This window comes from Ranitomeya imitator, chromosome 3 (assembly GCF_032444005.1).
Source record: "Ranitomeya imitator isolate aRanImi1 chromosome 3, aRanImi1.pri, whole genome shotgun sequence".
NCBI classification, from domain to species: domain Eukaryota; kingdom Metazoa; phylum Chordata; class Amphibia; order Anura; family Dendrobatidae; genus Ranitomeya; species Ranitomeya imitator.
Genome location: NC_091284.1, coordinates 618,727,900 through 618,872,078, shown reverse-complemented (window position 1 = coordinate 618,872,078; position 144,179 = coordinate 618,727,900).

Sequence of the window (144,179 nt, the reverse complement as noted above, 5' to 3'; positions counted from 1 at the left end):
GTCGGAAGATCGAAGCAATGGAGAGGAAACCTGGGGAACACCTTGAAGTGGAACACACCGTCTCTACACCCCATACCCAATTTGTAGGCCTAATGCAGTGTAGTTTTCAACAACTACTAAACGAGAGTCGGAAGATCGAAGCAATGTGGATGAAACCTGGGGAACACCTTGGAGTGTAACACACCGTCTCTCTACACCCCATACCCAATTTGTAGGCCTAATGCAGTGTAGTTTTCAACAACTACTAAACAAGAGTCGGAAGACCGAAGCAATGGAGAGGAAACCTGGGGAACACCTTGGAGTGTAACACACCGTCTCTCTACACCCCATACCTAATTTGTAGGCCTAATGCAGTGTAGTTTTCAACAACTACTAAACGAGAGTCGGAAGATCGAAGCAATGTGGACGAAACCTGGGGAACACCTTGGAGTGTAACACACCGTCTCTCTACACCCCATACCCAATTTGTAGGCATAATGCAGTGTAGTTTTCAACAACTACTAAACGAGAGTCGGAAGACCCAAGCAATGGAGAGGAACCCTGGGGAACACCTTGGAGTGGAACACACCGTCTCTCTACAGCCCATACCCAATTTGTAGGCCTAATGCAGTGTAGTTTTCAACAACTACTAAACGAGAGTCGGAAGATCGAAGCAATGTGGACGAAACCTGAGGAACACCTTGGAGTGTAACACACCGTCTCTCTACACCCCATACCCAATTTGTAGGCCTAATGCAGTGTAGTTTTCAACAACTACTAAATGAGAGTCGGAAGATCGAAGCAATGTGGACGAAACCTGGGGAACACCTTGGAGTGGAACACACCGTCTCTACACCCCATACCCAATTTGTAGGCCTAATGCAGTGTAGTTTTCAACAACTACTAAATGAGAGTCGGAAGACCGAAGCAATGGAGAGGAAACCTGGGGAACACCTTGGAGTGTAACACACCGTCTCTCTACACCCCATACCCAATTTGTAGGCCTAATGCAGTGTAGTTTTCAACAACTACTAAACGAGAGTCGGAAGATCGAAGCAATGGAGAGGAAACCTGGGGAACACCTTGGAGTGGAACACACCGTCTCTACACCCCATACCCAATTTGTAGGCCTAATGCAGTGTAGTTTTAAACAACTACTAAACGAGAGTCGTAAGATCAAAGCAATGTGGATGAAACCTGGGGAACACCTTGGAGTGTAACACACCGTCTCTCTACACCCCATACCCAATTTGTAGGCCTAATGCAGTGTAGTTTTCAACAACTACTAAACGAGAGTCGGAAGACCAAAGCAATGGAGAGGAAACCTGGGGAACACCTTGGAGTGTAACACAACGTCTCTCTACACACCCCATACCTAATTTGTAGGCCTAATGCAGTGTAGTTTTCAACAACTACTAAACGAGAGTCGGAAGATCGAAGCAATGTGGACGAAACCTGGGGAACAAATTGAAGTGTAACACACCCTCTCTCTACACCCCATACCCAATTTGTAGGCCTAATGCAGTGTAGTTTTCAACAACTACTAAACGAGAGTCGGAAGACCCAAGCAGTGGAGAGGAAACCTGGGGAACACCTTGGAGTGTAACACACTGTCTCTCTACACCCCATACCCAATTTGTAGGCCTAATGCAGTGTAGTTTTCAACAACTACTAAATGAGAGTCGGAAGACCCAAGCAATGGAGAGGAAACCTGGGGAACACCTTGGAGTGTAACACACCGTCTCTCTACACCCCATACCCAATTTGTAGGCCTAATGCAGTGTAGTTTTCAACAACAACTAAACGAGAGTCGGAAGATCGAAGCAATGTGGACGAAACCTGGGGAGCACCTTGGAGTGTAACACACCGTCTCTCTACACCCCATACCTAATTTGTAGGCCTAATGCAGTGTAGTTTTCAACAACTACTAAACGAGAGTCGGAAGATCGAAGCAATGGAGAGGAAACCTGGGGAACACCTTGGAGTGTAACACACCGTCTCTCTACACCCCATACCCAATTTGTAGGCCTAATGCAGTGTAGTTTTCAACAACTACTAAACGAGAGTCGGAAGACCGAAACAATGGAGAGGAAACCTGGGGAACACCTTGGAGTGTAACACACCGTCTCTCTACACCCCATACCCAATTTGTAGGCCTAATGCAGTGTAGTTTTCAACAACTACTAAACGAGAGTCGGAAGACGGAAGCAATGGAGAGGAAACCTGGGGAACACCTTGGAGTGTAACTCACCGTCTCTCTACACCCCATACCCAATTTGTAGGCCTAATGCAGTGTAGTTTTCAACAACTACTAAACGAGAGTCGGAAGATCGAAGCAATGGAGAGGAAACCTGGGGCACACCTTGGAGCGGCAGACACCGTTAGTAGGCCCTACCAAAGTAGTAGCCCCAATGCAGTTTTCAAATTCCTAGAGGCTGAAAATAAGACTATTGACGCTCTGCTTTTCTCAAAGGAGGACAGCTGTATTGAGTGGTGCAGACAGACACAGGTAGTAGACCTTAAACCAAAAATGTGGCTCACTGCAGTTTAAAAAAGGTTACAGGGGTACACAGGCAGCATTGCTCTGGTCAGTGGAGGACAATTTCAATAGTGGACCGCAGACAGACTTTGTACGCCTACTATTAAAAAAAGGATGCTCTATGCAATTAAAAATAGGTTCCAGGGGTCCACGGGCAGCATTGGTCTGGTCAGTGGAGAACTATTGGAAGGCGGGACCGCAGACAGGCTTCGAAGGCCTAACATAATAAAATTTGGCTGTAGGCACTTTAAAATTGGTTACAGGGGAACACGGGCAGCAGTAGACAGGTCAGTGGAGGCCTAGTGGAAGGAGGGACCGCAGACAGGCTTCGAAGGCCTAACATAATAAAATTTGACTGTAGGCACTTTAAAATTGGTTACAGGGGAACACGGGCAGCAGTAGACAGATCAGTGGAGGCCTAGTGGAAGGAGGGACCGCAGACAGGCTTCGAAGGCCTAACACAATAAATTAGGGCTGTAGGCACTTTAAAATTGGTTCCAGGGGAACACGGGCAGCAGTAGACAGGTCAGTGGAGGCCTAGTGGAAGGAGGGACCGCAGACAGGCTTCAAAGGCCTAACATAATAAATTAGGGCTGTAGGCATTTTAACATTGGTTCCAGGGGAACACGGGCAGCAGTAGACAGGTCAGTGGAGGCCTAGTGGAAGGAGGGACTGCAGACAGGCTTCGAAGGCCTAACATAATAAATTAGGGCTGTAGGCACTTTAAAATTGGTTCCAGGGGTACACGGGCAGCAGTAGACAGGTCAGTGGAGGCCTAGTGGAAGGAGGGACCGCAGACAGGCTTCGAAGGCCTAACATAATAAATTAGGGCTGTAGGCACTTTAAAATTGATTCCAGGGGAACACGGGCAGCAGTAGACAGGTCAGTGGAGGCCTAGTGGAAGGAGGGACCGCAGACAGGCTTCAAAGGCCTAACATAATAAATTAGGGCTGCATGCACTTTAACATTGGTTCCAGGGGAACACGGGCAGCAGTAGACCAGTCAGTGGAGGCCTAGTGGAAGGAGGGACCGCAGACAGGCTTCGAAGGCCTAACATAATAAATTTGGGCTGTAGGCACTTTAACATTGGTTCCAGGGGAACACAGGCAGCAGTAGACAGGTCAGTGGAGGCCTAGTGGAAGGAGGGACCGCAGACATTCTTCGAAGGCCTAACATAATAAATTTGGGCTGTAGGCACTTTAACATTGGTTCCAGGGGAACACGGGCAGCAGTAGACAGGTCAGTGGAGGCCTAGTGGAAGGAGGGACCGCAGAGAGGCTTCGAAGGCCTAACATAATAAATTTGGGCTGTAGGCACTTTAACATTGGTTCCGGGGGAACACAGGCAGCAGTAGACAGGTCAGTGGAGGCTTAGTGGAAGGAGGGACCGCAGACAGGCTTCGAAGGCCTAACATAATAAAATTGGGCTGTGGGCACTTTTAATTCTCTTGCAGGGGTACACAGGCAGTGGGCACCATTGGTGTTGGGCACCATTGGTGTTGTCAGCGGCGGCCGATTGTAATGAGTGTCTGCCAGTTAGTAGTCCCAAAAAATAAATACATGCTAATGTCTCGCATTACAACAAAAAGAAAAAACAAAAGGGTGCAATCATTAGGTACAGGGGTGGGCTCCTCTGCGTAGTTTCAGACCTAGTAATTTGGCACAAAGTATTTACTTGGGTAAATATAGGACACTGCCCCTGACTATGTTAAGTACCATCATACATGTCAACACAATGGTATTGTCAGCGGCAGGAATTTACGGATGTCAGCGCATAGACTAAACATAGGTGGAACTGTGAGAGATAATTGTGCAAGTGGTAGAGCAATGTTTGAGCTGGGGGTGGGGGAACTCTCTTGTGGCCGGCGGTACATGCCCAGGGCCCCTCATGTTACAACAGTGTGTCTGACGTTGGGTGCGCACCACCACCGCCAGAGACACTTTATTTTACTATGAAGGACCCAGTGGCAGTGCCGTAGACCAAAAGCGGGCACACCCACCTCTTCAGAAAAACAGCACTCTCACAGGTGCTTGCACCAAGTGGCGATACCACGGCCCCGTGTGGGGAGATTGGCCATTTAGGGAGGTGTAAACATGTCGTATGCTGGACAATCAGCTGCTGCAAATTACGAGATTGGTAAAGTCATTCAGAGTAGTCCACAGGCAATACCTTTTCATAGGAAAGCTAGGTGTCGGCCGGGCAAGGTGGGGCAAAAGAATTCAAAATCCAGTTGTGGTTCATGTTAATGAAGGTTAGATCATCAACATTTTGGGTGGCCAGACGAGTCCTTTTTTCGGTTAATATTGAACCTGCAGCACTGAATACTCTTTCTAATAGGACACTAGCTGCCGGGCAAGCAAGCTCCTGCAATGCATATTCTGCCAATTCTGGCCAGGTGTCTAATTTGGATGCCCAGTAATCAAATGGGAATGATGGTTGAGGTAGAACATCAATAAGGGATGAAAAATAGTTAGTAACCATACTGGACAAATGTTGTCTCCTGTCACTTTGAATTGATGCAGCAGTACCTGTCCTGTCTGCGGTCATAGCAAAATCACTCCACAACCTGGTCAGAAAACCCCTCTGTCCAACACCAATTCGGATTTCTGCACCTCTAACACTTCTGGTCTGCTGCCCCCTGCTGCTCGTGTGAGAACGATCACGGGCGCTGTGTGCTGGGAATGCCTGAAGCAAACGGTCAACAAGAGTTGATTGTTTGGTTGCTAATATTAGTTCCAAGTTGTCATGTGGCATAATATTTTGCAATTTGCCTTTATAGCGAGGATCAAGGAGGCAGGCCAACCAGTAATCGTCATCGTTCATCATTTTCGTAATGCGTGTGTCCCTTTTGAGGATGCGTAAGGCATAATCCGCCATGTGTGCCAAAGTTCCAGTTGTCAAATCTGCGGTTGTGCTTGGTTGAGGGGCAGTTTCAGGCAAATCTACGTCACTTGTGTCCCTCAGAAACCCAGAACCCGGCCTTGCCACGCCACCAATTTCCAGTGGCCCCGGAGAAACGTCTTCATTAAAAAAATACTCATCCCCATCATCCTCCTCGTCCTCCTCCTCCTGTTCACCCGCTACCTCGTCCTGTACACTGCCCTGACCAGACAATGGCTGACTGTCGTCAAGGCTTTCCTCTTCCTCGGCTGCAGATGCCTGCTCCTTTATGTGCGTCAAAGTTTGCATCAGCAGATGCATTAGGGGGATGCTCATGCTTATTATGGCGTTGTCTGCATTAACCAACCGTGTGCATTCCTCAAAACACTGAAGGACTTGACACATGTCTTGTATCTTCGACCACTGCACACCTGACAACTCCATGTCTGCCATCCTACTGCCTGCCCGTGTATGTGTATCCTCCCACAAAAACATAACAGCCCGCCTCTGTTCGCACTGTCTCTGAAGCATGTGCAGTGTTGAGTTCCACCTTGTTGCAACGTCTATGATTAGGCGATGCTGGGGAAGGTTCAAAGACCGCTGATAGGTCTGCATACGGCTGGAGTGTATGGGCGAACGGCGAATATGTGAGCAAAGTCCGCGCACTTTGAGGAGCAGGCCGGATAACCCCGGATAAGTTTTCAGGAAGCACTGCACCACCAGGTTTAAGGTGTGAGCCAGGCAAGGAATGTGTTTCAGTTGGGAAAGGGAGATGGCAGCCATGAAATTCCTTCCGTTATCACTCACTACCTTGCCTGCTTCAAGATCTACTGTGCCCAGCCACGACTGCGTTTCTGTCTGCAAGAACTCGGACAGAACTTCCGCGGTGTGTCTGTTGTCGCCCAAACACTTCATAGCCAATACAGCCTGCTGACGCTTGCCAGTAGCTGCCCCATAATGGGACAACTGGTGTGCAACAGTGCCAGCTGCGGATGGAGTGGTTTGGCGACTGCGGTCTGTGGACGAGCTCTCGCTTCAGCAGAAGGACGAAGAGGAGGAGGAGGAGGAGGGGGTGCGAACACCTACAGCCAACTGTTTCCTAGACCGTGGGCTAGGCAGAACTGTCCCGAAATTGCTGTCCCCTGTGGACCCTGCATCCACCACATTCACCCAGTGTGCCGTGTTGGACACGTAACGTCCCTGGCCATGCCTACTGGTCCATGCATCTGTTGTCAGGTGCACCTTTGTACTCACAGATTGCCTGAGTGCATGGACGATGCGCTCTTTAACATGCTGGTGGAGGGCTGGAATGGCTTTTCTCGAAAAGAAGTGTTGACTGGGTAGCTCGTAGCGTGGTACAGCGTAGTCCATCAGGGCTTTGAAAGCTTCACTTTCAACTAACCGGTAGGGCATCATCTCTAACGAGATTAGTCTAGCTATGTGGGCGTTCAAACCCTGTGTACGCGGATGCGAGGATAAGTACTTCCTTTTTCTAACCAGAGTCTCATGTAGGGTGAGCTGGACTGGAGAGCTGGAGATCGTGGAACTAGCGGTTGTTCCGGTGGACATGGCAGACTGAGAGGCGGTTGGAGACGGTATTGTTTCTGCCTGTGCCCTAGATGCAGTGTTTCCTACTACGAAACTGGTGATTCCCTGACCCTGACTGCTTTGGCCTGGCAAAGAAACCTGCACAGATACTGCAGGTGGTGCGGAAAATGGTGGCCTTACAGTGACGGCAGGGATGTAGCGTTGGTGACTAGCTTCATTGGCCGAGGGTGCTACAACCTTAAGGGACGTTTGGTAGTTAGTCCAGGCTTGCAAATGCATGGTGGTTAAATGTCTATGCATGCAACTTGTATTGAGACTTTTCAGATTCTGACCTCTGCTTAAGGTAGTTGAGCATTTTTGACAGATGAATTTGTGCGGATTAATTGGATGTTGTTTAAAAAAATGCCAGACTGCACTCTTTCGAGCCTCGGATCCCTTTTCAGGCATTGCAGACTGAGCTTTAACCGGATGGCCACGCTGTCCTCCAACAGTTTTTGGCTTTGCCACACGTTTTGTCCCATCTACGGGACCGGCAGATGGAACCTGCTGCGATGTTGATGCCTGCTGCGGCCCCTCCTCCTCCGCTTCAGAACTACTGCTGCCTGCACCCTGTTCCCTCAATGGCTGCCAATCGGGGTCAACAACTGGGTCATCTATAACCTCCTCTTCCAGCTCGTGCGCAACTTCGTCTGTGTCACCGTGTAAGTCGGTGGTAGAGCGTTTGTGACGGGGCAACATAGTCTCATCAGGGTCTGATTCTGGATCAGTACCCCGCGAGGGCAATGTTGTGGTCTGAGTGAAAGGACCAGCATAGTAGTCTGGCTGTGGCTGTACATCAGTGCACTCCATGTCAGATTCAACTTGTAATGGGCATGGCCTGTTAACTGCTTCACTTTCTAAGCCAGGGACGGTATGTGTAAAGAGCTCCATGGAGTAACCCGTTGTGTCGCCTGCTGCATCCTTCTCTGTTGTTGTTTTTGCTGAAGAGGACAATTAAGCGACTTGTCCCTGACCGTGAACATCCACTAACGACGCGCTGCTTTTACATTTACCAGTTTCAAAAGAGGAGGCAAAAGAGCTAGAGGCTGAGTCAGCAAGGTAAGCCAAAACTTGCTCTTGCTGCTCCGGCTTTAAAAGCGGTTTTCCTACTCCCAGAAAAGGGAGCGTTCGAGGCCTTCTGTAGCCAGACGACGAACCTGGCTCCACAGCTCCAGACTTAGGTGCAATATTTTTTTTCCCACGACCACTTGATGCTCCACTACCACTACCATCATTACCAGCTGACAATGAACGCCCACGGCCACGACCTCTTCCACCAGACTTCCTCATTGTTTTAAAAACGTAACCAAAGTAACGGTATTTGTTGTTGTCAAACAACATACACGGTGAGCTATAACTTCAGTATGATTTAGATATCCCTTTACAGGTGGGTGAGACCGCAAGGAAAATCAGGCACAATGTTACACACTCTGTTTTCGGTGGCACCAAATGAGAGAGATGCCACACACGCAGGACTGTCACTCAAGCAGAAATGTCAATATTGATCTCTCACTTTTTTTTTTTTCAGGGAGACTTTAGAAACAAAATTAAAAAAAATGATTTTTTCAGGAAGAATTTAGAAACCAAATAAAAAAAAATGATTATTTCAGGGAGAATTTAGAAACCCAATAAAAAATTAAAAAAAAGGCTTTCTATGGCCCACTATTTGAGAGAGAGAGATGGCACACCCAGGAGTCAAGACTGGCACACAAGCAGAAAGGGCAATATTAATCTCCCACTGATTTTTTTTTATTTTTTCAGGGAGACTTTAGAAACAAAATAAAAAAAAGTGATTTTTTCAGGGAGAATTTAGAAACCAAATAAAAAACAAAAAAATAGGCTTTCTATGGCCCTCTATTTGAGAGAGAGAGATGGCACACCCTGGAGTCAAGACTGGCACACAAGCAGAAAGGGCAATATTAATCTCCCACTGATTTTTTTTAATTTTTTCATGGAGAATTTAGAAACCCAATAAAAAAAAATAGGCTTTCTATGGCCCACTATTTGAGAGAGAGAGATGGCACACCCAGGAGTCAAGACTGGCACACAAGCAGAAAGGGCAATATTAATCTCCCACTGATTTTTTTTATTTTTTCAGGGAGACTTTAGAAACAAAATTAAAAAAAATGATTTTTTTCAGGAAGAATTTAGAAACCAAATAAAAAAAATTATTTTTTCAGGGAGAATTTAGAAACCAAATAAAAAACAAAAAATAGGCTTTCTATGGCCCACTATTTGAGAGAGAGAGATGGCACACCCTGGAGTCAAGACTGGCACACAAGCAGAAAGGGCAATATTAATCTCCCACTGATTTTTTTTTATTTTTTCAGGGAGACTTTAGAAACAAAATAAAAAAAAATGATTTTTTTCAGGAAGAATTTAGAAACCAAATAAAAAAAATGATTTTTTCAGGGAGAATTTAGAAACCAAATAAAAAACAAAAAATAGGCTTTCTATGGCCCACTATTTGAGAGAGAGAGATGGCACACCCTGGAGTCAAGACTGGCACACAAGCAGAATGGGCAATATTAATCTCCCACTGATTTTTTTTTATTTTTTCAGGGAGAATTTAGAAACCCAATAAAAAAAAAATAGGCTTTCTATGGCCCACTATTTGAGAGAGAGAGATGGCACACCCAGGAGTCAAGACTGGCACACAAGCAGAAAGGGCAATATTAATCTCCCACTGATTTTTTTTTATTTTTTCAGGGAGACTTTAGAAACAAAATAAAAAAAAGTGATTTTTTCAGGGAGAATTTAGAAACCAAATAAAAAACAAAAAAATAGGCTTTCTATGGCCCTCTATTTGAGAGAGAGAGATGGCACACCCTGGAGTCAAGACTGGCACACAAGCAGAAAGGGCAATATTAATCTCCCACTGATTTTTTTTAATTTTTTCATGGAGAATTTAGAAACCCAATAAAAAAAAATAGGCTTTCTATGGCCCACTATTTGAGAGAGAGAGATGGCACACCCAGGAGTCAAGACTGGCACACAAGCAGAAAGGGCAATATTAATCTCCCACTGATTTTTTTTATTTTTTCAGGGAGACTTTAGAAACAAAATTAAAAAAAATGATTTTTTTCAGGAAGAATTTAGAAACCAAATAAAAAAAATTATTTTTTCAGGGAGAATTTAGAAACCAAATAAAAAACAAAAAATAGGCTTTCTATGGCCCACTATTTGAGAGAGAGAGATGGCACACCCTGGAGTCAAGACTGGCACACAAGCAGAAAGGGCAATATTAATCTCCCACTGATTTTTTTTTATTTTTTCAGGGAGACTTTAGAAACAAAATAAAAAAAAATGATTTTTTTCAGGAAGAATTTAGAAACCAAATAAAAAAAATGATTTTTTCAGGGAGAATTTAGAAACCAAATAAAAAACAAAAAATAGGCTTTCTATGGCCCACTATTTGAGAGAGAGAGATGGCACACCCTGGAGTCAAGACTGGCACACAAGCAGAATGGGCAATATTAATCTCCCACTGATTTTTTTTTATTTTTTCAGGGAGAATTTAGAAACCCAATAAAAAAAAAATAGGCTTTCTATGGCCCACTATTTGAGAGAGAGAGATGGCACACCCAGGAGTCAAGACTGGCACACAAGCAGAAAGGGCAATATTAATCTCCCACTGATTTTTTTTTATTTTTTCAGGGAGACTTTAGAAACAAAATAAAAAAAAATGATTTTTTCAGGAAGAATTTAGAAACCAAATTAAAAAACAATGATTTTTTTCAGGGAGAATTTAGAAACAAAATAAAAAACAAAAAAATTAGCTTTCTATGGCCCACTATTTGAGAGAGAGAGATGGCACACCCAGGAGTCAGGAGTGGCACACAAGCAGAAAGGGCAATATTAATCTGCCACTGATTTTTTTTTTTTCAGGGAGAATTTAGAAACCCAATAAAAAAAAAATAGGCTTTCTATGGCCCACTATTTGAGAGAGAGAGATGGCACACCCAGGAGTCAGGAGTGGCACACAAGCAGAAAGGGCAATATTAATCTCCCACTGATTTTTTTTTTTTTTTTTCAGGGAGAATTTAGAAACCCAATAAAAAAAATAGGCTTTCTATGGCCCACTATTTGAGAGAGAGATGGCACACCCAGAAGTCAGGAGTGGCACACAAGCAGAAAGGGCAATATTAATCTCCCACTGATTTTTTTATTTTTTTATTCAGGGAGAATTTAGAAACCCAATAAAAAAAATAGGCTTTCTATGGCTCACTATTTGAGAGAGAGAGATGGCACACCCAGGAGTCAGGAGTGGCACACAAGCAGAAAGGGCAATATTAATCTCCCACTGATTTTTTTTTTTTTTTTCAGGGAGAATTTAGAAACCCAATAAAAAAAAATAGGCTTTCTATGGCCCACTATTTGAGAGAGAGAGATGGCACACCCAGGAGTCAGGAGTGGCATACAAACAGAAAGGGCAATATTAATCTGCCACTGATTTATTTTTATTTTTTCAGGGAGAATTTAGAAACCCAATTAAAAAAAAAATAGGCTTTCTATGGCCCACTATTTGAGAGAGAGAGATGGCACACCCAGGAGTCAGGAGTGGCACAAAAGCAGAAAGGGCAATATTAATCTCCCACTGATTTTTTTTTATTTTTTCAGGGAGAATTTAGAAACCAAAAAAAAAAAAAATTAATAGGCTTTCAATGGCCCACTATTTGAGAGAGAGATGGCACACTCAGGACTGGCACACAAGCCCAAAGGCCAATATTAATCTCCCACTGTTTTTTTTTTTCAGGGAGAATTTATAAACCCCACAAAAAAAAAACAGAAAAATAAAAAGGCTTTCTATGGCCCACTATGTGAGAGAGATGGCACACACAGGGATGGCACTCTAGCAGAAATGCCAATCTTAATCTCCCACAACTTATTTTTTTAGGGAGAAAAAAATAAAAAGAAAAGAAAAAACCAGGGACTGTCCTACAATTACTATCTCCCTGCAGTAATCTCAGCCAGGTATGGCAGGCAGCAATAAGGAGTGGACTGATGCACAAATTAAATAAAAAGTGTGGACAAACAAACAAGATAGCTGTGCAGAAAGGAAGGAACAACAGGATTTGTGCTTTGAAAAAAGCAGTTGGTTTGCCCAGCGGCATACAAACAGCAATGCAGCTATCAGGGAGCCTTCTAGGGCAGCCCAATGAGCTACAGCGCTGAGAAAAAAAAAATGTAGCTTCCACTGTCCCTGCAAACAAAAGGTGGTGTTGGACAGTGGAAATCGCTACAGCACAAGCGGTTTGGTGGTTAATGGACCCTGCCTAACGCTATCCCTGCTTCTGACGAAGCAGCAGCAACCTCTCCCTAGGCTCAGATCAGCAGCAGTAAGATGGCGGTCGGCGGGAACGCCTTTTTATAGCCCCTGTGATGCCGCAGACAGCAAGCCAATCACTGCAATGCCCTTCTCTAAGATGGTGGGGACCAGGACCTATGTCATCACGCTGCCCACACTCTGCGTCCACCTTCATTGGCTGAGAAATGGCGCTTTTCGCGTCATTGAAACGCGACTTTGGCGCGAAAGTCGCGTACCGCATGGCCGACCCCACACAGGGATCGGGACTTTGCCAAAAGTCGGCGACTTTTAAAAATGAACGATCCGTTTCGCTCAACCCTATTAAGCATAACACTTAATATCAGAGCAAAAGATATTATCTAAATTATATGCAGAAGAATACTAAGCAGTGTATGGGGGTGAGTCCGTTCCTCCTCGTGGTGCCCCTGGATAAAGCCTGATGCTGCAGGCCAAACTGAACGCGGACAAATGTAACTTTTGTGACAGGCAGAATGGAAGGTGTAATCTTCAAACTTTTATAGATAACAACTACGGGAATGCCTGTCACAAATGAGAATATGATGAAGAAGTAGAATAGGAAGAATAATAATAGTTGAATAAAATGAATATGTAGAAAAGGAAGAATAATAATAGTTGAATAAAATGAATATGAAGAATGTAATATAAAAAAAATAGGTAGAAGATGAAGAAGAAGATGAATAAGGTGAAGGAGAAGTTGATGTCAAAGATGCTGATGATGATGAAGATGAAAGTGTGGGAAAAGTAAAAAAAAAAGGTGAAGGGCGTGGAATAGTGAAACATCAATATCTGACAAAATAAAAAAAATCTTAACATAGTCAATATCTTTGTAACTCCGAACGTCTTAAAAAAAATTTAAAATTCCTGCTATTCTATTTGATTGGGCTAAACCTCTATGCCTTTAATGTCTCCGCCACCTCCCCAAATACATGCTGCATTATTCTTAGTTGTTTTCCTTCATGTAGAATGAACCTACAAGGAAAGAAAGGGTTTATTTTAATTCCGATATTTTGGTCCCTTTGACTTGCATTGGGATCGGGTATCGGTATCGGCGATATCCGATATTTTTTGAATATCGGCCGATCCAATCCGATACCGATACTTTCCGATATCGGAAGGTATCGCTCAACACTACTCATAAGTTGAAACTTTGTGGTCATGCAGGCTTTCTGATAATGCCCTGCAACTATGACATCTTACATATTATCATACCTTGTGCAGTGGAGGTGAGTACCAGGGCCATCAGAGTTCAGTGGTTCCCAGTGGATCAGAATTTGTATGGCAGGTCATTTTTTCATTTTCAGAGTCACTGTATCACCATTAATTCCTATTTATAAAAGTAGAAAAGAGCTGTTGGAAGCATGGATGAGTAAATCTGATGAATTTTTTCCAGGAACAATTTTTATCAGCTATTTTTTATACAAACTGAAATGAAGTGCCAGTAAAAAATGTGCAAAAAATTAAAATAATTTGGAGATATTGTGTGCCCAAAGGTAAAGTTGTTCTCTGCTGAACTATAGAGAAGTGCTACCAGACAGCCAATCTGCAATATAATTGTTCTACTAGAAAAAGGCTCATGCTTTTTAGCTAAAGTTTTCAACATATCACATGTGCTACACATAATTTCTAAAGTGTTTGATAGGAAAATATGTATTACATAAATAATATCTGTAAAGAATCAGAAATCTGACATTTTGCAAATGCTAATAGTACTAATGAAAAACAATTTAATTTACTTTGTGGTAAATCCATTCAGGGCAGACATTTATAGAATCATACAATGGTAGAGATGGAAGAGATGGACTGTCCTGAGGAAGTGGTGTGATCACCAAGAAATGTGTAGAAATAAAGTCTATTCTCTATTACATCTACTTGGACTTCTCTGGTACATTATCCTGACAGGTGAGCAGTGCAGTCTGATGCCCCATTCTCTTTACCTACCCAAACAGTTTCCACAGAACTCCCCGTCTCTAAAGCTTCAATCTCTGTGCAGATACAGTCATGGTCAAAAGTATTGACACACCTGCAATTTTGTCAGATAATACTTATTTTCTTCCTGAAAATGATTGCAAACCCAAATTATTTGGTATTATTATCTTGATTTAATGTGTCTTAAATGAAAAAACACAAAAGAGAATGAAGCAAAAAGCAAAACATTGATCATTTCACACAAAATTCAAAAAAATGGGCCAGACAAAACTATTGCCACCCTCAGCCTAATACTTGGTTGCACAACCTTTAGCCAAAATAACTGCGACCAACCACTTCCGGTAACCATCAATGAGTTTCTTACAATGCTCTGCTGGAATTTTAGACCATTCTTCTTTGGCAAACTGCTCCAGGTCCCTGATATTTGAAGGGTGCTGTCAGGTCGCCATTATCACCGCCGCGGCCCCTGCTGTCCGCTTTTACTTACCGTTCCTCGGCGTCCCGGCGCGCTCCTGTTCCTGTGCCGCCTTCTATGCTCGCTCTCCCGGCTCCTGCTTCCTGTCGGGCACGCGCGCACTAGGGTGTCCTACGCACGCGCGCTCTGCCTTCCCTGCTCCGGTCAGCCCTGTGTCTCGCTGGCAGCGCTGACGTTACTAGCAGCGCTTCTGCGCGTCCACAGCGCCCTCTACTGGGAGCACTTGTATGCGCACTCTGTCTTTTTCTTTGGACACTCTTTCCCCTGCTCTCTGTGGTCCTGGAGGACCATGACCCGGAAGGTATGCTGCCACTCTGCATTTAAGGCCGCCTCTTCCTTTTGGCTGTGCCTGTCTGTCATTTGTTTTCTGGCAAATGCCTCTGGCTCCCTCGCTTCCTAGCATACCTTACGTTCTCCCTGCTGCTTGTCTCTGACTTTTCGTTTCTGTGTATTATCATTAACTGTCTCCGTGCTTCCCTTGCAGCTCCAGTTCTCCTGTACCTTCGTTTCTTCCCGGTGTTCCAGATCCTCTGCCAAGTCCTTCCGCCATCGTCTCCTGCGCTTCCGTGGTCTCGTGTCACCATCCTGTCTTCCGGTTTGTCCTTCCATTCTCTGTCTATCTTGTCAGTTCCCAATACCCGTTCCGCTTCTCCTTCTTCGTTCTCTTTTCCGTCGTCCATGCCCTGACCTTTTCCTTTCCTTGTACTTTGGTACCGGCTGCCGTTCAGTAGTCTCCCCTGGGCCTGCTCCTAACGCTCCCTGTATAGGGGGTGGTCCACCTGGTCCACCTGGTCCACTCGTCCTGGGTAGGTTCGCTGTTTCGGTCCAGTGGGTCCACTTATCTCGCTTTCCTGGTCCCTGAGCGTAACAGTACAGACAGGCCATGGATCCCGCTGGTACCTCTGCTTCCACCCAAAAGGAACTCTTGTTTTTACGGGAGAACCAAAGCCAGATTATGGGTTTTCTTAAATCTATGGAGTCCCGTTTAGCTGCTCTTCAACCCTCCGACCCGGGGAGCGCAACCCAGCTGGCCAGTCTCCAGCAAGAGCTCGCCTGTTGTGAGTTCTGTTTTTGGGCTCCCTCTGGTGGTTACTGATGGTACTGGGTGACTTGTCTTTCCTGGGTCTCTGGGTTCCACCTGTTCCATCAGGATATGGGAGTTTCCTATTTAACCTGGCTTTGCTGGCATTTCCTCGCCGGTTATCAATGTATCCAGTGTGTCTTGTTACCTCTGCTCCCTGCTCCTAGAACCTTCTGGTCAAGCTAAGTTTGGATTTTCCTGTTTTGGTGTTTTGCTTTATTTGGTTTTTTAGTCCAGCCTGCAGATATGTGATTCTTTGCTGCTGGTTGCTCTAGTGGGCTGAAATTGCTCCTCATGTACCATGAGTTGGCACATGAGTTCAAGTAATTTCAGGATGGTTTTTTGAAGGGTTTTTCGCTGACCGCGCAGTTCACTTTTGTATCCTCTGCTATCTAGCTTTAGCGGGCCTCATTTTGCTGAAACTGTTTTCATACTGCGTATGTGCTTTCCTCTCATTTCACCGTCATTATATGTGGGGGGCTGCTATTTCTGTGGGGTATTTCTCTGGAGGCAAGAGAGGTCTGTGTTTCTTCTAATAGGGGAAGTTAGATCTTCGGCTGGAGCGAGACGTCTAGGATCATCGTAGGCACATTCCCCGGCTACTTTTATTTGTGTGTTAGGTTCAGGGTCGCGGTCAGCTCAGGTTCCATCGCCCTAGAGCTTGTTTCTATCTGTGCTTGTCCTTTAGTGATCCCCTGCCATTGGGATCATGACAGTATAACCGGCCCACAAAGTGTTAATTGTATTGGCTGAAGTAGGAGGATAAGTAGTCTGTGGAAGTTTTTTTTTTTTTTTTCTCTTTCCCTCAGAGTTTGCTGCCTAGCCTTATTGCAGCCTGGCTACTTCCTCCTCCTCTTAATCTTTGAATGGCTCTGATCCCAGCTGTTTATCATGGACGTCCAGAGTTTGGCTTCCAGCCTGAATAATCTTGCCGCTAAGGTTCAAAATATACAGGATTTTGTTGTACATGCTCCTATGTCTGAACCTAGAATTCCTGTCCCGGAGTTTTTTTCTGGAGATAGATCTCGTTTTCTGAATTTTAGGAACAATTGCAAGTTGTTTCTTTCTTTGAAATCTCGCTCCTCTGGAGACCCTGCTCAGCATGTCAAGATTATTATATCTTTCCTGCGGGGTGACCCTCAGGATTGGGCATTTGCATTGGCACCAGGGGACCCTGCGTTGCTTAATGCGGATGCGTTTTTTCTGGCATTGGGTTTGCTCTATGAGGAACCTAACCAAGAGATTCAGGCTGAAAAAGCTTTGTTGGCCCTCTCTCAGGGGCAAGATGAAGCAGAAATTTATTGTCAAAAATTTCGGAAGTGGTCGGTGCTTACTCAGTGGAATGAGTGCGCCCTGGCTGCAAAGTTCAGAGATGGCCTTTCTGAGGCCAATAAAGATGTTATGGTGGGGTTCCCTGCGCCTACTGGTCTGAATGAGTCTATGACTATGGCTATTCAGATTGATCGGCGTTTACGGGAGCGCAAACCTGTGCATCATTTGGCGGTGTCGTCTGAACCGTCACCTGAGATAATGCAATGTGATAGAATTCAGTCCAGAAGTGAACGGCAAAATTATAGGCGGAAAAAAAGGTTGTGCTTTTATTGTGGTGATTCAGCTCATGTTATATCAGCATGCTCTAAACGCACAAAAAAGGTTGATAAGTCTGTTGCCATTAGTACTTTACAGTCTAAGTTCATACTGTCTGTGACTCTGATTTGTTCATTATCATCCATTTCCGTCGATGCCTATGTGGATTCAGGCGCTGCCCTGAGTCTTATGGATTGGTCATTTGCCAATCGCTGTGGGTTTAGTCTGGAGCCTCTGGAAGTCCCTATTCCTTTGAAGGGAATTGACTCTACACCTTTGGCTATGAATAAACCTCAGTACTGGACACAAGTGACCATGCGTATGACTCCTGTTCATCAGGAGGTGATTCGCTTCCTGGTACTGTATAATTTGCATGATGTCCTAGTGCTTGGTCTGCCATGGTCACAAACTCATAATCCAGTCCTTGACTGGAAATCGATGTCTGTGTTAAGCTGGGGTTGTCAGGGGGTTCATGATGATGCACCTCCAATTTCTATTGCTTCATCTACTCCTTCTGAGATTCCTGTGTTTTTGTCTGACTATCGGGATGTTTTTGAGGAGCCTAAGCTCAGTTCGCTTCCTCCTCACAGGGATTGCGATTGTGCTATAAATTTAATTCCAGGCAGTAAATTTCCTAAAGGTCGTTTGTTCAATCTGTCAGTGCCAGAGCATACTGCTATGCGGGATTATGTTAAGGAGTCCTTGGAATAGGGACATATCCGTCCATCTTTGTCCCCTTTGGGAGCAGGTTTTTTTTTCGTGGCCAAAAAAGATGGTTCCTTGAGGCCTTGTATAGATTATCGTCTTTTGAATAAGATTACCGTAAAATATCAGTATCCTTTGCCATTGTTGACTGATTTGTTTGCTCGCATTAAGGGGGCTAAATGGTTCACTAAGATTGATCTTCGGGGTGCGTATAATCTTATACGAATAAAGCAAGGTGATGAGTGGAAAACCGCATTTAATACGCCTGAGGGCCATTTTGAGTATTTGGTAATGCCTTTCGGACTTTCTAATGCTCCTTCAGTCTTCCAGTCCTTTATGCACGATATTTTCCGTGAATATCTGGATAAATTTATGATTGTGTATTTGGATGATATTTTGGTTTTTTCTGATGACTGGGAGTCTCATGTTCAGCAGGTCAGGAAGGTGTTTCAGGTCCTGCGGGCCAATTCCTTGTTTGTAAAAGGCTCAAAGTGTCTCTTTGGAGTCCAGAAGATTTCTTTCTTGTGGTATATTTTTTCCCCTTCTACTATTGAGATGGATCCCGTCAAGGTTCAGGCTATTTGTGACTGGACGCAGCCTACATCTCTTAAGAGTCTACAGAAGTTCTTGGGCTTTGCTAATTTCTATCGTCGTTTTATAACTAATTTTTCTAGTGTTGTTAAGCCTTTGACGGATTTGACTAAGAAGGGTGCTGATGTTGCTAATTGGTCTCCTGCGGCTGTGGAGGCCTTTCAGGAACTTAAGCGCCGGTTTTCTTCTGCTCCTGTGTTGCGTCAGCCAGATGTTTCGCTCCCTTTTCAGGTTGAGGTTGATGCTTCCGAGATTGGAGCGGGGGCGGTTTTGTCACAGAGAAGCTCCGATGGCTCAGTGATGAAGCCATGCGCGTTTTTTTCTAGAAAGTTTTCGCCGGCTGAGCGGAATTATGATGTTGGTAATCGGGAACTTTTGGCCATGAAGTGGGCATTTGAGGAGTGGCGTCATTGGCTAGAGGGTGCTAGACATCGTGTGGTAGTCTTGACTGATCACAAAAATTTGATTTACCTTGAGTCTGCCAGGCGTCTGAATCCTAGACAGGCTCGTTGGTCACTGTTTTTCTCTCGTTTCAATTTTGTGATTTCATACCTGCCAGGTTCAAAGAATGTGAAGGCGGATGCTCTTTCTAGGAGTTTTGTGCCTGACTCCCTTGGAAATTCTGAGCCTTCTGGTATCCTTAGGGATGGGGTGATTTTGTCTGCTGTCTCCCCAGACTTGCGACGTGCTTTGCAGGAGTTTCAGGCGGGTAAACCTGATCGTTGTCCGCCTGAGAGACTGTTTGTTCCGGATAATTGGACCAGTAGAGTCATCTCCGAGGTCCATTCTTCTGCGTTGGCAGGTCATCCGGGAATATTTGGTACTAGAGACTTGGTGGCCAGGTCTTTTTGGTGGCCTTCCTTGTCGAGGGATGTGCGTTCTTTTGTGCAGTCTTGTGAGGTTTGTGCTCAGGCTAAGCCTTGCTGTTTTCGGGCCAGTGGATTGTTGTCACCTTTGCCTATCCCGAAGAGGCCTTGGACGCACATTTCCATGGACTTTATTTCGGATCTCCCTGTCTCTCAAAAAATGTCCGTCATCTGGGTTGTGTGTGACCGCTTTTCTAAAATGGTTCATCTGGTACCCTTGCCTAAGTTACCTTCCTCCTCTGAGTTGGTCCCTCTGTTTTTTCAGAATGTGGTTCGTTTGCATGGGATTCCTGAGAACATCGTTTCTGACAGGGGATCCCAGTTTGTGTCTAGATTTTGGCGGACGTTCTGTGCTAAGATGGGCATTGATTTGTCCTTTTCGTCTGCATTCCATCCTCAGACGAATGGCCAGACTGAACGAACTAATCAGACCTTGGAAACTTATTTAAGGTGTTTTGTTTCTGCTGATCAGGATGACTGGGTTACCTTTTTGCCGCTGGCCGAGTTTGCCCTTAATAATCGGGCTAGTTCTGCTACCTTGGTTTCTCCTTTCTTTTGTAATTCGGGGTTTCATCCTCGTTTTTCCTCTGGTCAGGTGGAGCCTTCTGATTGTCCTGGAGTGGACATGGTGGTGGATAGGTTGCATCAGATTTGGAGTCATGTGGCGGACAATTTGAAGTTGTCCCAGGAGAAGGCTCAGCAGTTTGCTAATCGCCGTCGCCGCGTGGGTCCTCGACTTCTTGTTGGGGACTTGGTGTGGTTGTCTTCTCGTTTTGTTCCTATGAAGGTCTCTTCTCCTAAGTTCAAGCCTCGGTTCATCGGTCCCTATAGGATCTTGGAAATTCTTAACCCTGTGTCGTTTCGTTTGGATCTCCCGGCATCGTTTGCTATTCATAATGTGTTCCATCGGTCGTTGTTGCGGAAGTATGAGGTACCTGTTGTTCCTTCGCTTGAGCCTCCTGCTCCAGTGCTGGTGGAGGGAGAATTGGAGTATGTTGTGGAGAAGATCTTGGATTCTCGTGTTTCCAGACGGAAACTCCAGTATTTGGTCAAGTGGAAGGGTTATGGTCAGGAGGATAATTCTTGGGTGGTTGCCTCGGATGTTCATGCTGATGATTTGGTTCGCGCTTTTCATAGGGCTCATCCTGGTCGCCCTGGTGGTTCTCGTGAGGGTTCGGTGACCCCTCCTCAAGGGGGGGGTACTGTTGTGAGTTCTGTTTTTGGGCTCCCTCTGGTGGTTACTGATGGTACTGGGTGACTTGTCTTTCCTGGGTCTCTGGGTTCCACCTGTTCCATCAGGATATGGGAGTTTCCTATTTAACCTGGCTTTGCTGGCATTTCCTCGCCGGTTATCAATGTATCCAGTGTGTCTTGTTACCTCTGCTCCCTGCTCCTAGAACCTTCTGGTCAAGCTAAGTTTGGATTTTCCTGTTTTGGTGTTTTGCTTTATTTGGTTTTTTAGTCCAGCCTGCAGATATGTGATTCTTTGCTGCTGGTTGCTCTAGTGGGCTGAAATTGCTCCTCATGTACCATGAGTTGGCACATGAGTTCAAGTAATTTCAGGATGGTTTTTTGAAGGGTTTTTCGCTGACCGCGCAGTTCACTTTTGTATCCTCTGCTATCTAGCTTTAGCGGGCCTCATTTTGCTGAAACTGTTTTCATACTGCGTATGTGCTTTCCTCTCATTTCACCGTCATTATATGTGGGGGGCTGCTATTTCTGTGGGGTATTTCTCTGGAGGCAAGAGAGGTCTGTGTTTCTTCTAATAGGGGAAGTTAGATCTTCGGCTGGAGCGAGACGTCTAGGATCATCGTAGGCACGTTCCCCGGCTACTTTTATTTGTGTGTTAGGTTCAGGGTCGCGGTCAGCTCAGGTTCCATCGCCCTAGAGCTTGTTTGTGTCTGTGCTTGTCCTTTAGTGATCCCCTGCCATTGGGATCATGACACTCGCCCAGCAACGTGATACCCAGGGCCACATACTGAGTTACATGGCTTCTGTGGATAATCGTCTGCTCGCCCTTCAAACTGCCACCTCAGCCCCTGCCCAGGCTCCGGCTTCGCACCCTCCTCCTCGTCTGGCTAGGCCGCCGCGATACGGGGGAGATCCTAAATTGTGTCGAGGTTTCCTAAACCAATGCCAGATGCACTTTGAACTTCTGCCACAACAATACCCCACTGACCGAGCTAAGGTGGCCTTTATTGTGTCTCACTTGGAGGGTGTGGCCCTGGCCTGGGTTAACCCCCTTTGGGAACGTGATGATCCTCTCGTCTACCAACTCTCTTCTTTTCTAGAGACCTTTCGTAAGGTCTTCGATGAGCCGGGACGGTTGGCTTCTACTACCGAGTCTCTTTTTAGTCTCCGCCAGCGTACTCTTTCTGTCGGCCAGTACGCCATTCAATTTCGTACCTTGTCGTCCGAGCTGGGCTGGAACAATGAGGCTTTGGTTGGGGCCTTCTGGCGCGGTCTGTCTGGTCGAATTAAGGACGAGTTGGTGGGTAGAGACACTCCTACAATTCTGGAGGATCTGATTTCCCTGGCGACCCGCATTGACTTGCGTTTTCAGGAACGTCTCTGTGAATCGGCCAGGGAGAGGAGACCACCTCGTCCAGTCCTATCTTCTCGCAGTCCTCCTCGCTCTCCTCAAGTCTCTCCTTCTGTGGTATCTGCTCCTGAACCTATGCAGGTGGACCGTATCAAGCCGGCGGAGCAGCGTCGTAAGGAGAGACTGGCACAGGGTCTCTGCTTTTACTGTGGCAGTGCCTCCCATCTTCTGCGTTCCTGTCCGGTGAGGCCCGGAAACGCTTCCGCCTAGGTCAGGTAAGGGAAGCTTACCTGGGTGATAGTGAATCCTCTCTACCTTTTACTCTTTCAGTTCAGTTGCATATCGGTTCCGCTCGCTTTTCTGAAGTAGCGTATGTTGATTCTGGAGCGGCTGGAAATTTTATTCAACTCGAGGCGGTCAGTAGGTTTCAAATTCCTGTCAGATCCTTGGAGTCTCCTCGGCAGTTAGCTTCAGTTGACGGTCGGCCCTTGCAGGAGACCGTTACTTTGGTCACAGAAGAAGTGGAACTGCAAATCGGAGCTTTACATCGGGAGAAGATTGCCTTCTACGTGTTGCCATCTTTATCTCATACGTTTCTCCTGGGTCTTCCGTGGTTAAGAATACACGAGCCAGTTTTAGATTGGCGTTCTGGTGATGTCCTTCGTTGGGGTCATTCCTGTCAAACTGAATGTCTACGTCCTGTTCTTCCTTTAAGGTCATCCATGTCTACTTCTCCTCCGGCAGGTTTGCCTTCAGCCTATCACTCCTTTGCTGATGTCTTCGATAAGAAAGAAGCGGAGAACTTGCCCCCGCATTGCCCATATGACTGCCCGATCGACCTCGTTCCTGGTTCAACTCCACCCAGAGGACGAATCTATCCACTGAATCTTCTTGAGTCTCAAGCCATGTCCGAGTATGTTCAGGAGAATTTGGCCAAGGGTTTCATCCAGAAGTCCTCCTCACCCGCAGGTGCAGGTTTCTTTTTTGTTAAGAAGAAGGACGGAACCCTCCGTCCCTGCATCGACTACCGTGGTCTTATTTGTATTACTATTAAGAACAAGTATCCACTGCCTCTTATTCCTGAACTTTTTGATCGGCTACGGGGAGCTCAAATTTTTACTAAGCTGGATCTTCGCGGGGCCTACAATCTTATCCGAATTCGTTCCGGAGATGAGTGGAAGACCGCTTTCAACACCAGAGATGGTCACTACGAGTACCTCGTCATGCCCTTCGGCTTATGCAATGCCCCCGCGGTATTCCAAGAATTTGTGAATGACATTTTCCATGATCTTTTGTATTCTTGCGCGGTGGTATATCTGGACGATATTCTCGTTTATTCTCCTGACCTCTCTACTCACAGAAGGGACGTTCGTCTTGTTCTTCGGCGTCTGAGGGAGAATCGTCTATTCGCCAAGATCGAGAAATGCGCCTTTGAGCAGTCATCTCTTCCTTTCCTGGGATACATTATCTCCGACTCTCGTCTATGCATGGATCCGGAAAAGGTGTCCGCCGTGCTCAACTGGCCACGTCCTCTTGGTACCAAAGCTATCCAGCGATTCGTCGGTTTCGCGAATTACTACCAACAATTCATTCCTCACTTTTCTTCTCTAATCAAATCCATCATCTCCTTGATTCACAAGGGATCCGATCCTCACATCTGGACCCCTGAAGCTGAAGATGCCTTTCTTTCTTTGAAACAAGCCTTCTCCACAGCTCCCGTACTTCATCGTCCTGAAGTCAATAAACCTTTTATTCTCGAAGTGGATGCTTCTGCAGTAGGAGCAGGGGCAGTACTGTCTCAAGAATCCTCGTCTGGGCGATTTGTCACCTGCGGTTTCTTTTCCAAGACCTTCTCTCCTTCTGAGCGAAACTATTCTATTGGTGACAGGGAGTTATTGGCCATAAAGTTGGCTCTACAAGAGTGGAGATACCTTTTGGAGGGAGCTGTTCACCCGTTCAGGATCTATACGGACCACAAGAATCTACCTTATATTCGTTCGGCTCAGAGACTTAATCCCTGGCAAGCTAGATGGTCCCTTTTCTTTGCTCATTTTAATTTCGAGTTACATTTTCGTCCTGGCAATAAAAATCTTAAGGCCGACGCTCTCTCCAGATCCTTTTTGCCTATCGACTCAGAGGAAGAGGCTTCGCATATTCTGGGTCCCTCCAAGGTCATCGTAGTAGCTCCCGTCAATCTGTCTTCGCTGCCTCCGGGCAAGACCTTCGTCTCTGAGCGCAACAGAAGGCGAGTTTTACGTTGGGGCCATGCCTCCAAGTTTGCTGGTCATGCCGATCTTAAGAAGACACTCTTGCTTCTTTCCCGCTACTACTGGTGGCCGACTCTTTCCCAGGATGTTCAAGATTTTGTTGCTTCTTGTCCGTCTTGTGCCAAGAACAAGATTCCTAGACGACGGCCCTCAGGACTTCTTCATCCGCTGCCAGTTCCTTCAGCTCCGTGGCAACACATTGCAATGGATTTCATCACCGATTTGCCTCGCTCTTCCGGCTGCACTGTCATCCTTGTTGTTGTGGATAGGTTCTCCAAAATGGCTCATTTTTTATCCCTTCCTGGTTTACCCTCTGCACCTGAACTGGCAAAAATTTTTGTCCGCCATATTTTTCGTATTCATGGCTTTCCTCAACATATCGTTTCGGATAGAGGAGTTCAGTTTACATCTCGGTTCTGGAGAGCGCTCTGTAAATATATGAACATCTCACTTGACTTCTCTTCTGCCTACCACCCTCAGTCCAACGGTCAAGTGGAACGCACCAATCAGACTCTGGTAACTTATCTTCGTCATTTTTCCAATGTACATCACAGTGACTGGTCTGATCTTCTTCCTTGGGCACAATTTGCATACAACAACCATCCCAGTGAATCTTCTTCCAAGTCGCCCTTCTTTATCGTCTACGGTCAACATCCTGGTGTACCTCTACCGGTTCCTCCTGTCTCGGGGGTGCCGGCGGCTGATCTTTTGTCCGGGGAGTTCTCCAGGATCTGGCAGGAGACCAAGACCGCTCTTGAATTTGCGCGAGACAGAATGAAGAGACATGCTGACAAGAGGCGCCTAGACCCTCCGTTATATCATCCCGGTGATAGGGTATGGTTATCCTCTAAATTTGTTCGCTTAAAGATTCCTTCTCGTAAATTGGGTCCTCGTTATATTGGGCCTTTTGAGATTCTGACCCGTATTAATGATGTCTCCTACAAGTTAAAGCTGCCCTCCTCGCTACGCATTCCTAATTCCTTCCATGTTTCCCTTCTGAAGCCACTTGTTCTCAATCAGTTTCATGCCTCTACTGCGCCTTCTTCCCGGCCGGTCTCCGCTAATGATGTTTTTGAGATTAAGGACATCCTTGCCATGAAGAGAGTGAGGGGGAGGACCTTTCTTCTGGTAGACTGGAAGGGTTTTGGTCCAGAGGAGAGATCCTGGGAGCCTCGGGAGAACATCCAAGCTCCTCGAGTTTTGGCTAGATTTCTTTCTGGTCTTAGAAAGGGGGGAGGTAAGGAGGGGAGTACTGTCAGGTCGCCATTATCACCGCCGAGGCCCCTGCTGTCCGCTTTTACTTACCGCTCCTCGGCGTCCCGGCGCGCTCCTGTTCCTGCGCCGCCTTCTCTGCTCGCTCTCCCGGCTCCTGCTTCCTGTCGGGCGCACGCACTAGGGTGTCCTGCGCACGCGCACTCTGCCTTCCCTGCTCCGGTCAGCCCTGTGTCCTGCTGGCAGCGCTGACGTTACTAGCAGCGCTCCTGCGCGTCCACAGCGCCCTCTACTGGGAGCACTTGTATGCGCACTCTGCCTTTTTCTTTGGACACTCTTTCCCCTGCTCTCTGTGGTCCTGGAGGACCATGACCCGGAAGGTATGCTGCCACTCTGCATTTAAGGCCGCCTCTTCCTTTTGGCTGTGCCTGTCTGTCATTTGTTTTCTAGCAAATGCCTCTGGCTCCCTCGCTTCCTAGCATACCTTACGTTCTCCCTGCTGCTTGTCTCTGACTTTTCGTTTCTGTGTATTATCATTAACTGTCTCCGTGCTTCCCTTGCAGCTCCAGTTCTCCTGTACCTTCGTTACTTGCCGGAGTTCAAGATCCTCTGCCTAGTCCTTCCGCCATCGTCTCCTGCGCTTCCGTGATCTCATGTCTATATCCTATCTTCCGGTTTGTCCTTCCATTCTCTGTCTATCTTGTCAGTTCCCGTTACCCGTTCCGCTTCTCCTTCTTCGTTCTCTTTTCCGTCGTCCCTGCCCTGACCTTTTCCTTTCCTTGTACTTTGGTACCGGCTGCCGTTCAGTAGTCTCCCCTGGGCCTGCTCCTAACGCTCCCTGTATAGGGGGTGGTCCACCTGGTCCACTCGTCCTGGGGAGGTTCGCTGTTTTGGTCCAGTGGGTCCACTTATCTCGCTTTCCTGGTCCCTGAGCGTAACAGGTGCCTTCTCCAAACTGCCATTTTTAGATCTCTCCACAGGTGTTCTATGGGATTCAGGTCTAGACTCATTGCTGGCCACATTAGAAGTCTCCAGTGCTTTCTCTCAAACCATTTTCTAGTGCTTTTTGAAGTGTGTTTTGGGTCATTGTCGTGCTGGAAGACCCATGACCTCTGAGGGAGACCCAGCTTTCTCACACTGGGCCCTACATTATGCTGCAAAATTTGCTGGTAGTCTTCTTCAGACTTCATAATGCCATGCACATGGTCAAGCAGTCAAGTGCCAGAGGCAGCAAAGCAACCCCAAAACATCAGGGAACCTCCGCCATGTTTGACTGTAGGGACCGTGTTCTTTTCTTTGAATGCCTCTTTTTTTCTCCTGTAAACTCTATGTTGATGCCTTTGCCCAAAAAGCTCTACTTTTGTCTCATCTGACCAGATAACATTCTTCCAAAATGTTTTAGGCTTTTTTAGGTAAGTTTTGGCAAACTCCAGCCTGGCTTTTTTATGTCTCGGAGTAAGAAATAGGGTCTTCCTGGGTCTCCTACCATACAGTCCTGTTATGATCAGGTGGCCTTGGAGCAGCATGAAATGACCTTCGCTGGAGCAGTGGTAACTTTACTGACCGCAAACCCTGATCCTATCACCGCACTAGAAGTAGCCATGGGGTGTGCCTAACCAGACCTAGACACCTCGACAAAGCCGGAGAACTAAATATCCCTAAAGATGGAAATAGGAAAACTCTCTTGCCTCAGAGTAGACCCCCAAAGGATAGGTAGCCCCCCACAAATAATGACTGTGAGTAGGAGAGGAAAAGACACACGCAGACAGAAAACAGGGATAAGCAAAGGAGGCCACATCTACCTAGATTGGAAAGGATAGTACAGGATGCTATGCAGTCAGCATAAAACACTACAAAATATCCACAGCAGAAAAATACAAAAAAACTCCACCACCTAACTAAAGATGTGGAGAGTATATCTGCGACTCCAGCGAATCCAACTAGACTGAGAAAAACATCAGGCACAGTCTAGCAAGAAAAAAATAGAAACAAGATCAGCACAGAAGATAAACACACAGCCGTGTGTCTAAAAAATGAAGCAAACACTTATCTTTGCTGAAATGGCAGCAAGCAGGAGAGGCCAGGCAGGGACCAACACTTCCAAAGGAACATTGACCACTGGCAAGGACTAATGAGTCCTGCACAGCTAAATACCCCAGTCCGAATTGCAATTAGCAGAAACACTTGTCCAAAACTGCTGCTCAGGAATAACTGCATTACCATCAACAACCACCGGAGGGAGCCCAAAAGCAGAATTCACAACACAGTTCCTTTTCATTCAGATGCCGACGTATAGTATGAGTTGACACTGTTGTACCCTTGGACTGCAGGGCAGCTTGAACTTGTTTGGATGTTAGTCGAGGTTCTTTATCCAACATCTGCACAATCTTGCATTGAAATCTCTTGTCAATTTTTCTTTTCCATCCACATCTAGGGAGGTTAGCCACAGTGCCATGGGCTTTAAACTTCTTGATGACACTGCGCACGGTAGACACAGGAACATTCAGGTCTTTGGAGATGGACTTGTAGCCTTGAGATTGCTCATGCTTCCTCACAATTTGGTTTCTCAAGTCCTCAGACAGTTCTTTGGTCTTCTTCTTTCTTTTCTCCATGCTCAATGTGGTACACACAAGGACACAGGACAGAGGTTGAGTCAACTTTAATCCATGTCAGTGTGATTTAGGTGTGTTAGGTGCCACAGGTAAGTTACAGGTGCTGTTAATTGCACAAATTAGAGAAGCATCACATGATTTTTCGAACAGTGCCAATAATTTTGCCCACCCCCTTTTTTATGTGTGTGGAATTATATCCAATTTGGTTTTAGGACAATTCTTTTTATGCTTTTTCATTTAAAACAAATTAAATGAAGATAATAATACCAAATAATTTGTGTTTGCAATCATTTTCAGAAAGAAAATGAGTATTATCTGACAGAATTGCAGGGGTGTCAATACTTTTGGCCATGACCTTATACGCTTTTCTAACATACAATGATATGCTTTCTTAATATCACAAATTGACAATCTAACACAATTATAAAATACTTCAGTTTTCCCTTTGGGTTTTGAATATTTCATATTCCAAATGTAATAAATAAATGTAAATTGTTTTTATATTTTAGAATTTCAGGCATGGTTTTTAGATTTCGAAATAGCATTCCTACACCATCTCCTTTGTCGTATAGCGCAAACACAACTGAAGACAAATATGCAAAAATCTTCTTTCAAAGTCTTGACTGTGCACCAAATTTAATTTACAGATATATGCCTCGATAAGGAGATTTTTTATTCAGTCCACACATGTGTTTAATTTTTACAGTTAAATATCACAAGTGCTTCTACATGAATCTGGAATCTGTCTTTAGTGTTTCCCATTGTTAAAGGGCAGTTTAATTCAGTAACGTCATGAAAAAACATTACTGCTGTTAGAGGTCGAGCTCCCGCTTCTGCGCAGGGGGAATCTCGAGCCATCTCCACTGCGGTCTCCCATTCTGTTCCAGCCGCAGTGGAGTCTGCTCAGCAAAGACGTCGGTCCCAGCGTCTTGCTCAATCTCACTCTGTTCTTAGAGTTACTGCTGCTTCTCCAGCTTCTGCCATTAAAGCCAGTACTGGTCAGCAGCAAGTGGACTTCTCTGGGACTAAGTCCTTGTCTGCACATACTGAGCATGCCCAGGGCAAGATCTCCCGTTGGAGATCGAGGGTCAGGTGCTCAGGCTCTGCGGCACATCCCATTGGTCCTCTTGGCAGGTCTTGGAAGGGCAAAAGTTCTGTAGCCACTTCCTGTGCTGCAACTATTTAAACTGCGCATGACCGCACGGCCATGCGCTAGTATTGTCTCATAATTATATATGTGTGTGTGTAGATGTATGTATGTCGATGGATGAAAGCTCCTAAATATCCCTCCCTAGAGTTGTTGTCTGCTCGTGGATGTTGGTAGCTATCTAGCGCCCGACTAACCATCTGCACGATACACACATTACAGCGTCCTCTTGCTGTGTTCGCCTGTACGGCGCCGTGCGCTTGCCTAGCGCTTTCCATACACAAGCCTGTGTGGTTGGTGGCGTCCGTCAGTGCGGCATTGCTCGCACTCCTGTGCATTTATATATTTCTGATTAGTTTCCTTACACACCCAGTTGCGGTGTAGTGCCAGCAAGGGTCTAATCGGACTTCAATCCCAGTTGGGGTTAAGTACGCTGACTGCTTGTTCGCGCTTTAGGTGCGGTACCGCGGTCCTGTGACACAACAGGATTGCTTCCTTCACGCTGGGTGAGGTTGAACCCATGTGTGTTTACTTTAGTGTACCGCCATATAGTCTGCAATTTACTAGCAGCGGGTTTTCACCTGCACGGTGGACCTCGGACTGCGAACGCATCCATATCATCTTTCTGGGTGCGTTCCGCCAGTCCTAACATAATACTAGCGCCAAGGTCTGGCTAGTAAATGGCGGACGATCAGCGTTTACAGTGGTACATCCAGCAGCTGGAGGGAAGGTTGGCGGCTCTAGAGCGTTCAACTTCAGCTGTGGATGTTACTGCTGTCGCTGTTCAGGCTGCAAGTGTGGCTGCAGCTACCTTGTCCACTGCTGTGTCATGATTCCAATGGCAGGGAATCACAAAAGGACAAGCACCAACGAGCTCTAGGGTGATGAAACCTGAGCTGACCGCGACCCTAAACCTGAACACACAAATAACAATAGCCGGGGAACGTGCCTACGTTGATCCTAGACGTCTCGCACCAGCCGAAGATCTAACTTCCCCTATTAGAAGAAACACAGACCTCTCTTGCCTCCAGAGAAATACCCCACAGAAATAGCAGCCCCCCACATATAATGACAGTGAAATGAGAGGAAGGCACATACACAGTATGAAAACAATTTCAGCAAAATGAGGCCCGCTAAAACTAGATAGCAGAGGATACAAAAGTAAACTGCGCGGTCAGCAAAAAACCCTTCAAAAAACCATCCTGTAATTACTTGAACTCATGTTCCAACTCATGGAACATGAGGAGCAATTACAGCCCGCTAGAGCAACCAGCAGCAAAGAAACAATTATATGCAAGCTGGACAAGACAAAAATAAAGCAAAACGTGGAACAAGAAAATCAAAAACTTAGCTTGTCCTGAAGATTACTGAAGCCAGAAGCTGAGGTAACAAAACACTCTGATAACCTTGATAGCCGGCGGGGAAATGATAAGAAAGCCTGGTTAAATAGGAAACTCCCAAATCCTAATAGAACAGGTGGACACCAGAGACAGCAGAACACAAATCACCCAGTACCATCAGTAACCACCAGAGGGAGCCCAAAAACAGAACTCACAACAGTACCCCCCCCTTGAGGAGGGGTCACCGAACCCTCACCAGAACCACCAGGGCGACCAGGATGAGCCCTATGAAAAGCGCGGACCAAATCATCAGCATGAACATCAGAGGCAACCACCCAAGAATTATCCTCCTGACCATAACCCTTCCACTTGACCAAATATTGGAGTTTCCGTCTGGAAACACGAGAATCCAAGATCTTCTCCACAACATACTCCAATTCTCCCTCCACCAGCACCGGAGCAGGAGGCTCAAGCGAAGGAACAACAGGTACCTCATACCTCCGCAACAACGACCGATGGAACACATTATGAATAGCAAACGATGCCGGGAGATCCAAACGAAAAGACACAGGGTTAAGAATTTCCAAGATCCTATAAGGACCGATGAACCGAGGCTTGAACTTAGGAGAAGAGACCTTCATAGGAACAAAACGAGAAGACAACCACACCAAGTCCCCAACACGAAGTCGAGGACCCACGCGGCGACGGCGATTAGCAAACTGCTGAGCCTTCTCCTGGGACAACTTCAAATTGTCCACCACATGACTCCAAATCTGATGCAACCTATCCACCACCATGTCCACTCCAGGACAATCAGAAGGCTCCACCTGACCAGAGGAAAAACGAGGATGAAACCCCGAATTACAAAAGAAAGGAGAAACCAAGGTAGCAGAACTAGCCCGATTATTAAGGGCAAACTCGGCCAGCGGCAAAAAGGTAACCCAGTCATCCTGATCAGCAGAAACAAAATACCTCAAATAAGTTTCCAAGGTCTGATTAGTTCGCTCCGTCTGGCCATTCGTCTGAGGGTGGAATGCAGACGAAAAGGACAAATCAATGCCCATCTTAGCACAGAACGTCCGCCAAAATCTAGACACAAACTGGGATCCCCTGTCAGAAACGATGTTCTCCGGAATCCCATGCAAACGAACCACGTTCTGGAAAAACAGAGGGACCAACTCAGAGGAGGAAGGCAACTTAGGCAAGGGTACAAGATGAACCATTTTAGAAAAGCGGTCACACACAACCCAGATGACGGACATTTTTTGAGAGACAGGGAGATCCGAAATAAAGTCCATGGAAATGTGCGTCCAAGGCCTCTTCGGGATAGGCAAAGGTGACAACAATCCACTGGCTCGAGAACAGCAAGGCTTAGCCCGAGCACAAACCTCACAAGACTGCACAAAAGAACGCACATCCCTCGACAAGGAAGGCCACCAAAAAGACCTGGCCACCAAGTCTCTAGTACCAAATATTCCAGGATGACCTGCCAACGCAGAAGAATGGACCTCGGAGATGACTCTACTGGTCCAACTATCCGGAACAAACAGTCTCTCAGGCGGACAACGATCAGGTTTACCCGCCTGAAACTCCTGCAAAGCACGTCGCAAGACTGGGAAGACGGCCGACAAAATCACCCCATCCCTAAGGATACCAGTGGGCTCAGAATTTCCAGGGGAGTCAGGCACAAAACTCCTAGAAAGAGCATCCACCTTCACATTCTTTGAACCTGGCAGGTATGAAACCACAAAATTGAAACGAGAGAAAAACAGTGACCAACGAGCCTGTCTAGGATTCAGACGCCTGGCAGACTCAAGGTAAATCAGATTTTTGTGATCAGTCAAGACCACCACACGATGTCTAGCACCCTCCAGCCAATGACGCCACTCCTCAAATGCCCACTTCATGGCCAAAAGTTCCCGATTACCCACATCATAATTCCGCTCAGCGGGCGAAAATTTTCTAGAAAAGAACGCACATGGCTTCATCACCGAGCAATCGGAGCTTCTCTGTGACAAAACCGCCCCCGCTCCAATCTCGGAAGCATCAACCTCAACTTGGAAAGGAAGCGAAACATCAGGCTGACGCAACACAGGAGCAGAAGAAAACCGGCGTTTAAGTTCCTGAAAGGCCTCCACAGCCGCAGGAGACCAATCAGCAACATCAGCACCCTTCTTAGTCAAATCCGTCAAAGGCTTAACAACAGTAGAAAAATTAGTTATAAAACGACGATAGAAATTAGCAAAGCCCAAGAACTTCTGCAAACTCTTAAGAGATGCAGGCTGCGTCCAGTCACAAATAGCCCGAACCTTGACGGGATCCATCTCAATAGTAGAAGGGGAAAAAATATACCCCAAGAAAGAAATCTTCTCGACTCCAAAGAGACACTTTGAGCCCTTTACAAACAAGGAATTAGCCCGCAGGACCTGAAACACCTTCCTGACCTGCTGAACATGAGACTCCCAGTCATCAGAAAAAACCAAAATATCATCCAAATACACAATCATAAATTTATCCAGATATTCACGGAAAATATCGTGCATAAAGGACTGGAAGACTGAAGGAGCATTAGAAAGTCCGAAAGGCATTACCAAATACTCAAAATGGCCCTCAGGCGTATTAAATGCGGTTTTCCACTCATCACCTTGCTTTATTCGTATATGATTATACGCACCCCGGAGATCAATCTTAGTGAACCATTTAGCCCCCTTAATGCGAGCAAACAAATCAGTCAACAAAAGCAAAGGATACTGATATTTTACGGTAATCTTATTCAAAAGACGATAATCTATACAAGGCCTCAAGGACCCATCTTTCTTGGCCACGAAAAAAAAACCTGCTCCCAAAGGGGACGAAGATGGATGGATATGTCCCTTTTCCAAGGACTCCTTAACATAATCCCGCATAGCAGTATGCTCTGGCACTGACAGATTGAACAAACGACCTTTAGGAAATTTACTACCAGGAATTAAATCTATAGCACAATCGCAATCCCTGTGAGGAGGAAGCGAACTGAGCTTAGGCTCCTCAAAAACATCCCGATAATCCGACAAAAATACAGGAACCTCAGAAGGAGTAGATGAAGCGATAGAAATCGGAGGTGCATCATCATGAACCCCCTGACATCCCCAGCTTAACACAGACATTGTTTTCCAGTCAAGGACTGGATTATGAGTTTGTAACCATGGCAGACCAAGTACTAGAACATCATGTAAATTATGAACAGCCGCACAGCCAGCTCTTCCCTCTCCTAGTGTATCCTCACCCACCCCCTGCAGACTGTGAGCCCTCGCGGGCAGGGTCCTCCCTCCTTATGTACTCGTGTGCCTTGTTATCTGCTCATGTTTAATGTATTTGTCTATATTTGCCCCGTATTCACATGTAAAGCGCCATGGAATAAATGGCGCTATAAAAATGTATAATAATAATAAAAAAAATGTATAATAATAATTATACAATACCAGGAAACGAATCACCTCCTGATGAACGGGAGTCATACGCATGGTCACTTGTGTCCAGTACTGAGGTTTATTCATAGCCAAAGGTGTAGAGTCAATTCCCTTCAAAGGAATAGGGACTTCCAGAGGCTCCAGACTAAACCCACAGCGATTGGCAAATGACCAATCCATAAGACTCAGGGCAGCGCCTGAATCCACATAGGCATCGACGGAAATGGATGATAATGAACAAATCAGAGTCACAGACAGAATGAACTTAGACTGTAACGTACTAATGGCAACAGACTTATCAACCTTTTTTGTGCGTTTAGAGCATGCTGATATAACATGAGCTGAATCACCACAATAAAAGCACAACCCATTTTTCCGCCTATAGTTTTGCCGTTCACTTCTAGACTGAACTCTATCACATTGCATTTTCTCAAGTGCCTGTTCAGAAGACACCGCCAAATGGTGCACAGGTTTGCGCTCCCGTAAACGCCGATCAATCTGAATAGCCATAGTCATAGACTCATTCAGACCCGTAGGCGCAGGGAACCCCACCATAACATCTTTAATGGCCTCAGAAAGGCCATCTCTGAACTTTGCAGCCAGGGCGCACTCATTCCACTGAGTAAGCACTGACCATTTCCGAAATTTTTGACAATATATTTCTGCTTCATCTTGCCCCTGAGAGAGAGCTAATAAAGCTTTTTCAGCCTGAATCTCTTGGTTAGGTTCCTCATAGAGCAAACCCAATGCCAGAAAAAAACGCATCCACATTAAGCAACGCAGGATCCCCTGGTGCCAATGCAAATGCCCAATTTTGAGGGTCACCCCGCAGGAAAGATATAATAATCTTAACCTGCTGAGCAGGGTCTCCAGAAGAGCGAGATTTCAAAGAAAGGAACAGCTTGCAATTGTTCCTAAAATTCAGAAAACTAGATCTATCTCCAGCAAAGAACTCTGGAATAGGAATTCTAGGTTCAGACATAGGAGCATGTACAACAAAATCTTGTATATTTTGAACCTTAGCAGCAAGATTATTCAAGCTGGAAGCTAAACTCTGGACGTCCATGATAAACAGCTAAGGTCAGAGCCATTCAAGGATTAAGAGGAGGAAAAAAAAAAAAAAAAATCAGCAAGGCTGCAATTAGCGCTAGGCAGCAACCTCAGAGGAGAAAAAAAAAAAAACTTCCTCAGACTACTTTTCCTCCTACTTCAGCCCAAACATTTTTGGCCGGCTATACTGTCATGATTCCAATGGCAGGGAATCACAAAAGGACAAGCACCAACGAGCTCTAGGGTGATGGAACCTGAGCTGACCGCGACCCTAAACCTGAACACACAAATAACAATAGCCGGGGAACGTGCCTACGTTGATCCTAGACGTCTCGCACCAGCCGAAGATCTAACTTCCCCTATTAGAAGAAACACAGACCTCTCTTGCCTCCAGAGAAATACCCCACAGAAATAGCAGCCCCCCACATATAATGACGGTGAAATGAGAGGAAGGCACATACACAGTATGAAAACAAATTCAGCAAAATGAGGCCCGCTAAAACTAGATAGCAGAGGATACAAAAGTAAACTGCGCGGTCAGCAAAAAACCCTTCAAAAACCCATCCTGTAATTACTTGAACTCATGTTCCAACTCATGGAACATGAGGAGCAATTACAGCCCGCTAGAGCAACCAGCAGCAAAGAAACAATTATATGCAAGCTGGACAAGACAAAAATAAAGCAAAACATGGAACAAGAAAATCAAAAACTTAGCTTGTCCTGAAGATTACTGAAGCCAGAAGCTGAGGTAACAAAACACTCTGATAACCTTGATAGCCGGCGGGGAAATGACAAGAAAGCCCGGTTAAATAGGAAACTCCCAAATCCTAATAGAACAGGTGGACACCAGAGACAGCAGAACACAAATCACCCAGTACCATCAGTAACCACCAGAGGGAGCCCAAAAACAGAACTCACAACACTGCTGCCCCTGTACCGACGCTATCTCGCCTCCCGCTACCAGAGAAATTTTCTGGTGACAGTAAGTCCTGTAGGGGTTTCGTGAGTCAGTGCTCAATACATCTCGAGCTTCTGGCCTCTCGTTTCCCTACAGAGCGGGCTAAGGTGGGCTTTATCATTTCCTTATTGTCGGACAGGGCGTTGCAGTGGGCTACGCCGCTGTGGGAGCGTGACGATCTTGTGGTGCAGAGTGCTCCGTTATTCCTGAGCACTCTGAAACAGGTCTTTTTAGGACCTCGTGTCGCCCATGATACGGCACTCCAACTGTTGGCATTGACTCAGGGCTCGTCCTTGGTCAGCCTTTTTGCCGTCCACTTCCGCACTCTAGCATCTGAGCTGGAGTGGTCGGATAAAGCCCTTATCCCTATATTTTGGAGGGGGCTGGCTGACCACGTTAAGGACGCCCTGGCCACTAGGGAGATTCCCGCCACACTGGAGGAATTAATAACTATATCTACTCGTATTGACCTCCGTTTTCACGAGCGGAGGTTAGAGCGAGCCCAGTGTAGGCAGAGGTTTCGGCTGGCTCCCGCCTTCGCCAAACCTTTAGAATTTCCAGTCCAGGCTCCTGAGCCCCATGAACCTAAGGTGGTGTCACGAGCGGGATCTAAGTCCCGGACCGCCCGTGCACTCCAGGTTTGCCATGTATGCCAACAGTCAGGACATCTTGCCACCAGATGTCATCAGCGGTCGAGGAAACGTCAGCGTCTAGTGGTAGTAGGTGGAGGTGCACTAGACACTGCGACGTTTGCCTCCAAATTGTCTTTCAAGGGGACAATTACTTTTGGCTCATCCTCCCACTCGGTAGAGCTCTGCGTGGATTCTGGGGCGGAGGGCAATTTTATGTCTTCTGCCTTCGCCCAACGTCACGCAATACCCCTGGTTATGCTATCTCAACCAGTAATGGTACGAGTGGTGAATGGGTCGACACTCCCCGCACAGATAACACATCAGACCATCCCTTTTACTCTGTCCATGTCACCATCCCATCAGGAGATTATATCTCTGCTCATCATTCCTGAGGGGATTGATGAGATCCTGTTGGGGATACCTTGGTTACGGTACCACTCTCCTCACATCGAGTGGTCCTCTGGCAGAATTCTGGGATGGGGTGAATCATGTGGGGGTAGGTGTCACCGAGAGTGCGTTCAGGTTGCTACTACAGAGGTACCCGCAGATCTATCCTCTCTCCCCAAGCAATATTGGTCTTATGCAGACGTGTTCTCCAAAAAGGCGGCGGAGACCCTTCCGCCCCATCGCCCCTATGACTGTCCTATCGATCTCTTGCCTGGTGCGTAGCCTCCCCGGGGTCGAGTTTATCCATTATCTCTCCCGGAGACGGAGGCCATGTCTCAGTACATTCAAGAGAATCTGGCAAGAGGGTTCATCAGGAAGTCAGTGTCACCTGCTGGGGCAGGGTTCTTCTTCATGCAGAAGAAGAATGGGGAACTACGTCCATGCATAGACTACAGGGGTCTTAACGCTATCACGGTTAAGAACAAGTATCCTTTGCCCCTGATATCCGAGCTCTTCGATAGGCTTCAGGGAGCTAGAGTGTTTACTAAATTAGATCTGCGGGGTGCTTATAACCTGATTCGCATCCGTGAGGGGGACGAATGGAAAACGGCGTTTAACACCAGAGATGGGCACTATGAGTATCTGGTGATGCCCTTCAGGCTCTGTAATGCTCCAGCCGTTTTCCAAGACTTTGTCAACGACATCTTCCGGGATATGCTTTCCACCTCAGTTGTAGTCTATCTGGATGATATTCTCATCTTTTCTCCAGATATGGACTCCCACCGGAGAGATGTTGGCAGAGTCTTCGACCTCCTACGGGCAAACTCTCTTTATGCTAAGTTGGAGAAGTGTATGTTTGAGCAGGAGTCTTTACCGTTCCTGGGCTATATCATCTCCGCCCAGGGATTGGCTATGGATCCTGCCAAACTACAGGCTGTGATGGACTGGCAAGAGCCCCATTCTCTTAAAGCGGTGCAGCGCTTTATGGGGTTCATTAACTATTACTGCCAGTTCATTCCCCACTTCTCAACTCTGGTAGCTCCCTTGGTAGCCCTCACCAAGAAGGGAGCAAATCCCAAATTGTGGTCGGAAGAGGTCTCCAAGGCCTTCACTTCTATTAAGTCCCACTTTGCTAGCGCTCCCATCTTACGTCGCCCCGATGTTGATAAGCCATTCCTAATGGAGGTGGATGCCTCATCCGTTGGTGCTGGAGCAGTCCTCTATCAAAAGGATGCTCAAGGTCGGAAGCATCCATGCTTCTTTTTCTCAAAGACCTTTACGTCAGTGAAGAGAAATTACTCCATCGGGGATAGGGAGTTGCTAGCGATGAAGTTGGCCTTTTCGGAGTGGAGACATCTTCTGGAGGGTGCACGGTTTCCTTTCCAGGTCTTCACGGACCACAAAAATTTGGTGTATTTACACACAGCCCAGCGGCTGAATTCTCGTCAGGCCAGATGGTCCTTATTTTTCTCCCGGTTCCATTTTAATCTGCATTATCTCGCCGGGGAGAAGAATATTCGTGCCGACGCTCTCTCTCGCTCCCTTATGTCAACTGAGGAGGAGGAAGAGGAGCCTCGGCTTATTGTCCCTGCTGAGAGCCTGAGAACCGTAACTCCGGTTTCACTGGAGTCTGTGCCTCCGGGCAAGACTTTTGTGCCCATTAATTTGCGACCGGAGGTTCTCTCTTGGGCTCATTCGTCCAGGGTGGGTGGACACTTTGGGACAAAAAGGACATCTGAGCTACTGGCGAGGACGTACTGGTGGCCGCATATGGTCCGGGATGTCAGGGATTATGTTCTGGCGTGTGTCTCCTGCGCCAAAAATAAATCTCCGCGTCAAAGGCCAGCTGGGTTGCTCTATCCCTTGCCAGTGGCAGATAGGCCCTGGGAGATGGTCGGGATGGACTTTGTCGTGGGTTTACCCAAATCTCGCAGCTGTACCATTATTTGGGTCATCACCGATCATTTCTCAAAAATGGTGCATTTGGTGCCGCTACCACGGTTACCTTCTGCACGGGCCTTGGCAGCGCTGTTCATTAAACATATCTTCCGCCTACATGGTATGCCTGACAAAATTGTCAGTGACCGAGGTCCCCAGTTTGCGTCTCGGTTCTGGAGAGAGCTTTGTCGTTTACTCAGTATTGAGTTGAATCTCTCTTCCGCTTATCATCCCGAGACGAATGGGTTGGTAGAGAGGGCCAACCAGACCTTGGTCACATACCTGCGACATTTTGTTTCAGCCAGGCAGGATGACTGGGCATCCTTGCTATCATGGGCAGAGTTTGCGCTGAACAACGCCGTAGCCGACTCCACTGGACAAACTCCATTCCTCCTCAACTATGGTCAGCATCCACGGGTACCTGTGCCTATGCCCGTGTCTTCCGCAGACTCCAGGGTGGCAGACTGGGCTGTGGAGGCACGGGATATTTGGGACCGCACTCAGGATGCCATTCGGGCCTCTAAGGAGAGAATGAGGTCCTCCGCCGATGCTCATCGGCGCCCCGCTCCGACCTTTGCTCCTGGCGACTTGGTGTGGCTCTCCGCCCGTAACATCAGGCTGCGAGTTGAGTCCACTAAATTTGCTCCTCGCTACTTGGGTCCCTTCAAGGTCCTCGAACAGGTTAATCCTGTGGTCTACTGTCTGGCCCTTCCTCCACGCCTTGGTATCACCGACACCTTTCATGTGTCCCTCCTTAAGCCCGTATACATGTCCCGGTTTTCTGAGTCATCTGCCGAGACATCGGGTTCGTCTACGGACGATTTCGAGGTGAACGCTATCTTGGGGTGCAAGGTGGTACGTGGCAAAAAATATTTTTTGGTGGACTGGAAGGGTTACGGCCCTGAGGATAGGTCCTGGGAGCCTACTGAGCACATTCGGGCTCCGCAGCTTATTGCTGCCTTCGAACATAGCGAGGCCCAAGGAGGGGGGGGCCATGTTAGAGGTCGAGTTCCCGCTTCTGCGCAGGGGGAATCTCGAGCCATCTCCACTGCGGTCTCCCATTCTGTTCCAGCCGCAGTGGAGTCTGCTCAGCAAAGACGTCGGTCCCAGCGTCTTGCTCAATCTCACTCTGTTCTTAGAGTTACTGCTGCTTCTCCAGCTTCTGCCATTAAAGCCAGTACTGGTCAGCAGCAAGCGGACTTCTCTGGGACTAAGTCCTTGTCTGCACATACTGAGCATGCCCAGGGCAAGATCTCCCGTTGGAGATCGAGGGTCAGGTGCTCAGGCTCTGCGGCACATCCCATTGGTCCTCTTGGCAGGTCTTGGAAGGGCAAAAGTTCTGTAGCCACTTCCTGTGCTGCAATTATTTAAACTGCGCATGACCGCACGGCCATGCGCTAGTATTGTCTCATAATTATATATGTGTGTGTGTGTAGATGGATTTATGTCGATGGATGAAAGCTCCTAAATATCCCTCCCTAGAGTTGTTGTCTGATCGCGGATGTTGGTAGCTATCTAGCGCCCGACTAACCATCTGCACGATACACACATTACAGTGTCCTCTTGCTGTGTTCGCCTGTACGGCGCCGTGCGCTTGCCTAGCGCTTTCCATACACAAGCCTGTGTGGTTGGTGGCGTCCGTCAGTGCGGCATTGCTCGCACTCCTGTGCATTTATATATTTCTGATTAGTTTCCTTACACACCCAGTTGCGGTGTAGTGCCAGCAAGGGTCTAATCGGACTTCAATCCCAGTTGGGGTTAAGTACGCTGACTGCTTGCTCGCGCTTTAGGTGCGGTACCGCGGTCCTGTGACACAACAGGATTGCTTCCTTCACGCTGGGTGAGGTTGAACCCACGTGTGTTTACTTTAGTGTACCGCCATATAGTCTGCAATTTACTAGCAGCGGGTTTTCACCTGCACGGTGGACCTCGGACTGCGAACGCATCCATATCATCTTTCTGGGTGCGTTCCGCCAGTCCTAACAACTGCAGAATATATGTAAAAAAAATCTATTCGGAAATTACTTATAAAGACAAGTATTTTTGTATTTCTGTATGGTATTTTTGGTTATTTTTCTGGTACAAAGGACAAAATATTTGCAATTGTAAGAAAAGAGAGATATTAATCACATGTTCCAAAATATTCTTGTTCTCTGCTTGATAAAATGTCAGACAGCAGATAAGCAAATGTCAGCAATTGTCAGTCAAAGTTCATACAACAGATGGCCCATGCATTAGCAATATTAATTGCAAGTTGAATATGTATTTGACATATCTTTTGGGTGCAACATAAATATTAATTGTCTAGTTCAACTCAATGATTTTTGCTTTTATGATTTGTGTAAGTTAATAATTTAACTTTGCATAAAAATATTTTAGTATTGTATCTCAAACTTAAAAAGGCTTTTGTCATTGCACAGTTAAGCACACGTTTTAATAGAATTTAGACCTCCCATATCACAGTCTGACCCTCAGACATTGCTAAGGGGAAATCACATTCTAATTAGTTTCACTAGAGTATTTGGTGAAGAAATTTATCACAATGTACTGAAATGTCTCAGACCTCTATGTTACAAAATTATTACTAAACTGAAGATTCTGGAGTTTTAATTGGATAACCAAGGCTTTAGATAAATTATAAAATATTACTCCTAATTAATATAGTTCTATAATAAAAAAGAATACAAGTACAATTATTTCAAGAGCCGAAATGTTCATAAATAGTAACGAGTGAGCATGTTCGCCACTAGTGTTGAGCATTCCGATACCGCAAGTATCGGGTATCGGACGATATTTGCGGTATCGGAATTCCGATACCGAATTCCGATACTTCCCGCGTATCGGATACCGGAATCGGAAGTTCCCAGAATTCAAACTGAACGCAGCAGCCAATGAGGAATGATTGGAAGTGTGGGCATATCCTGTTTAGCATGGTGGGCATGTAAGTACTGGCAAGGCTGTGATTGGCTGCTGAAATGATGTCACTCTGCACTATAAAAAACGCTGCCGCCATTTTGCGCTCACTCTGCTGTGATTTCAGTTAGGGACAGGACGCTGTGTTCTAACTGAGGGCCAGTTGAGATAGCTAATTGCTTTATTTTCCTTTCCAAAGGCTAATTTAGCAAAACGCTGTGTGTTCTTCACTGTTCACCTTGCTCTTGCCTTGCAGCACTGTTTTAACAGCGTTCTGCAAGGTCTCTGTGTGTGTGTGTGTGTGCAGCTCACTCTGTAGTCTGTGTGCAGCCATATACCCGGTTGTATTCAGCTCAGGGGGGGTTCACACTGCCTCACACAATTGTCCTTTTTTGCTCACAGTGCAGCCTGCTGCACATTTTTTCTCAAATTTCCTATTAGTGTTTTTCCACCCGTCTCCAGCTAAATTGTGGAAAAACACTACATAGGATAACCTAGAGGGGGGTTTTTGGGCCTTGCAGCGCCGTTTACGGCTGTCTGCACGGTCTCTGTGTGAGCCCAGCTCGCCCTGTAGTCTGTGTGCAGCCATAGCCGGTTGGATTCAGCTCAGGGTTCGTTACTGGCTCATACCTTGAGAAAAATTTTCCTTTTTTTCAAATAGTGCAGCCTGTTTAAAATTTAAAAAAAAAATTCCTATTAGTGTTTTTCCACCCGTCTCCAGCTAAATAGTGGAAAAACACTACATAGGATAACCTAGAGGGGGTTTATTGGGCCTTGCAGCGCCGTTTACGGCTGTCTGCACGGTCTCTGTGTGAGCGCAGCTCGCCCTGTACTCTGTGTGCAGCTATAGCCGGTTGGATTCAGCTCAGGGTGCGTTACTGCCTCATACCTTGAAAAACAATTTCCTTTTTTTCAAATAGTGCAGCCTGTTTAAAATTAAAAAAAAAAAATTCCCATTAGTGTCTTTCCACCTGTCTCCAGCTAAATAGTGGAAAAACACTACATAGGATAACCTAGAGGAGGGTTTTTTGGCCTTGCAGCGCCGTTTACGGCTGTCTGCACGGTCTCCGTGTGATTTAAACTAGCTCTGTAGCCCGATCTGCACACAAAAAAAAGTAAAGTTCACCAAACACAACTTAACACTTGTGTAGGCCACATTTGAAAAATAATAAAGTTTAGTCCACACTTTACAACATTAGTGTTTCTTACACCTGTTAGGAGGAGCATTTCAGGAATAAGCACACTAAGGCCTTAGTACTTTTCTGCTTATCTTTATCTGTCAACCAAGATGAAGAGGGCAGGGAGTAAGGCACGTGGGCGCGGAGCAGGGAGAGGAGCAGGGAGAGGACGTGGTGATTCTGTGCCTGCTGCGGGCGCCGGTGACTCGTCATCACTCAGTTTCAGCAGGGAACAGTCCTTCATGCGCAGCTTTGTCGGAGAGCGCCGTGCACCGCTGCTGCGTGAAGACCAAATTGAAGCCGTTGTCGGGTGGATGGCAGCTAACGCCTCGGCATCGACTTCAGTTAGTGCCACATCCTCTCAGGCACAGAGCACTGGAGAGCAGCCATCTGTCTCTTCACCACCTGCCAAATTGGCCAGGCAGTCAGAGAGCCCAGGACAGGAGCCGTCTCTACTTCTGTTCTCTGAATCTCTTGGCTTGGAAACAGGGGGCCAGCCAAGCAGCATTGGAGAAATGGAAGAAGAGGCAGTGTGCAGTGATGCCCAACAGCTTTTTCTCTCTGACTCTGAAGAGGCAGGTGGGCCAGTGCCTCCGATGACCACAGCGCAGTACGCATCTGATGATGAAACTCAGGTGCCGCATTCTGGTGCGTACTGAGCTGCCAAGACTACCCAGGAGGAGCAGTTGGTGGCAGAGGGTAGTGGAGATGATGAGGTCCTTGACCCATCGTGGCGTGAGGAACAGGAAGGTGGTGGGAGCAGCTCTGAGGAAGAGCTTCCCCTTACGGGCCAAAGAGGGAGAGGGAGGGGGAAGACTGCGGAGCCTGTAGCCTCCACTTTGGCACCCGTTAGGAGCCTGTCTCTTTCCAAAGCCAAAAAGGGCGCTCCCAAGACTTGCAGTGCCTGGTCCTTTTTTGACACAGTTGCAGATGACATTTGTTTTGTCAAATGCAAGCTGTGTCATCAGAAAGTAAAAAGAGGGAAAAATGTCAGCAACCTCAATACCACAAATATGTGGAAACATGTGCGGACCAGGCACGCGGTGGAGTTACAGAAACAGACTGAAGATGTAGGCCAACCAACAGCGGCAGCTACCACCTCTTCAGCTCGTGTTGCCTCTTCCTCCAGCTCACGCACAGCTGGTTTGGCTTCCTCCCAGGATCGCCATGGAAGAACCTCTGGCACTGTTGTCCAGAGACCTTGTGTAATTCCACCCACAGCACCACCTTCCCAGTCATCCTCACACTCCCAGTCTACTCTACAGCCATCGGTAGTACAGCCATGGGAGAAAAGGCGGGCATTCTCGGCCAACCACCCCCGAGCACAGGCTCTGAATGCAGGCATTGCCAAACTGTAGTCCCTGGAAATGCTCTCGTTCAGGCTGGTGGAGACTGACAGCTTCCGTGACTTGATGGCATTGGCAGTCCCACAGTACAAGGTGCCCAGCCGCTTTTACTTCAGCAGGCAGGCTGTCCCTGCCCTGCACAGGCATGTTGAGGCAAACATAAAACATGCGCTACTGAACGCCGTCAGTAGCAATGTCCACCTCACCACTGATGCGTGGACCAGTCAGCATGGACAGGGGCGATACGTTTCCCTCACTGCCCATTGGGTTAATGTTGTTGAGCCAGGTACAGATCGTGCGAGTGGCGCAGGACGTGTCCTGCCCACTCCAAGGATTGCAGGAATCCAGTCTGTACACATTGACTCCTCCTCTTACACCAGTTCCTCAGATTCCTCTCTGCAGGATCCGTCACAGTCCACCTCCACATGGACCCGTGAACGTTTACCTATGACCGACATGAGCACAGCCGTGGCCAAACGTCAGCAGGCCGTCTTGAAACTAGTTTCATTGGGGCATCGAAGCCACACAGCGCAGAAGCTGTGGAATGCCATCAAGCAGGAGAGCGATGTGTGGTTACTGCCAGCGAATCTCCAGCCAGGCATGGTAGTGTGTGACAATGGCCGAAATCTGGTGGCAGCTTTGGCCCTTGGCAACCTCACTCACATCCCATGTCTGGCACATGTGCTCAATTTGGTTGTGCAGAGTTTTCTGAGGGACTATCCGGATCTTGATGCCCTGCTGCACAAGGTCCGCCTAGAGTGTGCTCACTTGCGGCGTTCCAGCTTGGCCAGATCCCGCATTGCTGCTCTGCAGCGCCGATTCCGCCTTCCGGAACACCGCATCATATGTGACCTACCTACCCGGTGGAATTCCACGTTACATATGTTGGAGCGGTTGTGTGAGCAGCAGCAAGCAGTTATGGAGTACCAGCTGCATCAGGCGCAAAGAAGTCGCAGTCAGCGCCGATCAGACTTCACAACCACAGAGTGGGCCACTACGAAGGACGTCTGCCAGGTTTTGCGTCCTTTTGATTATTCAACGCGGATGGCAAGTGCAGATGATGCACTAGTCAGCATGACTGTCCCCCTTATCTGCCTGCTTCAGCAAACTTTGCAAGGGTTAAGAGATGATGTTGTGGAAGAGGTGGAGGATGAGGAGCCACCTTTTCCATCAGCTTCTGGAGAGTCAGCGCCACGTGGTTCCTCACAAAGGGGTACGCAGGGGCCAATTTGTGAGGAGGATGAGGAGGAGTCAATGGAGGAGGAAGAGCTCCGTCCAGAGGAGGGAGCGACACAATTGTCCAGTGGTCAGTGTGTACAGCGAGGGTGGGGTGATGACGAGCGGGCAGAGATCATGTCTCAAGCAGGGGACAGCGTTTCTGGGCCAGTTGGCACTCTGCAGCACATGGTGGATTTCATGCTGCAGTGCCTGAGAAATGACCGCCGCATCGACCACATTCTCAACATGCCTGATTATTGGGTGTTCACCCTCCTCGATCCTCGCTACCGGGACAACGTCCAAAACCTCATCCCAGCGTTGACCCGGGAGCGTAAATTGCGGGAGTACCACGACACACTGGTGAATTCCATCATCTTCTCCTGTCCAACTGAGAGGAGTGCTGCTAGTGCTTTACAAAGCAGCTCAGTGCGTCGAGGCAGTGGGGGAGGCTCTGCCCAAAGAGGGAGCAGAAGCGGTGCCTCTGCCCAAGGCAAGCCCAGTATGGCACAACTCTGGCACACTTTTGTGTGCCCGCCCCAAATGTCTACACCATCACCGGCGGCTCCAGTCAGCAGGAGGCAACGGTTCCGTCAGATGGTGACAGACTACATGGCTTGCCCTCTTACTGTACTCCCAGACGGCTCTTCCCCGTTCAAGTTTTGGGTCTCTAAGCTGGATACATGGCCAGAGCTAAGCCAGTATGCATTGGAGGTGCCTGCTTGCCCTGCGGCTGGTGTCTTATCGGAACGTGTCTTTAGTGCCGCAGGTGGTGTACTAACAGACCGTCGCATGCGACTGTCCTCCGATAACGTTGACCGGCTTACTTTCCTGAAAATGAACCAGGCCTGGATCTCGCAGGAATTTGCCACTCCTCTGCCTGATTAAGTAATTGGGTGTCATCCAGGTCTCCTGCTGTGTTCATCTTTCTACCACCTGAACTGCTATTTCTGGGCTCCAACACCGCCAGTTGCGGCTCAGAAGTGCAGGCTGCACAGTAAAAACATACGACCCAGTGTTATTGGGTTTCAGTAACGTCAGCTGATCCCCAGCTGTGTAGCCGGCAATGTGTCCTGCGACCGCCACGCTGGCACAACAACCTAAATGTAAGGGAACCTGTCCCCCCCCCCCGTCGTTTGTTACTGAAAGAGCCATCTTGTGCAGCAGTAATGCTGCACAAGGAAAAGGTAGCTCTTTTGGTTTAGCTCCTTGCACACGCAGAACTTAACACTTATAAAATGTGTTCGCTGATACCGTTATACCGTCCCGGAGCTGGGACTTTCCTTCGTAATGTGACGCAGCACAGCCGTCATTCCTACCCCCTTGGTGCCATGAGCTGCCTCCTCAGCGTTGTTTTAAGCTTTCACGGAGCCTGCGCTGTTCTGTTATCCCTTGGGCATGCCCTATTTGCGCTGCCTGTCTTCTGACATAATTTGGTGTCAGGCTGGCTGCGCCTGTGCGGCCGCGCTGCCCGAGATCCCGCCTCGCAGTGTCTTCTGATTGAGTCACACTGCGGGCCTGGGATCCATGGGCATGCGCAGTGCATATACTAGCCTCTCACTCCCCTTCTTCACGCTTCTTCAGACTAGGCGGCGTCAGCTGATCCCTAATAGCATGCCACGGCCGTGACGCCGCACAGTCTGAAGAAGCAGGAAGGAGGTGAGTGAGAGGCGATGATATGCACTGCGCATGCCCATAGATCCAAGGCCCGCAGTGGGATTACGTTAGACGAGACTGCGAGGTGGGATCTGGAGCAGCGTGGACGCACAGGCACTGACAGCCTGACACCAAATTATGTCAGAAGACAGGCAGCGCTAATTGGGCATGGCCAAGGGCTAACAGAACAGCGCAGGCTCCGTGACAGCTTAAAACAATGCTGAGGAGGCAGCGCACGGCACCAAGGGGATAGGAATGACAGGTGTGCTGTGTCCCATTACGAAGGAAATTTGCATCTCCGGGACGGTTGAACGGTATAAGGGGACACATTTTTAGTGTTTACTTCAGTGTTTGCAAGGAGCATAATTAAAAGAGCAACCTTTTCCTTTTGCATCCTTAGTGCTGCACAAGATGGCTCTTTCAGCTACAAACATCTTGGGGGGGTTAAAGGTTCCCTTTCAACTTGCTCCAATCAGGCTTCGGCCTACACTTTGTTCCTCTGCTCCTCCTGCTGACCCTGGGCTCTAACACTGCCAGTTGGTGCCTGGAAGTGCTGTGTGCACAGTTAACAGTCGCTCCTCTGTTATTGGGGTTCAGTAACGTCAGCTGATCCCCAGCTGTGTGTGCGGCAATACCTCCAATCTGCTCCTCCTGCTGTCCCTGGGCTCCAACACCGCCAGTTGGTGCCTGGAAGTGCTGTGTGCACAGTTAACAGTCGCTCCTCTGTTATTGGGGTTCAGTAACGTCAGCTGATCCCCAGCTGTGTGCGGCAATACCTCCAATCTGCTCCTCCTGCTGTCCCTGGGCTCTAACACCGCCAGTTGGTGCCTGGAAGTGCTGTCTGCACAGTCAACAGTCGCTCCTCTGTTATTGGGGTTCAGTAACGTCAGCTGATCCCCAGCTGTGTATCCGGCAACGTGTCATGCGACCGCCACGCTGGCACACCTAAAATGTAAGGGGACCTGTCCCCCCCCCCTAGGCGTTTGTTACTGAAAGAGCCACCATGTGCAGCACTAATACTGCACAAGGGAATGGTCGCTCTTGAAATTATGCTCCTTGCAAACACTGAACTACACACTCATGTAATGTGTCCCCTCACACCGTCCAACCGTCCCGGAAGTTGGACTTTCCTTTGTAATGTGACGCAGCACAGCCGTCATTGCTACCCCCTTGCCACCGTGCGCTGGCTCCTTAGCGTTGTTTGATTCCGTCATGGACCCTGCGCTGTTATGTTATCCCTTGGCCATGCACAGTTTGCGCTGCCCGTCCTCTGACATCATTTGTTGTCGTCCTGGCTGCGCCTGTGCGTCCACGCTGCCCGAAATCACACCTCGCAGTGTCGTCTAATGTGATCCCACAGTGGGCCTGGTATCCATGGCCATGCGCAGTGCATATACTATCCTCTCACTCCCCTTCTTCACGCTTCTTCAGACTAGGCGGCGTCAGCTGATCCCTAATAGCATGCCACGGCCGTGACGCCGCACAGTCTGAAGAAGCAGGAAGGAGGTGAGTGAGAGGCGATGATATGCACTGCGCATGCCCTTGGATCCCTGGCCCGCAGTGGGACTACATTAGATGACACTGCAAGGTTGAATCTCGGGCAGCTTGGACGCACAGGCACTGCCAGCCTGACACCTACATGATGTCAGAAGACGGGCACCGCTAACTGTGCATGGCCAAGGGATAACATTACAGCGCGGGCTCCGTGACAGAACCAAACAACGTTGAGGAGGTGGCGCACGGCACCAAGGGGGTTGGAATGACGGCTTTGCTGTGTCACATTACAAAGGAAAGTCCCACTTCCGGGACGGTTTGACAGTGTGAGGGGACACATTATATGAGTGTGTACTTCAGCGTTTGCAAGGAGCATAATTTTCGGAGCCACCATTTTCCATGTGCAGTATTACTGCTGTACAAGATGGCTCTTTCAGCAACAAATGCCCTGGGGGGGGGGGTTAAAGGTTCCCTTTCAACTTGCTCCACTGCAGGCTTTGGCCTACACTCTGCTCCTCTTTGATTCCCTGGGTTTCAACACTGTCAGTTGCCACCTGGAAGTGTTGTCTACACAGAAAAAACACTAGGTGATGTGTCAGTGGGGTTCAGCACCGCCAGCTGTTCCCCAGCTGTGTAGCCGGCAACGTGACCTGCAAACGCCACGCAGGCACAACAGAACAAAAGCTGCCACCAGTGCAGGCTTCGGCCTACACTCTGCTCCTCTCCTCCTCCTGCCGACCCTGGGCTCTAACACCGCTAGTTTTTGCCCTGAAGTGCTAGCTGCACAGAGAAAAACACCAGCCAATGTGTTAGTGGGGTTCAGCACCGCCAGCTGTTCCCCTGCTGTGTAGCTGGCAACGTGTCCTGCAAACGCCACGCAGGCACATGAACTGAAATTGAAGGAAGCCTGCCCCCCACCCCCAGGTGTTTCTATGTATAACAGCCACCTTGTACAGCAGTACTGCTGCATTTGTACAAGGTGGCTGACTTTTTCTCCTTGCCCACGTGGAACTCAACACGTACAAAATGTGTCTCATTGAGACCATTCAACTGTCCCTGAGGTGTGACTTTCCTTTCTAATGATACGCAGCACCACCCTTGGTAGCGCTGCCCGTCTTCTGACATCATTGGTTGGCTGCCTGTGCCTGTGCGTCCGCCCTGCCCAACACAACGCCCCTCGTTGTCTCATATATTTTGGCTGCGAGGGTGTTATTGATGGGCATGTGCAGTGCATATGTTCGCCTGTCTTAACTCATCTCCTTCCGTCTTCTTCAGACTGTGCGGCCTCATGGCCGCAGCATGCGAAAAGGGATCAGATGAGGCCGCCCAGTCTGAAGTAAGTGAAAGGACATGTGTGAGCGGCAAACATATTAACTGTACAAGGGCACGAATCCCAGCCACGCAGTGTGATTTTTTCCAAACACACTGTGGGTCTGGGATTCATGTCCACCGCTAACCGCATCGGCCAACATGAAATGAGGTCAGAAGACAGGAAGCGCTCACAGCGCATGGCCAAGGGATAACAAGAGCGCAGACTCCTGTACAGCAAATAACAACGCTCAGGAAGCTGCGCCCATGCACCAAGGTGTTATTTTCGACACCTGTGCTGCTTTTCTTTAAAAAGACAAGTCACGCCTCCACTACTGTTTTACAGTAGAATGGGCTAAATAGTGTACGTGTTTTATTCAGCGTGTGCAAGGAGCAAAATTAATAGAGCAACCTTTTACTTGTGCAGCATTAATGCTGCACGAGGTGTGGCTCTTGTACCTTGCAACACCTGAGGGGGGTTAAAGGTTACCTTTGAAATTGGTTCAACAAGGCTTCGGCCTACACTCTGCTCCTCTCCTCCTCCTGCTGACCCTGGGCTCTAACACCGCCAGTTTTTGCCTGGAAGTGCTAGCTGCACAGAGAAAAACACCAGCCAATGTGTTAGTGGGGTTCAGCACCGCCTGCTGTTCCCCAGCTGTGTAGCCGGCAACGTGACCTGCAAACGCCACGCAGGCACAACAGAACAAAAGCTGCCACCAGTGCAGGCTTCGTCCTACACTCTGCTCCTCTCCTCCTCCTCCTGCTGACCCTGGGCTCTAACACCGCTAGTTTTTGCCCTGAAGTGCTAGCTGCACAGAGAAAAACACCAGCCAATGTGTTAGTGGGGTTCAGCACCGCCAGCTTTTCCCCTGCTGTGTAGCCGGCAACGTGACCTGCAAATGCCACGCAGGCACATGAACTGAAATTAAAGGGACCCTGCCACCCACCCCAAGGTGTTTCTATGTATAACAGCCACCTTGTACAGCAGTACTGCTGCATTTGTACAAGGTGGCTGACTTTCTCTACTTGCCCACGTTTAATTAAACACGGAAAAAATGTGTCTCATTACAGACCATTACAATGTCCCTGAGGTGTGACTTTCCTTTTTAATGACACGCAGCACCCCCCTTGTTAGCGCTGCCCGTCTTCTGACATCTTTGGTTGGCTGGCTGCGGCTGTGCGTCCGCCCTGCCTGAAACCACGCTCCTCGTTGTCTTGCTTATTTTGACTGCGAGGGTGTGATTGATGGGCACGAGCAGTGGATATCTTCGCCTGTCTTTACTCATCTCCTTCCGCCTTCTTCAGAATGTGCGGCCTCATGGCCGCGGCATGCGAGAAGGGATCAGATGAGGCCGCCCAGTCTGATGCAGGTGTAAGGACATGAGGGACAGGCGACAAAATTTACTGCGCAAGGTCACGAATCCCAGCTCTGCAGTGTGACTTTATTAAAAGACACTGCGGGTCTGGGTTTCATGGCCATCGCTAACCGCACCGGCCAACATGAAATGAGGTGAGAAGACAGGCATCGCTCACAGCGCATGGCCAAGGGATAACAAGAGCGCAGACTCCTGTACAGCAAATAACTATGCTCAGGAATCTTCGCCCAGCACCTAGGTGTAAATTTTGACACCTGTGCTGCATCTCCTTAAAAAGACAAGTCACGCCTCCACTACTGTTTGACAGTATAATGGGCTAAATAGTGTACGTGTTTTATTCAGCGTGTGCAAGGAGCAAACTAAATAGAGCAACCTTTTACTTGTGCAGCATTAATGCTGCACAAGGTGTGGCTCTTGTACCTTGCAACACCTGAGGGGGGGTTAAAGGTTACCTTTGAAATTGGTTCAACTAGGCTTCGGCCTACACTCTGCTCCTCTCCTTCTCCTGCTGACCCTGGGCTCTAACACCGCCAGTTTGTGCCCGGACGTGCTAGCTGCACAGAGAAAAACACCAGCCAATGTGTTAGTGGGGTTCAGCACCGCCAGCTGTTCCCCAGCTGTGTAGCCGGCAACGTGACCTGCAAACGCCACGCAGGCACAACAGAACAAAAGTTGCCACCAGTGCAGGCTTCGGCCTACACTCTGCTCCTCTCCTCCTCCTGCTGACCCTGGGCTCATAACACCGCCAGTTTTAGCCTGGAAGTGCTAGCTGCACAGAGAAAAACACCAGCCAATGTGTTAGTGGGGTTCAGCACCGCCAGCTGTTCCCCAGCTGTGTAGCCGGCAACGTGCCCTGCAAACGCCATGCAGGCACATAAACTGAAATTGAAGGGAGCCTGCCCCCCACCCCCAGGTGTTTCTATGTATAACAGCCACCTTGTTCAGCAGTACTGCTGCATTTGTACAAGGTGGCTGACTTTTTCTCCTTGCCCATGTGGAACTCAACACGTACAAAATGTGTCTCATTGAGACCATTCCACTGTCCCTGAGGTGTGACTTTCCTTTGTAATGATACGCAGCACCCCCCTTGGTAGCGCTTCCCGTCTTTTGACATCATGGTTAGCTGGCTGCGCCTGTGCATCCGCCCTGCGTGAAACAACGCCCCTCGTTGTCTTATTTTTTTTTTCAGCGAGGGTGTGGTTTATGGGCACGAGCAGTGCATATGTTCGCCTGTCGTCACTCATCTCCTTCCGCCTTCTTCAGACTGTGCGGCCTCCTGGCCGCGGCATGCGAAAAGGGATCAGCAGAGGCCGCCCAGTCTGAAGCAGGTGTAAGGACGTGTGTGAGCGTTGAAAATATTTACTGCTCAAGGCCACGAATCCCAGCACCGCAGTGTGACTTTATGAAAAGGCAGTGTGGGTCTTGGATTTATGGCCATCGTTAACCGCAGCGGCCAACATGAAATGAGGTCATAAGACGGGCAGCGCTAACAGGGCATTGCCAAGGGATAACACAAGAGCGCAGACTCCTGTACAGCAAAAAACAACGCTCAGGAAGCTGCGCCAAGCACAAAGGCGTTATTTGGGACACCTATGCTGCGTCTCCTTAAAAATACAAGTCACGCCTCAACTACAGTTTGACTGTAGAATGGGCTAAATTGTGTACATGTTGCATTCAGCGTGTGCAAGTAGACAAATTAATAGAGCAACCTTTTCTTGTGCAGCATTAATGCTGCACAAGGTGTGGCTCTTGTACTTTGTAACACCTGAGGGGGGGTTAAAGGTTACCTTTGAAATTGGTTCAACTAGGCTTCGGCCTACACTCTGCTCCTCTCCTCCTCCTGCTGCCCCTGGGCTATAACACCGCTAGTTTTTGCCCGGAAGTGCTAGCTGCACAGAGAAAAACACCAGCCAATGTGTTAGTGGGGTTCAGCACCGCCTGCTGTTCCCCCACTGTGTAGCCGGCAAAGTGTCATGCAAACGCAACGCAGACACAAAGCTGCCTCCAGTGCAGGCTTCGGCCTACACTCTGCTCCCCCTGCTTACCCTTTGCTCCAACACCGCTAGTTGGGGCTGTAGGAAGACAATGTTTGATAGGCAAAGCATCCGGGTTCCAGCACCGCAAGCTGGTTCTCGGCAGTGTTTTTGTCACAGGTACTCCCTCGTGCCAAACCTGGTTTCAGCACCGTCAGCTGTTTCCGGGTTGTGTCAAGTTCACTGAGACGCCTATGCTTGCCCCGTCGTGGTGCGGTCGGGTTAGCCAACTCCAGGGTGCCTCCAGTTTAGGAGCTTCCTATGTGGGCTGCGTGAACTGGTAGTCAAGGCTGGTTCTGTAGTGCCAGTAGGCCCAGCTCCCCCTGTAGGACTGTTGGGGTTCGGTAACTGCGGCTGCCTCGCGGCCTAGCTGTTCTCTCCTCTCCTGTGGGCCTTGGGGTCCACCACCTGGTTCCAGCACCGTCAGCTGGTTCCGGGCCGAGCCTTTGGCTTAGGTGCCTCCTCCTGGGTATCCGAGTTCCGCCAACGCCAGGCGGTCCTTGGTAGTGCTTTTAAGCGCGGGCACCTACAGCTTAGTAACCGGGTTCCAGCACCGTCAGCTGGTCCTCGGTGCCATTGGCTCTTGCACACTGGGGCAACGCATCCGGGTTCCAGCACCGCCAGCTGGTTCTCGGCAGTGTTCTTGTCACAGGTACTCCCTCGTGCCAAGCCTGGTTTCAGCACCGTCAGCTGTTTCCGGGTTGTGTCAAGTTCACTGAGACGCCTATGCTTGCCCCGTCGTGGTGCGGTTGGGTTAGCCAACTCCAGGGTGCCTCCAGTTTAGGAGCTTCCTATGTGGGCTGCGTGAACTGGTAGTCAAGGCTGGTTCTGTAGTGCCAGTAGGCCCAGCTCCCCCTGTAGGACTGTTGGGGTTCGGTAACTGCGGCTGCCTCGCGGCCTAGCTGTTCTCTCCTCTCCTGTGGGCCTTCGGGTCCACCACCTGGTTCCAGCACCGTCAGCTGGTTCCGGGCCGAGCCTTTGGCTTAGGTGCCTCCTCCTGGGTATCCGAGTTCCGCCAACGTCAGGCGGTCCTTGGTAGTGCTTTTAAGCGCGGGCACCTACAGCTTAGTAACCGGGTTCCAGCACCGTCAGCTGGTCCTCGGTGCCATTGGCTCTTGCACACTGGGGCAACGCATCCGGGTTCCAGCACCGCCAGCTGGTTCTCGGCAGTGTTCTTGTCACAGGTACTCCCTCGTGCCAAGCCTGGTTTCAGCACCGTCAGCTGTTTCCGGGTTGTGTCAAGTTCACTGAGACGCCTATGCTTGCCCCGTCGTGGTGCGGTCGGGTTAGCCAACTCCAGGGTGCCTCCAGTTTAGGAGCTTCCTATGTGGGCTGCGTGAACTGGTAGTCAAGGCTGGTTCTGTAGTGCCAGTAGGCCCAGCTCCCCCTGTAGGACTGTTGGGGTTCGGTAACTGCGGCTGCCTCGCGGCCTAGCTGTTCTCTCCTCTCCTGTGGGCCTTCGGGTCCACCACCTGGTTCCAGCACCGTCAGCTGGTTCTCGGCAGTGTCTTTTGCTCTTATACCTTCTGCTCCCCATCCTGGTTCCAGTACCGTCAGCTGGTTCCGGGCAGAGCCTTTGGCTTAGGTGCCTCCTTCTGGGTATCCAAGTTCCACCAACGTCAGGTGGTCCTTGGTAGTGCTTTCAGGCACGGGTACCTCCTGCTTAGTAACCGGGTTCCAGTAACGTCAGCTGGTCCTCGGTAGTTCCATTGGCTCTTGGACCTTCGGCTACCCATCCGGGTTCCAGTACCGTCAGCTGGTTCTCGGCAGTGTCTTTTGCTCTTGTACCTTCTGCTCCCCATCCTGGTTCCAGTAACGTCAGCTGGTTCCGGGCAGAGCCTTTGGCTTAGGTGCCTCCTTCTGGGTATCCGAGTTCCGCCAACGTCAGGCGGTCCTTGGTAGTGCTTTTTAGCACGGGTACCTCCTGCTTAGTAACCGGGTTTGTTATGTTTGCTAATGACAGGTGTTATGAAGGCAATCCAGAAACACAGTGTGCTTAGCGATTAGAGCGCACACAGTGATCTGACAAATACCCAAAAATACAAGAACGAGCTCTGAGACGTGGAAACTCTGTAGACTGCACACCTGATCCTATCCTAAACACAACTAAAAGCGGCTGTGGATTGCGCCTAACAACTACCTAGGCAACTCGGCACAGCCTAAGAAACTAGCTAGCCTGAAGATAGAAAAATAGGCCTGACTTGCCCCAGAGAAATTCCCCAAAGGAAAAGGCAGCCCCCCACATATAATGACTGTGAGTAAGATGAAAAGACAAAACGTAGGGATGAAATAGATTCAGCAAAGTGGGGCCCGATATTCTAGGACAGAGCGAGGACAGTAAAGCGAACTTTGCAGTCTACAAAAAACCCTAAAGCAAAACCACGCAAAGGGGGTAAAAAAACCCACCGTGCCGAACTAACGGCACGGCGGTACACCCTTTGCGTCTCAGAGCTTCCAGCAAAACAAAAGACAAGCTGGACAGAAAAAAAAAGCAACAAAAAGCAAAAAGCACTTAGCTATACAGAGCAGCAGGTCACAGGAACAATCAGGAGAAGCTCAGATCCAACACTGAAACATTGACAAGGAGCAAGGATAGCAGCATCAGGCGAGTTAAGTAATGAAGCAGTTAACGAGCTCACCAGAACACCTGAGGGAGGAAGCTCAGAAGCTGCAGTACCACTTGTGACCACAGGAGTGAATTCAGCCACAGAATTCACAACAGTACCCCCCCCTTGAGGAGGGGTCACCGAACCCTCACCAGAGCCCCCAGGCCGACCAGGATGAGCCGCATGAAAGGCACGAACAAGATCGGAAGCATGAACATCAGAGGCAAAAACCCAGGAATTATTTTCCTGAGCATAACCCTTCCATTTAACCAGATACTGGAGTTTCCGTCTAGAAACACGAGAATCCAAAATCTTCTCCACAATATACTCCAATTCCCCTTCCACCAAAACCGGGGCAGGAGGCTCAACAGATGGAACCATAGGTGCCACGTATCTCCGCAACAACGACCTATGGAATACTTTATGTATGGAAAAGGAGTCTGGGAGGGTCAAACGAAAAGACACAGGATTGAGAACCTCAGAAATCCTATACGGACCAATAAAACGAGGTTTAAATTTAGGAGAGGAAACCTTCATAGGAATATGACGAGAAGATAACCAAACCAGATCCCCAACACGAAGTCGGCGACCCACACGGCGTCTGCGATTAGCGAAAAGTTGAGCTTTCTCCTGGGACAAGATCAAATTGTCCACTACCTGAGTCCAGATCTGCTGCAACCTATCCACCACAGAATCCACACCAGGACAGTCCGAAGACTCAACCTGTCCTGAAGAGAAACGAGGATGGAACCCAGAATTGCAAAAAAATGGAGAAACCAAGGTAGCCGAGCTGGCCCGATTATTAAGGGCGAACTCAGCCAACGGCAAAAAGGACACCCAATCATCCTGGTCTGCAGAAACAAAACATCTCAGATATGTTTCCAAGGTCTGATTGGTTCGTTCGGTCTGGCCATTAGTCTGAGGATGGAAAGCCGAGGAAAAGGATAGGTCAATGCCCATCCTACCACAAAACGCTCGCCAAAACCTTGAAACAAACTGGGAACCTCTGTCAGAAACAATATTCTCAGGAATGCCATGCAACCGAACCACATGCTGAAAGAACAAAGGTACCAAATCAGAGGAGGAAGGCAATTTAGCCAAGGGCACCAGATGGACCATTTTAGAAAAGCGATCACAGACCACCCAAATGACTGACATCTTTTGAGAAACGGGAAGGTCAGAAATGAAATCCATCGAAATATGTGTCCAAGGCCTCTTTGGGACCGGCAAGGGCAAAAGCAACCCACTGGCACGAGAACAGCAGGGCTTAGCCCTAGCACAAATCCCACAGGACTGCACAAAAGTACGTACATCCCGTGACAGAGATGGCCACCAGAAGGATTTAGCCACTAACTCTCTGGTACCAAAGATTCCAGGATAGGATGACCAGCCAACACCGAACAATGAAGTTCAGAGATAAGTTTATTAGTCCACCTATCAGGGACGAACAGTTTCTCTGCTGGACAACGATCAGGTTTATTCGCCTGAAATTTTTGCAGCACCCGCCGCAAATCAGGGGAGATGGCAGACACAATGACTCCTTCCTTGAGGATACCCGCTGGCTCAGATAAACCCGGAGAGTCGGCCACAAAACTCCTAGACAGAGTATCCGCCTTCACATTTTTAGAGCCCGGAAGGTACGAAATCACAAAGTCGAAGCGGGCAAAAAATAACGACCAACGGGCCTGTCTAGGATTCAAGCGCTTGGCAGACTCGAGATAAGTCAAGTTCTTATGATCAGTCAATACCACCACGCGATGCTTAGCTCCTTCAAGCCAATGACGCCACTCCTCGAATGCCCACTTCATGGCCAGCAACTCTCGATTGCCCACATCATAATTACGCTCAGCGGGCGAAAACTTCCTGGAAAAGAAAGCACATGGTTTCATCACTGAGCAATCAGAACCTCTCTGTGACAAAACCGCCCCTGCTCCAATCTCAGAAGCATCAACCTCGACCTGGAACGGAAGAGAAACATCTGGCTGACACAACACAGGGGCAGAACAAAAACGACGCTTGAACTCCTGAAAAGCTTCCACAGCAGCAGAAGACCAATTAACCAAATCAGCACCCTTCTTGGTCAAATCGGTCAATGGTTTGGCAATGCTAGAAAAATTACAGATGAAGCGACGATAAAAATTAGCAAAGCCCAGGAACTTTTGCAGACTTTTCAGAGATGTTGGCTGAATCCAATCCTGGATGGCTTGGACCTTAACTGGATCCATCTCGATAGTAGAAGGGGTAAAGATGAACCCCAAAAATGAAACTTTCTGCACACCGAAGAGACACTTTGATCCCTTCACAAACAAAGAGTTAGCACGCAGGACCTGAAAAACCATTCTGACCTGCTTCACATGAGACTCCCAATCATCTGAGAAGATCAAAATGTCATCCAAGTAAACAATCAGGAATTTATCCAGATACTCACGGAAGATGTCATGCATAAAAGACTGAAACACAGATGGAGCATTGGCAAGTCCGAACGGCATCACTAGATACTCAAAATGACCCTCGGGCGTATTGAATGCAGTTTTCCATTCATCTCCTTGCCTGATTCTCACCAGATTATACGCACCACGAAGATCTATCTTAGTGAACCAACTAGCCCCCTTAATCCGAGCAAACAAGTCAGATAACAATGGCAAGGGATACTGAAATTTAACAGTGATCTTATTAAGAAGGCGGTAATCAATACACGGTCTCAGCGAACCATCCTTCTTGGCTACAAAGAAGAACCCTGCTCCCAGTGGTGATGACGATGGGCGAATATGTCCCTTCTCCAGGGATTCCTTCACATAACTGCGCATAGCGGCGTGTTCGGGCACGGATAAATTAAATAATCGACCTTTAGGGAATTTACTACCAGGAATCAAATTGATAGCACAATCACAATCCCTATGCGGAGGTAGAGCATCGGACTTGGGCTCTTCAAATACATCCTGATAATCAGACAAGAACTCTGGGACCTCAGAAGGGGTGGATGACGAAATCGACAAAAATGGAACATCACCATGTACCCCCTGACAACCCCAGCTGAATACCGACATGGAATTCCAATCCAATAATGGATTATGGGTTTGTAGCCATGGCAACCCCAACACGACCACATCATGCAGATTATGCAACACCAGAAAGCGAATAACTTCCTGATGTGCAGGAGCCATGCACATGGTCAGCTGGGCCCAGTATTGAGGTTTATTCTTGGCCAAAGGTGTAGCATCAATTCCTCTCAATGGAATAGGACACCACAAAGGCTCCAAGAAAAACCCACAACGTTTAGCATAATCCAAATCCATCAGATTCAGGGCAGCGCCTGAATCCACAAACGCCATGACAGAAAACGACGACAAAGAGCATATCAAGGTAATGGACAGAAGGAATTTGGACTGTACAGTACCAATGACGGCAGACCTAGCGGACCGCTTAGTGCGCTTAGGACAATCAGAAATAGCATGAGTGGAATCACCACAGTAGAAACACAGACCATTCAGACGTCTGTATTCCTGCCGTTCAACTCTAGTCATAGTCCTATCGCACTGCATAGGCTCAGGTTTAACCTCAGGCAGTACCGCCAAATGGTGCACAGATTTACGCTCACGCAAGCGTCGACCGATCTGAATGGCCAAAGACAAAGACTCATTCAAACCAGCAGGCATAGGAAATCCCACCATGACATCCTTAAGAGCCTCAGAGAGACCCTTTCTGAACAAAGCTGCCAGCGCAGATTCATTCCACTGAGTGAGTACTGACCATTTCCTAAATTTCTGACAATATACTTCTATATCATCCTGACCCTGGCACAAAGCCAGCAAATTTTTCTCAGCCTGATCCACTGAATTAGGCTCATCGTACAGCAATCCGAGCGCCAGGAAAAACGCATCGACACTACTCAATGCAGGGTCTCCTGGCGCAAGAGAAAATGCCCAGTCTTGAGGGTCGCCGCGCAAAAAAGAAATAATAATCAAAACCTGTTGAATAGGATTACCAGAAGAATGAGGTTTCAAGGCCAGAAATAGCTTACAATTATTTTTGAAACTTAGAAACTTAGTTCTATCTCCAAAAAACAAATCAGGAATAGGAATTCTTGGTTCTAACATAGATTTCTGATCATTAGTATCTTGAATTTTTTGTACATTTATAACGAGATTATCCATTGAAGAGCACAGACCCTGAATATCCATGTCCACACCTGTGCCCAGAATCACCCAAATGTCTAGGGGAAAAAAAAAAAAGTGAACACAGAGCAGAAAAAAAAAAAAAATGATGTCAGAACTTTTTCTTTCCCTCTATTGAGAATCATTAGTTGGGCTCCTTGTACTGTTATGTTTGCTAATGACAGGTGTTATGAAGGCAATCCAGAAACACAGTGTGCTTAGTGATTAGAGCGCACACAGTGATCTGACAAATACCCAAAAATACAAGAACGAGCTCTGAGACGTGGAAACTCTGTAGACTGCACACCTGATCCTATCCTAAACACAACTAAAAGCGGCTGTGGATTGCGCCTAACAACTACCTAGGCAACTCGGCACAGCCTAAGAAACTAGCTAGCCTGAAGATAGAAAAATAGGCCTGACTTGCCCCAGAGAAATTCCCCAAAGGAAAAGGCAGCCCCCCACATATAATGACTGTGAGTAAGATGAAAAGACAAAACGTAGGGATGAAATAGATTCAGCAAAGTGGGGCCCGATATTCTAGGACAGAGCGAGGACAGTAAAGCGAACTTTGCAGTCTACAAAAAACCCTAAAGCAAAACCACGCAAAGGGGGTAAAAAAAACCACCGTGCCGAACTAACGGCACGGCGGTACACACTTTGCGTCTCAGAGCTTCCAGCAAAACAAAAGACAAGCTGGACAGAAAAAAAAGCAACAAAAAGCAAAAAGCACTTAGCTATACAGAGCAGCAGGTCACAGGAACAATCAGGAGAAGCTCAGATCCAACACTGAAACATTGACAAGGAGCAAGGATAGCAGCATCAGGTGGAGTTAAGTAATGAAGCAGTTAACGAGCTCACCATAACACCTGAGGGAGGAAGCTCAGAAGCTGCAGTACCACTTGTGACCACAGGAGTGAATTCAGCCACAGAATTCACAACAGTTCTCCAGCTTTAATATTGCAATTTTTCAGTGCAGGTTCTTCAGCCTCAAAACTGCAATTCGCTAATGCCGTGTCTTATGCCTCTACAATGCAATTTGCCATTGCCGGGTCTTCAGCCTCAAAACTGCAATTCACCCATACCGGGTCTTCAACCTCAAAACTGTAATTTGACAATGCCAGGTCTTCAGCCTCAACACTGCAATTCTCCACACCAGGTTCTTCAGTTTCAACACTGCAATTCGCCAATGCTGGGTCTTCAGCTTCAACATTGCAACTCTCCATTGTACATTTTTCAGCCTCAACACTGCTATTCGCCACTGCTGGGTCTTTATCCTCAACACTGCAATTCTCCAATGTCGGGTCTTCAGCCTCAACAATGCAATTCTCCAATACCGGGTCTTCAGCTTCAAAACTGCAATTCTCCATTGTAGATTCTTCAGCCTCAACACTGCAATTCGCCGATGCTGGTTCTTCAATCACAAAACTGCAATTCTCCATTGCAGATTCTTCATACTCAACACTGCAATCCTCCCCTGCAGGTTCTTCAGGCTCAACACTGCAATTTTCAAATGCAGGTTTTTCATCCTCAAAACTGCAATTCACTAATGCTGGGTCTTCGCCCTCAAAATTGCAATTCTCCATTGTAGATTCTTCAGCTTCAAAACTGCAATTCGCCAATGCCAGATCTTCTGCCTCAACACTGCAATTTGCTAATGCAAGGCCGTCAGCCTCAACACTGCAATTCGCCAATGCTGGGTTTTCAGCCTCAAAACTACAATTTGCCAATGCCGGATCTTCAGCCTCAAAAATGCAATTCTCTAATGCTGGGTCTTCAGCCTCAACACTGCAGTTCGCCAATGCTGGGTCTTCAACCTCAAAACTGCAATTCACCACTGCCGGATCTTCAGCCTTAATACTGCAATTCGCTTATGCTGGGTCTTCAGCCTCAAAACTGCAATTCGCCCATGCCGGAACTTCAGCCTCAACACTACAATTCAGTGCATAGGCAAACAGTATGTTAGTACCAACTTCCTAATAATGGGAACATTGCTTTCAGGGGGCCATCCTGTACATCTGTTAAAAGGGTTATTGGGGTGCATCCACATTTGGGGCAGGTATTGCATTCACTGCATAGGCAAACCGCATGGGAGTACTAACTTACTAATTATGGGAATATTGCTTCCAGGTGGCCATCCTGTATATATGTTCAAAGGATTATTGTGGTGCATCTAAATTTGGGGCAGTGCAGGCCTTGCATTCACTTCATGGGCAAACAGTATGGGAGTGCCAACTTCCTATTAATGGGAACATTGCTTTTAGGGGGCCACCCTGTATGTCTGTTCAAAGGGTTATTGGGATGTGTCCACGTTTGGGGCAGATGTTGCAATCACTGCATATGCAAACAGTATGGGAGTATGAACTTCCTAGTAATGAGAATATTGCTTTCAGGGGGCGATCCTGAACGTCTGTTCAAAAGGTTTTTGCTGTGTGTCCACATTTGGGGCAGGTGTTGCATTCAGTGCATAGGCAAATAGTATGGGAGCATCAACTTCCTAATAATGGGAACATTCAAAGTGGTATTGGGGTGCATCCAAATTTTGGGCAGCCCTGCCACTGCTTGCATACTCAATAACAGTATAAGAGTCTCACTGTTTAATAAAGTGAAAAACAAAGCTTAGCCAGCTGATGAATCTGTAAGAATAGTAAGGGTTAACTGCTGGTTCTATAAGAATACTAAAAGCAACCTGATGGCCTTATAAAAATAGATTTTGTGACTTTCAGAGTCCCTCCTTCATAATTGAAACAGGATGTGTCTGATGTAGTGTTGAGCGATACCTTCCAATATCTGAAAATACCAGTATCGGATTGGATCGGCCGATATCCAAAAAATATCGGATATCGATACCGGAAACCAATGCAAGTCAATGGGACAAAAATATCGGAATTAAAATAAACCCTTTCTTTCCTTGTAGGTTAATTCTACATGAGGGAAAACCACTAAGAATAATCTAGAATGTATTGGGGGAGGTGGAGGAGACATTAAAGGCATAGAGGTTTAGCCCAATCAAATGGAATAGCAGGAATTTTTTTTAAGACGTTCAGAGTTACAAAGATATTGACTATGTTTAGATTTTTTACATTTTGTCAGATATTTATGTTTCACTACTTCCATGCTCTTCACCTTCTTTTTTACTTCTCCCACACTTTCTTCTTCATCATCCTCAGCAGCATCATCTTTTTGATCAACTTCTTCATCACCTTATTCATCTTCTTCTTCACCTTTTTCCTATTATTCTCATTTTTTATATTCTTCATATTCTTCTTATTGAACTATTATTCTTCTTCATATTCTACTTCTTCATCTTCGTCATATTCTTCTTCTTCATCATATTCTTATTTGTGACAGGAATTCCTGTAGTTGTTATCTATAAAAGTTTGAAGATTACACCTTCCGTTCTGCCTGTCACAAAAGATTTACAACAGGATTTGTCCGCGTTCAGTTTGGCCTGCAGCAGCAGGATTATTACAGGGGCACCATGAGGAGGAATGGACTCACCCCCATACACTGCTTAGTCTTCTTCTGCTTATAATTTTGATAACATTTTTTGCTCTGATGTTTAGTCTTATGCTTAATGTACTTCTGCTTTTTGTTCTGCAGCTTCTTGTTCTTCTGCTTCTTGGTCTTCTTCGGGGTGGTCGACTCCAGGGTCGTCGTCTCCAGGGTCGTCGTCGTTAAGAGGCACCTAAACCAAAGGCTCTGTCTGGAACCAGCTGACGGCACTGGAACCAGGATGGTTGCAGAAGGTAAAAGAGTCAATGGAACTACCAAGGAACAGCTGGCGGTACTGGAACCCGGTTACTAAGCAGGAGGTACCCATGCCAGAAAGCACTTCCAAGGACCACCAGACTTTGGTGGAACTCGAATACTGAGAAGGAGGCACCTAAGCCAAAGGCTCTGCCTGGAACCAGCTGACGGTACTGGAACCAGGATGAGTAGCAAAAGGTACAAGAGCAAAAGACACTGCCGAGAACAAGCTGACGGTACTGGAACCCGGATGGGTAGCAGAAGGTACAAGAGCCAATGGAACTACCGAGGACCAGCTGACGGTACTGGAACCCAGGTACTAAGCAGGAGATACCAGTGCCAGAAAGCACTACAAAGGACCACCAGACGTTGGTGAAACTCGGATACCGAGAAGGAGGCACCTAAGCCAAAGGCTCTGCCTGGAACCAGCTGATGGTACTGGAACCCAGGGGGACCTATTCAAGATTGATTTCCAAAGAACCAACTAATGGTGCTGGAACTCCGATAGGCAGCAGAAGGTCCGCATGAAAAAAAAATTGCTAGGCCGCGAGGCGGCCGGATTTACGGAAAACCCAAAGTCCTACAGGGGGAGCTTGTCCTATTGGCACTACAGAACCAGCCTTGATTGCCACTTCCCGCAGCCCACATAGGAAGCACCTATACTGCATTCACCATAGAGTTGGCTAACCCGACCGCAACCCGACAGGACAACGTATTGGAGGCAAAGAGACCTTTACACTACCCGGAAACAGCTGGCGTGCTGGAACCATGCTGGGCAGAAGGGAGTACCCGTGCCAAAGACACTTTTGAGCAGCAACTGGTGGTGTTGGAGCCCAGGGATTACAGGAGAAGCAGAGTGCAGGCTGAGGCCTAATTGGAGCAACTTTAAAATCTGTAGTGGTGTCAATGTAGAGGGAGCAGGAGAAATTGCAACACACACAGCTGGGGTTCAGCTGACAATACCTAACCCCAAAACTCTGGAGCATGTGTTGAATGTGCAGATGGCACTTCCGAGCAGCAACTGGCGGTGTTGGAGCTCAGGGTTAATGCTAGAAGCAGAGTGTATGCCGAGGCCTAATTGGAGCTAGTTTAATATCTGTTGTAGTCTTAGTGTGGAGTGTGGAGGGTGCAGGAGAAATTGCCGCACACACAGCAGGGGAGCAGCTGGTGTTACTGAACCCCAATAACAGAGGAGCAACTGTTGACTGTGCAGATGGCACTTCCGAGCAGCAACTGGCAGTGTTGGAGACCAGGGTCAATGCTAGAAGCAGAGTGTAGGCAGAGGCCGAATTGAAGCTAGTTTAGTAACTGTTGTAGTCTTAGTGTGGAGGGAGCAGGAGAAATTGACGCACACACAGCAGGGGATTAGCTGGCCTTACTGAACCCCAATAACAGAGGAGCAACTGTTGACTGTGCAGATGGCACTTGCGAGCAGCAACTGGCGGTATTGGAGCCCAGGGTCAATGCTGGAAGCAGAGTGTAGGCCGAGGCTTTATTAGTGCTAGTTTAATAACTGTTGTAGTGTGAGTGTGGAGGGAGCAGGAGAAATTGCCGCACACTCTGTAGGGGAGCAGCTAGCATTACTGAATCCCCAATAACAGAGGAGCAACTGTTGACTGTGCAGATGGCACTTCCGAGCAGCAACTGGTGGTGTTAAAGCCCAGGGTCAATGCTAGAAGCAGAGTGTAGGCAAAGGCCTAATTGGAGCTAGTTTAATATCTGTTGAATTCTTAGTGTGGAGGGAGCAGGAGAAATTGCCGCACACACAGCAGGGGAGCAGCTGGCATTGCTGAACCCCAATAACAGAGGAGCAACTGTTGACTGTGCAGACGGCACTTCCGAGCAGCAACTGACGGTATTGGAGACCAAGGTCAATGCTAGAAGCAGAGTACAGGCCGAGGCCTAATTGGAGCTAGTTTAATATCTGTTGTAGTTTTAGTGTGGAGGGAGCAGGAGAAATTGCCGCACTCACAGCAGGGGAGCAGCTGGCATTACTGAACCACAATAACAGAGGAGCAACTGTTGCCTGTGCAGACGGCACTTCCGAGCAGCAACTGGTGGTGTTGGAGCCCAGGGTCAATGCTAGAAGCAGAATGTAGGCCGAGGCCTAATTGGAGCTAGTTTAATATCTGTTGTAGTCTTAGTGTGGAGGGAGCAGGAGAAATTGCCACACAACCAGCAGGGGAGCAGCTGGTGTTACTGAACCCCAATAACAGAGGAGCAACTGTTGCCTGTGCAGACGGCACTTCCGAGCAGCAACTAGTGGTGTTGGAGCCAAGGGTCAATGCTAGAAGCAGAGTGTAGGCCGAGGCCTAATTGGAGCTAGTTTAATATCTGTTGTTGTCTTAGTGTGGAGGGAGCAGGAGAAATTGCCGCACTCACAGCAGGGGATTAGCTGGCATTACTGAACCCCAATAACAGAGGAGCAACTGTTGACTGTGCAGACGGCACTTCCAAGCAGCAACTGGCTGTATTGGAGCCCAGGGTCAATGGTAGAAGCAGAGTGTAGGCCGAGGCCTAATTGGTGCTAGTTTAATATCGTAGTCTTAGTGTGGAGGGAGCAGGAGAAATTGCCGCACACACAGCAGGGGAGCAGCTGGCGTTACTGAACCCCAATAACAGAGGGTCAACTGTTGACTGTGCTGACGGCACTTCCGAGCAGCAAATGGCGGTGTTGGAGCCCAGGGTCAATGCTAGAAGCAGAGTGTAGGCTGAGGTCTAATTGGAGCTAGTTTAATATCATTTGCAGTCTTAGTGTGGAGGGAGCAGGAGAAATTGCCACACACACAGCAGGGGAGCAGCTGGCGATACTGAACCCCAATAACAGAGGAGCAACTGTTTACTGTGCAGACGGCACTTCCGAGCAGCAACTGGTGGTGTTGGAGCTCAGGGTCCATGCTAGAATCAGAGTTTATGCCGAAGCCTAATTGGACCTAGTTTAATATCTGTTGTAGTCTTAGTGTGGAGGGAGCAGGAGAAATTGCCACACAACCAGCAGGGGAGCAGCTGGTGTTACTGAACCCCAATAACAGAGGAGCAACTGTTGCCTGTGCAGACGGCACTTCCGAGCAGCAACTAGTGGTGTTGGAGCCAAGGGTCAATGCTAGAAGCAGAGTGTAGGCCGAGGCCTAATTGGAGCTAGTTTAATTTCTGTTGTAGTCTTAGTGTGGAGGGTGCAGGAGAAATTGCCACACAACCAGCAGGGGAGCAGCTGGTGTTACTGAACCCCAATAACAGAGGAGCAACTGTTGACTGTACAGACGGCAATTCTGAGCAGCAACTGGTGGTGTTGGAGCCCAAGGTCATTGTTAGAAGCAGAGTGTAGGCCGAGGCCTAATTGGAGCTAGTTTAATATCTGTTGTTGTCTCAGTGTGGAGGGAGCAGGAGAAATTGTCGCACTCACGGCAGGGGATTAGCTGGCATTACTGAACCCCAATAACAGAGGAGCAACTGTTGACTGTGCAGACGGCACTTCCAAGCAGCAACTGGCTGTATTGGAGCCCAGGGTCAATGGTAGAAGCAGAGTGTAGGCCGAGGCCTAATTGGTGCTAGTTTAATATCGTAGTCTTAGTGTGGAGGGAGCAGGAGAAATTGCCACACACACAGCAGGGGAGCAGCTGGCGTTACTGAACCCCAATAACAGAGGAGCAACTGTTGACTGTGCAGACGGCACTTCCGAGCAGCAACTGGCGGTGTTGGAGCCCAGGGTCAATGCTAGAAGCAGAGTGTAGGCTGAGGTCTAATTGGAGCTAGTTTAATATCTTTTGCAGTCTTAGTGTGGAGGGAGCAGGAGAAAATGCCACACACACAGCAGGGGAGCAGCTGGCGTTACTGAACCCCGATAACAGAGGAGCAACTGTTTACTGTGCAGACGGCACTTCCGAGCAGCAACTGGTGGTGTTGGAGCTCAGGGTCCATGCTAGAATCAGAGTTTATGCCGAAGCCTAATTGGACCTAGTTTAATATCTGTTGTAGTCTTAGTGTGGAGGGAGCAGGATAAATTGCCGCACACACAGCAGGGGAGCAGCTGGCATTACTGAACCTCAATAACAGAGGAGCAACTGTTGACTGTGCAGACGGCACTTCCGAGCAGCAACTGGTGGTGTTAGAGCCCAGGGTCAATGCTAGAAGCAGAGTGTAGGCCGAGTCCTAATTGGAGCTAGTTTAATATCTATTGTAGTCTTAGTGTGGAGGGAGCAGGAGAAATTGCCACACATACAGCAGGGGAGCGCTGGTGTTACTGAACCCCAATAACAGAGGAGCAACTGTTGACTGTGCGGATGGCACTTCCGAGCAGCAACTGGAGGTGTTGGAGCCAAAGGTCAATGCTAGAAGCAGAGTGTAGGCCGAGGCCTAATTGGAGCTAGTTTAATATCTGTTGTAGTCTTAGTGTGGAGGGAGCAGGAGAAATTGCCGCACACACAGCAGGGAGCAGCTGGAGTTACTGAACCCCAATAACAGAGGAGCAACTGTTGACTGTGCAGATGGCACTTCTGAGCAGCAACTGGCGGTGTTGGAGCCCTGGGTCAATGCTAGAAGCAGAGTGTATGCAAAGGCCTAATTGGAGCTAGTTTAATATCTGTTGAATTCTTAGTGTGGAGGGAGCAGGAGAAATTGCCGCACACACAGCAGGGGAGCAGCTGGCATTGCTGAACCCCAATAACAGAGGAGCAACTGTTGACTGTGCAGACGGCACTTCCGAGCAGCAACTGACGGTATTGGAGACCAAGGTCAATGCTGGAAGCAGAGTACAGGCCGAGGCCGAATTGGAGCTAGTTTAATATCTGTTGTAGTTTTAGTGTGGAGGGAGCAGGAGAAATTGCCGCACTCACAGCAGGGGAGCAGCTGGCATTACTGAACCACAATAACAGAGGAGCAACTGTTGCCTGTGCAGACGGCACTTCTGAGCAGCAACTGGTGGTGTTGGAGCCCAGGGTCAATGCTAGAAGCAGAATGTAGGCCGAGGCCTAATTGGAGCTAGTTTAATATCTGTTGTAGTCTTAGTGTGGAGGGAGCAGGAGAAATTGCCACACAACCAGCAGGGGAGCAGCTAGTGTTACTGAACCCCAATAACAGAGGAGCAACTATTGCCTGTGCAGACGGCACTTCCGAGCAGCAACTAGTGGTGTTGGAGCCCAGGGTCAATGCTAGAAGCAGAGTGTAGGCCGAGGCCTAATTGGAGCTAGTTTAATATCTGTTGTAGTCTTAGTGTGGAGGGAGCAGGAGAAATTGCCACACAACCAGCAGGGGAGCAGCAGGTGTTACTGAACCCCAATAACAGAGGAGCAACTGTTGACTGTGCAGACGGCACTTCTGAGCAGCAACTGGTGGTGTTGGAGCCCAGGGTCATTGTTAGAAGCAGAGTGTAGGCCGAGGCCTAATTGGAGCTAGTTTAATATCTGTTGTTGTCTTAGTGTGGAGGGAGCAGGAGAAATTGCCGCACTCACAGCAGGGGATTAGCTGGCATTACTGAACCCCAATAACAGAGGAGCAACTGTTGACTGTGCAGATGGCACTTCTGAGCAGCAACTGGCGGTGTTGGAGCCCTGGGTCAATGCTAGAAGCAGAGTGTAGGCAAAGGCCTAATTGGAGCTAGTTTAATATCTGTTGAATTCTTAGTGTGGAGGGAGCAGGAGAAATTGCCGCACACACAGCAGGGGAGCAGCTGGCATTGCTGAACCCCAATAACAGAGGAGCAACTGTTGACTGTGCAGATGGCACTTCCGAGCAGCAACTGACGGTATTGGAGACCAAGGTCAATGCTAGAAGCAGAGTACAGGCCGAGGCCTAATTGGAGCTAGTTTAATATCTGTTGTAGTTTTAGTGTGGAGGGAGCAGGAGAAATTGCCGCACTCACAGCAGGGGAGCAGCTGGCATTACTGAACCACAATAACAGAGGAGCAACTGTTGCCTGTGCAGACGGCACTTCCGAGCAGCAACTGGTGGTGTTGGAGCCCAGGGTCAATGCTAGAAGCAGAATGTAGGCCGAGGCCTAATTGGAGCTAGTTTAATATCTGTTGTAGTCTTAGTGTGGAGGGAGCAGGAGAAATTGCCACACAACCAGCAGGGGAGCAGCTGGTGTTACTGAACCCCAATAACAGAGGAGCAACTGTTGCCTGTGCAGACGGCACTTCCGAGCAGCAACTAGTGGTGTTGGAGCCCAGGGTCAATGCTAGAAGCAGAGTGTAGGCCGAGGCCTAATTGGAGCTAGTTTAATATCTGTTGTAGTCTTAGTGTGGAGGGAGCAGGAGAAATTGCCACACAACCAGCAGGGGAGCAGCTGGTGTTACTGAACCCCAATAACAGAGGAGCAACTGTTGACTGTGCAGACGGCACTTCTGAGCAGCAACTGGTGGTGTTGGAGCCCAGGGTCATTGTTAGAAACAGAGTGTAGGCCGAGGCCTAATTGGAGCTAGTTTAATATCTGTTGTTTTCTCAGTGTGGAGGGAGCAGGAGAAATTGCCGCACTCACAGCAGGGGAGCAGCTGGCATTACTGAACCACAATAACAGAGGAGCAACTGTTGCCTGTGCAGACGGCACCTCTGAGCAGCAACTGGTGGTGTTGGAGCCCAGGGTCAATGCTAGAAGCAGAATGTAGGCCGAGGCCTAATTGGAGCTAGTTTAATATCTGTTGTAGTCTTAGTGTGGAGGGAGCAGGAGAAATTGCCACACAACCAGCAGGGGAGCAGCTAGTGTTACTGAACCCCAATAACAGAGGAGCAACTATTGCCTGTGCAGACGGCACTTCCGAGCAGCAACTAGTGGTGTTGGAGCCCAGGGTCAATGCTAGAAGCAGAGTGTAGGCCGAGGCCTAATTGGAGCTAGTTTAATATCTGTTGTAGTCTTAGTGTGGAGGGAGCAGGAGAAATTGCCACACAACCAGCAGGGGAGCAGCAGGTGTTACTGAACCCCAATAACAGAGGAGCAACTGTTGACTGTGCAGACGGCACTTCTGAGCAGCAACTGGTGGTGTTAGAGCCCAGGGTCATTGTTAGAAGCAGAGTGTAGGCCGAGGCCTAATTGGAGCTAGTTTAATATCTGTTGTTGTCTTAGTGTGGAGGGAGCAGGAGAAATTGCCGCACTCACAGCAGGGGATTAGCTGGCATTACTGAACCCCAATAACAGAGGAGCAACTGTTGACTGTGCAGATGGCACTTCTGAGCAGCAACTGGCGGTGTTGGAGCCCTGGGTCAATGCTAGAAGCAGAGTGTAGGCAAAGGCCTAATTGGAGCTAGTTTAATATCTGTTGAATTCTTAGTGTGGAGGGAGCAGGAGAAATTGCCGCACACACAGCAGGGGAGCAGCTGGCATTGCTGAACCCCAATAACAGAGGAGCAACTGTTGACTGTGCAGATGGCACTTCCGAGCAGCAACTGACGGTATTGGAGACCAAGGTCAATGCTAGAAGCAGAGTACAGGCCGAGGCCTAATTGGAGCAAGTTTAATATCTGTTGTAGTTTTAGTGTGGAGGGAGCAGGAGAAATTGCCGCACTCACAGCAGGGGAGCAGCTGGCATTACTGAACCACAATAACAGAGGAGCAACTGTTGCCTGTGCAGACGGCACTTCCGAGCAGCAACTGGTGGTGTTGGAGCCCAGGGTCAATGCTAGAAGCAGAATGTAGGCCGAGGCCTAATTGGAGCTAGTTTAATATCTGTTGTAGTCTTAGTGTGGAGGGAGCAGGAGAAATTGCCACACAACCAGCAGGGGAGCAGCTGGTGTTACTGAACCCCAATAACAGAGGAGCAACTGTTGCCTGTGCAGACGGCACTTCCGAGCAGCAACTAGTGGTGTTGGAGCCCAGGGTCAATGCTAGAAGCAGAGTGTAGGCCGAGGCCTAATTGGAGCTAGTTTAATATCTGTTGTAGTCTTAGTGTGGAGGGAGCAGGAGAAATTGCCACACAACCAGCAGGGGAGCAGCTGGTGTTACTGAACCCCAATAACAGAGGAGCAACTGTTGACTGTGCAGACGGCACTTCTGAGCAGCAACTGGTGGTGTTGGAGCCCAGGGTCATTGTTAGAAACAGAGTGTAGGCCGAGGCCTAATTGGAGCTAGTTTAATATCTGTTGTTTTCTCAGTGTGGAGGGAGCAGGAGAAATTGCCGCACTCACAGCAGGGGATTAGCTGGCATTACTGAACCCCAATAACAGAGGAGCAACTGTTGACTGTGCAGACGGCACTTCCGAGCAGCAACTGGCTGTATTGGAGCCCAGGGTCAATGGTAGAAGCAGAGTGTAGGCCGAGGCCTAATTGGTGCTAGTTTAATATCGTAGTCTTAGTGTGGAGGGAGCAGGAGAAATTGCCGCACACACAGCAGGGGAGCAGCTGGCGTTACTGAACCCCAATAACAGAGGAGCAACTGTTGACTGTGCAGACGGCACTTCCGAGCAGCAACTGGCGGTGTTGGAGCCCAGGGTCAATGCTAGAAGCAGAGTGTAGGCTGAGGTCTAATTGGAGCTAGTTTAATATCTTTTGCAGTCTTAGTGTGGAGGGAGCAGGAGAAATTGCCACACACACAGCAGGGGAGCAGCTGGCGATACTGAACCCCAATAACAGAGGAGCAACTGTTTACTGTGCAGACGGCACTTCCGAGCAGCAACTGGTGGTGTTGGAGCTCAGGGTCCATGCTAGAATCAGAGTTTATGCCAAAGCCTAATTGGACCTAGTTTAATATCTGTTGTAGTCTTAGTGTGGAGGGAGCAGGATAAATTGCCGCACACACAGCAGGGGAGCAGCTGGCATTACTGAACCTCAATAACAGAGGAGCAACTGTTGACTGTGCAGACGGCACTTCCGAGCAGCAACTGGTGGTGTTAGAGCCCAGGGTCAATGCTAGAAGCAGAGTGTAGGCCGAGTCCTAATTGGAGCTAGTTTAATATCTATTGTAGTCATAGTGTGGAGGGAGCAGGAGAAATTGCCACACATACAGCAGGGGAGCGCTGGTGTTACTGAACCCCAATAACAGAGGAGCAACTGTTGACTGTGCAGATGGCACTTCCGAGCAGCAACTGGAGGTGTTGGAGCCAAAAGTCAATGCTAGAAGCAGAGTGTAGGCCGAGGCCTAATTGGAGCTAGTTTAATATCTGTTGCAGTCTTAGTGTGGAGGGAGCAGGAGAAATTGCCGCACACACAGCAGGGAGCAGCTGGAGTTACTGAACCCCAATAACAGAGGAGCAACTGTTGACTGTGCAGATGGCACTTCTGAGCAGCAACTGGCGGTGTTGGAGCCCTGGGTCAATGCCAGAAGCAAAGTGTAGGCCGAGGCCTAATTGGGGCAAGTTTAATATCTGTTATAGTCTTAGTGTGGAGAGAGCAGGAGAAATTGCCGCACACACAGCAGGGGAGCAGCTGGCGTTACTGAACCCCTATAACAGAGGAGCAACTGTTGACTGTGCAGATAGCACTTCCGAGCAGCAACTGGTGGTGTTGGAGCCCACGGTCAATGCTGGAAGCAGAGTGTAGGCCGAGGCCTAATTGAAGCTAGTTTAATATCTGTTATAGTCTTAGTGTGGAGAGAGCAGGAGAAATTGCCGCACACACAGCAGGGGAGCAGCTGGCGTTACTGAACCCCAATAACAGAGGAGCAACTGTTGACTGTGCAGATGGCACTTCCAAGCAGCAACTGGCAGTGTTGGAGCCCAGGTAATCCAGGAGAAGCAGAGTGTAGGCTGACGCCTAATTGGAGCAAGTTTAATATCTGTTGTAGTGTGAGTGTGGAGGGAGCAGGAGAAATTGCCAGATACACAGCAGGGGATCAGCTGACGTTACTGAAACCCAATAACACTGGGTCATGTGTTGACTGTGCAGACGGCACTTCTGAGCAGCAACTGGCAGTGTTGGAGCCCAGGGATTACAGTTCAGTTGGTAGAAACATGAACACAACAGGAGACCTGGATACTATTGCCAACCAATTATTTAATCGGGAACAGGAGTGGCAAATTCCTGCGAGATCCAGGCCGTGTTCATTTTCAGAAAAGTAAGCCGGTCAACGTTATCAGAGGATAGTCGCATGCGTACATTACTTGTGGCACTAAAGACGCGTTCCGATAATACACTACCAGCAGCGCAAGCCAGCACCTCCAATGTATACTAGCTAAGCTCTGGCCATGTATCCAGCTTAGAGACTCAAAATTTGAAGGGGGAAGAGCCGTCTGGGAGTACACTGAGAGGGCAAGACATATAGTCTTTCATCATCTGACGGAAACGTTGCCTCCTGCTGACTGGATCCATCTGTGATGGTGTAGACATTTGTGGCGGGCACACAAAACTTTGCCACTTTTGGGCCAAACTGGTCTTGCGTTGTGCTGAGACACTGCTTCTGCTCCATCTTTGTGCAGAGCTTCCTCCACTGCCTTCACGCACTGAGCTGCTTTCTAAAGCACTAGCAGCACTGCTCTAGGTTGGAATGGAGAACATGATGGAATGCACCAGTGTGTCTTGGTACACCCGCATTTTACGATCCTGGCTCATCGGTGTTATGAGGCTTTTTAAGTTGTCCCGTTAGTGAGGATCTAGAAGGGTATACACCCAATAATCAGCCGTGTTGAGAATGTGGGCAATGTGGCGGTCGTTTCTCAGGCACTGCAGCATGAAATCAACCATGTGCTGCAGACTGCCAACTGGCCAAGAAATGCTGTCCCCTGCTAGAGGCGTGATCTGTGCCTGCACTGCATCACCCCACCCTCGCTCTACATACTGACTACTACATTGTGTAACTCCCTCCTCTGGACAGATGTCTTCCTCCTCCATTGACTCCTCCTCATCCTCCTCACAAAGGGTCCCCTGCCTAGGCCTTTGTGAAGAACCACGTTGCGCAGACTGTCCAGAAGCAGATGGCATTTATGACTTTTCATCCTCCACCTCTTCCACAACCTCCTCCCTTGGTGCTTGCAGAGTTTTTTCAAGCAGGCAGATAAGGGGGATAGTCATTTTAACTAGTGCATCATCTGCACTCGCCATCCGCGTGGAATCATCAAAGGCATGCAAAACCTGGCAGATGTCCTACATAGTGGCCCACTCAGTGGTTGTGAATCTGTATGGCGCGCAGTGCAACTTTTTTGCGCCTGACGCAGCTGGTACTCCATTATTGCTGCCTGCTGCTCACACAACCGCTCCAACATATGTAACGTTGAATTCCACCTGGTGGAATGATGCGATGTTCCAGAAGGCGGAATTGATGCTGCAGAGCTGAAATGCGCGATCTTGCCATGCTGGAACGCCGCAAGTGAGCACACTCTAGGCGGACCTTATGCAGCAGTGCATCAAGATCCGGATAGTCCCTCAAAAAACTCTGCACGACCAAGTTGAGCACATGTGCCAGACATGGGATGTGAGTGAGGTTGCCTTGGCCCAGACCTGCCACCAGATTTTGGCCATTGTCACACACTACCATGCCTGGCTGGAGATTCGCTGGCACAAACCACACGTCGCTCTCCTGCTTGATGGCATTCCAGAGCTCCTGTGCTGTGTGGCTTCGATTCCCCAAAGAAATTAATTTCAATACGGCCTGTTGACGTTTGGCCATGGCTGTGCTCATATCGGTCATAACAGGTAAGCGTTCACGGGTCTATGTGGAGGTAGACTGTGACCGCTCCTGCAGCGCTGATTCAGAGGAACTGGAGTATGAGGAGGAGTCAATGTGTACAGACTGGATTCCTGCAATACTTGGAGTTGGCAGAACACGTACAGCACCACTCTCAAGATCTGTACCCGGCTCCACAATGTTTACCCAATGGGCAGTGAGGGAAAGGTATCGTCCCTGTCCATGATGACTGGTCCACGCATCGGTGGTGAGGTGGACCTTGCTACTGACGGCGTTTAGTAGCGCATTTTTATGTTTTCCTCCACATGCTTTTGCAGGGCAGGGACGGCTTGCCTGCTGAAATAAAAGCGGCTGGGCACGTTGTTTTGTGGGACTGCCAATGACATGAAGTTACGGAAGGTGTCAGTCTCCACCAGCCTGAATGAGAGCATTTCAAGGAACAGTAGTTTTGCAATGACAACATTCAGAGCCTGTGCTAGGGGGTGGTTTGCCGAGAATGGCCGCTTTTTCTCCCATGCCTGTGCTACTGATGGCTGTAGACTGGGCTGGGAGTCTGAGGATGACAGGGAACGTGGTGCTGTGGGTGGAATTACACTGGGTCTCTGTACAACAGTGCCAGAGGTTCTTCCATGGCGATCCTGTGAGGAAGCAGAACCAGCTGTGTGTGAGCTGGAAGAAGAGGCTACAAAACGAGCTGAAGAGGTGATAGGTGCCACTTTAGGTTGGCCTAGGTCTTCAGTGTGTTTTTGTAACTCCACCACGTGCATGGACCGCACATGTGTCCACATATTTGTGGTATTGAGGTTGCTGTCACTTTCCACTATTTTGACTTTCTGATTACACAGCTTGCATTTGACAAAGCAAATGTCATCTGCAACTGTGTCAAAAAAGGACCAGGCACTGCAAGTCTTGGGAGTGCCCATTTTGGCTTTTGGAAGAGGCATGCTCCTAATGGGTGCCGAAGTGGAGGCTACAGGCAACGCAGTCTTCCCCCTCCCTCTCCCTCCTTTTTGGGCCGTTCGGAGAATCTCTTCCTCAGAGCTGCTCCCACCACCTTCCTGTACTTCACACCTTGATGGGTCAAGGACCTCATCATCTACACTACCCTCTTCCAACAACTGCTTCTCCTGGGTAGTCTTGGCAGCACAGTACGCACCAGAAAATGGCACCTGAGTCTCATCATCAGATGCATACTGAAATGTGCTGACCGTAGGCACTTGCCCACCCGCCTCTTCAGATTCAGAGATACAAAGCAGTTGCGCATCACTGCATACTGCCTCTTCTTCAATTTCTCGAATGCTGCTTAGCTGGCCCCCTCTTTCCAAGCCAAGAGATTCAGAGACCAGAAGTAGAGATGGCTCCTGTCCTGGGCTCACTGATTGCCTGGGCAATTTGGCAGGTGGTGAAGAGACAGATGGGTGCTCTATAGTGCTCTGTGCCTGAGAGGATGTGGCACTAATTGAAGTCAATGCGTTAGCTGCCATACATCCGACAACGGCTTCAATTTTTTCGTCCCGCAGCAGTGGGGTACAACGAGCTCCTACAAAGCTGCGCATGAAGGACTGTTCCCTGGTAAAACTGGGGGATGATGAGTCACTGGTGCCTGCAGCAGGAAAGGAATCCCCACGTCCTCTCCCTGCAGAAACTCCATGCCCACGGCCACGTGCCTTCCTCCCTGCCTTTTTCATCTTGGTAGATTGATAAAGATAGGCAGAAAAGTACTAAGGGCTTAGTGTGCTTATTCCTGAACAGCTGCTAACAGGTATAAGAAACACTAATTATATAAAGTGTAGACTAGACTTTAATATGAGCTAATGTGGCCTGCACAACTGTAAAGTGGAGTGTTTGGCAAACTTTATTAACTTTTTGGTTATTTCACAAAAAGACACTAGATGTGCCCAAAGATGTAAAACCGATAGTATCATAAACTTTTTGTAGTGATTACAATGCAGGACAGCAACCTACAATGCAATAGAAGAGGCTCCAAAAAATAGGCTAATACTAATCTGGCTGGGGCTGCAGGGCACAAGGCTGCAGAAAGGCTCCTCGATGTACTCCTATATAGTGTTTTTTCCGCAATCTAGCAGTATATGGATGGAAACCTACTAGTAGGATAAATCTGGAAAAATATGCAGCAGGCAGCACTAATTGAAAAAAGGACAATGGAACAGTATGAGGCAGTGACACACGCTGAGCTGACTACGACCAGCTGTGGCTGCAGAACAGACTACAAATTGAGCTGCACTCACACAGAGACCTTGCAGACAGCAGTGAACGGTGCTACAAGACCTAAAAAAGCTCCTCTATGTACTCCTATATAGTGTTTTTCCACAATCTAGCAGGATACAGATGGAAACCCACTAATAAGATAAATCTGGAAAAATGTGCAGCAGGCAGCACTAATTGAAAAAAGGACAATGGAACAGTATGAGGCAGTGATGCACGCTGAGCTAACTACAACCAGCTGTGGCTGCAGAACAGACTACAGAGTGAGCTGCACTCACACAGAGACTTTGCAGACAGCCATGAACAGTGCTGCAAGGTAAAAACAAGGTTCTCACACAGCGGTTGCTAAATTAGCCTGGGTAAAGCACAATGAAGCATATCGCTATCTCAAACTGGCCCTCAGTCAGAACACAGCGTCCTGTCACTAACTGAATTCACAGCAGAGTGAACCCAAAATGGTGGCGGCGACATTTATAGTGCATCATGACAATATTTTAGCAGCCAATCACAGCCATGCCAGGAGTTACATGACTAACATGCATAACAGGATGTGCCCACACTTTTTAGGATTCCTCATTAGCTGAATTCAATCAAACTGGCTCATTGAATTATGGGAACTTACGATTCCGGTATCCGATATTGTGAAAGTATTGGAACTCAGTATCAGAATTCCAATACCGCAAATATCGGCCAATACCCGATATTTGCAGTATCAGAATGCTCAACACTAGTCTGATGATGTGTCACACATCACATGGCCAGATAAGGTTGGAAAATGCTAAAATGACATTTCCCATTGAATGCATTTGTCTTTTTTGAAAGCAATCCTAAAGTTCAAAAACACATCAAAAACACTACGTGTGAACATAGCCCAAGGTGTGGAGGAGCATTTTTGGTTTTGGTTATTTTGCCTTATATACAAGTCATTACCCTGGAAAGGATGTTCCTTGGCTACTTCATTTCCTTTCCGCCTCTCTAACTCACCTCTTCCTCTTTCTGACCACAATCTACTCACATTCTCTTCCCTCTCCACTTCTTGTCTACAATCCCCACTCCACAAACTTGCACACCCTCGCAGAAATCTTAAACACCTTGATCTATACTCACCCTCTGAATTCCTCCTCTCTCTCATAGACATTAGTTCTCTACACAATGCGGATGATGCTGTCGCTCTATATAACACCACAATAGCTGTAGCTTTGGAATCTCTTGCCCCTCTCACACATACCAAAGCTTGCAAAATCAACAGACAGCCCTGGCACACCAGCCTGACCATAGAACGGAGGCGAGCTTCCAGGGCTGCTGAGCGGAGATGGAAAAGATCCCACTCCAATGAGCACTTCATTGCATTCAAACAGTACCTCACTACTTTCAAGACCACACTCGCCACAGCAAAACAAACCTACTTCCTATCCTCCCTGTCTCACAACCCTAAACAGTTATTCAACACCTTCAATTCTCTCCTCCGTCCCCCAGCACCTCCTCCCTCCCCTCTCATCTTAGCTGATGACTTAGCCTTATTTTTCAAGCATTAGATTGAGAACATCAGAGACAGTTTTAGTCGACAACCTCCAGAGCCCTTCCTCCCAACTACCCAGCCCTCCACCTCCAAAACCAACTTCTCCACCATAAGAGAAGATTGACTCTCCACTCTACACTCAAGATCGCATCTTACCACCTGTGTACTTGACCCGATCATTCCCACTTCATCCCAAACCTCGCCACAGTCTTCATCCCAACCCTAACCCATCTCTTCACCCTATCACTAACAATGGGTGTTTTCCCCTCAAGCTTTCAACATGCTTCAATCACACCTATTCTCAAAAAGCCCACTCTTGACCCATCCTCTGTAACTAGCTATCGCCCAATATCACTTTTCCCCTATGCCTCAAAACTACTGGAAAAACACATCCATCTTGAACTGTCCTCACATCTGTCTTCCTGCTCCCTCTTTGACCGCTTACAATCAGACTTCCGGTCACACCACTCCACTGAAACTGCCCTAACTAAGGTCACCAATGACCTATTAACTGCCAAGAGCAAGCGACACTACTCTATCCTCCTCCTGGACCTGTCCTCTGCCTTTGTCACAGTGGACCATTCCCTGTTGCTGCGGACCCTCTCATCCCTTGGCATCTCAGACTTGGCCCTATCCTGGATCTCATCATACCTAACTGACTGGACATTTAGCATCTCCCACTCACACACCACCTCCTCACCTCGCCCCCTATCTGTTTGAGTCCTGCAAGGTTCAGTTCTAGGGCCTCTGCTCTTCTCCATTTACACTTTTGGCCTGGGACAGCTCATAGAATATCACGGTTTTCAGTGTCATCTCTATGCTGACGACATACAGATCTACATCTCTGGACCAGATATCACCACCCTACTAACCAGAATCCCTAAATGTCTGTCCGCTATTTCATCCTTCTTCTCTGCTAGATTAATAAAACTTAACATGGACAAAACAGAATTTATCATCTTTTCCCCATCTCACGCGACCCCCCCCAACGAACCTATCCATTACAGTAAACAGCTGCCCACTTTCCCCAGTCCCACAAGCTCGCTGTCTTGGGGTAATCCTTGACACTGATCTCTCCTTCAAACCACATATCCAAGCCCTTTCCACTTCCTGCCGCCTTTAACTCAAAAATATTTCATGGACCGTACATTCCTAAATCAAGAATCTGCTAAAACCCTAGTCCATACCCTCATCATCTCCCACCTCGACTACTTTAACCTCCTGCTCTGTGGCCCCCCTCTAACACTCTGACACCCCTCCAGTCTATTCTAAACTCAGCCACCCGACTAATCCACCTGTCTCCCCGTTATTCCCCGGCCTCTCCCCTTCAATCCTTTCACTGGCTCCCCATTACCCAGAGACTCCAGTACAAAAACCTAACCATGACATACAAAGCCATCCACAACCTGTCTCCTCCATACATCTGTGACCTCATCTCCCGGCACTTTCCTGCATGCAACCTTCGATCCTCACAAGATCTCCTTCTCTACTCCTCTCTTATCTCCTCTTCCCACAATCGCATGCAAGATTTCTCTCGCGCATCACCCCTACTCTGGAACTCTCTACCACAACACATCAGACTCTCGCCTACCATCGAAACCTTCAAAAAGAACCTGAAGACCCACCTCTTCCGACAAGCCTATAACCTGCAGTAACCACCGATCGATCAAACCACTGCACAACCGGCTCTATCCTCACCTACTGTATCCTCACCCATCCCTTGTAGATTGTGAGCCCTCATGGACAGGGTCCTCTCTCCTCCTGTACCAGTTGTGACTTGTATTGTTCAAGATTATTGTACTTGTTTTTATTATGTATACCCCTCCTCACATGTAAAGCGCCATGGAATAAATGGCGCTATAATAATAAATAATAATAATAGTAATAACAACATATTTCCTAGGAAAATCCATTTTGGTTTTACTTTTATATGTTTTATTGTGCGTCTGTAAAAGTGGCATAAGACTCTGACAACATTGTTCTCAGCAGTGACCTAGGAGTCAGACATGCTTCCGGGGGTCTTCCCCATGATATTCCCATGTCATTTGAGCCCTGTTCCCATCGATTTCTTGTCCCTCTAAAGACCCCCAGGGGGCTTCGGTAAAAATACTCGAGTTTCCCTTTCCAGTTTGCTCAACCAGAGCAACGAGCACCCGAGCATTTTAGTGCTTGCCTATCACTAATCCTGACACAACAGTCCCTAACGGTGCCTATGGATATAGAGATAGCCCTAACCAAAGAATTGTTAGATGGAAATTCAATGTTCCTTCTAAATAACCATAGGGCGGAGAAGAGTGAATTAACTAAAAGAGGAGAATTGTGCTGAACATACGAAAGTTCTTACAGTGAGAAAAGTAAATAACAAAATATGAAAGAATAAAGCAATTGCTTTTGACAATTATACAGCCTACTTACTATTGTTAACAGCAGTAAGGTGCAAAGTATAGCAAAGAAACAACAAGTTGAAAATCGGTAGATCAAAGCTCACAGACTTTCTCCAAACATTATTACACTGCAGAACAAATAATTGAATATATCACCAGCAGTAAACACCCCATGGGGACAAAATATAATGCTTCACCATATAAAGGAAAACACCTGTGTTAGACAGAATACAGTCAGAAAGTAGAACCCAAACACTCAAAGAAAAGGTGTGTCTCCTGTGGCTCGTCAGAAAGCGAAGATGATCGCAAGAGACGCAAGCTCAAAGGATGAAATGCATGAGCAGGAATATATAAGGCACTATTCGTTCCTCGCACATATAGTATGGTATGAGGGACATACATTACTCAGTGTGTAATTAGCTATTTGCCTCTGTAAATTTGCGTGACCCGGCCAGCATGTTTGGTGCTTTATTTGCAGCCAATGAACATGCTGGGCTTGCTTGCCAAACAGAGTAATGCCAGCACGATCTTTGTGGCATTACTGTGATAGGCTGGCATTACAGTGTCATAGGGAATATTTAGTCCCTGCTGACGCCATCTTGTGCACATTACAGAAAGAAACAGCATAGTGTGAGTGTAGTGTGAGCATAGCAAGAGTAAAAACAGCATATAGGGAGAATTTATTATTACCAAAAGCTCTATTAAGAGCTACTGAGATAGAGCATAGGGACAGATGAGGGAAATGGAAAGGCAGACACATGGGTGTTATCATTGCAAGTACATGTGGTAGATATCTGCTAGTTTGCATTGTGTTGCATAGTATAGGAACAGGCAGTCTGATATGGGAGAGAGGCAGAGTTTTATCCAGTACCATAATATACAAAACAGCTCTTTTTAGAGTCAAATAATATTACTCAGAAGTACCAGCATATACTGTACTATGCAAATTTTTTTAGAGCTACATAATAATCCTGCATACCTGCATATACTACACTGCTTTTTTACAGCTAAATAATATTCCTCAATTCCAGCATAATATTAAATATCTTTTTTAAAAGCTGATTCCTAAATATTATTCCTCGCCTATTGCTGAAATAGCTAATATTTATCTAGCAGTTGTGTGATATGCTCAAAACCTGCAGAGATATGCAAAAGTCATTATTTACCAGTAATTTCCCTGAGTTTGCTGTTGACATGTGTGATAAAGGCTATAAAAAAAGTCATTGTCTAAAATAAATAGTGTATGTTTATTTAGCAGTTGTGAGGCTGAAGCAAAGCCTTCAGAGATACGCAAACTTCACTATTTACCAGTAATTTCCCTGAGTCTGCTGTTGGCATGTGTCAAAAAGGCGATATAAAAAAATTTCATTGCCTAGCGTATATTTTTCAAGCAGTTGTGTGACTTGTGCAAAACCTGCAGAGATACACAAACGTCACTGTTTATGAGTGCCAATAATTTTCCTTACTCTGCTGTTGGCATGTCATTAAAGCAAGATATAAAAAAATTCTATTGATTTATTAAATTGTGTATATTTATCTAGCAGTTGTGTGACTGGCGCAAAGCTTGTAGAGATATGCAGACGTCGCTATTTACCAGTAATTTCTCTGAGTCTGCTGTTGCTGTGTCATAAAGGCAATATTTATATAATTCCATTGGCTAAATAAATAGTGTTTATTTATCAAGCAGCTGTGCGACTGGCTTAAAGCCTGCAGAGATACGCAAATGTCACTATTTACCAGTGGCAATCATTTTCCATACCCTGCTGTTGGCATATGTCATTAAGGCGATGTAAAAAAAATGCTACTGGTTAAATACATAGTATATACAATGCCTACAAGTAGTATTCAACCCCCTGCAGATTTAGCAGGTTTAATAAGATGCAAATAAGTTAGAGCCTTCAAACTTCAAACAAGAGCAGGATTTATTAACAGATGCATAAATCTTACAAACCAAAAAGTTTTGTTGCTCAGTTAAATTTTTATAAATGTTAAACATAAAAGTGTGGGTCAATTATTATTCAACCCTTAGGTTTAATATTTTGTGGAATAACCTTTGTTTGCAATTACAGCTAATAATCGTCTTTTATAAGACCTGATCAGGCCGGCACAGGTCTCCGGAGTTATCTTGGCCCACTCCTCCATGCAGATCTTCTCCAAGTTATCTAGGTTCTTTGGGTGTCTCATGTGGATTTTAATCTTGAGCTCCTTCCACAAGTTTTCAATTGGGTTAAGGTCAGGAGACTGACTAGGCCACTGCAACACCTTGATTTTTTGCCTCTTGAACCAGGCCTTGGTTTTCTTGGCTGTGTGCTTTGGGTCGTTGTCTTGTTGGAAGATGAAATGACGACCCATCTTAAGATCCTTGATGGAGGAGCGGAGGTTCTTGGACAAAATCTCCAGGTAGGCCGTGCTATCCATCTTCCCATGGATGCGGACCAGATGGCCAGGTGTTGTGAATTCTGTTGTCGGGCTCCCTCCTGTGGTCATGAATGGTACTTTGGCTGGTTCTGTCCATGGACTTCCTCTGTTGGGTGTTTCTGAGTTTCACAGGTGACTAGGTTAATTCGTTAGCTGCTGCTCTATTTAACTCCACTTAAATCTTTGCTCTATGCCACCTGTCAATGTTCCAGTATTGGTCTAGTTCACTCCTGGATCATTCTTGTGACCTGTCTTCCCATCAGAAGCTAAGTTCCAGCTTGTATTTCTTTGGTTTTCTATTTTTCTGTCCAGCTTGCTATTTAATTTGTTGTCTTGCTTGCTGGAAGCTCTGGGACGCAGAGTGAGCGCCTCCGCACTGTGAGTCGGTGCGGAGGGTCTTTTTGCGCCCTCTGGGTGGTCTTTTTGTAGGTTTTTGTGCTGACCGCAAAGTAACCTTTCCTATCCTCGGTCTGTTCAGTAAGTCGGGCCTCACTTTGCTAAATCTATTTCATCTTTGTGTTTGTATTTTCATCTTTACTCACAGTCATTATATGTGGGGGGGCTGCCTTTTCCTTTGGGGAATTTCTCTGAGGCAAGGTAGGCTTTATTTTTCTATCTTCAGGGCTAGCTAGTTTCTTAGGCTGTGCCGAGTTGCATAGGGAGCGTTAGGCGCATTCCACGGCTATTTCTAGTGTGTTTGATAAGTTTAGGGATTGCGGTCAGCAGAGTTCCCACGTCCCAGTGCTCGTCCTTATTATCAGTAACTATCAGGTCATTCCGTGTGCTCTTAACCACCAGGTCCATTATTGTCCTGACCACCAGGTCATAACAGCCAGGCCCCTTGGCTGAGAAACAGCCCCACAGCATGATGCTGCCACCACCATGTTTGACTCTAGGGATGGTATTCTTGGGGTCGTATGCAGTGCCATCCAGTCTCCAAACGTCACGTGTGTGGTTGGCACCAAAGATCTTGATCTTGGTCTCATCAGACCAGAGAACCTTGAACCAGTCAGTCTCAGAGTCCTCCAAGTGATCATGAGCAAACTGTAGACGAGCCTTGACATGACGCTTTGAAAGTAAAGGTACCTTTCGGGCTCGTCTGGAACGGAGACCATTGCGGTGGAGTACGCTACTTATGGTATTGACTGAAACCAATGTCCCCACTGCCATGAGATCTTCCCGGAGCTCCTTCCCTGTTGTCCTTGGGTTAGCCTTGACTCTTTGGACAAGCCTGGCCTCGGCACGGGAGGAAACTTTCAAAGGCTGTCCAGGCTGTGGAAGGCTAACAGTAGTTCCATAAGCCTTCCACTTCCGGATGATGCTCCCAACAGTGGAGACAGGTAGGCCCAACTCCTTGGAAAGGGTTTGTACCCCTTGCCAGCCTTGTGACCCTCCACGATCTTGTCTCTGATGGCCTTGGAATGCTCCTTTGTCTTTCCCATGTTGACAATGTATGAGTGCTGTTCACAAGTTTGGGGAGAGTCTTAAATAGTCAGAAAAGGCTGGAAAAAGAGATAATTAATCCAAACATGTGAAGCTCATTGTTCTTTGTGCCTGAACTACTTCTTAATACGTTAGGGGAACCAAACAGAATTCTGGTGGGTTGAGGGGTTGAATAATAAATGACCCTCTGAAAAGACTTTTCACAATTTAAAAAAAAAATAAACAAAGAAATAGCATTCTTTTTTGCTGCAGTGCATTTCACACTTCCAGGCTGATCTACAGTCCAAATGTCACAATGCCAAGTTAATTCCAAATGTGTAAACCTGCTAAATCTGCAGGGGGTTGAATACTACTTGTAGGCACTGTATTTATCAAGCAGTTCTGCAACTGGCGCAAAGCCTAATGAGATATGCAAATGTCTTTACTTACCAGCAATTTTCCTGAGTCTGCTGTTGCCGTGTGTAATAAAGCTGATAGCTAAAAAACATTAACTGCACATTGCTAGATACAAAGAATTTGTACATAACACCTCTGTGAGGGTACATGTAAAAATTAAGCCACAATTTTTTTCTTTCATAATGCAATAAATATGGGAAAGGATGATGTTAAGGAACGGGCATGTGGATGTAATGGTGCCGGCTAAGGCTGTGTGACAGATCCGAAAGTGACTTTATCTCTTTCTAGCTTCCTGTTAAAATTTGGTCAGTGCACTCACCACTGTTGACACTAGACAAGTGCGAGAATGTTGTGGGTTGGATGGCAGACAAAGGCTCCAGTGTGTTGACAACTACACCATGAAGTCTTCCACATGGTCTAGTCTTGGTAGCCAAGAAGCTGAGCTTCTGAATCATTAACCTGGTCCTCCTTTCTCCCCTCATCAAGAGTCCCAGGAGTCATATTACCCAAACGCTGGCCACTCCATGGAACTATTTACATTCCTTTGCAATTATTCTGGACTCTCACAATGCACCATTAAAGGGGTCATGAGGAGATGGAGTGCAGTGATGCACAAACATTTGAACACTCAAGGCCAGAAAAAAAGCCACGTTGGGGAAGGTCAATTCATGACTGAAAAGGTGGAGGATAATCTTGAAGTGCAGTTGCCATCAGGTCAGCCTAAAATCGCAACTCAGAAGGAGGAACAGATTGATGAATTGGAAGATCTCGTGGTGGATGATGAGGCTGCTTATCCAACCTGGCACAGTGGCACACATAGCGAGCACAGCAGTGTAGAGAGGGATGGATCCGTAGCATGAATACAGACATGAAGAGGTAGTGGTTTGACCAGAGGCTAAATAACAGGCCAATGGTGTGTTTTTCCCCTGTATGGCTGTTTTTTTCTGAAAGTCCATCAGACAAAATTACAGTGGTAGCCCCATGGTACTCGATTCCAAGCTGCCACTATTATTCCTGGTGTGTTCTCCCCGTGTTACATAAGCATGTGCTACACAATATTAGCTGTGCTCTGGCCAACGCAGTCACAGATGAAGGTCCACCTAACCATAGCCATGGGGACAAGTTTTTGTGGACAGGGACGCTACATTTCCTTGATGGCACACTGGGTGAACCTGGTGAAGTCTGGGAGAGAGTCAGAGGCTGGAATATCACACATCTTACCCACAACAAAAATAACAAAAATAACGGGTCGAACTTCCATCAGGGTTTCAGTCTCCTCATATTCCAGTTTCTTTCTATCCTCGTCCTCTTTATCCTCAGCTGAATGAGCCTCCCCATCACTCCCCAGCTGTGAGATATGCAGCATTGCCTTGACGAAGTGGCAGCACGCTCTGCTGAAGATCATCTGTTTTGGTGATAAAGCTCACAATGCTGCAGAGCTGTTGAAAAGTAGAAAGGACCAGATCGATCAGTGTCTTTCCCCGCAGAACCTCCAAATAGGTCTGGTTGTGTGCAATAATGGGCATTTCTTGGTGGCAGCTTTAAAGCTCGAAAGCTGGTACAAGTTCCATGGATGGCCCACGTAATGAACTTGGTTATACAGCGTTTTTTAAAAACATTCCCTGACTTACCAGGCCTATTTTCCAAGGTATGCCATGTCAGCACCCATTTCCTGAAGTCATCTCAGGCTTTTGCTGGTATGACTGCGCTGCAACAGCACTTTAATTTGACTCTTCACCAATTGATTTGTTACCTGCCTACATGCTAAAATTTGACCATTCATGTTGGCAAAGGTTAGTGAGCAGCAGAGGGCAGTGTCTGAAATCCAGCTTGGCAATGCCCATCAGAGTAACACTCTGGCCCCACACATAACAACTGTCGAGTGGGTGTGAATCGCTGACATATGTGAGGTTTTTCAAAAGTTTGGGTACTGCACCAAGATGGTGAGTGTTGATGTCGCTATTATCAGTGTAACCATCCCATTGCTCTGTCTATTAAAACATTTGCTTCAGAATCACAAAGAGGACATTTTGACTGTCAAGGAGGTGGCTATGGAGCAAGATTTTACATTGGCTAATACCACACAGCCCAGCCTCACACAATATTCACAGGACTCATTGGGTGATGATGAGGAACAGGAGGAGGAACAGGAGTTTTTGGTCTTCATAACAGTGGTGACTCTCAATCCCAGCTTCATGTGTGTCCAGCATGGATGGCCTGAAGAGGCGTCGTGAGGAGGAAAGGATGGTTAATGTTTTCCTGGTTGGGACAGTGAATGTTTGACGCTTTGTAGTCTGCCACACATGGCACAGTTCATGTCTAAATGCCTTTCCCAAGACCCTCCCATGAAAGACATTTTGTCCACCATGAAATACTAACTGTGCAGCATTCTTGACTCATGTACAAGGAGAAATTTCCTTCTCTCATGTCGGAGGCAGACATGCCATTTTCAGTGCATGCGTGTCAGAGGGCCGTTGTTGAAGACTTGCTGAAAAGATTACCCTCAGAAAACACTACTGGCAGAGGTACTGGTTCTTTTCACTTACAAGGATTACTGGGGAGGGTCATGCACACCAGGTGGGGGGGAATGTCCACCAATTGGGCCATTTAAATGATACTATCACATCAGCAAGGGCTCTCTGTGGGTGTTACTATGACGAGGAGGGAGAAATTGACCAAGATGGTGGAGTACTTAAGTTACCATACCAGCGTCCTTCCTGATTCTTCAGTGCCCTTTAAGTATTGGTTGTATAAGCTGCACACGTGGCCCGACTTCTCCTTGTACGTCTTGGAGTTGCTGCCATGCCCTGCCGCAAATGTGTTGTCCGAGAAAGTTTTTAGTTCGGCTGGTGCAATCATAATAGATAGGCGCCCACGCCTGCCAACGGAAAATGCATACAGGCTTGATATTGTAAAATTGAACAAGGGCTGGATTTCCTCCATCTTTGTAAGCCCTGCGGATGACATTAACCCAATGCAAATGCAGCCCAAATGTTCTTTATTGGAAGTTGTCTTCACTTCCATTCCTTACAATCTGAACCCATTTTGTTCTGGAAATCATGTCCTTCTCCTCCTGCTTCTGCAACAAGTACTTAGTGGTCATATATGTATACCCTATGTGGTAATGTTTTAACATTTTTGGAAACTTTTGTACATTGTTCAATGGTGAAACTTGTACTCTCTAGCTCTAGCTATTCTAATAACTAGAAAATGTGTTGTGAGGTCATCATCATGGCCTCTTTCAACTTGTATGATACAGACCCCTTGGTTAATTATTTTAAAAACTTTGTACATTGTTCACTGGTAAAATTTGTACTCCTTATCTCTAGCTATCCCTTCTCATTGTCTCTTTTGGCATGTACCTGTGAGCCTGATGTTGAATTTTGGGTCTGCACTTGTACATTGTGGAACATTAATGCATTAATATGCTTCACACACTTCTTCAGGTTTCAGCCTTACACAGAATAATATTATGAGTAATGAAGCATGCTCTATATATGCTACTAATTCAACAATCCTACTCACACATCCCTTTACACAGGGTAATTTGACATAATACTTTTGTTAACATACGCCATATACTGTTGACATACGCAGCACCCTAGTAGGTGGTTGGAACGTCCGGGTACAAGATCTGTGCTTGAGGATGAAATCACTGGCCCTTCCCCTGTGTTACGTTCTTCCCAATCTGTTGTCTAGGAAGGAGGCCCTGCTGCCTCTTGGGCACAATCTGCAGTTGCACAGACGTCATAGTCAAGTTCGTTGTCCTGATGCAGCATTCAGTTGTCCCTTGTCAGCATACAGCTCTGGCAAAAGTTAAAAGACCACTGCAAAATGTTCAGTTTGTCTGATTTTTCTCTTTATAGGTATATTTTTGAGTAAAATATAAATTTTTCTTTTAGTGTATAAACTTGTGAAAAAAACAAGTAAAAAGAAAACTATGCAAACAGAGCGCACACCCGGAAAAATACAATAAAGTTACGAAAATGCAAAAATTTATTGAAGGCAAAACAGAGAACACAATTAAGATAAAAACATATTAAAATACGACCGACACACCACTGGTCCCATAATGGGACCAGTGGTGTGTCGGTCATATTTTAATATGTTTTTATCTTTATTGTGTTCTCTGTTTTGCCTTCAATATATTTTTGCATTTTCGTAACTTTATTGTATTTTTCCGGGTGTGCGCTCTGTTTGCATAATTTTCTTTTTTCTTGTTTTTTTCACATGGTTCCTTGATATGCATTGAGTGGCACCCCTGATTATATTTGTTGCTTTGAGCATTATTGGCTTTTTGCCCAATAGTGGTGCTCCCTGGCCTATACTCTTTTCATACTTAGTGTATAAACTTCTGACAACATGTCTCCAAATTTCCAAGCAATAAATTTTGCATCATTTTTTTCTGACAAATAAAAATGGTAAAAATAAAAAAACAACAACAGTACTTTCAGACCTTAAATAATGCAAAGAAAACAAGTTCACAATCATTTAGAAATGGCAATACTAATTTTTTTAACTCAGGAAGAGTTCAGAAATCAATATTTTGTTGAATAACCATGATTTTTAATCACAGCTTTCATGTGTCTTGGCATGCTATCCACCGGTCTTTCACACTGCTTCTGGCATAAAAGATTAAGCAGTTCTTCTTTGCTTGATGGTTTGTGAGTATCCATCATCCTCTTGATTACAGTCCAGAGGTTCAATGGGTTTCAGGTCTGGAGATTGGGCTGCCTGTGACAGTGTTTTGATGTGGTGGTCTCTTAATTTTTGCCAGAGCTGTATATGTCTCCTCCCAAATTGTTAGTTAGATAGGGCATACATATTCATTAGCACTTTACAATGTCTGATGCTGGACAAAGACCATTCCTGGCTTTTTCAGGTTCCTAAATGAGACTTGTGTGGCTTTATTAAACTGACACTTCCCTTAAATTTTATAAATTTTGGCAAAAAAAATAATGGTGGTGGGTATTAGCCAATTTCTGGACATTTTAAGCAGGTCAAAAAGACTGGGTTAATATGCTCCACAAACGTATTCAGGCCGCAGCCGTACACATATTGGAACATGTTCATTATCATGCTAAGGCCTTTACCTGGGCTCTGAAGCACTGCCTGTCACCTGAGTAAAACAATTCACACACCTCATGACTCTCTGAGACTAATGTTGAGTGATACCTTCCGATATCCAAAAGTATCGGTATCGGATTGGATCGGCTGATATCCAAAAAATATAGGATATCGCCTATATCGATACCCGATACCAATGCAAGTCAATTGGACACATATATTGGAATGCAAATAAGCCCTTTCTGTCCTTCTGCCCTGTTCCAGAGGGGGGAAGAGTATGGGCTATGCGTGGGTGGACACAGTGCGTATCTGTGTATGCGGGCGGGGTCTGTGCGGGCCTGCCGGGGATCTGTATGAGCCTCTCGAGGTCTGTGCGTGCCTGCTGGGGGTCTGTGTGGGCCTGCCGGGGCTCTGTGCGGCATACCAGGGCTCTGTGCATGTGTGCCGGGGCTCTGTGCATGTGTGCCAGGGCTCTGTGCGGCATGCGGGGCTCTGTGCTGTGTGCCGGGCCTTTGTGCGGCGTGCGGGGCTCTGTGCAGCGTGCGGGGCTCTGTGCAGCGTGCCACGGCTCTGTGCGGCGTGCGGGGCTCTGTGCGGCGTGCCGGGGCTCCGGCGGGAAAAAAACGGATCCGGCAAAAAAAAATGATCCGGCGGAAAAAAACGGATCCTGCAGAAAAAACGGATCCTGCGGAAAAAACGGATCCGTCGGAAAAAACGGATGCGTTTTTTTCCAAAACTGTCCGATTGTGCCTGACGGCAAAAAGCTGGTGTGAAAGCAGCCAGATATATAGATAGATACATCTATATATCTATAGATATATCTATCTATAAATATATCTATAGATAGATATATCCATAGATATATAATAGAAATGCCAAAGTTTTTAAGGCTTCTTTCACACTTGCGCTTTTAGCGATCCGTCGCAATCCGTCGTTTTGGGAAAAAACAGATCCTGCAAATGTGCTCGCAGGATGCGTTTTTTACCCATAGACTTGTATTAGCGACGGATCATGATGGATGGCCACACGTCGTGTCCGTCGTGCAACGGATCCATTGTGTTTTGGCGGACCGTCGGCACGAAAAAACGTTCAAGTCAAGGTTGTTTTGTCCGTCGCATCTGCCATTTTCAACCACGCATACGCGGCTGAAACTCCAACCCTCTTCCCCGGACTTCAGAATGGGATGCGGATGAGTTGAAAAACTGCATACGCTGCCCACATCGTGCACAAATTTCACAACGTGCATCGGTACGTCGGCCCGATGCATAGCGATGGACCCGTACTGACACATGTGTGAAAGAGGCCTTAATGAGCGTTGAATTAGAAAAAAGAAAAAATCGGCGTGGGCTCTCCTCTTTTCCATGCCAGAGGGGGAAAGCCGACGGCCGGGGACCAATAGCTGTAGCCTGCTATGAATATCAGCCCACAGCTGTCTGCGTAGCCTTTATTGGCTATTGAACTAGGGGGACCGCCCCAAAAAATGAAGTGGGGTCACCCTATATTTTATAGCCAGAAAGGCTACTCAGACAGCTGCGGGCTCATATTCATAGCCTAGAGAGGGGCCATGGATATTGCCCCCCCCCCCGGCTACAAATACCAGTCCGCAGCTGCCCCAGAAATGGAGCATCTGTAAGATGCACCAACTCCGGCACTTATCCCCTCTCTTCCCACACCCATGTAACAGTGGGATATGGGGTAATAAGGGGTTAATGTCACCTTGCTATTGTAAGGTGACATTAAGCCGGGATAATAACGGAGAGGTGTCAATAAGATGCCTATCCATTATTAATCCAATAGTAACATAGTAACATAGTAACATAGTTAGTAAGGCCGAAAAAAGACATTTGTCCATCCAGTTCAGCCTATATTCCATCATAATAAATCCCCAGATCTACGTCCTTCTACAGAACCTAATAATTGTATGATACAATATTGTTCTGCTCCAGGAAGACATCCAGGCCTCTCTTGAACCACTCGACTGAGTTCGCCATCACCACCTCCTCAGGCAAGCAATTCCAGATTCTCACTGCCCTAACAGTAAAGAATCCTCTTCTATGTTGGTGGAAAAACCTTCTCTCCTCCAGACGCAAAGAATGCCCCCTTGTGCCCGTCACCTTCCTTGGTATAAACAGATCCTCAGCGAGATATTTGTATTGTCCCCTTATATACTTATACATGGTTATTAGATCGCCCCTCAGTCGTCTTTTTTCTAGACTAAATAATCCTAATTTCGCTAATCTATCTGGGTATTGTAGTTCTCCCATCCCCTTTATTAATTTTGTTGCCCTCCTTTGTACTCTCTCTAGTTCCATTATATCCTTCCTGAGCACCGGTGCCCAAAACTGGACACAGTACTCCATGTGCGGTCTAACTAGGGATTTGTACAGAGGCAGTATAATGCTCTCATCATGTGTATCCAGACCTCTTTTAATGCACCCCATGATCCTGTTTGCCTTGGCAGCTGCTGCCTGGCACTGGCTGCTCCAGGTAAGTTTATCATTAACTAGGATCCCCAAGTCCTTCTCCCTGTCAGATTTACCCAGTGGTTTCCCATTCAGTGTGTAATGGTGATATTGATTCCTTCTTCCCATGTGTATAACCTTACATTTATCATTGTTAAACCTCATCTGCCACCTTTCAGCCCAAGTTTCCAACTTATCCAGATCCATCTGTAGCAGAATACTATCTTCTCTTGTATTAACTGCTTTACATAGTTTTGTATCATCTGCAAATATCGATATTTTACTGTGTAAACCTTCTACCAGATCATTAATGAATATGTTGAAGAGAACAGGTCCCAATACTGACCCCTGCGGTACCCCACTGGTCACAGCGACCCAGTTAGAGACTATACCATTTATAACCACCCTCTGCTTTCTATCACTAAGCCAGTTACTAACCCATTTACACACATTTTCCCCCAGACCAAGCATTCTCATTTTGTGTACCAACCTCTTGTGCGGCACGGTATCAAACGCTTTGGAAAAATCGAGATATACCACGTCCAATGACTCACCGTGGTCCAGTCTATAGCTTACCTCTTCATAAAAACTGATTAGATTGGTTTGACAGGAGCGATTTCTCATAAACCCATGCTGATATGGAGTTAAACAGTTATTCTCATTGAGATAATCCAGAATAACATCCCTCAGAAACCCTTCAAATATTTTACCAACAATAGAGGTTAGACTTACTGGCCTATAATTTCCAGGTTCACTTTTAGAGCCCTTTTTGAATATTGGCACCACATTTGCTATGCGCCAGTCCTGCGGAACAGACCCTGTCGCTATAGAGTCACTAAAAATAAGAAATAATGGTTTATCTATTACATTACTTAGTTCTCTTAGTACTCGTGGGTGTATGCCATCAGGACCCGGAGATTTATCTATTTTAATCTTATTTAGCCGGTTTCGCACCTCTTCTTGGGTTAGATTGGTGACCCTTAATATAGGGTTTTCATTGTTTCTTGGGATTTCACCTAGCATTTCATTTTCCACCGTGAATACCGTGGAGAAGAAGGTGTTTAATATGTTAGCTTTTTCCTCGTCATCTACAACCATTCTTTCCTCACTATTTTTTAAGGGGCCTACATTTTCAGTTTTTATTCTTTTACTATTGATATAGTTGAAGAACAGTTTGGGATTAGTTTTACTCTCCTTAGTAAAACTTAGTAATAGTAATAAAGGGTTAATAAAACACACACACTTTAGGAAAAAAGTATTTTAATATTCTTCATTTAACCATACTTCAGCGCTTGCAAAAAACGTAAAATAATAAACCACATACTACCTGTCCGCCGTAGTCCAATTAATGACAAGTGTCCCACGACAATCTCCCCTATAGAACAGTGACATGGGGTGATGTCACTGCTCTATAGGACCCTCAGTGACACACTGACAGTAGAAAATGGCTCCTGCAGTGCATCTCTGAGGTTACCTTAGGACAAAGTCTCACTTTATGGCAATTGCTGCATGGGAACATTTCTCATACAGCAATGTGTTATGACCTGGTGGCCTAGGAGCAGCATGAGATGGACTCTGGAGAAGGTGGTCCCTGTACTGACCGCAAGCCCTGAACCTAGCAGCGCAACTAGAAGTAGCCGTGGGGGGTACCTAACACTCCCTAGACCCCTCGGCACAGCCTAAGATCTAACTACCCCTAAAGACAGAAACAGGAAACCTATCTTGCCTCAGAGAAAATCCCCAAAGGATAGATAGCCCCCCACAAATATTGACTGTGAGAGGAGAGCGAAATAACATACGCAGATATGAAATCAGATTTTAGCATAGGAGGCCATACTAGCTAAAAAGAAAGAATAGAACAGAGTACTATGCGGTCAGTATAAAAACACTAGAAAATATCCACCGCAGAAAATACGGATCACCACATCTGACTAAAGACATGGGGAGTATATCTGCATCTCCAGAGAAATAGCTAGGCTGCAAAACATCCTTCACAGACTAAGCTGGACAAGACAAAAACATGAAAAAGCACAGAACTATAAGGCCCACTGCAGGTGGACAGCAAAAACAAAGCCAGGACTTATCTTTGTAGAAAAGCACAGCAAACTGGAGAGACCAGCAGGGAAGAGAATCCTTCCAGAACAATGGACAACTGGCACTGACTAAAGGATCCTGCAAAGCTATATACCCCAGTCAGTTTTGCAATTAGTAGATACACCTGTCCACTCCTGCAGTCCAGGCACAACTGCATTACCCTCTACAACCACCGGAGGGAGCCCAAAAGCTGAATTCACAACAGTATCCCCCCTTGAGGAGGGGTCACCGAACCCTCACCAGAGCCCCCAGGCCCATCAGGATGAGCCCGATGAAAGGCACGAACCAAATCAACGGCATGGACATCAGAGGCAGAAACCCAAGACTTATCCTCCTGGCCATAACCCTTCCATTTGACAAGGTACTGAAGCTTCCGCCTCGAAAAACAAGAATCCAAAATCTTCTCAACAACATATTCCAACTCCCCATTGACCAATACAGGGGTCGGGCATCAACAGAGGGAACAACGGGCTCCACATATTTCAGCAACAAAGATCTATGGAAGACATTATGAATAGCAAAAGAGGCTGGAAGCGCCAGGCGAAAGGACACTGGATTATTAATCTCAGAAATCCTATAAGGACCAATAAATCGAGGCTTAAGCTTAGGGGAAGAAACCTTCATAGGAACATGACGGGAAGATAACCAAACCAGATCACCAACCCAAAGCCGGGAACCAACACACCAACGACGGTTAGCAAAACGCTGAGCCTCCTCCTGAGACAGCACCAAATTGTCCACCACATAAGCCCAAATCTGCTGCAACCTGTCGACCACAGAATCCACACCAGGAAGGTCAGAAGGCTCAACCTGCCCAGAAGAAAAACGAGGATGAAAACCAAAATTGCAAAAAAAAGGCGAAACCAAAGTAGCCGAACTAGCCCGATTATTAAGGGCAAACTCGGCCAATGGCAAAAAAGCCCCCCAATCATCCTGATCAGCAGACACAAAGCATCTCAAATAGGTCTCCAACGTCTGATTAGTTCGCTCAGTCTGGCCATTTGTCTGAGGATGAAATGCAGAGGAAAAAGACAAATCAATGCCCAGCTTGGCACAAAAGGCCCGCCAAAACCTGGAAACAAACTGGGAACCTCTGTCGGACACAATATTCTCCGGAATACCATGCAAACGCACCACATGCTGAAAAAACAACGGAACCAAGTCAGAAGAAGAAGGCAATTTAGGCAAAGGCACCAAATGAACCATCTTAGAAAATCGGTCACAGACAACCCAGATAACCGACATTCTTTGTGAAACAGGAAGATCGGAAATAAAATCCATAGAAATATGCGTCCAAGGTCTCTCAGTGACCGGCAATGGCAAAAGCAGCCCATTAGCGCGGGAACAGCAAGGCTTAGCCCGCGCACAAATCCCACAGGACTGCACAAAAGAACACACATCCCGTGACAAAGAAGGCCACCAAAAGGACCTACTAACCAAATCTCTGGTACCAAAAATCCCAGGATGGCCAGCCAACACAGAACAACGAACCTCAGAAATCACTTTACTGGTCCATCTATCAGGAGCAAACAGTTTCCCCACAGGACAGCGGTCAGGCTTATCAGCCTGAAATTCCTGAAGAACCCGTCGCAAATCAGGGGAGATGGCAGAAAGAATCACCCCTTCCTTCAAAATGCCGACCTGCTCAAGAACCCCAGGGGAATCAGGAAAAAAAAACTCCTAGAGAGGGCATCCGCCTTAACATTCTTAGTACCAGGAATGTACGAGACCACAAAATCAAAACGGGAGAAAAACAGGGACCATCGAGCCTGTCTAGGATTCAGCCATTTGGCAGACTCGAGGTAAATCAGATTCTTATGATCGGTCAGGACCACAATACGGTGCTTGGACCCCTCAAGCCAATGTCGCCACTCCACAAATGCCCACTTCATAGCCAACAACTCCCGATTGCCAACATCATAATTGCGTTCAGCAGGCGAAAACTTCCGAGAAAAGAAGACACACGGTTTCATCAAGGAACCATCAGAATTTCTCTGAGACAAAACGGCCCCTGCCCCAATCTCAGATGCGTCAACCTCAACCTGAAATGGAAGAGAAACATCTGGCTGACGCAACACAGAGGCAGAAGTAAATCGGCGTTTAAGCTCCTGAAAGGCAGAAACAGCCGCAGAGGACCAATTCGTCGCATCAGCGCCTTTCTTGGTCAAATCGGTTAGAGGTTTAACCACACTGGAGAAGTTGGCAATGAAACGACAATAAAAATTAGCAAAGCCCAAGAATTTCTGAAGGCTCTTCACAGATGTGGGCTGAATCCAATCATGAATGGCCTGAACCTTAACCAGATCCATTTCTATAGATGAGGGAGAAAAATTGAAACCCAAAAAAGAAACCTTCTGCACTCCAAAAAGGCACTTTGACCCATTCACAAATAAAGCATTATTACGGAGGATCTGAAATACCATCCTGACCTGTTTCACATGAGACTCCCAATCATTGGAAAAAATCAAAATATCATCCAAATATACAACCATGAATTTATCAAGATAACTCCAAAAGATATCATGCATGAAGGATTGGAACACAGATGGGGCATTAGAGAGTCCGAATGGCATCACAAGGTATTCAAAATGGCCTTCGGGCGTATTAAATGCAGTTTTCCATTCGTCACCCTGCTTGATACGAATAAGATTATATGCCCCTCGAAGGTCAATCTTAGTAAACCAGCTAGACCCCTTAATCCTAGCAAACAAATCAGTAAGCAAGGGCAAGGGGTATTGAAATTTAACCGTGATCTTATTCAAGTGGCGATAATCAGTACAGGGTCTCAATGAGCCATCCTTCTTGGCAACAAAAAAGAACCCCGCTCCCAACGGTGAAGAAGATGGCCGAATATGCCCTTTCTCCAAAGACTCCTTAATATAGCTCCGCATGGAGCTATATTCAGGCACAGACAGGTTGAAAAGTCGGCCCTTAGGGAACTTACAACCTGGAATCAAGTCAATAGCACAATCACAGTCCCTATGCGGTGGAAGGGAACTGGATTTGGGCTCATCGAATACATCCTGGAAGTCAGACAAAAACTCAGGAACTTCAGAAGAGGGGGAAGAGGAAATTGACATCAAAGGAACCTGATCATGAACCCCCTGATAACCCCAACTAGTCACAGACATGGATTTCCAATCTAACACCAGATTATGTAGCTGCAACCATGGAAAACCCAGCACAATATCATCATGCAAATTATGCAACACCAGAAAACAACAATCTTCCTGATGGGCTGGCGCCATGCGCATGGCCAGCTGTGTCCAAAACTGAGGCTTATTTTTAGCTAACGGTGTAGCATCAATGCCCCTCAAAGGAATAGGGCTCTGCAAAGGCTGCAAGGGAAAACCACAACGTCTGGCAAATTCTAAGTCCATTATATTCAGAGCGGCGCCTGAATCCACAAATGCCATGACAGAAAATGATGATAATGAGCAGATCAAGGTCACGGATAACAGAAATTTAGGTTGTATAGTACTGATGGCAACAGAACTAGCGATTCTCTTAGTACGCTTAGGGCAATCAGAAATAACATGAGCAGAATCGCCGCAGTAAAAACACAACCTATTCTGACGCATGAATGTTTGACGTTCAGCTCTAGACAAAATCCTATCACACTGCATAGGCTCAGAGCTCCGCTCAGAGGGCAACGCTACAGTGTGCACAACTCTGCGCTCACGCAAGCGCCGATCAATCTGAATGGCCAGAGACATAGAATCACTCAGACCAGCAGGCGTGGGGAACCCCACCATAACATCTTTAACGGATTCAGAAAGACCCTTTCTGAAAATTGCCGCCAAGGCATCCTCATTCCATTTAGTCAGTACAGACCATTTTCTAAATTTCTGGCAATACAATTCTGCCGCTTCTTGACCTTGACACAGGGCTAACAAGATTTTCTCAGCCTAATCCACAGAATTAGGCTCATCATACAACAACCCCAATGCCTGAAAGAACGAATCAACATTAGGCAAAGCAGGATTGCCAGATTCCAGGGAAAATGCCCAATCCTGTGGGTCACCACACAGCAGAGATTTGATGATTTTAACCTGCTGAATAGGATCACCAGAAGACCGGGGTCTTAATGCAAAAAACAGTTTACAGTTATTTTTGAAACTCAAAAATTTGGATCTGTCACCAAAGAATAAATCAGGAGTGGGAATCTTAGGTTCTAAGGCAGGAGTTTGAACAATGAAATCTGAAATACCCTGTACAATAGCAGCAAGCTGATCCACCCGAGAAACTAACTCCTGAACATTCATGTTAATACTAAACTCCGTAGCCACACAGAGGTAAAGAGGGAGGAAAATACCAAACAGGCTAAGGAAAAAAAATGGCTCAAAAGCTTCCCGCCCTTCTTCTGAGATGCAATTAACTCATTGTTGGCCAGTTGTACTGTTATGACCTGGTGGCCTAGGAGCAGCATGAGACGGACTCTGCAGAAGGTGGTCCCTGTACTGACCGCAAACCCTGAACCTAGCAGCGCAACTAGAAGTAGCCGTGGGGGGTACCTAACACTTCCTAGACCCCTCGGCACAGCCTAAGATCTAACTACCCCTAAAGACAGAAACAGGAAACCTATCTTGCCTCAGAGAAAATCCCCAAAGGATAGATAGCCCCCCACAAATATTGACTGTGAGAGGAGAGGGAAATAACATACGCAGATATGAAATCAGATTTTAGCATAGGAGGCCATACTAGCTAAAAAGAAAGAATAGAACAGAGTACTCTGCGGTCAGTATAAAAACACTAGAAAATATCCACCGCAGAAAATATGGATCACCACATCTGACTAAAACCATGGGGGGTATATCTGCATCTCCAGAGAAATTGCTAGGCTGCAAAAAATCCTTCACAGACTAAGCTGGACAAGACAAAAACATGAAAAAGCACAGAACTATAAGGTCCACTGCAGGTGGACAGCAAAAACAAAGCCAGGACTTATCTTTGTAGAAAAGCACAGCAAACTGGAGAGACCAGCAGGGAAGAGAATCCTTCCAGAACAATGGACAACTGGCACTGACTAAAGGATCCTGCAAAGCTATATACCCCAGTCAGTTTTGCAATTAGTAGATACACCTGTCCACTCCTGCAGTCCAGGCACAACTGCATTACCCTCTACAACCACCGGAGGGAGCCCAAAAGCTGAATTCACAACAGCAATGCCAAAAGTGAGACTAGGGATTATTTTTTTACAGCAGCGGAGGAATACAGTGCGGAAGGATACCTTCCTCCCGTCATTGTGTTCCTGGAGCCCCTGGAGAACGGTTGCATCATCTGATGCTTCTGCTCTCCACGGGAGATCGTCATGGGACACTCGTGGATTTCTGCGGAAAGGGAGTATATTGTTTGTTATTTTCATATTTTTTACAGATGACACTGGCTTCGGGGAACAAAGTAAGTAATCGTGAGTATGAACTCTATATACATATATACATATTTATATACAATACCTACATACAGACATACAGTACATTAAACAATGTACTGTATGTCTGTATGTAGGTATTGTATGTAATGTATGAATGTATTGTACGTAGTATGTATGTAGAATGTATGTAGTATGTTGCATGTATGTAGTATCTATGTATGTAGTATGTATGCAGTATGTATGTATGTAGAATGTATGTAGCATGTATGTATGTAGTATGTATGTAGCATGAATGTAGTATGTATGTAGTATGTATGTATGTATGTATGCATGTATGTAGTATGTATGTAGTATGTTGTATGTATGTTGTATGTATGTTGTATGTATGTAGTATGTTGTATGCATGTATGTTGTATGCATGTAGTATGTATGTTTTATGTATGTATGTAGCATGTATGTAGTATGTATGTAGTATGTTGTATGTATGTAGTATGTTGAATGTATGTAGCATGTATATAGCATGTATGTAGTATGTTGTACGTAGCATGTATGTAGTATGTTGTACGTAGCATGTATGTAGCATGTATGTAACATGTATGCAGCATGTTGTATGTGTAGTATGTATGTATGTAGCATGTGTGTAGCATGAATGTAGTATGTTTTATGTAGCATGTATGTAGCATGTATGTAGTATGCATGTAGTATGTATGTAGTATGTATGTAGCATGTATGTAGTATGTATGTAGTTTGTATGGAGTATATATGTTTTTTTTTCATTCAACACATTAGCCGGATGATGGGACTACTATGTCCCATCATTGGCTAATGTGTCAATCACTGTCACTGTAGTAGGCATCGTCCAATGGGACTTGTAGTCCCATCGGATGATCCCTGCACACACGCACAGAGCCCCGCACACCGCACAGAGCCCCGCACACCGCACAGAGCCCCGCACACGCGCACTGAGCCTCCGCACACCGCACAGAGCCCCGGCAGGCTCACACAGAGCCCCCGCACAGAGCCCCGGCAGGCCCGCACAGAGCCCAGCATGCCGCACAGAGCCCCGGCACGCCACACAGAGCCCGCACACCACACAGAGCCCCAACACACATGCACAGAGCCCCAGCACGCCGCACAGAGCCCCGACACGCCGCACAGTGCCCCGTACGCCGCACAGAGCCCCGACACCGCACAGAGCCCCGCACACCGCACAGAGCCCTGACACACTGCACAGAGCCCCAGCACACTGCACAGAGCCCTGCATGCCTCACAGAGCCCTGGCAGGCCAGCACAGAGCCCAGCACACTGCACAGAGCCCTGGCACGCACGCACAGAGCCCCGACACACACACACAGACCTTCGGCAGGCACGCACAGACCCCCCAACGGTCAAGCACAGACCCCGCCCGTACACACACACACACGCAGTCTCTGCCCACACACCGCCCACACTCCATTATAGTGCATCATTGCACTATAGGAACTTCCGATTCCGGTATCCGATATCACAAAAATATCGGAACTCAGTATCGGAATTCCGATACAGCGAATATCGGCCGATACCCGATATTTGCAGTATCGGAATGCTCAACACTATCTGAGACATATCCTGTAATTACTCCATTCTTGCTCAAAACCATGCAAAAAATAAATTCTGCCTGGTGGGATAGTTTCCAGAAGAAGTGCGTCGGATTGTGCAGATTGGTCAATTGCACTCCTGTTTCATTTCCTTGAGGAGGTTGTTTCAAAGTAAAATGAGGCTTGTACAGTACATGTTCCTGACATGGAGCAATGTGATGAAGAAGAAAAGGAGAGTGGTGGTTGTGGGGGATTTCCTACTAAGAGGAACAGAAGCCCCTACTGTATCTTGTGTGTGCTTTCTCAAGGTGCCCAAATCAAAGAAATGCCTAATAGGCTTGAAGCGATGGCCGGGGGGCCACCACGGTGCAGGAAGACTACTGTACACAAGATGAGGTGCAAACAACAAAGGATAGATTTATTGGAAGACAGGGAATGGAAGGAACAAGGAAGGTGCAAACAGGGGTTTACAATAACAAAAGATAATGCACATGAGTTATCTTGTCTGTAAAATAGCACCGTGCTTCAACAATTACAAACTCAGAGTCTGTCTAACAAGCAACTTTACACAACAAAACAAATATCAATGCTACTCTGCATATAACCTCCCTGGCCTTTACTACGCAGGCCACACGGCTACCGTGCTCTAACTACTGAAGCCTGCACTAGACCCTCACTGGTGCACCATACAGGAACAAACTCACGGTGATGTTGGGGACACAGGTCCAGTCCCAGGGGGCCCTGAAGTCCAAAATGGTGGTGCGCACGGATTCCTGTCTGCTCTGCAAAGCGTGGTCTTCTCCTTGCTCCTGGAAACTGTAAGTCCCCTTCTCAGTATCTTCGTGGCTTCACAAACTAGCACAGAACAGCCACCCTTTGCTGTAACCGGGAAAGTCTATTTAACAAACGCAGTTCGTCTCAAGCTGTGTAATCTTTCTTGCAGCCAAAGTTCCTTCTTGCGGACAGACCAGCACAAAGTTCTCTCAGTCCTCTCTAGAAACTTTTTCTCTCCAGGCTGCTTCAGCTCCACCCCCTGCACACAGCACTGACCAGCTCATAACACCCATAAGAGTAGGGGAGAAAAGCAGAACATACCATCACACCAGACAAGGGGATGCAGCCTCTTAAAGTGATAGCGTGTTTCTTATTGTCCATAACAGCAGCACCCTCTTACAGGCTATCAAGACTCTTCAGTGCTAAAAACGACTACACATGCCCACTAATACACCTTGGAACAAATGACACAGCAAAAACGACTTGCAGACTATATGTAGAGATTTTGAAGACCTAGGCCGGAAAATGAAGGAACTAGGAGTGCAGGTCATCTTCTCATCCATCCTCCCAGTGGATGAACTTGGACCAAGTAGATTCAACAGTATTCTATGATAAACAAATGGCTACGTCGATGGAGCCATGTGCATCTCTTTGTGTTTTTTTTTACCATGGAGTGAATTTCCTGCATGATGGACTCCTTGCTAGAGATGGGTTGCATCTTTAGAAAACAGGAAAACACACATTTGGTGGACGCCTTCCTACACTCATCAGGATAGCTTTAAACTAGAGCAATATGAAATGGGAAATGTATGGCCACAAAAAATATGCAGCTAATGAACTCTTTTGAGAATCCATCTATTAGAAGTGGCATTAAAGAACAAAAACAAATTCTTAATGAAAATTGAGGAGCAAGAGAAGCCAACTACAATCTAAAATGTGTCTATACAAATACACAGAGCATGGGAAACAAACAAGAACTGGAGCTGTTAACACAGGAAGAGAGATATGATGTCATAGGCATTACTGAAACTTGGTTTGATGATATACATGATTGAAATACAAACCTTGAAGGCTACAACTTATTTATTAGAAATAGGATTAACAAGAGGGGAGATGGTGCTGCATTGTATGCTAGGAAATGTTCATCTCCAGAGATTCAAGCTTCAGAGTCTGGTAGCTCTGTAGACACTGTTTGGGTAAGAATACAAGGAAAAAAAGAACAGAAAGGAAACTATTGTAGGTGTGTAGTATAGGCCACCTTGACAGTCGGAAGATATGGATATATTTGTTCACCCCATGCTGTGCAATTATAAAATTTTGTACTCTTGGTCAATAAATGCCACCTTTCCTGGTGTCCGCCCCTACTTTCATGGCTCAACTTTATAAACTTCTGTGAAGCACATGGGGGTTCAAGGTACCCACGAGACATCTAGGTAAGTTCCCTGAGGGGTCCAGTTTCCAAAATTGTGCCATGTGAGCAGTTTCCACTGTTTAGGCACACCAGGGGCTCTCCAAAGGCGACATAGCGTCCCCAATTATTTCAACAAATTTTATTTGGCTCCTTCACTTTCAGTGCAGCAAACTCACTCAAGAAGTTCATTGTGGATCTCTGAATGATCCTATGTTGTCCTTAATGCCTAATGATCAGTGGTTGCACCGTCCACATCTGTTTAACCCCTTAGATGCTGCTTTCAATAGTGACTACATCATTATAAATGGTTAACAGACTGTGAGGGCTTCCTCATAATCCCTATTGGTGCCCTCAGATCATGATTGTATGGTCCTGATGTTTGCGATTGGCAATTCATGACCAAATTCTGGCCTAAAAGTCTGCTGGCTGTTGTAACCTGTTCAGAATTTAGAGGCATTTAGGTGGTAAAAATGCACATTGTCATTTCTGTTATGTCACTTTGCATTAACCCCTTAAGCCCCGAGGGTGGTTTGCACGTTAATGACCGGGCCAATTTTTACAATTCTGACCACTGTCCCTTTATGAGGTTATAACTCTGGAACGCTTCAACGGATCCCAGTGATTCTGACATTGTTTTCTCGTGACATATTGTACTTCATTTTAGTGGTAACATTTATTCGATATAACTTGCGTTTATTTGTGAAAAAAACAGAAATTTGGCGAAAATTTAGAAAATTTTGCAATTTTCCAACTTTAAATTTTTATGCCCTTAAATCACAGAGATATGTCACACAAAATACTTAATAAGTAACATTTCCCACATGTCTACTTTACATCAGCACAATTTTTGAACCAAAATTTTTTTTTGTTAGGGAGTTATAAGGGTTAAAAGTTGACCAGCAATTTCTCATTTTTACAACACCATTTTTGTTTAGGGACCACATCTCATTTTAAGTCATTTTGAAGGGTCTATATGATAGAAAATACCCAAGTGTGACACCATTCTAAAAACTGCACCCCTCAAGGTGCCCAAAACCACATTCAAGAAGTTTATTAACCCTTCAGGGGTTTCACAGGAATTTTTGGAATGTTTAAATAAAAATGAATATTTAACTTTTTTTCACACAAAATTTATTTCAGCTCCAATTTGTTTTATTTTACCAAGGGTAACAGGATAAAATGGATGCCAAACATTGTTGTACAATCTGTACTGAGTACGCTGATACCCCATATGTGGGGGTAAACCACTGTTTGGGCGCATGGCAGAGCTCGGAAGGAAAGGAGCGCCATTTGACTTTTCAATGCAAAATTGACAGGAATTGAGATGGGACGCCATGTTGCGTTTGGAGAGCCCCTCATGTGCCTAAACATTGAAACCCCCCACAAGTGACACCATTTTGGAAAGTAGACACCTTAAGGAACTTACCACCAATTGCTTCACAGAAGTTTATAATGCAGAGCCGTAAAAATAAAAAATCATATTTTTTCACAAAAATGATCTTTTCGCCCCCAATTTTTTATTTTCCCAAGAGTAAGAGAAGAAATTGGACCTCAAAAATTGTTGTCCAATTTGTCCTGAGTATGTTGATACCCCATATATGGGTGTAAACCACTGTTTGGGCGCATGGCAGAGCTCGGAAGGGAAGGAGCGCCATTTGACTTTTCAATGCAAAATTGACTGGAATTGAGATGGGATGCCATGTTGCGTTTGGAGAGCCCCTCATGTGCCTAAACATTGAAACCCCCCACAAGTGACACCATTTTGGAAAGTAGACCCCTTAAGGAACTTATCTAGAGGTGTGGTGAGCACTTTGACCCAACAAGTGCTTCACAGAAGTTTATAATGCAGAGCCGTAAAAATAAAAAATCATATTTTTTCACAAAAATGATCTTTTCGCCAACAATTTTTTATTTTCCCAAGGGTAAGAGAAGAAATTAGACCACAAAAGTTGTTGTGCAATTTGTCCTGAGTGCGACGATACCCCATATGTGGGGGTAAACCACTGTTTGGGGCATGGCAGAGCTCGGAAGGAAAGGAGCGCCATTTGACTTTTCAATGCAAAATTGACTGGAATTGAGATGGGACGCCATGTTGCGTTTGGAGAGCCCCTGATGTGCCTAAACATTGGAACCCCTCACAAGTGACACCATTTTGAAAAGTAGACCCCTTAAGGAAATGTATCAACCAAATACCCTGTTTTTTACATCTTTTACTAGCACTTGCGGATTACTGCAACATTTTTTCAAACTGAGTGTTTTTGGTTTTACTATTCTCTTTTGTGTCTTCAGGTTTCTTGGTGGTGTGTGAACATGATCCTACAGACTTGTTCACTGTGCAAGTAGCCCATGTGTTCCTGTTTCCATAATTGTTCTCTTGTGTCTACAAGACTGGGGAGTTGCACCACTCCTCTTGGGCTATCTGCACAATAGCTGTTCTACCCTGTATGCACACATGGATTTTTCCTCTCTGAACCCTGTTCACACAGGTTATATACAGATGATCAGGTTTTTAAATACATCAGATAGGGATTGCATACATTAGTTAGGACTGCTCTGATAAGGGTATACCGTGAAGATTGGTAGAGCAGCTTAGTATACATTTTTTGCAAAAAACGTATCAACCAAATACCCTGTTTTTTACATCTTTTACTAGCACTTGCGGATTACTGCAACATTTTTTCAAACTGAGTGTTTTTGGTTTTACTATTCTCTTTTGTGTCTTCAGGTTTCTTGGTGGTGTGTGAACATGATCCTACAGACTTGTTCACTGTGCAAGTAGCCCATGTGTTCCTGTTTCCATAATTGTTCTCTTGTGTCTACAAGACTGGGGAGTTCCACCACTCCTCTTGGGCTATCTGCACAATAGCTGTTCTACCCTGTATGCACACATGGATTTTTCCTCTCTGAACCCTGTTCACACAGGTTATATACAGATGATCAGGTTTTTAAATACATCAGATAGGGATTGCATACATTAGTTAGGACTGCTCTGATAAGGGTATACCGTGAAGATTGGTAGAGCAGCTTAGTATACATTTTTTGCTAAAAACGTATCAACCAAATACCCTGTTTTTTACATCTTTTACTAGCACTTGCGGATTACTGCAACATTTTTTCAAACTGAGTGTTTTTGGTTTTACTATTCTCTTTTGTGTCTTCAGGTTTCTTGGTGGTGTGTGAACATGATCCTACAGACTTGTTCACTGTGCAAGTAGCCCATGTGTTCCTGTTTCCATAATTGTTCTCTTGTGTCTACAAGACTGGGGAGTTCCACCACTCCTCTTGGGCTATCTGCACAATAGCTGTTCTACCCTGTATGCACACATGGATTTTTCCTCTCTGAACCCTGTTCACACAGGTTATATACAGATGATCAGGTTTTTAAATACATCAGATAGGGATTGCATACATTAGTTAGGACTGCTCTGATAAGGGTATACCGTGAAGATTGGTAGAGCAGCTTAGTATACATTTTTTGCAAAAAACGTATCAACCAAATACCCTGTTTTTTACATCTTTTACTAGCACTTGCGGATTACTGCAACATTTTTTCAAACTGAGTGTTTTTGGTTTTACTATTCTCTTTTGTGTCTTCAGGTTTCTTGGTGGTGTGTGAACATGATCCTACAGACTTGTTCACTGTGCAAGTAGCCCATGTGTTCCTGTTTCCATAATTGTTCTCTTGTGTCTACAAGACTGGGGAGTTCCACCACTCCTCTTGGGCTATCTGCACAATAGCTGTTCTACCCTGTATGCACACATGGATTTTTCCTCTCTGAACCCTGTTCACACAGGTTATATACAGATGATCAGGTTTTTAAATACATCAGATAGGGATTGCATACATTAGTTAGGACTGCTCTGATAAGGGTATACCGTGAAGATTGGTAGAGCAGCTTAGTATACATTTTTTGCAAAAAACGTATCAACCAAATACCCTGTTTTTTACATCTTTTACTAGCACTTGCGGATTACTGCAACATTTTTTCAAACTGAGTGTTTTTGGTTTTACTATTCTCTTTTGTGTCTTCAGGTTTCTTGGTGGTGTGTGAACATGATCCTACAGACTTGTTCACTGTGCAAGTAGCCCATGTGTTCCTGTTTCCATAATTGTTCTCTTGTGTCTACAAGACTGGGGAGTTGCACCACTCCTCTTGGGCTATCTGCACAATAGCTGTTCTACCCTGTATGCACACATGGATTTTTCCTCTCTGAACCCTGTTCACACAGGTTATATACAGATGATCAGGTTTTTAAATACATCAGATAGGGATTGCATACATTAGTTAGGACTGCTCTGATAAGGGTATACCGTGAAGATTGGTAGAGCAGCTTAGTATACATTTTTTGCTAAAAACGTATCAACCAAATACCCTGTTTTTTACATCTTTTACTAGCACTTGCGGATTACTGCAACATTTTTTCAAACTGAGTGTTTTTGGTTTTACTATTCTCTTTTGTGTCTTCAGGTTTCTTGGTGGTGTGTGAACATGATCCTACAGACTTGTTCACTGTGCAAGTAGCCCATGTGTTCCTGTTTCCATAATTGTTCTCTTGTGTCTACAAGACTGGGGAGTTCCACCACTCCTCTTGGGCTATCTGCACAATAGCTGTTCTACCCTGTATGCACACATGGATTTTTCCTCTCTGAACCCTGTTCACACAGGTTATATACAGATGATCAGGTTTTTAAATACATCAGATAGGGATTGCATACATTAGTTAGGACTGCTCTGATAAGGGTATACCGTGAAGATTGGTAGAGCAGCTTAGTATACATTTTTTGCAAAAAACGTATCAACCAAATACCCTGTTTTTTACATCTTTTACTAGCACTTGCGGATTACTGCAACATTTTTTCAAACTGAGTGTTTTTGGTTTTACTATTCTCTTTTGTGTCTTCAGGTTTCTTGGTGGTGTGTGAACATGATCCTACAGACTTGTTCACTGTGCAAGTAGCCCATGTGTTCCTGTTTCCATAATTGTTCTCTTGTGTCTACAAGACTGGGGAGTTCCACCACTCCTCTTGGGCTATCTGCACAATAGCTGTTCTACCCTGTATGCACACATGGATTTTTCCTCTCTGAACCCTGTTCACACAGGTTATATACAGATGATCAGGTTTTTAAATACATCAGATAGGGATTGCATACATTAGTTAGGACTGCTCTGATAAGGGTATACCGTGAAGATTGGTAGAGCAGCTTAGTATACATTTTTTGCAAAAAACGTATCAACCAAATACCCTGTTTTTTACATCTTTTACTAGCACTTGCGGATTACTGCAACATTTTTTCAAACTGAGTGTTTTTGGTTTTACTATTCTCTTTTGTGTCTTCAGGTTTCTTGGTGGTGTGTGAACATGATCCTACAGACTTGTTCACTGTGCAAGTAGCCCATGTGTTCCTGTTTCCATAATTGTTCTCTTGTGTCTACAAGACTGGGGAGTTCCACCACTCCTCTTGGGCTATCTGCACAATAGCTGTTCTACCCTGTATGCACACATGGATTTTTCCTCTCTGAACCCTGTTCACACAGGTTATATACAGATGATCAGGTTTTTAAATACATCAGATAGGGATTGCATACATTAGTTAGGACTGCTCTGATAAGGGTATACCGTGAAGATTGGTAGAGCAGCTTAGTATACATTTTTTGCAAAAAACGTATCAACCAAATACCCTGTTTTTTACATCTTTTACTAGCACTTGCGGATTACTGCAACATTTTTTCAAACTGAGTGTTTTTGGTTTTACTATTCTCTTTTGTGTCTTCAGGTTTCTTGGTGGTGTGTGAACATGATCCTACAGACTTGTTCACTGTGCAAGTAGCCCATGTGTTCCTGTTTCCATAATTGTTCTCTTGTGTCTACAAGACTGGGGAGTTCCACCACTCCTCTTGGGCTATCTGCACAATAGCTCTTCTACCCTGTATGCACACATGGATTTTTCCTCTCTGAACCCTGTTCACACAGGTTATATACAGATGATCAGGTTTTTAAATACATCAGATAGGGATTGCATACATTAGTTAGGACTGCTCTGATAAGGGTATACCGTGAAGATTGGTAGAGCAGCTTAGTATACATTTTTTGCAAAAAACGTATCAACCAAATACCCTGTTTTTTACATCTTTTACTAGCACTTGCGGATTACTGCAACATTTTTTCAAACTGAGTGTTTTTGGTTTTACTATTCTCTTTTGTGTCTTCAGGTTTCTTGGTGGTGTGTGAACATGATCCTACAGACTTGTTCACTGTGCAAGTAGCCCATGTGTTCCTGTTTCCATAATTGTTCTCTTGTGTCTACAAGACTGGGGAGTTCCACCACTCCTCTTGGGCTATCTGCACAATAGCTGTTCTACCCTGTATGCACACATGGATTTTTCCTCTCTGAACCCTGTTCACACAGGTTATATACAGATGATCAGGTTTTTAAATACATCAGATAGGGATTGCATACATTAGTTAGGACTGCTCTGATAAGGGTATACCGTGAAGATTGGTAGAGCAGCTTAGTATACATTTTTTGCAAAAAACGTATCAACCAAATACCCTGTTTTTTACATCTTTTACTAGCACTTGCGGATTACTGCAACATTTTTTCAAACTGAGTGTTTTTGGTTTTACTATTCTCTTTTGTGTCTTCAGGTTTCTTGGTGGTGTGTGAACATGATCCTACAGACTTGTTCACTGTGCAAGTAGCCCATGTGTTCCTGTTTCCATAATTGTTCTCTTGTGTCTACAAGACTGGGGAGTTCCACCACTCCTCTTGGGCTATCTGCACAATAGCTGTTCTACCCTGTATGCACACATGGATTTTTCCTCTCTGAACCCTGTTCACACAGGTTATATACAGATGATCAGGTTTTTAAATACATCAGATAGGGATTGCATACATTAGTTAGGACTGCTCTGATAAGGGTATACCGTGAAGATTGGTAGAGCAGCTTAGTATACATTTTTTGCAAAAAACGTATCAACCAAATACCCTGTTTTTTACATCTTTTACTAGCACTTGCGGATTACTGCAACATTTTTTCAAACTGAGTGTTTTTGGTTTTACTATTCTCTTTTGTGTCTTCCCTTAAGGAACTTATCTAGATGTGTGGTGAGTAGTGTTGAGCATTCCGATACCGCAAGTATCGGGTATCGGCCGATACTTGCGGTATCGGAATTCCGATACCGAGATCCGATACTTTTGTGATATCTAGTAGCGGTATCGGATCAATAGGGATGTGTAAAATAAAGAATTAAAATAAAAAATATTGATATGCTCACCACTCCGGCGGCCCCTGGACATCACGCTGCTAACCGGGAGGCTTCTTTGTTTAAAATGCGCGCCTTTAGGACCTGCGAATGACGTCCCGGCTTCTGATTGGTCGCGTGCTGTTGTGAGTTCTGTTTTTGGGCTCCCTCTGGTGGTTACTGATGGTACTGGGTGACTTGTCTTTCCTGGGTCTCTGGGTTCCACCTGTTCCATCAGGATATGGGAGTTTCCTATTTAACCTGGCTTTGCTGGCATTTCCTCGCCGGTTATCAATGTATCCAGTGTGTCTTGTTACCTCTGCTCCCTGCTCCTAGAACCTTCTGGTCAAGCTAAGTTTGGATTTTCCTGTTTTGGTGTTTTGCTTTATTTGGTTTTTAGTCCAGCCTGCAGATATGTGATTCTTGCTGCTGGTTGCTCTAGTGGGCTGAAATTGCTCCTCATGTACCATGAGTTGGCACATGAGTTCAAGTAATTTCAGGATGGTTTTTTGAAGGGTTTTTCGCTGACCGCGCAGTTCACTTTTGTATCCTCTGCTATCTAGCTTTAGCGGGCCTCATTTTGCTGAAACTGTTTTCATACTGCGTATGTGCTTTCCTCTCATTTCACCGTCATTATATGTGGGGGGCTGCTATTTCTGTGGGGGATTTCTCTGGAGGCAAGAGAGGTCTGTGTTTCTTCTAATAGGGGAAGTTAGATCTTCGGCTGGAGCGAGACGTCTAGGATCATCGTAGGCACGTTCCCCGGCTACTTTTATTTGTGTGTTAGGTTCAGGGTCACGGTCAGCTCAGGTTCCATCGCCCTAGAGCTTGTTTGTATCTGTGCTTGTCCTTTAGTGATCCCCTGCCATTGGGATCATGACAGTATAACCGGCCCACAAAGTGTTAATTGTATTGGCTGAAGTAGGAGGATAAGTAGTCTGAGGAAGTTTTTTTTTTTTTTTTTTTTTCTTTCTCTTTCCCTCAGAGTTCGCTGCCTAGCCTTATTGCAGCCTGGCTACTTCCTTCTCCTCTTAATCTTTGAATGGCTCTGATCCCAGCTGTTTATCATGGACGTCCAGAGTTTGGCTTCCAGCCTGAATAATCTTGCCACTAAGGTTCAAAATATACAGGATTTTGTTGTACATGCTCCTATGTCTGAACCTAGAATTCCTGTCCCAGAGTTTTTTTCTGGAGATAGATCTCGTTTTCTGAATTTTAGGAACAATTGCAAGTTGTTTCTTTCTTTGAAATCTCGCTCCTCTGGAGACCCTGCTCAGCAAGTCAAGATAATTATATCTTTCCTGCGGGGTGACCCTCAGGATTGGGCATTTGCATTGGCACCAGGGGACCCTGCGTTGCTTAATGCGGATGCGTTTTTTCTGGCATTGGGTTTGCTCTATGAGGAACCTAACCAAGAGATTCAGGCTGAAAAAGCTTTGTTGGCCCTCTCTCAGGGGCAAGATGAAGCAGAAATTTATTGTCAAAAATTTCGGAAGTGGTCGGTGCTTACTCAGTGGAATGAGTGCGCTCTGGCTGCAAAGTTCAGAGATGGCCTTTCTGAGGCCATTAAAGATGTTATGGTGGGGTTCCCTGCGCCTGCTGGTCTGAATGAGTCTATGACTATGGCTGTTCAGATTGATCGGCGTTTACGGGAGCGCAAACCTGTGCATCATTTGGCGGTGTCGTCTGAACCGTCACCTGAGATAATGCAATGTGATAGAATTCAGTCCAGAAGTGAACGGCAAAAGTATAGGCGGAAAAAAGGGTTGTGCTTTTATTGTGGTGATTCAGCTCATGTTATATCAGCATGCTCTAAACGCACAAAAAAGGTTGATAAGCCTGTTGCCATTAGTACTTTACAGTCTAAGTTCATTCTGTCTGTGACTCTGATTTGTTCATTATCATCCATTTCCGTCGATGCCTATGTGGATTCAGGCGCTGCCCTGAGTCTTATGGATTGGTCATTTGCCAATCGCTGTGGGTTTAGTCTGGAGCCTCTGGAAGTCCCTATTCCTTTGAAGGGAATTGACTCTACACCTTTGGCTATGAATAAACCTCAGTACTGGACACAAGTGACCATGCGTATGACTCCCGTTCATCAGGAGGTGATTCGCTTCCTGGTACTGTATAATTTGCATGATGTTCTAGTACTTGGTCTGCCATGGTTACAAACTCATAATCCAGTCCTTGACTGGAAATCAATGTCTGTGTTAAGCTGGGGTTGTCAGGGGGTTCATGATGATGCACCTCCGATTTCTATCGCTTCATCTACTCCTTCTGAGATTCCTGTGTTTTTGTCTGACTATCGGGATGTTTTTGAGGAGCCTAAGCTCAGTTCGCTTCCTCCTCACAGGGATTGCGATTGTGCTATAAATTTAATTCCAGGCAGTAAATTTCCTAAAGGTCGTTTGTTCAATCTGTCAGTGCCAGAGCATACTGCTATGCGGGATTATGTTAAGGAGTCCTTGGAAAAGGGACATATCCGTCCATCTTTGTCCCCTTTGGGAGCAGGTTTTTTTTTCGTGGCCAAAAAAGATGGTTCCTTGAGGCCTTGTATAGATTATCGTCTTTTGAATAAGATTACCGTAAAATATCAGTATCCTTTGCCATTGTTGACTGATTTGTTTGCTCGCATTAAGGGGGCTAAATGGTTCACTAAGATTGATCTTCGGGGTGCGTATAATCTTATACGAATAAAGCAAGGTGATGAGTGGAAAACCGCATTTAATACGCCTGAGGGCCATTTTGAGTATTTGGTAATGCCTTTTGGACTTTCTAATGCTCCTTCAGTCTTCCAGTCCTTTATGCACGATATTTTCCGTGAATATCTGGATAAATTTATGATTGTGTATTTGGATGATATTTTGTTTTTTTCTGATGACTGGGAGTCTCATGTTCAGCAGGTCAGGAAGGTGTTTCAGGTCCTGCGGGCCAATTCCTTGTTTGTAAAAGGCTCAAAGTGTCTCTTTGGAGTCCAGAAGATTTCTTTCTTGGGGTATATTTTTTCCCCTTCTACTATTGAGATGGATCCCGTCAAGGTTCAGGCTATTTGTGACTGGACGCAGCCTACATCTCTTAAGAGTCTACAGAAGTTCTTGGGCTTTGCTAATTTCTATCGTCGTTTTATAACTAATTTTTCTAGTGTTGTTAAGCCTTTGACGGATTTGACTAAGAAGGGTGCTGATGTTGCTAATTGGTCTCCTGCGGCTGTGGAGGCCTTTCAGGAACTTAAGCGCCGGTTTTCTTCTGCTCCTGTGTTGCGTCAGCCAGATGTTTCGCTCCCTTTTCAGGTTGAGGTTGATGCTTCCGAGATTGGAGCGGGGGCGGTTTTGTCACAGAGAAGCTCCGATGGCTCAGTGATGAAGCCATGCGCGTTTTTTTCTAGAAAGTTTTCGCCGGCTGAACGGAATTATGATGTTGGTAATCGGGAACTTTTGGCCATGAAGTGGGCATTTGAGGAGTGGCGTCATTGGCTAGAGGGTGCTAGACATCGTGTGGTGGTCTTGACTGATCACAAAAATTTGATTTACCTTGAGTCTGCCAGGCGTCTGAATCCTAGACAGGCTCGTTGGTCACTGTTTTTCTCTCATTTCAATTTTGTGGTTTCATACCTGCCAGGTTCAAAGAATGTGAAGGCGGATGCTCTTTCTAGGAGTTTTGTGCCTGACTCCCTTGGAAATTCTGAGCCCTCTGGTATCCTTAGGGATGGGGTGATTTTGTCTGCTGTCTCCCCAGACTTGCGACGTGCTTTGCAGGAGTTTCAGGCGGGTAAACCTGATCGTTGTCCGCCTGAGAGACTGTTTGTTCCGGATAATTGGACCAGTAGAGTCATCTCCGAGGTCCATTCTTCTGCGTTGGCAGGTCATCCTGGAATATTTGGTACTAGAGACTTGGTGGCCAGGTCTTTTTGGTGGCCTTCCTTGTCGAGGGATGTGCGTTCTTTTGTGCAGTCTTGTGAGGTTTGTGCTCGGGCTAAGCCTTGCTGTTCTCGGGCCAGTGGATTGTTGTCACCTTTGCCTATCCCGAAGAGGCCTTGGACGCACATTTCCATGGACTTTATTTCGGATCTCCCTGTCTCTCAAAAAATGTCCGTCATCTGGGTTGTGTGTGATCGCTTTTCTAAAATGGTTCATCTGGTACCCTTGCCTAAGTTGCCTTCCTCCTCTGAGTTGGTCCCTCTGTTTTTTCAGAATGTGGTTCGTTTGCATGGGATTCCTGAGAACATCGTTTCTGACAGGGGATCCCAGTTTGTGTCTAGATTTTGGCGGACGTTCTGTGCTAAGATGGGCATTGATTTGTCCTTTTCGTCTGCATTCCATCCTCAGACGAATGGCCAGACTGAACGAACTAATCAGACCTTGGAAACTTATTTAAGGTGTTTTGTTTCTGCTGATCAGGATGACTGGGTTACCTTTTTGCCGCTGGCCGAGTTTGCCCTTAATAATCGGGCTAGTTCTGCTACCTTGGTTTCTCCTTTCTTTTGTAATTCGGGGTTTCATCCTCGTTTTTCCTCTGGTCAGGTGGAACCTTCTGATTGTCCTGGAGTGGACATGGTGGTGGATAGGTTGCATCGGATTTGGAGTCATGTGGTGGACAATTTGAAGTTGTCCCAGGAGAAGGCTCAGCAGTTTGCTAATCGCCGTCGCCGCGTGGGTCCTCGACTTCTTGTTGGTGACTTGGTGCGGTTGTCTTCTCGTTTTGTTCCTATGAAGGTCTCTTCTCCTAAGTTCAAGCCTCGGTTCATCGGTCCCTATAGGATCTTGGAAATTCTTAACCCTGTGTCGTTTCGTTTGGATCTCCCGGCATCGTTTGCTATTCATAATGTGTTCCATCGGTCGTTGTTGCGGAAGTATGAGGTACCTGTTGTTCCTTCGCTTGAGCCTCCTGCTCCAGTGCTGGTGGAGGGAGAATTGGAGTATGTTGTGGAGAAGATCTTGGATTCTCGTGTTTCCAGACGGAAACTCCAGTATTTGGTCAAGTGGAAGGGTTATGGTCAGGAGGATAATTCTTGGGTGGTTGCCTCGGATGTTCATGCTGATGATTTGGTTCGCGCTTTTCATAGGGCTCATCCTGGTCGCCCTGGTGGTTCTCGTGAGGGTTCGGTGACCCCTCCTCAAGGGGGGGGTACTGTTGTGAGTTCTGTTTTTGGGCTCCCTCTGGTGGTTACTGATGGTACTGGGTGACTTGTCTTTCCTGGGTCTCTGGGTTCCACCTGTTCCATCAGGATATGGGAGTTTCCTATTTAACCTGGCTTTGCTGGCATTTCCTCGCCGGTTATCAATGTATCCAGTGTGTCTTGTTACCTCTGCTCCCTGCTCCTAGAACCTTCTGGTCAAGCTAAGTTTGGATTTTCCTGTTTTGGTGTTTTGCTTTATTTGGTTTTTAGTCCAGCCTGCAGATATGTGATTCTTGCTGCTGGTTGCTCTAGTGGGCTGAAATTGCTCCTCATGTACCATGAGTTGGCACATGAGTTCAAGTAATTTCAGGATGGTTTTTTGAAGGGTTTTTCGCTGACCGCGCAGTTCACTTTTGTATCCTCTGCTATCTAGCTTTAGCGGGCCTCATTTTGCTGAAACTGTTTTCATACTGCGTATGTGCTTTCCTCTCATTTCACCGTCATTATATGTGGGGGGCTGCTATTTCTGTGGGGGATTTCTCTGGAGGCAAGAGAGGTCTGTGTTTCTTCTAATAGGGGAAGTTAGATCTTCGGCTGGAGCGAGACGTCTAGGATCATCGTAGGCACGTTCCCCGGCTACTTTTATTTGTGTGTTAGGTTCAGGGTCGCGGTCAGCTCAGGTTCCATCGCCCTAGAGCTTGTTTGTATCTGTGCTTGTCCTTTAGTGATCCCCTGCCATTGGGATCATGACAGCGTGCCGCCCATGTGACCGGCATGCGACCAATCAGAAGCCGCGACGTCATTCTCATTCACAAAAACTCCTAATTCTAGGAATTAAGGACCTGCGAATGACGTCGCGGCTTCTGATTGGTCGCGTGCCGGTCACATGGGCGGCACGCGACCAATCAGAAGCCGGGACGTCATTCGCAGGTCCTAAAGGCGCGCATTTTAAACAAAGAAGCCTCCCGGTTAGCAGCGTGATGTCCAGGGGCCGCCGGAGAGGTGAGCATATCAATATTTTTTATTTTAATTCTTTATTTTACACATCCCTATGGATCCCAGGGCCTGAAGGAGAGTTTCCTCTCCTTCAGACCCTGGGAACCATGAGAATACCTTCCGATACTTGATGTCCCATTGACTTGTATTGGTATCGGATATCGGTATCGGCGATATCCGATATTTTTCGGGTATCGGCCGATACTGTCCGATACCGATACTTTCAAGTATCGGACGGTATCGCTCAACACTAGTGGTGAGCACTTTGACCCAACAAGTGCTTCACAGAAGTTTATAATGCAGAGCCGTAAAAATAAAAAATCTTATTTTTTCACAAAAATGATCTTTTGGCCGCCAATTTTTTATTTTCCCAAGGGTAAGAGAAGAAATTAGACCACAAAAGTTGTTGTGCAATTTGTCCTGAGTGCGACGATACCCCATATGTGGGGGTAAACCACTTTTTGGGCGCATAGCAGAGCTCGGAAGGGAAGGAGCGCCATTTGACTTTTCAATGCAAAATTGACTGGAATTAAGATGGGATGGTTTGGAGAGCCCCTGATGTGCCTAAACATTAAAACCCCCCACAAGTGACACCATTTTGGAAACTGGACCCCCTAAGGAACTTATCTAATTGTGTTTTGAGAGCTTTGAACCCCCAAGTGTTTCACTACAGTTTATAACGCAGAGCCGTTAAAATATTTTTTTTTTTTTCGCAAAAATTATTTTTTAGCCCCCTAGTTTTGTATTTTCACAAGGGTAACAGAATAAATTCGACCACAAAAGTTTCACAAAAATGATCTTTTGGCCGCCAATTTTTTATTTTCCCAAGGGTAAGAGAAGAAATTAGACCACAAAAGTTGTTGTCCAATTTGTCCTGAGTACGCTGATATCCCATATGTGGGGGGGAACCACTGTTTGGGCGCATGGCAGAGCTCGGAAGGGAAGGAGCGCCATTTGGAATGCAGACTTAGATGGATTGGTCTGCAGGCGTCACGTTGCATTTGCAGAGCCCCTGATGTAACCAAACAGTACAAACCCCCCACAAGTGACCTCATATTGGAAACTAGACCTCCCACGGAACTTATCTAGATGTGTTGTGAAAACTTTTAACCCCCAAGTGTTTCACTACAGTTTACAACGCAGAGCCGTGAAAATAAAATATCCTTTTTTTCCCACAAAAATGATTTTTAGCCCCCCAAATTTTTGTTTTCCCAAGGATAACAAGAGAACTTGGACACAAAAAGTTGTTGTCCAATTTGTCTCGAGTACGATGATACCCAATATGTTGGGGTAAACCCCTGTTTGGGTGCACGGGAGAGCTCGGAAGTGAAGGAGCACTGTTTTACTTTTTCAATGCAGAATTGGCTGGAATTGAGATCGGACGCCATGTCGCGTTTGGAGAGCCCCTGATGTGCCTAAACAGAGGAAACCCCCCAATTATAACTGAAACCCTAATCCAAACGCACCCCTAACCCTAATCCTAACTGTAACCCTAACCACACACCTAACCCTGACACACCCCTAATTCTAATCCCAACCCTAATCCCAACCGTAAATGTAATCCAAACCCTAGCCCTAACCCTAGCCCTAACCCTAGCCCTAACCCTAACCCTAGCCGTAACCCTAATGGGAAAATGGAAATAAATACATTTTTTTAAATTTTATTATTTTTCCCTAAGGCTAGGTTCACATTGCGTTAGGGAAATCCGTTTAGCGGTAGCGGATTGCACTAACGCAATGTCTTTTTAGGTGTCGTGTTTAGTGGTCGCGTTAACGTCCCCGCTCTGGAAGATTGGGGATCGGACCTTGGGCGCGCCGCGGACGCTGCAAGCAGCGTCCGAGGCGCGCCACAAAAGAACGGCACCTTGCTAGCGCGAGCCGAAAATGGCACTCTCTAGCGATGCGCTACACCCGAAAATCACATTGCTGTCAATGGGTGTGCTAACGGACCCGTTGCACGGCGTTAATTGTGACATTTTCGCCGTGCAACGCTGTCCGTTAGCGTTAAACCATTAACGCAATGTGAACCTAGCCTAACTAAGGGGGTGATGAAGGGGGGTTTGATTTACTTTTATAGCGTTTTTTATATCGGATTTTTATGATTGGCAGCTGTCACACACTAAAAGACGCTTTTTATAGCAAAAAAGTTTTTGCGTCTCCACATTTTGAGACCTATAATTTTTCCATATTTTGGTCCACAGAGTCATGTGAGGTCTTGTTTTTTGCAGGACGAGTTGACGTTTTTATCGGTTACATTTTCGGACACGTGACAGTTTTTGATCGCTTTTTATTCCGATTTTTTTGTGAGGCAGAATGACCAAAAACCAGCTATTCATGAATTTCTTTTGGGGGAGGCGTTTATACCGTTCCGCGTTTGGTAAAATTGATGAAGCAGTTTTATTCTTCGGGTCAGTACGATTACAGCGATACCTCATTTATATCATTTTTTTTATGTTTTGGCGCTTTTATACGATAAAAGCTATTTTATAGAAAAAATAATTATTTTGGCATCGCTTTATTCTGAGGACTATAACGTTTTTAATTTTTTGGTTATTATGCTATATGGCGGCTCGTTTTTTTGCGGGACAAGATGACGTTTTCAGAGGTACCATGTGGATGCTTTCCTGAAACGGAAAGTACTTGCAAGCAGCATAATACAAAGAATAGCAGGTTTACCCAGAATCCATTGCAGTAGGCGGAGCTATGCAAATCAACTCTTTACACCCCTGTCTAATCCACAGCGCTTGGAATCGCCAAGCGTGCAATGCTGCGGATTAGTTTCTAAATTTACACAGCCAACCAATTCCTACCTGTGGACACGTGTTTCGGGCTTTAGGCCCTCATCAGCACAGGGCTGGAATTGGTTGGCTGTATGGAGTGGGGCTCGGTGAGTAAGCGATACATACATGCTAGCCACCTTAGGGAGAGACCCAAGTTGGGCTAAGTAGAGGGCTTTTCGGTCTCTTTCGTCCCGGTACATTTAGCCAAACTTGGGTCTCTCCCTAAGGTGGCTAGCATGTATGTATCGCAGAGGTACCATGGTTATTTATATCCGTCTTTTTGATCGCGTGTTATTCCACTTTTTGTTCAGCGTTATGATAATAAAGCGTTGTTTTTTGGCTCGTTTTTTTCTTTTCTTACGGTGTTCACTGAAGGGGTTAACTAGTGGGCCAGTTTTATAGGTCGGGTCGATACGGACGCGGCGATACTAAATATGTGTACTTTTATTGTTTTTTTTTTTAGATAAAGAAATGTATTTATGGGAATAATATTTTTTTTTTTCTTCTTTATTTAGGAATTTTTTTTTTATTTTTTTTTTACACGTGTGGAAATTTTTTTTTTTACTTTTTCACTTTGTCCCGGGGGGGGACATCACAGATCACCGATCTGACAGTGTGCACAGCACTCTGTCAGATCAGTGATCTGACATACAGCCGGGCAGGATTAGAGCTGCAGCTGCAGCCTGATCCTGACCCGGAAGTGCTCACTGCAGGACCCGGATGCAGCCCGGCAGCCATTTTGGATCCGGGGACTGCAGGGAGAAGACGCTCGGTACACGTGAGTTCATCACCGTGTACCGATCGTCTCAGGGAAGCCCGCAGGGAGCCCCCTCCCTGCGCGATGCTTCCCTGCACCGCCGGCACACCGCGATCATCTTTGATCGCGGTGTGCCGGGGGTTAATGTGCCGGGAGCGGTCCGTGACCGCTCCTGGCACATAGTGCCGGATGTCAGCTGCGATAGGCAGCTGACACCCGGCCGCGATTGGCCGCGCTCCCCCCGAGAGCGCGGCCGATCGCATATGACGTACTATCCCGTCACTGGGAATTAAGTCCCAGGTCACCTGGACGGGATAGTACGTCAAATGGGATTAAGGGGTTAATTCCTGAAAAGCAACTGAGGGGTTAATATACTACTTGACAGCAGTTTTCAATATGTCAGGGGGTGCTATTTTTAACCCCTTCCCGACCTGTGACACAGCGTATGCGTCATGAAAGTCGGTGCCAATCCGACCTGTGACGTATATGCTGTGTCACAGAATGATCGCGTCCCTGCAGATCCAGTGAAAGGGTTAACTCCCATTTCACCCGATCTGCAGAGACCTGTAGAAGCGCTGGTATAGCGCGAAACAGCTGTTGTCTTCCCCTGCTCACTTCCACTATGTCCGCACTCCCCCGAGCCGTGAACACGCTACTATGGATTTTATATCTCCAATAAAGGATTGAACCACGCCATCTGGTGAGTGCTGCCGCATTTTTTTCTTCGTTGTATTCATATTAGCCCAGGGGGGTGGCTTCACCCCCCCCCCCCCCCCGTGGCTACGATCGCTCTGATTGGCTGTTGAAAGTGAAACTGCCAATCAGAGCGATTTGTAATATTTCACCTATTATAACTGGTGAAATATTACAATCCAGCCATGGCCGATGCTGCAATATCATCGGCCATGGCTGGAAACACTGATGTGCCCCCACCCCACCGATCGCCCCCCTAGCCCTCCGATCTGTCCGGTACACTGCTCTGGCTCCCCTCCGTCCTCCTGTCCGCTCCCCCCGTGCTCTTGTCCGCTCACCCCCGTGCTCCAATCCCACCCCCTTGCTCCAACCACCCCCCCTGCACTCCGATCCACCCCCCCTGCAGTCCGATCCACCCCCCCTGCAGTCCGATCCACCCCCCGATGCTCAAATGCACCCCCCCGTGCTCCGATCCACCCCCCGTGCTCCGATTTACCCCCCCATGCTCCGATCCACCCCCGTGCTCCCCCCCACCCCATCATACTTAACGAGCCTCCCATGGTCCGTCCGTCTTCTTTCCTGGGCGCCGCCATCTTCCAAAATGGCGAGCGCATGCGCAGTGCGCCCGCCGAATCTGCCGGCCGGCAGATTCGTTTCAAGTGCATTTTGATCACTGCGATAAAACCTATCGCAGTGATCAAAATAAAAAAAATACTGAATGACCCCCCCCCTTTGTCACCCCCATAGGTAGGGACAATAATAAAATAAAGATTTTTAGGGTTAGGGTTAGGGTTAGGGCTAGGGTTAGGGGTAGGGTTAGGGGTAGGGTTAGGGGTAGGGTTAGGGTTTCGGTATGTGCACACGCAGGGCTGGCTCCAGGTTTTTGAGGGCCCCGGGCGAAAGAGTTTCAGTGGGCCCCCCCCTTTAACACATATCACGATTCATGATCGCACATATCACAGTAATCTAGTATATAACACAGCCATGTAGCATATAACACAGCCATGTAGTATATGACAGCCCACGTAGTGTATAACACAGCCACGTAATATATAGCACAGCCCACGTGGCATATAACAGCCCACATAGTATATAGAACGGCCACATATTATATAACACAGCCCACGTAGTATATAACACAGCCCACATAGTATATAGAACAGCCCATGTTTTATATAGAACAGCCCATGTAGTATATAACACGGCCCACGTAGTATATAGAACAGCCCACGTAGTATATAACACGGCCCACGTAGTATATAGAACAGCCATGTAGTATATAGCACAGCCCACGTAGCATATGACAGCCCATATAGTATATAGCACAGCCAAGTAGTATATAACACAGCCATGTAGTATATAGCACAGACATGTAGTATATAGCACAGACATGTAATATACAGCACAGCCCCCTCCCCCCAAGAATGGCCCCATAGTCCAATACTCTTTGTTATAGTTACAAAAAAAAAAAAAAAACACTCCTCACCTCTCAACGTGCCCGCGCTGCTCCCTGCTCCGGTCTCGGCGGCTGCCGCTGCACTGCCTGACACTCAGCGAGTGCGCGATGATGTCATCGCGCAATCGCAGCGGCAGTGTCAGAGGCAGAGTGGGGAATGATAGGAGAGGGAGCGTCAGGTGATGCTCTCTCCTCCATCATTTGCTTTGAACTTTACTGGCAGACGCCGTTATAGTTCAATGTGGAGACGGGGGAGTTGGCGCTGGCGACAGGCGGGCCCCCCTGCCTCACAGAGGCCCCATAGCGGCTGCGTGATGAGCCGCTAGCTGAGGGCCCCTGGGAGCGTAGGCCCCTAGGCAGCTGCCTGCCCCTAACGCCGGCTCTGAATGGGCCCCCCTGTCTCGCCAGGGCCCCGGCACTTGCCCCGGTACGCCGGGTGCTGACGCCGGCCCTGTGCACACGTATTCTGGTCCTCTGTGGATTTTTCCGCTGCGGATTTGATAAATCCGCAGTGCTAAACCGCTGCGGATTTATGGCATATTTACCGCGGTTTTTCTGCGCATTTCACTGCAGTTTTACAACTGCGATTTTCTATTGGAGCAGTTGTAAAACCGCTGTGGAATCCGCAGAAAGAAGCGACATGCTGCGGAATGTAAACGCTGCATTTCCGTGCAGTTTTTCTGCAGCATGTGTGCAGCAATTATTGTTTTCCATAGGTTTACATTGAACTGTAAACTCATGGGAAACTGCTGCGGATCCGCAGCGTTTTCCGCAGCGTGTGCACATACATTTAGAATTAGGCCATGTGCACAAGGTGCGGATTTGGCTGCGGATCCGCAGCGGATTGGCCGCTGCGGATTCGCTGCAGTGTTCCATCAGGTTTACAGTACCATGTAAACCTATGGAAAACCAAATCCGCTGTGCCCATGGTGCGGAAAATACCACGCGGAAACGCTGAGTCGTATTTTCCACAGCATGTCAATTCTTTGTGCGGATTCCGCGGTGTTTTACACCTGTTCCTCAATAGGAATCCATAGGTGAAATCCGCACAAAAAACACTGGAAATCCACGGTAAATCCGCAGGTAAAACACAGTGCCTTTTACCCACGGATTTTTCAAAAATGGTGCTGAAAAATCTCACACGAATCCCCAACGTGGGCACATAGCCTTAGGGTTAGGGTTGGGTTGGAATTAGGGTTGTGGTTAGGGTTAGGGGTGTGTTGGGGTTAGGGTTGTGGTTAGGGGTGTGTTGCGGTTAGGGTTGTGATTAGGGTTATGGCTACAGTTGGGATTAGGGTTAGGGGTGTGTTGGGGTTAGTATTGGAGGTAGAATTGAGGGTTTTCCACTGTTTAGGCACATCAGGGGTCTCCAAACGCAACATGGCGCCACCATTGATTCCAGCCAATCTTGTATTCAAAAAGTCAAATGGTGCTCCCTCACTTCCGAGCCCCGACGTGTGCCCAAACAGTGGTTTACCCCCACATATGGGGTACCAGCATACTCAGGACAAACTGCGCAACAATTAATGGGGTCCAATTTCTCCTGTTACCCTTGTGAAAATAAAAAAAATGCTTGCTAAAACATCAGGAGGAAAGAAAAATTATTTTTTATTTTCACGGCTCTGCGTTGTAAATGTCTGTGAAGCACTTGGGGGTTCAAAGTGCTCACCACATATCTAGATAAGTTCCTTGGGTGGTCTAGTTTCTAAAATGGGGTCACTTGTGGGGGGTTTCTACTGTTTAGGCACACCAGGGGCTCTGCAAACGCAACGTGACACCCGCAGACCATTCCATCAAAGTCTGCATTTCAAAAGTCACTACTTCCCTTCTGAGCCCCGACGTGTGCCCAAACAGTGGTTTACCCCCACACATGGGGTATCAGCGTACTCAGGAGAAACTGGAGAACAATTTTTGCAGTCCAATTTCTCCTGTAACCCTTGGGAAAATAAAAAATTCTGGGCTAAATAATTATTTTTGAGGAAAGAAAACGTATTTATTATTTTCACGGCTCTGCATTTTAAACTTCTGTGAAGCACTTGGGGGTTCAAAGTGCTCACCACACATCTAGATAAGTTTCTTTCAGGGTCTAGTTTCCAAAATGCGGTCACTCGTGGGGGGTTTCTACTGTTTAACCACATCAAGGGGCTCTGCAAACGCAACGTGACGCCCGCAGAGCATTCCATCAAAGTCTGCATTTCAAAACGTCACTACTACACTTCCGAGCCCCGGCATGTGCCCAAACAGTAGTTTACCCCCACATATGGGGTATCACCGTACTCAGGAGAAACTGGAAAACAACTTTTGGGGTCAAATTTCTCCTGTTACCCTTGGGAAAATAAAAAATTGCAGGCTAAAAGATCATTTTTGAGAAAATATAATTTTTTTTTATTTTCATGGCTCTGCGTTATAAACTTCTGTGAAGCACTTGGGGGTTCAAAGTCCTCACCACACATCTAGATTAGTTCCTTTGGGGGTCTAGTTTCCAAAATGGGGTCATTTGTGGGGCATCTCCAATGTTTAGGCACACAAGGGCTCTCCAAACGTGACATGGTGTCCGCTAATGATTGGAGCTAATTTTCCATTTAAAAAGCCAAATGGCATGCCTTCCCTTCCGAGCCCTGCCGTGCGCACAAACAGTGGTTTACCCCCACATATGGGGTATCAGCGTACTCAGGACAAACTGGACAACAACATTTGGGGTCCAATTTCTCCTAATACCCCTGGCAAAATAGGAAATTCCAGGCTAAAAAATCATTTTTGAGGAAAGAAAAGTTATTTTTTTTTTTCATGGCTCTGCGTTATAAACTTCTGTGAAGCACCTGGGGGTTTAAAGTGCTCAATATGCATCTAGATAAGTTCCTTGGGGGGTCTAGTTTCCAAAATGGGGTCACTTGTGGGGGAGCTCCAATGTTTAGGCACACAGGGGCTCTCCAAACGCGACATGGTGTCCGCTAACGATGGAGAAAATTTTTCATTCAAAAAGTCAAATGGCGCTCCTTCACTTCCGAGCCTTACCATGTGCCCAAACAGTGGTTTACCCCCACATGTGAGGTATCGGTGTACTCAGGAGAAATTGCCCAACAAATTTTATGATCCATTTTATCCTGTTGCCCATGTGAAAATGAAAAAAATGAGGCTAAAAGAATTTTTTTGTGAAAAAAAAGTACTTTTTCATTTTTACGGATCAATTTGTGAAGCACCTGGGGGTTCAAAGCGCTCACTATGCATCTAGATAAGTTCCTTGGGGTGTCTAGTTTCCAAAATGGGGTCACTTGTGGGGGAGCTCCAATTTTTAGGCACACGGGGGCTCTCCAAAAGTGACATGGTGTCCTCTAAAGAGTGGAGCCAATTTTTCATTCAAAAAGTCAAATGGCGCTCCTTCCCTTCCAAGCCCTGCCGTGCACCCAAACAGTGGTTTACCCCTACATATGAGGTATCAGCGTACTCAGGACAAATTGGACAACAACGTTCGTGGTTCAGTTTCTCCTTTTACCATTGTTAAATCAAAAAAATTGTTGCTAAAGATAATTTTTGTGACTAAAAAGTTAAATGTTCATTTTTTCCTTCCATGTTGCTTCTGCTGCTGTGAAGCACCTGAAGCACCTGAAGGGTTAATAAACTTCTTGAATGTGGTTTTGTGCACCATGAGGGGTGCAGTTTTTAGAATGGTGTCACTTTTGGGTATATTCAGCCAAACTGACTTCTAATATGAGATGGTCCCTAAAAAAAATGGTTTTGTAAATTTCGTTGTAAAAATGAGAAATCGCGGGTCAAATTTTAACCCTTATAACTTCCTAGCAAAAAAAAATTTTGTTTCCAAAATTGTGCTGATCTAAAGTAAACATGTGGGAAATGTTATTTATTAACTATTTTGTGTCACATAACTCTCTGGTTTAACAGAATAAAAATTCAAATTGTGAAAATTGCAAAATTTTCTAAATTTTCGCCAAATTTCCGTTTTTATCACAAATAAACGCATAATTTATTGACCTAAATTTACCACTAACATGAAGCCCAATATGTCACGAAAAAACATTCTCAGAACCGCTAGGATCCGTTGAAGCGCTCCTGAGTTATTACCTCATAAAGGGACACTGGTCAGAATTGCAAAAAACGGCAAGGTCTTTAAGGTCAAAATAGGCTGGGTCATGAAGGGGTTAAAATGGTATCACTTTAGGGGTCTCCAAGTATATAGGACCCATAGGCACTTCAAACATGGCTAAGTCCCTAAAAAAATAAATTTTGTAAATTTCCTTGAAAAAATGACTGCTACATTTTTAAACCTCACAAAATGCTAACAAAATAAAAGAACATTTTACAAATGGTGCTGATGTAAAGCAGACATGAGGGAAATGTTATTTATTAATGGATTGCTGTGGCATGACTATCTGGATTAAAGAGATAATCATTCAAAGTTTGAAAATTGCTAATTTTTTAACATTTTTCTCAAATTTTTGATATTTTTTATAAATAAACACAAAACATATCCACCTAAATTTACCAGTATCATAAAGTATAATGTGTGACGAAAAAACAATCTCAAAATCACTGGAATTTGTTGAAGCGTTCCAGAGTTATAACCACATAAAGTGACACTGGTCAGATTTTAAAAATTTGGTTCCGTCACTAAGGGGTTAAGTTAAAGGGGCCAAATAATATTGCACGCCCCACTTTTCAGCTTTTCAATTTCCACAAAAATTTAAAATAACCAATACATTTCATTCAACTTCACACTTGTGTTTCACTTGTTGTCGATTCTTCTCCAAAAATTTACATTGGTATCTTTTATGTTTGAAGCATGATATGTGGGAAAAGTTTGAAAAGTTCCAGGGAGCCGAATACTTTCGCAAGGCACTGTAGTTCATACACAGTCTTGCCCAGTACTTCTGGAACAACACCTATGGTAACTCTCACAGGAGTTTCAGTATGGAGACTTCCTTCTGCCACACAACACAGAGAAAAAAACTGGCTGGACATTTAGCTCCCTCCAGCCACACCCTGGAGGTGGAGATATGGTGGGTAGGTGTCCCGCCCATCTCTGACCTACCCACCATGAAAGCCAGGCCCATATAGCGACTGGACTGCTCTTAGAATATATCATGCTAAGGAAAACACTTATGGCTTTCACATCACACAGTAAAGCAATCTCCCCATATGTAGGACATGTTACCCTGTCACAGGTGTGAACAAATGTTTTACGTCACAAAAACAACAACAGAATTAATATTAAATTCACTATAATAACAGTTTAAAGTCAAATAAAACGTAGTGCTAAAATACATCTGATATTCACAAAGGACAGTGAGCTAATGAACCTTTTTGATATGTAACACTTGAAACTCCAAAGCACACAAATCCCTAAGATTAGTCAACCTTGGAAAAATCCTAGTTCTCTGTTTGTTACCAAAGTATGAAAAGAAAGGAATGTCCAGCTTCACCGAGTGCTCTGTTTTTTACCAAAGTATGAAAAGAAACCGACTTCAAAAGAACAATGCAAAGTTATAACAATCCCAGCACCTAAAGAGTGAAAGCAATGTATGAAGAGGCAATATAGGCTAAATGTCTTGGGAAAAAAAACAAAGTTATGGACGATTGATGCCCAATAGCAAAATTCTGGTTTTAGAATGTGCCTTTAGAAACTTTGTTGATCAGTGATTTAAAAAAAATATATTGTAGTAGTAGTAGTACCCTAATAGGGCCACAAGATGTCACATTGCACCAACTCTTCAGAAGAGTTGCCTTTTTATTCACTGGTTGTATATCAAAATAATTACTGACAATGGAAAATTAATCTTATGTCCTAGTTTGTTTCTTAGAATAGATTCTTTGCTTATATAGCTTTTACAACATCAGTATTAAGTGAAAACTTTGACCCTAACTTCTCTAATTTATTATTTACAAAATTAGATATGCAGTAAATAAAAAAAATAGAAGAGCAGCAGTTGCAAATCAAATGAGTGTGACCATTTCTTTTTCTCGAATTGCAAAGTGTTCTCTTAAGAAGTTTCTTTTCAATATTATTTTTTTCTTTATCATAACAGGCAGGATAATAATGAAAGGTGAAACCTACTGACTATAACGGTAAAACACAGAGTATTCACAATAGGTAATGATCATAGCATTCATTCTCTGTCTTCCTGCAGGGAATTATATGCACAGATCGCATAGAATAATTTGAAAACATTCCCATTGTTGTACGGAAAAAACATTTCCAGTCTGCAAGGTGTTTTGCAGCCGCTGTAAAATGTTTTTAAATGCTGTTAAAAGCCATTTAGGCAAGTTGTTGTCAGACTCCAAAATCTTGAATATAAGATAAAACTCAATAATAAAAAAAAGTTCCATTATGTGGTTAAAATTTGAAAATAGCTTAAAACCTGTGCTCAATGATGACATTGGGGGAGCTGCATCAATGTAAAGTCACTATGGATAAATGTACATGGGGATGTACCCATGATGGAAAGCCGCTAATTGAAGTTTGCTACAACCCTCCTAATGTAGCTGAACAGGAAGACAATGAAACGCTGCAACAAATTAAAAAGGCAGCAAATAATAATAGGGTAGTTATTATGGGGGATATTAACTATCCAAACATTCAATTATCAAAAACAGTTGAAACTTTTGGGCTACCATAAGGTTTAGAAGGAAGAACTGGGTTCTTTGTATTTTTTAGAGGAGAAGAATAAAGCTTTTCATATAAGATGCAAATAGTGTACACACTGCACAAGAGAAAAGTTACAAAATGTTAACATGCTAGTACCAGTGTCCCATGATGACAATGCCAATATGCAGTACATTTTATGTTTCACATAAAGTTGAAATACTAAAAAAAAATTATATTTTTGTGAAAAGATCATTTAAATACGTAGATAGGTCACAGAGAATGATTATTATGATCAAGTTGACCACTTTTTCTGTACCTGGTATAGCAGAATGAGGTTTGGAGTTGGTCCAAATCTGTCTCATTGACTTGGGTGAATAACTGACAAATGTGATCTGGTGAGGGGCAATATGTATATAAGTGCAGGGAAATTACCTGTTCTTTCCTTCGCTTATATTTTTTCTTTAGTTCACATTTTGGCCAGTCCCTATATTTTATTCAATTTATCCTATTTAGTATTTTTGATGTGTTTATATTGTAGTTAGATTCTTTGTGCATCATAGTTACATACTGCAACTTTACTATAATATTACTTTTTTTTACTAATAAAGAATAAACATTTTCTACCTTGGCAGTATATCAAGATGACTAAATCTCCCAAAATTGGAATAAAAACTTTTGTCCATTTAAATCATGCACATTTTTGTCCATATAAATCATATACACTATGTTCCAAATTATTATGCAAATAATATTTCCTCATATTTTCTCTAAATTACCTATCTGAGTTGCAGTCATTGTTATTTTCCAGTCATCTACTATTCTAGAATAATTGCAATGTTTTGGAACAAACTGCCTATGAAAACAGTATCTTTTTTTAAAAAAAATAAGCACTCGAAATACATGTTCCAAATTATTATGCACAGCAGAGTTTTCAACCTTTGTTGTTTAATTTTGAATAAAAAAATGGTCAATTGTGAAGTTATAACCATTATCAGCTTATTACAAAATGAAATCAAACAGTTTTCAAGTGTAAACTTTATTCTAGGTGATGTTACATTTGCACATACAACCCCTTGTTCGAAAGAAGCTTCGGAACGCTCTCGTCCATTGAATTTGTCAGTTTTTGGATGGTTTCTGCTTCAATTGTTTTGCATGTGGACAGAATACCATCCCAGAGCTGTTACTTAGATGTGAACTGCCTCCCGCCATCATAGATACTCCTTTTGATGATGCTCCAGAGGTTCTCAATGGGGTTGAGGTCAGGGGAAGATGGTGGCCACACCATAAGTTTGTCCTCTTTTTTGCCCATAGCAGCCACCAGAGATGCAGATGTGTTTTTTGCAGCATGAAATGGTGCATTATCATGCATGAAAAAGATCTTGCTGCAGAAAGCACGGTTCTTCCTCTTGAACCATGACAGGAAGTGTTGTTTTAGAAACTCCACATAGATTATGGAGTTCATCTTTACCCCTTCAGGGATCATAAAGGGGCCGACAGTCTCTCTCCCCATGATTCCAGCCCAAAACATTACTCCACCTCCTCCTTGTTGGCGCCTTAACAATGTTTTCATGGGGTGTCCATCAACCAGCTATCCTCCACTCCATCCATCTGGACTATCGAGCGTTGCACGACACTCATCGGTGAACAAAACAGTTTGGAAGTCAGTCTTTATGTATCGTTTGGCCCCCTGAAGCCTTTTCTGCTTGTGTGCAGTGGATAGAGGTGGCCGACAGGATGGCTTATGCACAGCTGCAAACCTCTGAAGAACCCTGCATCTTGTTGTTCTGGGGATGTTGGAGGCACCAGCAGCTTCAAAAACTTGTCTGCTGCTATGACAAGGCATTTTTGCAGCTGCTCTTTTAACCTTATGCAATTGCCTGTTGGAAAGAGTCCTCAATTTTTCCTTATCCGCACGCACATGTGTATGCTGGGAATCAGCTACATATTCCTTGATTGTGCGATGATCATGATGAAGTGTCTTGGCAATGTTGATTGTAGTCATGCCTTGACCTAAATACTTCACAATTTGTTGCTTCTCAGCAGCCGACACATCCTTTTTCTTTCCCATTTTGGCCAAAAATGTAGGCTGTTTTATAATGTGGAACAGCCTTCTTAAGTAGTCTTGCCTTTATTTGGACACACCTGCCAAACTAATTTGCACAGGTATCTGCAATTGCTTTCAGTGATATAAAGAGCTCTGACTCACATCACCATCAATGAGTTTAAATGACAAACAAAAAAATTCTAACCTTGTCACTCCTAAACTCTTTGTGTATAATAATTTGGAACACAGTGTACAGTGCATACAGTTATGCATAGTAATATAGCAGCAACATATTCCACTGTGCCTTACAGATAACGTTATCGCTAAGGCTCACAATCTCAATTTTCTATCAATATGTGTTTCGATTGTGGTATGCATCTTATGCAAACACATAAAGAACATACAAAATCAATATTGTCCTTAAAGGTACTTTCACACATAACAATATCGTTAAGGATATTGTTGCAACATCATGCTTTTTTGTGAAGTAGCAACGATCCCGCTAATGATATCTTTATGCGTGACAGCGACCAACGATCAGCCCCCTGCTGGGAGATCGTTGGTCGTGGGGAATGATCAGGACCTTTTTTTGGTCGCTGATCACCACGCTGTCATCGCTAGATCGGCGTGTGTGACGCCGATATAGCAATGTGTTCACCTGTAACCAGGGTAAACATTGGGTTACTAAGTGCAAGGCCGCGCTTAGTAACCCAATATTTACCCTGGTTACCGTTGTAAAAGTTAAAAAAAAACACTACATACTGACATTCTGATGTCTGTCACGTCCCCCGGCGTCCACAGGGTTAAAACTACTTTCGGCAGGAGCGCTGCTAATGCATGCACTGCTGCCGAAAGCTTCCCTCCACTGACTGTCAGTGGCGGCTGTAAAGCAGAGCAGAGTGGTGACGTCACCGCTGTGCTCTGCTTTACGGCCGGCACTGACAGTCAGTGGAGGGAAGCTCTCAGCAGCAGCGCGTGCATTAGCAGCGCTCCTGCCGAAAGCAGTTTTAACCCTGTGGACGCCGGGGGACGTGACAGACATCAGAATGTGAGTATGTACTGTTTTTTTTTTTTTAACTTTTACAATGGTAACCAGGGTAAATATCGGGTTACTAAGCGCGGCCCTGCACTTAGTAACCCGATGTTTACCCTGGTTAACCGGGGACTTTGGCATCGTTGAATACAGTTTCAACGATGCTGAAGTCTTTCCCCGGATCGTTGGTCGCTGGAGAGAGCTGTCTGTGCGACAGCTCCCCAGCAACCACACAACGACTTACCAACGATCACGGCCAGGTCGTATCGCTGGTTGTGATCGTTAGTAAATCATTTAGTGTAATGGTACCTTAACCCTTTAATGTCCAATGGTGGGCAAAGTCCATCATTGCACATCTCCCCCTGTTTGGTGTGGGCTCCAGTGATGAGCCCGCACCTTTTCCGGCACATGACAGCTGATCTGATCAGCTGACATGTGCCCCTAACAGCTGCGGGTGGAATCATGATCTACCCGTGGCTGTTAACATGTTAAAAGTTGCTGTCAAACTCTGATAGCAAGTCATTACCTCCTCCGATAGGTGCCCGTATCACATGACCGTGGGTCGCCGGTAGTTTGGCATGACAACTCGGGGTCAGCAGGATACCCCTGTGGTTGTCATAACTGTATAGCTATGAGTGACACCCAGCGGCCAGTGCTCATAGCGATTGAGCATATCTGCTACACAGAGCAGGGTGGCAGCACAAGTAATCGGATGATCACAGCTTCTGGTCTCCATGGGGACTATTGAAGCAAATAAAAAGTTAAAAAAAGTTTCTAAAAAATAAAAAAATATAAGAGTTCAAATCACCCCCCCTTTGTCCAATTCAAAATAAAACAAGAAAAAAATTCAATATACACATATTTGATATCACCGCTTTCAGAATTGCCCGATCTATCAGTATATAAAAAGTATTAATCCAATCTGTAAACGGCTTAGCGAGAAAAAATCAAAATGCCAGAATTAAGTTTTTTTGCTCATTGCAATAAAGTGCAATAATGGGCGATCAAAAGATCGTATCTACACCAAAATGTTATAAATAAAAATTTCAGATCAGCGCACAAAAATAAGCCCTCATCCGGCCCAAGATTACTGAAAAATGGAGACGCTACGGGTCTCAGAAAATGTCAACGTTTTTTTCTTACAAACTTTGGAATTTGTTTTCACTTAGATAAAAAAGAACCTAGACATGTTTGTTGTCTGTGAATGACCTGGAGAATCATATTGGCAGGTCAGTTTTAGCACTTAGTGAACATGGTAAAAAAAAAAAACACTGTGGAATTGCACTTTTTTTTTACAATTTCACGGCAATTTGAATTTTTTCCTGTTTTCCAGTAGATGATATGGTAAAATCAGTGGTGCCATTCAAAAGTACAACTCAGTCTGCAAAAAACAAGCCCTTACATGGCCATATTGATGGAAAAATATACTGCATATACTCGAGTATAAGCCGACCCGAGTATAAGCCAACTCCTCCTGTGGCCAACTGCCACAAAAATCTGAGAAAATTTAATGACTTGAGTATCAGCCTAGGGTGGGAAATGCAGCAGCTACTTGTAAATTTCAAAAATAAAAGAAGATACCAATAAAAGTAAAATTAATTGAGACATCAGTAGTTTAAGTGTTTTTAAATATCCATATTGAATCATGAGCCCCATATAATGCTCCATACAGTTCATGATGGCCCCATAAGATGCTCCATACAAAATAAGTCCCATATAATGTTCAATAAAGTTCATGATGGGCCCCATAAGATGCTCCATATTAAAATATGCCCCATATAATAACATAGTAACATAGTAACATAGTTAGTAAGGCCGAAAAAAGACATTTGTCCATCCAGTTCAGCCTATATTCCATCATAATAAATCCCCAGATCTACGTCCTTCTACAGAACCTAATAATTGTATGATACAATATTGTTCTGCTCCAGGAAGACATCCAGGCCTCTCTTGAACCCATCGACTGAGTTCGCCATCACCACCTCCTCAGGCAAGCAATTCCAGATTCTCACTGCCCTAACAGTAAAGAATCCTCTTCTATGTTGGTGGAAAAACCTTCTCTCCTCCAGACGCAAAGAATGCCCCCTTGTGCCCGTCACCTTCCTTGGTATAAACAGATCCTCAGCGAGATATTTGTATTGTCCCCTTATATACTTATACATGGTTATTAGATCGCCCCTCAGTCGTCTTTTTTCTAGACTAAATAATCCTAATTTCGCTAATCTATCTGGGTATTGTAGTTCTCCCATCCCCTTTATTAATGCTGCAGAAAAGGTTAATGATGGCCTCATAAGATGCTCCATAGAATATTATGCCCCATATAATGCTGCACATGGCCCCATACAGATGTTTGTCCCATGTAATGCTGCACATGGCCCCATAAGACGCTCCATACAGATATTTGCCCCATATAATCCTGCACATAGCCCCATAAGATGCTCCATACCAATATTTGCCCCATATTTTGCTGCACATGGGCCCATACAGATATTTGCCCCATATAATGCTGCACATAGCCCCATAAGATGCTCCATACAGATATTTGCCCCATATAATGCTGCACATGGCCCCATAAGATGCTCCATACAGATATTTGCCCCATATAATGCTGCACATGGCCCCATAAGATGCTCCATACAGATATTTGCCCCATATAATGCTGCACATAGCCCCATAAGATGCTCCATACAGATATTTGCCCAAATATAATGCTGCACATAGCCCCATAAGATGCTCCATACAGATATTGGCCCCATATAATGCTGCACATAGCCTCATAAGATGCTCCATACAGATATTTGCCCAAATATAATGCTGCACATGGCCCCATAAGATGCTCCATACAGATATTTGCCCATATAATGCTGCACATGGCCCCATAAGATGCTCCATACAGATATTTGCCCATATAATGCTACACATGGCCCCATAAGATGCTCCATACAGATATTTGTCCCATATAATGCTGCTCATGGCCCCATAAGATGCTCTATACAGATAATTGCCCCATATAATGCTGCACATGGCCCCATAAGATGCTCCATACAGATATTTGCCCCATATTCTGTTGCTGCAATTAAAAAAAAAAAAAAATCACATACTCTCCTCTCAGGCCTTTGGCACTAGCTATATTCACCTGCTCCCCGTTCCATTGCCGACCGCTTTGTCTTCCCACCCTCTGCACTGACATTCAGGCAGAGGGTGGCGCGCACTAATGGCGTCATCATCATGCCCTCTGACCTGAGCGTCACTGCAGAGGACGCGGAAGATGCAGTGGCGCCAATGTGAAATGGGGAGCAGGTGAATATCGCACACTGCGTTATACTCACCTGCTCCTAGTGCGGTCCCTGCACATCTCTTCCCCGGCACCAGCAGCTTCTTCCTGTAGTGAGCGGTCACATGGTACCGCTCATTACATTAATTAATTTGCGGCTCCAGCCCTATGGGAGTGGGGTCCATATTCATTACTGTAATGAGCGGTACCATGTGACCGCTCACTACAGGAAGAAGCTGCCGGCGCCAGGGAAAAGACGTGCAGGGACCACGCCAGCAGCAGGTGAGTATTATTACACAGCTCCACTCCCCCTCCCCTGCCGACCCCTGGGTATGACTCGAGTATAAGCAGAGAGGGTTAATTTCAGCCCAAAAAAGTGGGCTGAAAATCTCGGCTTATACTCAAGTATATACGGTAAAAGTTATGGCTGTGGGAAGAACAGGAGCAAAAAATAGAAACGCTAAAATGAAAATACCCCTGGTCATTTAGGGGTGGGATTTGAACCCTGGACCTAAGTTCTAAAAAGTAACAGTGCTCTCCATTAAGCTATTAACCCCTTAACCCCAAAGGTGGTTTGCATGTTAATGACCGGGCCAATTTTAACATTTCTGACCACTGTCCCTTAATGAAGTTATAACTCTGGAACTCTTCAACGGATCCTAGTAATTCTGACAATATTTTCTTCTGACATATTATATTTCATGATAGTGGTAAAATTGATTTGATATTACTTGCATTTATTTGTGAAAAAAACAGAAATTTGGCAAAAATTTGGAAAAATTTGCAATTTTCCAACTTTGAATTTTCATGCCCTTAAATCACAGAGATATGTTACACAAAATACTTAACAAGTAACATTTCTTACATGTCCACTTTACATCGCACAATTTTGTAACAAAGTGTTTTTCTTAGGGAGTTATAAGGGTTAAAGGTTGACCAGCAATTTCTCATTTTTACAACACCATTTTTGTTTAGGGACCACATTACATTTGAAGTCACTTTGAGGGGTCTATATGATAGGAAATACCCAAAAGTGACACCATTCTATAAACTACACCTCTCAAGGTGCTCACAACCACATTTAAGAAGTTTATTAACTTCAGGTGCTTCACAGTAATTTTTGGAATGTTTAAAAAAATGAACATTTAACTTTTTTTTCACAAAAAAATTATTTCAGATCCAATTTGTTTTATTTTACCAAGGGTAGTAGGAGAAATTGGACCCCAAAAGTTGTTGTACAATTTGTCTTGAGTACACCGATACCCTATATGTGGGGGTAAACCACTGTTTGGGCGCAGGGCTGAGCTCTGAAGGGAAGGAGCACCGTTTGACTTTTTCAACGCAGAATTGGCTGGAATTGAGATCAGACGCCATGTTGCGTTTGGAGAGTCCCTGATGTGCCTAAACAGTGGAAACTCCCCACAACTTACCCCATTTTGGAAACTAGGCCACCTAAGGAACTTATCTAGGTGTGTGGTCAGCACTTTGGACCCCCTAGTGTTTCACAGAAGTTTATAATGTAGAGTCAAAAAATAACTAATGATCTTTTTGCCACCACTTTTTTTTCCAAGGGGAAATTGGACCTCAAGAGTTGTTGAGCAATTTGTCCTGAATACGTTGATACCCCATATGTGATGGTAAACCACTGTTTGGGCGCATGGCAAAGCTCAGAAGGGAAGGAGCACCGTTTGATTTTTTAACGCAGAATTGGCTGGAATTGAGATGAGATGCCATGTCGCGTTTGGAGAGCCCCTGATGTGGAAACCCCCAACACGTGACCCCATTTTGGAAACTAGACCACCTATCGAACTTAGCTAGATGTGAGTTGTGCACATTGAAGCCCAATTTGATTCACTAAAGTTTATAATACAGAGTCGTGAAAATTAAAAAATCCTTTTTTTTTTCACAAAAATGATCTTTTCGCCCCAATTTTTTTATTTTACCAAGGGTATCCAGAGAAATTGGACCCCAAAAGTTGTTCTGCAATTTGAGTACGCTGATACTCCATATCTGGGGGAAAACACCGTTTGGGTGCATGGCAGAGCTTGGAAGGGAAGGAGTGCCATTTTGGAATGAACCTTGAACCCCCACGTGTTTCACTAAAGTTTATAACACAGAGCCATGAAAATAAAAAATCTTTTTTTCACAAAAATGATTTTTTTAGCCCCCAGTTTTGTATTTTCCCAAGGGTAACAGGAGAAATTGGACCCGAAAGGTTGTTATCCAATTTGTCCTGAGTATGCTATTACCCCATATGTGGGGCTAAACCACTGTTTGGGCGCACGTCAGGGCTCAGAAGGGAAGAAGTGGCCTTTTGGAATGCAGACTTTGACGGAATGGTCTGCTGGCATCACATTGCCTTGTCAGAGCCCCTGATATGCCTAAACAGTAGAAACCCCCAAATTCTAACTCCAACCCTAACCCCAACACACCCCTAACCCTAATCCAAACCCTAACCACATCCCTAACCCCAACACACCCCTAACCCCAACCCTAACAATAACCCTAGCCACACCCCTAACCCAAACACACCCCTAACCCTAATCCCAACCCCAAAACACCCCTAACCCCAACACACCCCTAACCCTAATCACAACCCTAACCATAGCCCTAATCACATCCCTAACCCTGACACACCCCTAACTCAACCATAAACGTAATCCAAACCCTAACCCCAACTCTAGCCCCAACCCTAACCCTAACTTTAGCCCCAACCCTAACCCTAATAGGAAAATAAATACTTTTTTTTATTTTATTATTTTTCCCTAAGGAAGGTGGATAATAAAGGGGGGCTTGATTTACTATTTATAGCTGTTTTTTATAGTGGGTTTTTATGTTTGGCAGCTGTCATACACTAAAAGACACTTTTTATTGCAAAAAATAGTTTTTGTGTTACCACATTTTGAGAGCTATAATTTTTCTATATTTTGGTTCACAGAGTCATTGTGAGGTCTTGTTTTTTGCGGGACGAGTTGACATTTTTATTGGCATCATTTTCAGGCACATGACATATTTTGATCGCTTTTTATTCCGATTTTTGTTAGACAGAATGAACAAAAACCAGCAATTCATGAATTTCTTTTGGGAGGCATTTATACCGTTCCGCGTTTGGTAAAATGGATAAAGCAGTTTTATTCTTCGGGTTGGTACGATTACAGTGATACCTCATTTCTATAATTTTTTTTATGTTTTGGCGCATTTATACAGTAAAAACCATTTTATATAAAAAATAATTATTTTTGCATCGCTTTATTCTGAGGGCTATAACTTTTTTTATATCGCTGATGATGCTGTATTGTGACTTGTTTTTTGCAGGACAAGATGATTTTTTCAGCAGTGCCATGTTTATTTATATCTTTCTTTTTAAATGCGCGTCATACCACTTTTTGTTCTGCGGTATGATGATAAAGCATTGCTTTTTGCCTCGCTTTTTATTTATTTTTTATGATGTTCACTGAAGGGGATAACTAGTAGGACAGTGTTATAGGTTGGGTCATTATGGATCCGTTGATACTAAATATGCGTACTTTTATTTTTCTATTTATTTACATAAAGAAATGTATTTATTAGAACAATCTTTTTTTTCTTTATTTAGGAATTAAAAAAAAATATTTTTACACATTGTAATTTGTTTTTACTTTGCTACTGTTAGGTGTCGAGTTCCCGCCTCTGCACAGGAGAAATCTTGAACCATCTCCACTGCGGTCTCCCATTTTTCTCCAGCCGCAGTGAAGCCTGCTCTGTGAAGACGTCGGTCCCAGCGTCTAGCTCAGACTAATACTGGGCGACTGGTTACTACTGTCCTTCCAGTCTCTGCCTTTGTAGCCAGCACTGACCAGCAGCGAGCAGATCTTTCTGGGACTAAGTCCTGATTTTCCCATGCTGAGCATGCCCACGGGACGACCTCCCATTGGAGGGCAAGGGTCACATGCTCAGGTCTTGTTGCAGCTCCTATTGGACCATCTGGAAGGTCTTGTAGCACTGCCACTATGAAAGGTTTGTGTGTTGACGTGTGAAAGTCTTCATTAATTATCCCCTCCTTTGTGTGTGACTGATCGTGTAAGGTGGATGATTGCTATCTAGCGCCCGACTTAGCTATCAGCACGTGACATAAAAAGCAGCGTCAAATTGCTGTGACCACCAGTGCGGCGCCATGCGCTTTCACAGCGCTTTCCTTGCCCAAGCTTGGGTGGTTAGTGGCGTCCGCCAGAGCGGCACCGCACGCACTCTCATGCATCTAAATAATTGTTATTATTTAATTCACTCTGACACCCCAGGTCTAGATGAACTCTAATCCAGAGTCTTGTGATTGAGTTCTGTGACTCCTTGCTTGTGTTCTTTTGAGCGGTACCGCGGCCCTGGGTTCACTTTCTTCATACAGGGTGAAGTTAACCCATGTGTGAATCCATTTTGTACCGCCATATAGTCCGTCATTACTCAGCAGCAGGTTCGATCTCTGCACTGTAGACCCCGGGCTGCGAACGCAACCTTTTTCTATCTATCTTATTATTTGGTGCCCTAACAGTTACTTTGTCCCAGGGTCATCACTATGTAGTGTCAGATCTGACACTTTGCAGAGCACATGCAGTGCTGGAGGCTTGCCGGCGCCTTCTCTCAGCAGGCGCTCGCATGTCACCTCCCCGTAGGACCCGTAAGGACCCCCGCAGCAATCTTGGATCTGGGGCCCACAGTGAGGAGAACGGAGGAGACGCGTTATTTCAAGGGTCTCAGGGAAGCTTCCCTATGCTGCCAGAACACTGCAATCATGTTTGATCGCAGTGTTCCAAGGGTTAATGTACCAGGAGCGGTCCAATGGCAGAAAGGGGTTAAACAGTGTTCTTTGCAATGTTTCTTTGCATACAGTGTGTCTTTACATACTTTGCTGTGTTATGCAGGATGAAAATACCTAAGTAGTCATTAAAGGTTGACATTTAAAATATTGTTTTATATTTTAAAAGGTCAAAAGAGATATTATAATTGTAAAAATCATACATACTTTTGTTTATTTTTATTGAAAGAGATAAAACTTTTTTTTTACTGGCTAACATCGTTCAAAACTTTTTTCTTTTGGCAAAAATGCAAAGAAAACCCAAGAAAATACAAATTATTGATTATTTTTATAAATTGTACAGTAACTTATATGAGACACCAAAGAATACTGAAAAAATAAAAAAGCAAAAAAGGCCTCATGCAGCTAAAAACGAATACAAATGTAAAAGTGTTGACAGCTGAAAAATGAAGAGGCAAAACCCCCCAAAATGTTTGGTCATTAAGATCTTTTCAAGCCTGGTCATCAAGAGGTTACTATGCATAGCAAGATATGATATACATATAAGATATGTTTCCACCAATTACAAGTATCGCGGTTTTTGTGTGGATTCTACTGCGGTTTTATACCTGCGTTTTTTTAAAATATGGAGCAGGTGTTAAACCGCTGTGGATTCCGCACAAAGAATTGACATGCTGCGGAAAATAAACCGCAGCGTTTCCGCGCTTTTTTTTCCGCATCATGTGCACAGTGGTTTTTGTTTTCCATAGGTTAACATGGTACTGTACACCGCATGGAAAACTGCTGCGGATCCGCAGTAAAAACCGCAACGTGTGCACATACCCTTAAGGCTCCATAGGATGCCAACTAGAACTGACTTTTATGTCCAGCAGAATCATCTTGATTTATGAAGCTGCAACTCAGTCCTAAATGGTATGACCCATGTCCAAAATACTTAACAGTGTGTATTTACTAACAGATTTTATCAGTCATGTACTGTATATTCTTTCCTATGTTTGTAACGGAATATATTAAAGTAGGAGTTTGTTATAAAATCCTAAGGAAATGGAAATTGCGTACATGCGTTTGCAGAGGCAACAGGCCGCTTGGAGGATAGTGCTCCTGGCCCACTCACATGGAATAATAGCCTACTAGCAAATCTGATCACTTGTGATGCCTCAGAGTGCGGCTCCTTTGCTAGCATTGGAGAACATCCTTTTTGAGGTTTGGATCCCTTGCAACTTTAAAAGAGCTGTTCTGGCTTTAAAAAAAATGTCTGCTTTCTTTCAGAAACAGCACCATCCTGACCATAGTATTATAAATTGTTTCTAGCATTGCATCTTAGCCTATTTGATATGAATGGAGCTCAACAGTAAAAATGTGTGCAACCCATGTTCCAGGGGAGGTACTATTTCTTATTAAAGAAATCAGCCAAGGCTTACCAATCCTGAACAACCACATTCAGTATCACTATACTCTAATGATGTAACAATGTAGCATTGCGATACTTCAATCTTCCGACATGTAGTGTTTGTCTTAATCATAATTCCTTAGCAGTCCCAGCCTAAATCTGAATACATAATTTATTAGCAGCTGTATTTTTTATGTAAAGTAGTAGAACCTCAAAACTGCATATATTGGTCCCCAACATATTCATAGTGACCTACAAAATGCGTCACTATAATTTGTATGCGTTTCTATCGCTGAAAATGTGTTTCTTTAGTTTGCCCACTAGTTTGTCCCTCCCATACTTGTGCTGAAACCCTAATAAAACTTTTGTGAGTGCATATTTCTGTGAAGTAGGAAAATTTGTTTGCATTCTATTGAGAACAGTGAATAGTGTAAGCATTAATCTTCATGTTGTCTCTAATATTGCCACAATTTTGCAGTAATATGGGGTCCAAAAGAAGGTAATATTTACATATTTTGTAAAAGAAACAAAAGTGTTTTCTTGTCATTTAAGCATTAAAGCTATAAACATTTATAATATTTTATATTTTTGTTGTCTGTAAAATTTTTTGTTCTGCGTTACATGACGAATATGTAAAATATCTCCTATTTTAAATATTTGTAAAACTGTTAGTTGATTACTTTTCATTGACAATTATATGTTACTTTATATTTTTATCAATAGAGGGCAGTATTGTTCAATTGGAAAATATTTTAGCTACAGCAAAGTGACTTTGAATATGAATATTATGTCTTATCAGATCCGCTTCCTATGATTTAATGTCCCGCACAGGTTAAAAATATATTTAAAATGTATATGTCCCTAATTTTAACCATATCATTAAACCAATGTATAACTACAAACTAGAGAAAAATTATTCAGTGAAATATTTTGCCAATTACTGGTTTGGATTTAATTTTAGGCAGATAGAACTCATAGAGATATAAAATACTGACAAAGGTTTCATGTACATCAGTCGTATGCATGAGGCAGTACAGTGGCACAGGGACTCAGGATGCTACCATATGGTGTTGTCAGGTGTCATACGTCGGAGATATCCTCTCACATAAGCAGTATGTCTAGGGAAGGAAAGTTCTATACTTCAGTATGTAATGGACCATGGCACAATATTATCTGTAAAAATCATGTGGAGTCCAGCAGTTAAATGG